Source organism: Heteronotia binoei, chromosome 17, assembly GCF_032191835.1.
Source record: "Heteronotia binoei isolate CCM8104 ecotype False Entrance Well chromosome 17, APGP_CSIRO_Hbin_v1, whole genome shotgun sequence".
Lineage (NCBI taxonomy): Eukaryota > Metazoa > Chordata > Lepidosauria > Squamata > Gekkonidae > Heteronotia > Heteronotia binoei.
Window position 1 is genome coordinate 39,043,762 of NC_083239.1, and position 140,910 is coordinate 39,184,671.

The 140,910-nt window shown below is 48.5% G+C and overlaps 5 protein-coding genes across 9 annotated transcripts; 2 read left to right on the forward strand and 3 right to left on the reverse strand.

The window, feature by feature from the left end:
• Positions 1-16,354: 16,354 nt before the first annotated feature.
• LOC132585969 (sialic acid-binding Ig-like lectin 12) lies at positions 16,355-35,446 on the reverse strand. Of its 5 annotated transcripts, none has more exons than XM_060257862.1 (10): positions 34,107-34,191; positions 32,378-32,488; positions 32,147-32,227; positions 28,361-28,508; positions 26,311-26,721; positions 23,282-23,581; positions 23,108-23,161; positions 20,821-21,087; positions 18,061-18,124; positions 16,355-16,972 (listed from the first exon to the last, which is right to left on the reverse strand). In XM_060257862.1, the coding sequence occupies exons 4-10, from the start codon at positions 28,440-28,442 to the stop codon at positions 16,876-16,878; spliced, it is 1,275 nt and encodes a 424-aa protein (XP_060113845.1). In that variant the 5' UTR covers positions 28,443-28,508; positions 32,147-32,227; positions 32,378-32,488; positions 34,107-34,191; the 3' UTR covers positions 16,355-16,875. The 5 variants fall into 5 exon arrangements, with proteins under 5 accessions (XP_060113845.1, XP_060113847.1, XP_060113846.1 ...); XM_060257864.1 differs by having other exon boundaries at positions 28,361-28,505; positions 34,107-34,181; XM_060257863.1 differs by lacking the exon at positions 34,107-34,191 and adding an exon at positions 34,015-34,051.
• Positions 34,356-36,329, forward strand: LOC132585968 (E3 ubiquitin-protein ligase TRIM39-like). The gene has a single exon (XM_060257857.1). It carries the CDS (start codon positions 34,687-34,689, stop codon positions 36,223-36,225), a length of 1,539 nt encoding a protein of 512 aa, XP_060113840.1. The 5' UTR covers positions 34,356-34,686; the 3' UTR covers positions 36,226-36,329.
• A 12,557-nt stretch (positions 36,330-48,886) lies between these two features.
• On the reverse strand, positions 48,887-67,096 carry LOC132585970 (sialic acid-binding Ig-like lectin 8). The gene is made up of 7 exons (XM_060257865.1): positions 66,696-67,096; positions 60,033-60,186; positions 55,211-55,624; positions 51,785-52,087; positions 50,283-50,336; positions 49,712-49,775; positions 48,887-49,071 (listed from the first exon to the last, which is right to left on the reverse strand). Exons 2-7 carry the CDS (start codon positions 60,112-60,114, stop codon positions 48,987-48,989), a joined length of 1,002 nt encoding a protein of 333 aa, XP_060113848.1. The 5' UTR covers positions 60,115-60,186; positions 66,696-67,096; the 3' UTR covers positions 48,887-48,986.
• Positions 67,097-67,691: 595 nt separating this feature from the next.
• Positions 67,692-101,082, forward strand: PPP2R1A (protein phosphatase 2 scaffold subunit Aalpha). Its single transcript, XM_060258058.1, has 15 exons — positions 67,692-67,874; positions 77,887-77,977; positions 81,934-82,034; positions 83,200-83,432; positions 83,554-83,701; positions 83,828-83,983; positions 84,562-84,676; positions 85,129-85,199; positions 86,488-86,622; positions 88,020-88,193; positions 89,673-89,733; positions 95,135-95,289; positions 96,813-96,955; positions 97,156-97,247; positions 99,583-101,082. The coding sequence occupies exons 1-15, from the start codon at positions 67,722-67,724 to the stop codon at positions 99,597-99,599; spliced, it is 1,845 nt and encodes a 614-aa protein (XP_060114041.1). The 5' UTR covers positions 67,692-67,721; the 3' UTR covers positions 99,600-101,082.
• Positions 101,083-115,928: 14,846 nt separating this feature from the next.
• On the reverse strand, positions 115,929-116,890 carry LOC132586174 (chemerin-like receptor 1). The gene has a single exon (XM_060258154.1). It carries the CDS (start codon positions 116,888-116,890, stop codon positions 115,931-115,933), a length of 960 nt encoding a protein of 319 aa, XP_060114137.1. The 3' UTR covers positions 115,929-115,930.
• Between the last annotated feature and the right edge of the window lie 24,020 nt (positions 116,891-140,910).

Here is a 140,910-nt window from a genome sequence, read left to right on the forward strand (position 1 = left end):
TGACATCTGCTTCCTTCCTTCAATCAACCCAATTTGGCCACACTCTGTAAGTTCTCTGGATCTGAATCTGTTTTGTTGAGCAATGTTGACACTCCGTTGTCCCAGAGACAAGAAAAGAGGAATCAGTGGCATGCCACTCATAATGCTTATCTCTTGGACAGTCTCCGCAAAACCAAAAAACAAAGGGCGAATGAGGAGATAACCTCCCCCCCCCCAAATTTGACACAAAAGACCTCCCAGCCCACGCTTTATTCTAAATGCAGCATTTTTGTTTTTGCTGAGTTTGGGACTTTTGTCTATGAAAACTGAGGTTGTGTACAAATGCTGCAGCATACTTGTTGGGTGCGTTCAAACACACTAAATAACACGTCTTGCAACTGGATTTTTACTGTGTAAGAATAGCAAAATCCACTTGCAAACAGTTGTCCTGGGAAAGAACCCATTATTACGAGTCTACAGATATTCGTTCGAGTCCAGTGGCTCCTTTAAGACCTACAAAGTTTTATTCAAGGTATAAGCAGGGCTTTTTTTGTAGCAGGAACATGTTTGCATATTAGGCACCCTATCCCCACAATGTAGCCAGTCCTCCAAGAGCTTTCAAGGCTCTTATTCCAGGGCCTACTGTAAGCTCTTGGAGGATTGGGTACATCAGGGGTGTGTGGCCTAATATGCAAGGGAGTTCCTACTACAAAAATATCCCGGGTATAAGCTTTCATATGCGTGCACATTTCTTCAGATATATTAAAATGGAAGTTATCAATCCATACATACAGGCAGGGGTGGAATTTTAGCAGGAGCTCCTTTGCATATTAGGCCACACACCCCTGATGTACCCAATCCTCTCTTACAAAAAAGAACCTTGTAAGCTTTTGGAGGATTGGCTATATCAGGGGTGTGTGGCCTAAAATGCAAAGGAGCTCCTGCTAGAATTCCACCCCTGCAAATAGGTGGAGGGTGAGCAGCAAATGAGCATAATAAAGGCTTTGAAGTGATGCAAGGACCAAACAGGAATGACAAGCTTCATTTATATGGACACTGTTTGTTTGGGTTTCATTCCAGGAGGGAAACGAAACACCTGATACACTATTCATTGCTTCCTGCTGTATTTTTTGTCCCCCCCCCCCCCCGAATTCAAATAGCATATAGCATTGTGGTAGGGTTGCTAATTCCCAGGTTGGGGGCAGGGGATTCCCCGGTTTGGAAGCCATACCCCTCCTTCAGGGTCATCAGAAAGCAGGGCAGGGGAGGGGAATCTGCTGGACACTGCATTATTCCCTATGGAGACCGATTCCCATAGGGTATAATGGAGAATTGATCCACAGGTATCTGAGGCTCGGGGGGTGGGGGTGTTTTGAGATAAAGGCACCAAATTTTCAGCATAGCATCTGATGCCTCTCCTCAAAATGCTCTCCAAGTTTCAAAAAGAGTAGACTAGGGGGTCCAATTCTATGAACCCCAAAAGAAGGTGCTCCTATCCTTCATTATTTCCTATGGAAGGAAGGCATTTAAAAGGTGTGCAGTCCCATTGGTCCCAAAGGTGTGGCCAGAACTCCCATTGGAGTTCAATTGTGCTTGTCACAATCTTGCTCCTGGCTCCACCCCCAATGTCTCCTGGCTCCACCCCCAAAATCCCCAGATATTTCTTGAATTGTACCTGGCAACCTTACATTGTGGACAGTTTGCATGATACCTGTTATCCTCACAGCAACCCAAATATTGTTAGCCCATAGATTTCAAACTTGGACCCTGACTGTGAGCTTCCGTGGTTTACTTTGGGCCAGTCTATTGATGCATAACTGAGGCGAGACTTGAATCAGGGACTTTCCAGCTGAAGAAGTTCTATTGTCAGATATTCATGTCAACATTGTGGTGCCTTTCACTCCAAATGTGAGAAACTGCAAGCGAGGAAGTCGTCTCATATCGATGGACCTCCTCCCACCCCTATCCCATGCAAGTGACAAACAGCTGAAATTTCATTCCATTGAAAAGAATGGAAATAAATATATAGTGTAGAATGTGAAAAGAACCATGAAGTCCCAAGAGAGCTGTGGAGCCTAATTATGGTACAGAATCAAAAAAAATTGCAAGCCACCCTGACGTCTGGTCAATTCTTTCCAGTTGGCCATTATTTAAGTTTGGTCTTCTACCCGTTTTGTACTCTAACAGATCTTTGGAAAGGATGAATTCAATGGGAGGTTTTCCTGTGTCACCATTTTGTGATTCAGCTCTATGATTTCTTGTTTGTTTGATTGATTGTTCTATTCCATCTATATAGTGTCCATTTCAAAATAGGACTCGGGAGGTTAGAACAAACTAAAATCGGAATCATTAAAACAATTTTAAAAATAAACATTCCAGGTAAAATTCATAACAGCAATACAATTCAAAGAGTGGTCAAATTCCAAACTGTGCCACCATGTTATAGGGCGAGAGTGTGAATGCCAGACAGCTCCTTCCTTCCTTCCTTCCCTCCCTCCTTCCCTCCTTCCCTCCCTCCTTCCCTCCCTCCTTCCCTCCTTCCTTCCTTCCTTCCTTCCTTCCTTCCTTCCTTCCTTCCTTCCTTCCTTCCTTCCTTCCTTCCTTCCTTCCTTCCTTCCCTCCCTCCCTCCCTCCCTCCTTCCTTCTTCCTTCCTTCCTTCCTTCCTTCCTTCCTTCCTTCCTTCCTTCCTTCCTTCCTTCCTTCCTTCCTTCCTTCCTTCCTTCCTTCCCTCCCTCCCTCCCTCCCTCCCTCCCTCTTTATTTTAATAATCTTATTTTTAATGTAAATAAGATGAAGGAAATCATAGTGGATTACAGGAAGAGTAGTCTTGATATTCAGCCATTGTTTATTGATGGTGTTATGGTAGAACAGGTGACAGAATGGAAGTTTTTGGGAATTACTATGAAACAGGATCTAACATGGGGGGCAAATACTTCAGCTCTAGAGAAAAAGGCCCAGCAGCGACTATACTATTTAAGACTCTTAAGATCACAACAACTGTCAGGGAGTCTGCTGGTTGCCTTTTATCGTAGTTCCATTGAGAGCATTATATCTTATTGCCTCTTGTGTGTGGTTTGGGAGCTGCACGGAAGCAGAGAGAAGGGTGCTCCAAAGAGTGATGGTAAGAGCACAGAAGATTTGTGGATGCTCTCTCCCCTCATTGGTGGACCTGTATAATATGGGATGTAAAAGGAAGATACAAATGATCTTAAAGGACCCTTCACATCCGGCCACTTGCTATTTGAGATCTTACCGTCGGGCAGATGATATAGAGCAGGGGTCCTCAACCTTTTTAAATAGGGGGCCAGTTCACTGTCCCTCAGACTGTTGGAGGCCGGACTGCCGTTACTGTACAAGGCCGCGGGCCGTCAGTTCTCCATCTTCTGCATCTCTCTCTCTTCCCCACACCACACACCCTGGCCTGGGAACTCACCTCACCTCGGTATCACCTCACACTCTGTCTCCGCCGCCTCAGCCCAGTGCCGGAAGTGTGCGTTGCTAACGCGAGTTTAGGTCGAACGTCACTTCCGGTCTGATTTTGCCATAACCCGGCGGGCCGCATAAACGTCCTCAGCGGGCCGCATCTGGCCCGCGGGCCGTAGGTTGAGGACCCCTGATATAGAGTGTTGAAGGCTAAGACAAATAGATTTAAGGGCAGCTTCTATCCAAGTGCTGTGGTTAGGCTAAATGCAGGGCTATGAATGGTTATTTGTTTTAGATGTAGGCTAAATGTAGGGTCATGAATGGTTATTTGTTTTAGATGTATTTAAATGGTTTATGTATATGTCTTTTCTTTAGTGTTGATGTGTTTGTATGTTTGTGGAAGAGCACCTCATTTCGTTGCTCTCATTTTCCTTTTTTGAGAACAATGACAATAAATTTATCATATCATATCATATCCTTCCTCTCTCCCTTCCCTCCCTCCCTCCTTCCTTCCTTCCCTCCTTCCTTCCCTCCTTCCTTCCTTCCTTCCTTCCTTCCTTCCTTCCTTCCTTCCTTCCTTCCTTCCTTCCTTCCTTCCTTCCTTCCTTCCTTCCTTCCTTCCTTCCTTCCTTCCCTCCTCCCTCCCTCCCTCCCTCCTTCCTTCCTTCCTTCCTTGCGTCCAGGGCCAGATCTACATATTTTTTGAGTGGGGGGAAAACCAAAACATGGTACCCCCACTCAAAAAATGGAAGACAGGCAATCTGCCTCCCCCTCCCCATCTAAACAGCCCAGAGGGGTATTTAAATGGGGAGGGAAGCCATGGGCCTGCCTTTGCTGCCTTCCTGCCAGTGTGGTGTAGTGCAGGGGTGGCCAATGGTAGCTCTCCAGATGTTTTTTGCCTACAACTCCCGTCAGCCCCAACCTGCATGGCCAATGGCTAGGGCTGATGGGAGTTGTAGACAAAAAACATCTGGAGAGCTACCGTTGGCCACCCCTGGTGTAGTGATTAAGTGGGCGGACTCTTATCTGGGAGAGCCGGATTTGATTCCCCACTCCTCCACTTGCACCTGCTGGAATGGCCTTGGGTCAGCCATAGCTCTGGCAGAGGTTGTCCTTGAAAGGGCAGCTGCTGTGAGAGCCTCTCAGCCTCTGTCGTGGGGGAGAAGATATAGGAGATTATAAGCCTCTCTGAGTCTCTGATTCAGAGAGAAGGGCAGGATACAAATCTGCAGTCTTCTTTAAAAAAGGGGAGGGAAGCCGCAGGCCTGCCTTCTCTGCCTCCTCGCCTTCTGGGGAGACAGCAAAGGCAGGCGATCTACCTCCCTCCCATTTAAAACCCCACCGGCCAGCAAAGTCTTTAAATTGGGAGGGGGGAGCCTCGGAGCTGCTTTTGCTGTCTCTCTGCAAGGCAGAGAGGTGGCAAAATTGGCTGATCTTTCTCCCCCCTCCCACCTGCCCCTGGGGGGGGGAATTTGGTGCCCCGCAGCAGCGCCTGGAGCTACTGGACCCTCTGATCCTCCCAACCGATCCAGCCCTGCTTGCAGCTCTCAAGCATCTGATGTTCATCTCTTGTGGCTCTCAAATGTTTGGGCTATAGCATTCTGCTCCATGGAAGCTAGACAGGAGAACAGAGGAAGGCTCACTAGTAGTAAACGCATCAAGCCACCTGAGATCCTAGGAGAACTGCCATCTCCAGATTTGGATATTCCTGAAGGTTTGAGGGTGGAACTTGGGGATGGCAGGTGTTTGGAGATGGGAGGTACCACACTGTGATACAATTCCAGAGAGTCCACCTCCAAAGCAGTCATTTTGGCCCCACCTGGAGGTCGGTACCCAAAGATCCTGGCTGTAGGACACTGCCTTGCATACACACACACACACACACAGATTTTTTGCTTGAACCTCCAAAACTATCCAAACTAGACACTGGGTAAGAAAGAGAAACCCGACATGCCCTGAACGTCATGTTCAGCACCAGATCTGCAGAGGATGAAAAGCCCCATATTTTTGTGCGGGAAGATGGCAAACTGTCCATTGCAGGGGAACTAGGCTGTTGTTTCCTGTGTGGTTTTTGTTTTTAAAAGACAGAAGCTCACAGGGATGGGGAAGTTGTCCTCAGCAACTTGGCTGTCTTGAAAAAGAGGGGAGATCTCTCCTGACCAAGATAACCAAGAATGAGACCCTACAACAAAATTACCTCCATGCTGGGAATTATTAAGAAGGAATTGAAAACAAATCAGCCAGTATCATAATGCCCCTGTATAAATCAAGGGTGCGGTCTCACTTGGGCTGTTTTCGCACTGACCTTAATCAGCAGCGACGCCCCTCTTCACTGCGCAGGATCGGCGCGGATTTCGCACTAATTGCCGCGGAGCACCCGGAAGAGCCGGAAAGTCCCGCGGCTTTTGCGGTGCAAACGGAAACCGCCAAAAACCAGTTTCCATTTGCGCCGCAAAAGCCGCGGGACTTTCTGGCTCTTCCGGGTGCTCCGCGGCAATTAGTGCGAAATCGCGCCGATCCTGCGCGGTGAAGAGAAGCATCGCTGCTGATTAAGGTCAGTGCGAAAACACCCTTGGAGTACTGTGTGCAATTCTGGTCACCGCACCTCAAAAAGGGTATTATAACATTGGAAAAAGTCCAGAAAAGGGCAACTAGAATGATTAAAGGTTTGGAACACTTTCCCTATGAAGAAAGGTTAAAAAGCTTGGGACTCTTTCGCTTGGAGAAACGTCGACTGCAGTGTGACATGATAGAGGTTTACAAGATTATGCATGGGATGGAGAAAGTAGAGAAAGAAGTCCTTTTCTCCCTTTCTCACAATACAAGAACTCGTGGGCATTCGATGAAATTGCTGAGCAGTCAGGTCAAAACGGATAAAAGGAAGTACTTCTTCACCCAAAAGGTGATTAACATGTGGAATTCACTGCCACAGGACGTGGTGGTGGCTACAAGCATAGACAGCTTCAAGAGGGGATTGTATAAAAATATGGAGCAGAGGTCAATCAGTGGCTATTAGCCACAGTGTGTGTGTGTATTGGCCACTGTGTGACACAGAGTGTTGGACTGGATGGGCCATTGGCCTGATCCAATATGACTTCTCTTATGTTCTTACGTTCCTGCAACCAATCCGTGTCAACCGCCTGAGTGCTGGGGTGGGCGGCGACATGGTTGCTGCTTCAGGCATGGCAGGCAGAGGCCCAGGTGCCGAGGGGAGCTCAGCCGGCTGGACCGGGCCCCCAGAGGTCTCTGGTGCTGATGGTGATCCCATCTGATCCGTTGGTTCTGGCACGGGTATTGCTGCCGGCCTCTCTGCTCCCTCTGGCTCGGGGGTTGTTGCGCCTGGTGCTGTTGCTGGGGTTGCGGAGCGCTCATCTTCTTCCCCCCCCCCGGGTGCCTCACATGCCTGTAATTGGTCGATGTGTCACCTCATTGTGAACCCCCACATTGGAGGTGACCTCATACATGACAGCACCTAATACCTGGGATACACATGCTGGTATCCACACTGCACCCCCCCCCCCCGAAATTTTTGGCAAACACTAAGTCCCCTGTATCGAACCGCCAGGGAGCCCGGATCGCCTCTGGCACCTCTTGTAGGTCTGGGGCGCTATCCAGGTGCATATGGTCAAGCAGGGTTGTCAGCCGCCGGCCCATGAGAAACTCGGCTGGGCTGTGGCCGGTGACCGTACTGGGGGTGGAATGCCGAGGAGGCACTCGGCGAGGCGCACTTCCCACTCCCCATATATGATGCGACGGAGCATTTCCTTCATGGCCGCACCATCCTTTCCGCTTGGCAGTTGGTGGCTGGGTGAAAGGGGGCCGACTTTATGTGCTTTATTAAGATTCGTTCACAGAAACTCTAAAACTCAGCCGAGGTGAAGGCCGTCCCATTATCCAATACCAATGTGTCTGGGAGGCCATGTGTGGCAAAAACCCTGTGGAGTGCCCCTAATGCTGCCTGGAAAACGTGGATGCTACTGGTACTACCTCCAGCCACTTGGAGTAGGAGTCCACAATAAGAAAGAATATCTGCCCTGGAAAGGCCCCGCGAAGTCGAGGTATAGGTGGGACCAGAGGTTGCGAGTGGACTCCCACTGTGGGGCTGAGGCACGGGGCAGTGCCGGACAGGTCTCCTGGCATGGCTGACATCGGGCCACTCAGGACTCAATGGCATCGTCAATTCCTGGCCACCATACATAGCAGCGGGCCAGCACCTTCATGCTGGTGTTGATGGCGTACAATCCCCGGAATTAAAGTTTCGTGCAGCACTTAGAACTCACTGCTGCAGTACCGGGGGCACCACCACCCTACTTCCCCACAACAGACACCCTTTATGAACAGACAGTTCATCTCGGTGGGATGCAAACGCCAAGCATTCCGAGCCCACCCGTCCCTCTGACCACCCCCTCCACACGCAGTCCAGAACCCGGAAGAGGGTTTTGTCCTTAGCAGAGTAGCGGGTAATGTCCTTGGTGTGCACCGGGAAGTCCAAGAGGGACTCTAGCGACATAATCTGGAATGCCAGGGCTGGATCCGGATCTGTGGAGGGCAGCAGCAGGCAGCTCAGAGGGTCAGCATGACCCATTGCTTTCTCTGGGTGGTACTTAAGGTCATACTGATACCCTATCAGGAAGATGGACCACCTTAACACCCGTGGTGAAATTATTTGGAGTGTATGTCGGTCGGGGGCGAACAGAACCAGCAGGGGCTTGTGGTCCATCAAGATGGTGAAGGGCCGGCTGTACAGGTAATTATGGAATTTTTAACCCCTGCCTTGATGGTCAGGCCCTCTTTGTCTATCTGAGTGTAGTTTCGCTCCGGTTTTTGTAAGGTCCTTGGATAACACGCTACCGGAACCTTGTGACCATCCGGTAGCAAGTGGGCCAACACGGCGCCCAACCCGTAAGGCAAAGCGTTGCACGCAATAACAACGGGCAGTCGCTCATCAAAGTGCGCCAGCAAGCTGTTTGAAGTCAAAATGTCTTTTACTGCCTGAAAGGCAGAGGCTTGCCGGTGACCCCCAAACAGCACCAGGTGCCCTTTTGTCCAACAGTCTGTGTAAAGGCTCTGCTACCGCTGCCTTGTGGGGAAGGAAGCCGTGGTAGAAATTGAGGATTCCCAAGAAGGATTGTAATTCTGTAATTCAGCCAGTGCATCACAAATGGCCTTTATTTTCTCCTGGACCAGGTTAATGCCACTTGGGTCCATCGTATACCCCAGAAAATCCATGGTGGGTACCCCCAACACACATTTCTCCTGTTTTACCTTCTACCCTGCCTCCATTGAAATGCTGCAACACCGTCTGGAGGCGGTCGGCAAATTCGTCTTCCGTGGCTGCCGCTATCAGCACATCGTCGAAGAACGGATGGACCCCGGGGATACCTTCAAGAAGGGAGTCCATCAAGTTCTGAAAAATCCCAGAGCCTGAACTGACTCCGAAAGCCCCCCGGTGCGTTACAATAGTTTGAGCCTCTGCTATGGTGGCGTCTACAGGAAGCTGTTGGTATGCCTGTGCCAAATCCAGTTTCTCAAAAAATTTTGCCCCCGCTAATGACGCCAACACATGGCTCACCAACGGAACCGGGTAAACGTGGCCTTGCAGCGCCTTATTAATTGTACATTTGTAATCGGCACGGATGCAGATGCTGCCAATTGGGTTTGATCAAGGTGATGATGGGAGTCTCCCACTTCGCATTAGTGACTGGTTCCAGAACCCCTTGGGCCACGAGGTGGTCTAGCTCCTCTTCAATCTTGGGTCTCAGAGCTAGGGGCATGAGCCTGGCCTTCAGCCGTATGGGCTGCACGTTGGGGTCCAGTTGTAATGCTACGGGGGCCCCGGTGTACATTCTCAGTGTGCCATCGAAAACAGCAGGGAATTCGCACAACTTTTGAAAATCTCTTTGAAAGGGGTTGTGATGGATACCCATCACTCAGATTCCCAGGGCCTTGAACTAGGACTTCCCCAGAAGGCTGCACAGATCGCCCTCCACCACGATTAGGGGGAGCTTGCCCTTGAACCTTCCATACATTACATGGACATGACCCACTCCCTGGACTGCAACCCCCTGCTTCTGAAAATCGTGGACTATGAATGGGGATGGTTGTAACTGGGCTTTCCCCTCGGGGCACATTTCCCTGAATGTGTGGGCTGAAATAACCATCTGGCCCACCCTGGAGTCTACCTCCATTCTGCAGGGGTTGCCTTCCATAAACACAGTCACTTGATATTTGTCCGGGGAGGGCAGGGGCAACTGGCATACCTGGGTCCCTATAGTGATGAATGCCTGGATGTCATCCACAAGCATGACCTCGTGGTGGCGGCCATTTTGTTGGTGTGGAGGTTTCCCTTGGCACAGCATCACCGACCGGCATACCCATGCCAGATGCCCAGCCTTTCCACACGTGTGGCAGGTTGCGCTCTGGAAATTGCAGGTGTGTCGCTCATGTGGTTCTCCACAGCTGGCGCAGGTCTTGGGGATGGTCAATTTAGTCGCCCGTGGCCTTGGCTTTTGTTGGCCTGCCTGATGCAGCTTGAGGGCGTCGTCCCTGTTGGTCCTGGGCCTCACTCATCTGGATACCACCCTCGTCGCCACTATTATATAGTGGGTTCTATGCATGGAGGAGTCGCCAGTTGAGTGATAACAAGCTCTTTAATAGATTTTTATTTTTTATTTATCTAAGATTTATATCCCGCCCTTCCCACTAGGTGGCTCAGGGCGGCTTACAACATATAAAACTAACATAAAATCTAAAATTAAGCATTAAAATCAACATTTCATAAGTTATAGTTAAAAATCTAAACATTTGTTATATACATAGACATAAAATCACAAAGCGGACCTACAGCTACACTCATCGGTTGCATGTTCAATATTCGATGTTCCGTATTCGATGTTCAGTACTCAGTGTTCTGTGTTCTGTGCCGATTAGTTGTGGGCCAGCCGGAAGAGGGATGTCTTACAGGCCCTGCGGAATTGGGTAAGATCCCGCAGGGCCCTTACCTCTTCCGGCAGCTGGTTCCACCAAGATGGAACCATTACGGAGAAGGCCCGGTCTCTTGTAACTTTCAAACGGGCTTCCTTTGGCCCGGGGACGACCAGGAGGTTTTGGGTCCCCGATCTTAGTGCTCGCTGGGGAACATGTGGGAAGAGACGGTCCCTCAGGTAGGCAGGTCCTAGGCCATATAGGGCTTTAAAGGTAATAACCAGCACCTTGTACCGAACTCAGTAAGATATTGGCAGCCAGTGCAGAGCCCGAAGTCCCGGCTGAATGTGCTCCCACCTTGGGAGCCCTAATAACAACCGGGCGGCGGCGTTCTTCACCAGCTGCAATTTCCGGGTTCGGCACAGGGGCAGCCCCATGTGGCATAGTATAAGGCTACATTACAAGACTGGAGCTGGGGCCAGCGGGCCCAACTTATATACATCTCTGGGTTCCCACGCAAGCACGTTATTGGGTCGTTCAAACCGGTTGGGCTTGTGATTGGTCTAGGGCTGCAGAGATTTGGATCTTGCAGCCTTTTGTTCTCTAAACCACAAGCGCAGTCCATATGGCTCCAATGAGCCAGGCAAGAACACCCAAAGTCTTCCCTCAAGTCCACATACATGACAGGATGCCAGTCTCCAGGTGGAGGGTGGGAGATCTCCTGTTATTACAACTGATTTCTAAGCTGGCAGAGATCAGTTCCCCTGGAGAAAATGGCTGCTTTGGAAGGTGGACCCTGTGGTACCGAAGTCCCTTCCCTCCCCCAAACACCACCACCTTCAGGCTCCAGGTATTTCCTAGCCTGAAGCTGGTGACCCTATTTTCCAGGTATTCCCAAGACATGTTTCTAATAGCTCGAAATTTGTTTACTGGGATTAGAGAGGAAGTGTACTGTAGTGATTACTGTTGGAAGAGAAGGACCAGTCGCTGTCTCTTAGCCTCAGCCTGGTGGGGTGGGGAGAATCGCAGACTGGCACAGGGGTGGAATTCTAGCTGGAGCTCCTTTGCATATTAGGCCACACCTCCTGATGTAGCCAATCCTCCAAGAGCTTACAAGGCTCTTTTTTGTAAGCTCCAGGAGGATTGCCTAAATCAACGGGTGTGGCCTAATATTCAAAGGAGCTCCTGCTAGAATTCCATCCCTGGACTGGCAAACTGTGATTTTTCCTTCCTGTTTACTCTTCTGCCTCTGCCCCTTGGATGTGTAGACTGATACTCTCAGGGAATGGCTTCCTTCCTTCTGTTCTCACTCTCCCACACATACACACAAAAAAGGAGCGCGTTTGCTCTCCATCTTTGCATCTATCCAGGTCGTTAACATACTTAGATTCTATTCCAGTCTCTCATCTATCCTATCTAGAAATGGAGTTCACTAAATAAAGAACTCTGTATAAGTTTGAACAGGGGTCATTTTGTAGAAAATGAGGTGCCGGAGTTCATTAGCACAACTCATTTGCATATTCCACACACCCCTGATATCACCGGAAGGTGGACTAAATTATCAGCTCAGCATCTACCTTAAAATGCTTCTTGAATTATCACTGTCCTGATAAAACCTTACTGCTATCATACTTTTAAAATTACTTTCTCATATGTGGCCACAGTGGCATGATGAAGATTTTCATCTGTCTGCTTTATATGTTTTTGGTTATTTTCCCTTTTTTTGTGGGGGGAAATATTAGAAAGTTTGTCAGATCTTAAGAGTTTAGCAAAATTCTCACAGGGGGTTTGAACAGTGGAACCCAGAAGCAAGGTTTTTTGGAGGTGGGGGTAAGAAAGAGAGAGCACAATAATAACTTAGAGGTTCTGGAGTCCTGCTCCTGTGAGCTCCTGCCCAAAATGTCTGAGTTTGAAGCTGATGAGTGATTCTAACTCTTTAACTTTGCTAGCGCATCCAGAACAAAGAAGCTACTGCTGTGTGTAGACAATAGTGCACCCTGCTAAATTAGATACAGATTACTGGCTTATGATACCAGTAAATCTAATGATACCAGTAAATCTAATGATTACTGTGTCAGTCTTAATATCCAAGGTTCAGATTCCCATTTTGAGGCAAACTAGATGAGACATTTGCCCTGGATTCTACTTCCTGGACCTCGCTCTCTCTTCCATGTATGGATAGGTGAGGCTACTGTTACCAACTTGGGCTTGAAAAATTCCTGGAGTTTTGGAGGTGATGCCAGAATCTGGGGAAGAGAAGGAACTCAGTGGGGTTGTGATACTGTACAACCCAGCCTCCGCAGCTGCCCTGTGCTCTTGGGAGATGGATCTCTGTAGTCCTGAGATCAATTGTAATTCCAACACAACTTCAGGCCCCAGCTGAAGATTGACAACCTTCGCAAGCACACGATTCGCTCTCTCTTTCAACTGTTTTGCTGGTGTCCTGGGCAGTATAGGGCCAGCCCTGGTCCCATCTGTTTCTGCCCAGGCTAGTCCAATCTTGTCAGGTCTCAGAAACTAAGCAGGGTCAACGTGGGCTAGTATTCATATGGGAGACTTCCAAGGGATACTATGGTTGTGATGCAGAGGCCGGTAATGGCAAACCACCTCTGAACGTCTCTTGCCTTGAGAATCCTACCAGGGGACACCATTGGCTTGACAGCAAACGGACAACAAACATCTGTTTCTGAGTTTCCTGGGTAGTGTGTCTGTAGTTAGCCATGTATGGTTCAATGTGGAAGAGACCAGAGAGTTGGAGATCTCAACTCTTTGGAATTCATCTCTTTTATCTGCTTGCTTTCTTCACTGCAAACCACAGGGTGGCACACTTAACTTTTGGTTCTCCTTTTGTGACGGGAGGCTTCTGATAAGTGTTTTGTTTTTCTGTTACTTATTTTAATGACCAGAGATGGCATGTGTGTACTGAAATGGTAGAATACATGAGTATACACTTCCAGTGGAATTTGCTAGATGCATTGAAGTTACAGGGGCAGTATTTGCAAACACAGACCTTTGCCAGCCATCTGTAGAAGGAGTCCCTAAAGGAAGTCTAGAACCTATCCTCAGCCCAGCATTTTCAAGGGCCCCAGGAGCAAGAAAAGTTGAGGGGGAAAGGGCTATAATTACCAGAACCTATAGAAATCCATGGAAGCAGCAGCAAAACAGCCAGCTTTTCACAGGGAGAAAAGAAACCTAAAAAGTGGAGGTGCATGCTGTTGGTACTGGGAACATGTACACACACTGCTATAGAGCAGGATGCAATAATTTATAGGGCAAAATGTGCCCTGGGGCAGGTTGACATAAAACAATAACTTAATAGGTTTTTCAGAGTTGGACAAAAATACATGAGAGGCTTGATGGACTGAGTCGACTGAAGCTGAATCCGACGAAGACAGAGGTTCTCTATCTGAGCTGCAGTGGCCCGGGTAGGGAGATCCCCTTGCCGGCTTTTGATGGGGTGCCACTAATTCCGGCCCTGACGGTCAAGAGTCTGGGAGGGCTCCTGGAGCCCTCATCTATGGAGGCCCAGGGAGCAACCACTGCCAAGTCCGCCTTTTTCCATCTGTGGTGGGTATGGCAGTTGGCCCCTTTTCTGGAGCACCGCGACTTAGCAATGGTGATCCATGCTAAGGTCACCTCGAGAATAGACTACTGTAATGCCCTCTACATGTGGCTGCCCTTGACTCTGACTCGGAGACTGCAGCTAGTGCAGAATGCTGCAGCACGGTTGTTAATGGGGCTTCCTCATTGGGAGCACATTCAACCAGTGTTGAAAGAGCTGCACTGGCTGCCTATTGTGTACCGAGTCTGTTTCAAAGTGCTGGTATTTCCTTATACGGCTGATGACCTGCCTATCTAAGGGATTGCCTTTCCCCATATGTTCCCCAGAGAGCACTGCATTCGGGAACTCAAAATCTACTGTCTATCCCCGGACCAAGGGAGGCCAGACTGGGCTCTATACAGGCCAGGGCCTTCTCAGTGGCAGCACCAGTGCTGTGGAATGCTCTCCCTGAGGCCGTAAGAGCCCTGCGGGATCTCTCCCAATTCCGCAAGGCTTGTAAAACCGAACACCAAAGTTAGCTGTGTTTTTGTCAGAAACTGTATTCTTTATGGCTTGTAATCCATCTTGGCGTGGGATGTTGGTATACAGAAGTTCTACATCCATGGTGGATAAAATAATATTCCCTGGAAGGCTGGTTAAAGATTGTATTTTCCTCAGAAAATCTGTGGTGTCGCAAACATAACGAGGAGCGTTGGCGGCACAGGGTCTTAGAATACAGTTCATATATCCAGATACCCCCTTGGTGATAGTCCCTATATCTGAGACAATGGGCCATCCCAGATTGCCAGGTTTGTGTATTTTGGGTAGAAGATAAAAGGTACCTGGTTGAGGTTCTTGTGGTGTGTCTAAAATGATTTCTTCCTGAACATGCAGTGATAATTCCTTTGTAATCTTCTTCAATTCTTTTTTGTATTCCTGTGTGGGGTCTGAATCCAGTTGTTTATAAAAAGCAGTGTTTGAGAGTTGTCTTTTTCCTTCCTGGATGTAGTCTGACGCATTCATGAGGACAACGGATCCTCCTTTGTCTGCTTCTTTAATTATAAGGTCCATGTGGTTCCTGAGACTGTCTATGGCCTTTTCAGCAAGATTCTGCTAAACACAGTGCAGTTTGGACTCCATGGCAGAAGCATTCTATGTAGAGATCCAGTGTGACATCGTGACCCTCTGGAGGAGTCTATGAGTTTTTAAAAAAGATTTTAAAGTATTTTTTTAAACTATGCCAGCATACTGTGCATGCTAGCAACATCCATACACGAACTTCACCACACTGCTTTTCTGCACACTTGATTATTTATTTCTGCTTGCAGAAAACGCATTTGTTCAGCTTCTCCCCACCATACATTACCATTTGTACGTTACACCGACAGGCAGGGCTTTTTCTGAGCAGGAAAGCACAGGAACGTAGTTCCAGCTGGCTTGGGGTCAGGGGTGTGGCCTAATATGCAAATGAGTTCCTGCTGGGCTTTTCCCTACAAAGAACCCTGCGTGAAACAATGGTGTTGTCAGGGTGTGTGGCCTAATATGCAAATGAGTTCCTGGTGGGCTTTTCCCTACAAAAACCCTGTGTGAAACAATGGTGATGCCAGGGGGTGTGGCCTAATATGCAAATGAGTTCCTGCTGGGCCTTTTCTACCAAAAAAAGGCCTGTTGATGGGGAACCAGGAAGGGCCTTCTGCTGGCTGCCACCACTCTGGTCAGGGTCTGTCTGGGAAGGCCCAGAGCCAGTGTTCCCTCTAAGCTGAGTTTAGTGTGAGCTAGCCAGGCCTTGGATTCAGCAGGAGCTCACAAGAGCGCAGCTTCTGAACCTTTCTGAGGGTTCCTCCCCACCTACCTTGTCCATTGAATAGTAGGTGCAGCTGCATAACTATCCCTGGATGAGGAGAGCAGGCAGCCAGCCAGCCACCAGGAGCTTTCCCACACCCCCAGCAGCCCTCATTAACCCCTCGAGAAGCCCACACCACCCTTTCTCCATTTTTTACGTGATTTTGGGTGGCGGGCGGCTTGTTGGCTTTTTGACTGGGGGGGGGACAGCCCATGAGAGCCCCAGGCAAATGAGGACCTGCTTGGACTGGCTGGATCTTTAGCCAGCCCAAGCAGGCCTAGCTCGCCCAGGGCTCTCCTTTCTTGCATCGGGTTGCTTTTGGCTGGTGGAGGGTGGCATATGCTAATGAGTTATGCTAATGAGCTCCACCACCTATTTTTCTACAAAATTACCCCTGGAGCTAGCTCACCACTTTTTAGCCTCCAGCACACGCGTTTTTGTCTTAGCTCAGGAAAAATGGCCCCAGAGCAAACTAACTTCTGCAGGAGCTCACAACTTCAATGCCAGCAGCTTATGAAATAGATTTTTTGCTCACAAGACTCCATGGCTTAGAGGAAGCATTGCCCAGAGCACCCACCCACCCCCATCTTCATTCTTAACAAAACCCCTTCTATCGGTGACCAAAGAGACGTGAGGATCCAGGTAGTATAACAACAAGTTTATTGAAAGTGCTCATAAATAAACAAGTGGGGTTTAATTATTAGTGCAACAGTGAAAGGTAGAAACAACAAAGGTGATGCAAAGAAAATAACAACCCTGACTTGACTAACTAAACATTCCCTTCCTCTAATGCCGACAGACTCACCACCCGTTGGGTGGGAGAATCTCTTCCAGCTTTTATTTTTTAAAAGACATCTTCATACATTCTATTTTGGACAGTTACTGTAGTGACCCTGAGGGCTTCTTCTCCTCCCTCAAAACTGACTTTTGTTGTCTTTCCCGACTTTTTAAGTACGGTAAACGATACTGACAGATTTCTCAAACTTCGTTTTAAAAAGATGATACGGTTGCCCTTCGTTAGTTTGTGGGAATCTTCTAAATAGCAGTGGGCATTTTTACCTTCTTGTTTACACACCTTCAACCACTCCCTTACGTTTCTTTTTAAAACATTTCTGAGATGCCGTTGCCTGTCATGGGCAAAGGAAGTGTGGTAGATCGTCCAGCTCACGTCACTTTCATCGTGGGCTGCTTTTCCCTCAACGGAGCCTTCCTCTGGTTTGCAAAACGAATGGCCGAGAAGAAGACGAAACAAAACAAAACCCTACAGAGGAGATTTCAGAGGGCAGGAAAAGGAGTCATTAGCCAAAGAGTGGGGCTCCCTGAACACAGCCGGTGCATGGAAGTAGGCCATAGAGGCAACTGCCTGGCCTACAGGGCGCCACTAGGTGCCCCCTCCCCACACGCCCCTTCTGCCCACCCAAGATCCAGGCGGACAAAAGAGGCGGTGTGGCCTCACTTTGAGGCTGCATCCCCTGTGAGGGAAGGCAGCCTCAGAGAAAGGCAGAGGTGCTGTATTGCCTCTTTCGTCCGCCTGGGAGCTGCAGCAACTACCTGCCTCCCCACTATTTAGCTGATCAATGGGGGGGGGGGGTTAAGTGGGAGGGGGGAGGCAGCAGAAGCAGCCGCACCTCCTCCCCATTTAAAGACCCCCACCCATGGGGGGGCAGGGATGGGGGGGAGGAACGTGGGGAGGGGGCAGCAGCCTGGGAAAGCAACAAATCCCAGCACCACCCCTGTCCCTGAACTGGCTCAAGAAGTTTTAACGTCAGCGGAGATCGGGACCACGGAGGCAAAAGGAACTGAAGAAAACAACAAACTCACTCCGTGTACAAAATAATTCTCTGTGTAATCCACAATATACGATTTCTTAGTCTTAAATAACAATCCAATGGCACAGAAAAAAGACCATCCAATGCACTACACGACTGCTGTCCAGAAAACAGATTGACGTTTAAACTGTAGTCCAAACGATAAAACAGAACAGGTCTATTTCGTTTCGGATATGAACTATCCTTCTTCAGGGGACCATCTTCAAACTCTTAGGTTCGGTAGAGTTGAAGTGCCATATTTCTTTTCCTGGCTTTTCACGTTTCTATTTCATTTAATTCATTTTCTGGAATTCCAATTACAATCCATCAGCATTTTGGCTGCTAAGAAATCACATTTTGTGGATTACACAGAGAATTATTTTGTACACGGAGTGAGTTTTGTTGTTTTTCTTCAAGAAGTCTGAAGGCGGATCTGGAGAACTTCTTATTGCAGCGTTCAGTTTTTTGGGATTTTTTCTCCCCAGCACGGCTATTCTGCTTTTCAGCCAAAGCACCCCCCAAGAACAGGAGAAATACTTACTTGAACAAACACAGGATTATCAAGAAGAGGATTGCTGAAGACCCCCAAATGTTATTGTGGGATGCTGAAATGAGAAAACATGGAAATCCTTCTGATTATCAGCAGCATCCAAGCCTTTCTATTGTCCCTCTTAGACAGGAGCTCCTTTGCATATTAGGCCACACACCCTTGATGTAGCCAATCCTCCAAGAGCTTACCAAAAAAAAGCCTTGTAAGCTCTTGGAAGATTGGCTGCATCAGGGGGTGTGGCCTGATATGCAAAGGCGCTCCTGCTAGAATTCCATCCTGCTCTTAGAAAACACAATCACCCCAACCAAAACCTCAGTTCTGACACAGTACAGACAACCACAAGGTCTTTTCACCCCTATTTACCATTCAGAGCAGCATCTTCAGACAGAACAAATACTAAAAAGATATTTATACATATGAAGCTGCCTACACTGAACCAGACCCTTGGCCCATCAAGGGTCAGTACTGTCTACTCAGACTGAAAGTCTTTCCAGGGGGTCAGGCAGAGGTCTTTCCCATCACCAACTTCCTGATCCTTTAGCATCAGGGATTGAATGTGAGAACCAGTTTGATGTAGTGGTTAAGTGTGCGGACTCTTATCTGGGAGAACCGGGTTTGATTCACCTCTCCTCCACTTGCAGCTGCTGGAACGGCCTTGGGTCAGCCATAGCTCTTGCAGAGCTGTCCTTGAAAGGGCAGCTTCTGGGAGAGCTCTCTCAACCCCACCTACCTCACAGGCAGCATTCCCTCTAAGCTGAGTTAGCGTGAGCTAGCTCACAGATTTTTAGCCTCCAGCTTACCCATTTTTGTCTTTGCTCAGGAAAAATGGCCCCAGCAACACTCTATGCAGTAGCTCACAACTTTGATGGCAGTAGCTCACAAAGTAGAATTTTTGCTCACAAGAGCAGTTCGGTGTAGTGGTTAAGTGTGTGGACTCTTCTCTGGGAGAACTGGGTTTGATTCCCCACTCCTCCACATGCACCTGCTGGAATGGCCTTGGGTCAGCCATAGCTCTCGCAGAGCTTGTCCTTGAAAGGGCAGCTGCTGTGAGAGCCCTCTCAGCCCCACCCACCTCACAGGGTACCTGTTGTGGGGGGAGAAGATATAGGAGATTGTGAGCCGCTCTGAGTCTCTGATCCAGAGAGAAGGGCAGGGTATAACTCTGCAATTCTTCTTCTTCTTCACAAGACTCTGCAGCTTAGAGGAAACATTGCTCACTGGGTGTCTGTTGTGGGTGAGGGAGGTAAAGGAGATTCAGAGTGAGGGTGGGGTATAAATCCACTATCTTCTTCTTCATCTTCTTCTGCATGCCAAGTGGATGCTCCACTGCCGGGACACACAGCCCCCTCATCGCCCACAAAGCTGATGCCCCTATCTTTAAGTAAGAGCATCTTGAGAACACAGCCATTGGATAGACTCAAAACTGAAAACTCCCTTTTGGTTTTGGATGCATGTGCAGCGATGGGGGAGGGTGTTCCAAGTGACGTGTTTCTGTGTCAGGCATGAAATCTGTTTTGCGCAGAGGTGCTGCTCCGGTTGCTAACTCCAGGTTGGGAAATTCCTGGAGAGGTGGGGGATGAGCCTGGGGAGAGTGGGATTTGGGGAGGGACCTCCATGGGGCATATTGCTACCAAGTCCACCCTCCATTTTCTCCAGGGGAATCTGATCTCTGTCATCTGGAGATGAGTAGAAATTCCGAAAGATCTCAAGCCCCCCCCCCCCCCCCGGAGGTTGAAGCAACAACTGACCTGCAAGGGCTACTGTGATCAAAAATCACTATGCTGTAACTAGGGCTTTTGTAGAAAAAGCCCAGCAGGAACTCATTTGCATATTAGGCTACACCCCCTGTTGCCAAGCCAGCCGGAATGGTGTTCCTGTGTGTTCCTGCTCAAAAAAAGCCCTAGCTGTAACAATAACCATTAATTACATTTAATAGAACAGGTATGCATAGTACACAAAAATCCTTCTTCAATATCATATAAAGCAGTAGTGTCACACAATACAGTTCATATTCCAAATTCACAATAGGATAGTCTTCTTCAGGATTTTTTTTTTGCCGCAGGAACTCCTTTGCATATTAGGCCACACCCCTTGATATAGCCCATCCTTCAAGAGCTCTTTGTACAGGGCCTACTGTAAGCTCCAGGGGGACTGGCTACATCGGGGTGTGTGGCCTAATATGCAAATGAGTTCCTGCTACAAAAAAAGGCCTGGTCTTCTTAAAATCCCAGGAAAGACAAACCACAACAGGACCGTTAACTTTCACTACCTGTTTCATTCAAGAATTTCTTCAGGCATGGGATTTACTAGGACTCTGAGCAAATAACACTCTACCTGTCCTATGAAATGGAATTCATGTTTATTGTTACAGCGTAGACATTTTTGACCACAGTAGCCCTTGCAGGTTAGTTGCTGCTTCAAGTCTGTGTGATCACTCTTCTTGTATTACACACCCACCGAGAGGCTGGCCGCCCGAGCTGTTGCTGTGTCAACCTCATTATGTTGCGCTTGTGGAGAGGGGGGGGGTCCCCCTCGCTTTCAGAAATCGGTTTGTGCCAAAGCAAGAAAACAATCACACTGATCCAAGAGAGTCCTTCCTCCAACCTTCATATGGGCAGAGGCTAGAGATGTCGCCACGGGGTGGGGAAATCCTCACCTGTTAGATTTCTGCCTGGCCTCAGGGCAAAAGGGGAGGAGGAAGAGTGGCAAACCAAAGGCAAGAACCCCCATCTAAAGGTGCACAGATCTTACATTGCACACACAACCACAGGGTCTTCGTGGCTGAGCCATAGGGGGTTTCTGCCTGGCACTGGTACTTCCCAGCATCCTCTGGTCTGAGCTCCGGCAGCAAGAGAACGCACTCCATGCCCTGCCTGGTGCAGTTGAGGGTGTCATTCCCCTTCCTCCAGCTTAGGGTGGGGACAGGTCTGCTCTCTGCCTCACAGTGCAGGCTGATGCTTTCACCCTCTTGGGCCACTGCAGCATCCAGATCCCCACTGGCTTCCCGGGAGCACGAAGCTGCAAGAGGAAAAGATCCGGGTTAGAGGGGAGTAGCCTATGGTTCCCATTGCTGTTGCAGCATTGCCAACTCTGGGTTGGGAAATTCTTGGTGGAGTTTGGAGTGGGGGAGGGAGGTCAGCGGGGATATGATGCCATGAGGTTTACCCTCCAGAGAAGGGTTGCCTGGTCTGCCTTGGAAAATGCGTGGAGACTTGGGGGGGTGGAGCTGGGAGAGGGCGGGGTTTGAGGAGGGGAGGGGCTTCAGCATGGTGCAGTGCCATAGCATCCACCCTTCCAAGCAGCCATTTTCTCCAGGGGAGCTGATCTCTGCCAGCTGACAATCAGTTGTAAAAGCGAGAGATCTCCAGGTCCCACCTGGAGGCTGGCAACCCTACTCCTGAGCTGCCATTTCCTGCAGAGAAGCCAGTCTCTGGAGATCTGTTGTAATTCTGGGAGAGCTTCAGGCCCACCCGGTTCGCCATCCTACTTACACCCTTCTAACTCCACTGATTCTGACCGATTTCGGAAAACGTGGCTCTGTTTAGGATTGCATTAAGAAGACAGCAGTCAAGACAGAATTTGACGCAAAGTTTCCTCGTTCTAAGGCCTGCTTCATGCATGCAGGGGAATGAAAAGGAAAACAAAGTGGTAAAATACAGATGTGGTAGAATGGACTGCACCATGGCAGGCTGAGGGTACAGCAGCACATTTTGGAATGCCTCCCAATATTAAAAAACCTCCCCTCCCCCCCCCCTCAAGCCAAAAAAACAGCAAGACATGCAAAGAAATGGGAGGCAGAACTTTTTTCCCACCCTTTGGTGTACTAATGTTCTCTTTGCATGGAAGTTTTCTTCTTTTAAGGAAAAGGAATGCTGAAAGCTAGAGGCAGCCCACCAGAGCCTAAAGTGGTGCTGTCCATCCCACCACCGCCATTCTAACCTAGGGTTGCCAACCTCCCGGTGGAGACTAGAGAACTGCAACTGATCTCCAGACCACAGAGTTACATAAGGACATAAGAGAAGCCCTGTTGGATCAGGCCAATGGCCCATTCAGTCCAACACAGTGGCCAAAAAAACCAGGTGCCTTCAGGAGGTCCATTAGTACACTAGAAGCCCTTCCACTGTGGCCCCCTCCACCCTACAGAGCATCACTGCCCCAGACAGAGAGTTCCAACAATACGCTGTGGCTAATAGCCACTGATAGACCTCTGCTCCATATGTTGATCCAATCCCCTCTTGAAGCTGTCTACGCTTGTAGCCTCCACTACCTCCTGTGGCAGTGAATTCCATGTGCTAATCATCCTTTGAGTGAAGAAGTACTTCCTTTTATCCATTCTAACCCAACTGCTCCACAATTTCATCGAGTGCCCACGAGTTCTTGTATTGTGAGAAAGGGAGAAAAGGACTTCTTTCGCTACCTACTCTATCCCATGCATAATCTTGTCAACCTCTACCATGTCACCCCTCAGTCAATGTTTCTCCAAGCTAAAGAGCCCCAATTCACTTACTTTGGAGGGCATGGCAGATTCAGAGAGTCCACTGGATGGCACTGTGTCCCACTAAGGTCCTCCCCCCTCCAAACTCCAGAAACCGCCCCCCACAAATCAGGAATTACCCAACCCTTTCTCACGCTTGGCTGTCCTCTTTCTTCTTTATTTGTGAACCAGGCCTAAGTCTTGAATTTCTGCATATGAACTTGAAATATCTCAAAACCCAAGGTTTATGTATTGGGGAGAGCGACAGCTTTTGTGGATTTGAGACTGTGTGTGCTTGGAACGGCTACTGTAGTGAAAATAAACTAGATGGTCCCTTTCCCTACGTAACACCAACATCCTTGTCCACTCTCCACTACCGGTTAATGAACTCTAATCTGACTTTCCAACTGTATGTCGAGACCTTGGGACACTTGTGTTAGCTGTCCAATGGATTCCTAGTGGTACCTTGACAAGACCTGGGAACTGTTAAGTCTCTGGCAGGGAAGGGAGAGAAAAGAGTGATTAGTAAAGATATTCCAGTGTTTTTAGACATTTTAGACTCACCAAGATGCCCGTGATCTGTAGCATTTGTGGAGATTTTGACAGTCTTGGGTGGATCTGAAACAACCAAGAGCATGGTAAGAACTTCTAAAGGGGAGCCCAAGATAAAAGGAGGAGAGAGATGGTGACAGTCTCCGGGGGAAAGAAGTCAATATAAAAGTGAAGGGAACAACTCACCAGCAACATCAACATGGATGAACTTCTCAACTGTTTTCCATATATTAGGGTACTGGACCTTGCAGGTGAGCCATTTGCCCTGATCATTGAGGGAGGGTGTGAAGGTGAAATTGGACCCATAAGTCCAACTGCCATTGCTGTGCTGTTGGCTCCACTGAGTCCTTCCGTATTTTCTCAAACGGGTATGCCATGAAAATGTGGGCTCAATCTTAATGCAGGGCCCTGGTGCCAAACAAGTATAAACAGCTTCCTTCCCAGAAAGTACCGCCGCTGAGGCCCACATCTGTGGTTTCTCTAACTCTAGGCAGAGAAAAACAAAGCAAAGCAGACTGTTTCTTTTTTATCCCTCAGTGTTCTCCTCAGTGAAGGCCCAGAGAAGCTTACAGTATTGTTCTCCTCTCCATTTTATCCTCACAACAACCCTGTGAGGTGGATTAGGCTCAGAGAATGGCTGGGTCCGGATGGCCAGTATAAGCCACCGCAGGGACTCCCCACAACTGACCCAAAAAAGCATGTCCAAACATGCACATCTGGCTCCCGTCCCACCCCCGCCCTCACCCCATCCTTACCTGTCATTCTGCCACCTCAAAAAGATACCAATTAGTAAGTGGTAGCAAACTGGTGAGGTGTTTCAGAGGCGCTTTTCCTGGACGACTGAATGGCCAGAAAGTGCTGGGGCAGCAGCGGAAAGTGTATGAGCTCTGTGAACACTCCTCTGGGACACCTGTGGCCCATCCCTGTTCCGGCGGTGAGCTGCATGCCATCTGACTGCCCCAGGGTGCTTCTTTTTATGCCGGCTCACTTCTAGGATGGGATGCTGCTGCCCCAAGCTGGAGTCTGGACCCAGCCAATGTGACTGACTCAAAGTCAGCCAGAGAGCACCAAGATCACCTAAGCAAGCCTACTCAGATTTGCACTGAAGTCTATTCAATGAGGCTTATTCCCAGGAAAACAGATTGAGGTGGGGAGCCTGAAGTACCAGAACAAAATTTGAGTCCAGTGGCCCCTTTATAGCCAACAAAGTTTGATTCTGGTTATAAGCTTTTGTGTGCATGCAGATGTTATCAGAAGAAGTGTGCATACACACCAAACCTTATATCCAGAATAAACCTTTGTTAGTCTTAAAGGTGCCACTAGACTGAAATTTTCTTTTAAGAAAAAGTGTTCTTAGGATGGCACTGCCAGTAAGTTTCCATAGCAGAGAATGGATTCGAACTGAGGTCTCCTCAATTGAAGTCTGGCACTCTAGCTATAAAATGTCTTTCTTCTTTGCAGCCCACCTCATCGCAAGAGTGCAATTTATTTATTTTTTTGCTTAAGTTAACATATTTTTAAACGGGGTTCAAATTTTCCAAGAAAATCTCCAACACAGCTAAAAAAAAAATCACAAAAGGTAATAAAGATACAATAAATTACCATTATCAGTCAGAGCAAAGAATATCATTAAACACAATAAAAAAATTAGCTCCTTCCCAAATTGGGTTTTCAAGTCTGACTTGGGAAACTCCTGTAGATCTGGGAGCAGTTCCTGTGGATGGTAGAGTTCAGGGAGGGGAGCTCAAGCAGGGATATGATGCCATAGAGTTCACTCTCCAAAGCTGCCCTTTTGTCCAGGGAAACTGAGCATTATGGCCTGGAGATCTGTTGTTAATTCCTGGAGAACTCCAGGCCCCACCTGGAGGCTCAACCAACAACAAAGAACTGTGGAAAAATAACGAAAAATTAATGAAAAATACTTCAAAATTGTAATAGATAATTAAACACTTCAACTTCACACATTTTCACATATCATTACACATAACATATTATCAAAAATGCAAAGTATAAAGTACAAGGAATAAATATTCAAAAGTGCTTGCAGTTAGTCCATATCCAGTTTGAAATCCTTGAAAACTATTCATTAAAGTGCCAGTGTCCAATGTGTTGCAATTGCAGATAATTCTTGTTCTTCAGCAAAGAATTTATGATGTTAAGACGTTGCTTTAAACTTCGTTTCTTTAAAGACGTTTATTATATAGTGGAAGGTCATAAGCCTCTAACAGTAAAGCTTGTAATACTGTTTCAAATGTCTTCATCGGAGAAACCTATTCCACTTATCAACTTCCAGCCTGGCACTTTAATGAATAGTTTTCAAGGATTTCAAACTGGATATGGACTAACTGCAAGCACTTTTGAATATTTATTCCTTGTACTTTATACTTTGCATTTTTGATAATATGTTGTTATGTGTAATGATATGTGAAAATGTGTGAAGTTTAAGTGTTTAATTATCTATTACAATTTTGAAGTATTTTTCATTATTTTTCCACAGTTCTTTGTTGTTGGTTGAGTCATTCTCTGTGGAACTCTAGGCTTTTCACCCACCTGGAGGCTGGCAACTAAATACTCAATGGTGCATTGTTTTCAGAGCAACAAGGATCATGAAGCAGATGCTTTTCCAATAGGCTCCAGCACCGAAAGGAAGCATGAAGCAGTAACTAAGTAAAAGAGAAAAAATATACATGCTTGCCTAGTGCTAGGATGACAGGAGGGATCACAAGCGGGCAAAAGATACCCTGTCAATCAGTGTAATGCTGAACAGAATCACGCTCTTCTAAAAGCTACAACCTTCAGTCACTGTGATCAGGATTGCACAGTGGGGTGGGGTGGGGAGAAGGCAGCATGAAAGCAGCAATTTTCAGTGGGGAAGTAGCGGGGCAAGAAAGGGCTGAGCCCTCCTCCCCCACTGAAATAATGATGCCACAGGAAGAGGAAGCGCAAGTGCTTCACATATCCGGTTTCTCAATGTTGCTACAAAAGATACGGCTTCTCCAGCAGGGAGATGGTCATCTTCCTTCCTACTTTAGGAAATATGAAAGGCATTATTTCAAACATGACCAGGATGTGGGAGAAAAGGAGGCATGAGACTCATGAGCTTCCTTTTCCTTTACATTCTGCAAAATGCTCGCAGCTGCCAAACTATTTTTCCTCCTCTCTGCATGGAAGAGACAGCCAAACAGTCAAGATATAGATAAGGAGGAAAGTCTTGCCTGTCACGTGAACTTGGACTTTTTGAGTCACGTAGCTGTATCCCAAAGCGCTGTTCTTAATTCGAAAGTAGTACTCCCCTGCGTCCTCTGAGCGGGCATCCAGGATGCTGAAGGAGCAATTGCCTTCTTCCGGCTCGCCTGTTAAGCTGAAACGGGTCTTCACAGAGAACCAGGTCTCCTTCTCGTCATTTGTGGCCACAAGAATACCTTTAGCCCAGCCATAGGAGCGGTGGGCAAAATAGTGCCCCTCTCCATCTTTGTATTGTAACCAATAACCATAGAGTTTCTCAGGGTTGGTCCTGTCTGTCTGATCATAAGTGAAGCTGCAGGGAATGTGAACACAGAGGCCACGTTGCACGGAGACAGAGGCGGGAACCGTCAGGTTATAGGCTGCATTCTGGCTCCACAGACCTTCCAGAGAAAGAAGACAGGAGTTAGCTGGCATAGTGGCAAAACTTGGTGATGCTGCCTTTTGCCTTGGCTCTTCCATAGTTCTACCCAGGCCTTTCAGCACCATTCAGGACATTGGAAAGCTCCCAGAGATGCCCAGAGCTCTCCGCTTGATGGGGATGCTGCTGAGTGTCCTGCCAAAGAGGCAGATTCTCAGACCCTCAGGCAAGCATAGGGCCCAGAAGCAAGAAGCGGGAGCTGGGATGGATGGTCCCAGGGGTAGCCAAACTGTGGCTCAGGAGCCACATGGGGCTCTTTCACACATATTGTGCGGCTCTTGAAGCCCGCCCCCCACCTCATCAGCCAGTTTGGAGAAGGAATTTCTCTCTTTAAATCATTTCTCCAAGCCAAGGCAGCTGGTGGTTTGAAGAATATATTTAAAGTTAAAGATGCTTTCTTTCTACCTCCCTTCCTCCTTCCTGTCTTGCAGCTCTCAAACATCTGATGTTTATTCTATGTGGCTCTTAAGTTAAGCAAGTTCGGCCAACCCGGCTCTAGGTTCTCTTCATGTCTGTAATTGTTGGGTTTTAGTCAAGCCCTATGAGGTCCTTTCTCCACATTGCAAGAGATGCAGGGACGTTGACCTGATGCCCCTGTGTTCAGAATTCACCCATCCCCTGCTCCCATTTGCAGAGGCCAGAAAAAGCTGAATGTCATACAATCAAGATCTATTATTCCTTTGTTAAGAGCCCCGTGGCACAGAGTGTTAAAGCTGCAGTACTGTAGTCCTAAGCTCTGCTCATGACCTGAGTTCAATTCCGGCGGAAGCTGGGTTCAGGTAGCCGACTCAAGGTTGACTCAGCCTTCCATCCTTCCAAGGTCAGTAAAATGAGTGCCCAGTTTGCTGGAGGGAAAGTGTAGATGACTGAGGAAGGCAATGGCAAACCACCCCGTAAAAAGTCTGCTGTGAAAACATTGTGAAAGAAATGTCATCCCAGAGTTGGAAATGACTGGTGCAAGCACAGGGGACCTTTCCTTTCCTTTTCTACCGAGGTTGCAGGTGTGGGAGATTTGATTCAGCCCTCTCCATACAAATCCAGATCACAGGAGAACATAAAAAGAACCGTTTTGGGTCAGGCAACTGGTCCATCAAGTCCAGCATCCTGTTTCACACGTGACTGACCAGTTCCCCAGGAGGGCCAACAATTATGGCCTAGAGGCTGTGGTCTTCTCTGATGTTGCCTCCTAGCAGTGATATTCAGACATTTGCTATCTCTAGGGAGGACCCCCCTCCCCTTTTGTGCCCACCCCATTGCAGTATCCACTCACAGTGATTTCCACACTTTAATTTGTCATTGCTTCCTTTGCTCTATCCTGAATTTCATCACCCATCTACTTCAGCTGAGACCTAGCATTACAGGAGGAGAACAAGTTCTCTTCATCCATTAGCTCCACCCCATGAAGAATACATATTTCTATTTGCTTTTCCCCTATCCCTTCCCCTCCCTCGGCTTAGAATCTCCCACTACTGAGTACATGGTTCCCCCCACTTTTTTTTTCTTTTAGGTCCGTTTTTATATTTATGATAACTTAGGTCAATGGAATTTTCCCCCCTTTTCCTTTCTCTTACATTAATTTTAATGTCAATATTCTTTTCTACCTTTGAGCAAGGAGGCAAAGATCAGGATTGTCAGAGTTGCTGAGGAAGAGGACAGATTCTGCGCCTTCCAGAAGGGATTCATCTGGTCTCCTCCTGTTCCCTAGTTCCCTCTGACAACCACCGCAAGTTTCTTTCTAAGGCAGAACTTCTGGGGAGGGGGGAGGGAAGGAAAGAGAGAACAAATAAGGAAATGACTGACTGTAAGTATCTTTTGGAGTTTGTGTAATAAATAAATGACATTTCTATCCCATCTTTTCTCGTGGTTCAAGGAAACGCTGGCAATAATAGTTAAAAGCAGGCCTCGGATTCAGCAGGAGCTCACAGGAGCGCAGCTCCTGAACCTTTCTGATGGTTCCCCCTCCTCCTTCCCGCCTTTTCCACTGAACAGTAGGTGCAGCTGCATAACAATCCCTGGATGAGCTCCACCACCTATTTTTCTACAAAAACATCCCCTAGTTAAAAGCATTTTCATTTAAGACCAAAATTACAATAACAAACCCCAAATCTGTCTCCCGCTCCCCCCTTAAAAGATGCCTGTCATTCAGACCTACTCAAAAAACCCCTAGCAAACCGATAGGCCTCAAACAAAATGCAAGAATTGCTCATGGCTACAATAGCTGAAAAAATAAAAAATATATATATTAAATGTAATAAAGAACAGTGCATGAAATTCTGACACTGTTAACAATGGGTTACAATTTAATTCCCCTATATGAATTCCTTGCAGACTCGACAAAGTTCACCAGAGAGACACAAAATGTCCTTGCAGTGATTTTTTCCGTTTTAGGGAATTCCTGTTCCTTTTCATATGCTGGAATGAAAGTAATGGACTGCCTTCAAAGATCCCCGCACGCAAGACTGCCGCGACGGAGGAGCTAGCAAAACCAAGTTGTTTCCCAGAGGCTTCTTCAGGCATGTGTGCTTTTGGAATGCATTTCGCAAAATTGCAGTCACTTTGAGTCATGCAAATTGCTGGTGTCTGCAAAAACGCTTAGCTGACAGGCCTAACAACGTCTCCTGAAGGTCTCCAGGGGGTGGATTTGGTTTTTTTTTTCACCTTCTCAGTAGGGTTGCCAAGTCCAATTCAAGAAATATCTGGGGATTTTGGGGGAGGAACCAGGAGACTTTGGGGGTGGAGGCAGGAGACATTAGGGGTGGAGCCAAGATCAAGGCTGTGACAAGCATAATTGAACTCCAAAGGGAGTTCTGACCATCACATTGAAAGGGACGGCACACCTTTTCAATGCCTTCCTTCCATAGGAAATAATGAAGGATAGGGGCACCTTCTTTTGGGGCTCATAGAATTGGACCCCCTCGTCCAATCTTTTTGAAACTTGGGGGGTATTTTGGGGAGAGGCACTAGATGCTATACTGAAAATTTGGTGCCTCTACCCCAAAAAACAGCCCCTCCCAGAGCCCCAGATACGCGGATCAATTCTCCATGATTTTCTATGGGAATAAATCTCCATAGGGAATAATAGAGTGCCCAGCAGACATTTCCCTCCCCTCCCCCCTCTTTCTGATGACACTGAAGCGGGGGGAGGGCCTCCAAACCGGGGGATCCCCTGCCCCCACCTGGGGATTGGCAACCCTACTTCTCAGGGAACCTATTCTACAGAGCTGGAACCACAATGGGAAAGGCCTGGACCCTGGTCAGATGGGCCACCTAAGTGGAGGGACAGCTATCAGATGGGGCTGCCCGATGGCTATAATTGGTGCATGGGGAGAGGAGGAGATTGGATTTATACCCCACCCTTCACTACCCGAAGGAGTCTCAGAGCAGCTTACAGTCTCCCAGTACATTTTTTAAAGGTTAAGCCTGGGATGAGGTTTAACTATACTGTGTTTATTAGAAATCACCCGTTCTGAGCTGCAAAGTAGACTTAATCAGGGGGCAAAAAAAAAAAAGGCAATGCAGGGGTCCCCAACCAGTGTTCCCTCTAAGCTGAGTTAGTGTGAGCTAGCTCACAGATTTTAGCCTCCAGCTCACAGATTTTTGTGTTAGCTCAGGAACGATGACCCCAGAGCACAATAATTTATGCCAGGGGTGGCCGGTAGCTCTCCAGATGTTTTTTTTTGCCTACAACTCCCATCAGCCCCAACCAGCATGGCAAATGGCTGGGGCTGATGGGAGTTGTAGACAAAAAACATCTGGAGAGCTACCCCTGATTTATGCTATAGCTCACAAGTTTAATGCCAATAGCTCACAAAGTAGAATTCTTGCTCATAAGTCTCTGCAGCTTAGAGGGAATATTGTCCTCAACCATTTTGAGCTTGCGGGCGGCTTTGAGATTATGGCTGCCAAGGGAGGTGGAGTCGCATAGAGAGAGGAAGCCTAAGTGTAGGGGGATGCTTTCAACCTTTCCTCATAGGACTTGGTCTCCAGACCCCTCACCATCTTCGTCACCCTTCTCTGGACCCGTTCCAGCTTGTCTATATCCTTCTTAAAATGTGGTGCCCAAAACTGAGCACAGTACTCCAGGTGAGGTCTTACCAGAGCAGAGCAAAGCGATACCATCTCTTCTTGTGATCTGGAGGCTATACTTCTGTTGATACAGCCCAAAATTGCATTTGCCTTTTTAGCCACCGCACCACACTGTTGACTCATGTTCAGCGTATGATCCACTAAGACCCCTAGATCCTTTTCGCACATACTACTGCAAAGACCAGTCTCTCCCATCCTATAACTATGCATGGGATTTTTCCTACCGAAATGCAGAACTTTACATTTATCCCTGTTAAAATTCATTTTATTGGTTTTAGCCCAGTTTTCCAGCTTGCTCTGGGGCCATTTTTCCTGAGCGAAGACAAAAATATGTGAGTCGGAGTCTGAAAAACTGAGCTAGCTCACACTAGCTCAGCTTAGAGGGAATGCTGGTTGGGAAGCAGCGGTGTAGGGTTGCCATGTTTGACTCAGGAAATATCTGGGGATTTAAGGGATGGAGCCAGAAACAAGCTTGTGACAGCAAGACTGAACTACAAAAGGGAGAAGAAGATATTGGATTTATATCCCACCCTATTACTCTGAATCTCAGAGTCTTGGAGCAGTCACAATCTCCTTTACTTCCCCACCTCACAACAGACACCCTGTGATGTGGGTGGGGCTGAGAGGGCTCTCACAGCAGCTGCCCTTTCAAGGACAACTCTTACGAGAGCTATGGCTGACCCAAGGCCATTCCAGCAGCTGCAAGTGGAGAAGTGGGGAATCAAACCTGGTTCTCCCAGATAAGAGTCCGCACACTTAACCACTACACCAAACTGGCATTCTGGCTATCACAATTAAAGGGACAACTCCCTTTTAAATCCCTTCCCTTCATTGGAAATAACGAAAGATGGGGGCACCTTCTTTTGGGGCTCATAGAACTGAACCCACTGGTCCAATCTTTTTGAAACGTGGGGGTTTGAGGAGAGGCACCAGATGCTATGCTGAAAATCTGGTGCCTCTACCTCAAAAAATAGCTGCCCTACAGCCCCAGAGACCCACAGATAGACCAAGATTTCCTCCTTTTCAACAGACCTCCAAGTTAAGCTGGCCACTTCTCTTGAAGGAAACCTCCCGCTCTGTGGTCTTGTTAACACACCGACACTCAGTAGAATGGAGGAAGGGGAAATGGAGGGCGGGGGAGAGGTTAACTTCACCCAGAAGTGATGTCAGCACGTTGTCATGGTGCTCTAGGATTCACCAGAAATCCCTATGGTAGCCCAAGTTTTACCACTTCTACGCCCTGGTAAACCTCCCACTGGTTGCCAGTGCTCAACTGGCAACCCCACTGCGAGTAGACTTACTTCTGCTGCAGCCAGAGAGAAGAGCCAGCGGTAACCTGCTGCTGCCTTGCTGATGTCTTCTGAAACGTGGGAAGGATTTTGCTGTGAAACCAATGAAAAGTAAGAAATCAGAACCCAAAAAGCAGAAGTGATCGCAAAGAACTTAGGCAAGAAATCTGGCAGGGGCGAGGGTGAGAGAAATGAAAGTTGCCTTTCGTAAACGTTTTTCTCACATTTGTCATATTTCCTTACATAGTGCCTTATCAGCAGCTTCGCTTATGTTCCCCTTCTGAGCAGAAGGTCTTCTCAGCCCCTTCTTCAAAACAAAAAGGCCTAGGGCAGGGGTGGCCAGACTTGCTTAACCTAAGAGCCACAGAGAATAAACATCAGATGTTTGAGAGCCACAGAGAATAAACATCAGATGTTTGAGAGCCACAGAGAATAAACATCAGATGTTTGAGAGCTGCAAGACATGAATGTCAGATGGTTGAGAGCAGGGAGGGAGGGAGGGAGGGAGGAAGTTGGGGGAGGGAGAGGTGGAAAGAAAGCAACTTTAAATCTTCTCCAAGCTGACAGCTGGCTTGGTTTAGAGAAGTGAATTAAAGAGAGAAATGCCTTCTCCAAGTCAGCCAACAGGGTGGTGGGGGCTTAGAGCCACACAGATTGTGTGAAAGAGTCACATGTGGTTCCCGAGCCACAGTTTGGTCACCTGTGGCCTAGAGACTTGGGCCACTTCTACACAGGTTATCTGTCCTGGGGTTCACTGCTGTTGAGGAGGTATTTTTCCTGCTTCTCCACAGCATTGCAGTGCATGTATGCACCTGTCAGGGTTTCTGCAGCTTTTCTCTGATCTTTGTTAAACCTGCTTTGTTGTGAAATTTTGGAAGGGATTACTGTAAAGCTTGGATGACTGCTGTGTGGGTGGGAAGGTTTGGGTTTTCCTGTCCACATGACAGCTATTTACCATGACATTTCCTCATAGTGGCCAATTCTGGTCCATAACACCAGGGGGCGGAGGGCTTTGTTTTAATAAGCAGTTCCATATCATTATATCAATGAACCATGATAAAAATATGTGTAATTTGTGAATTCCTTCCTTCAGCCCCTTCCATTGTGGAGATATAAGGGGAAAGGCATAACTCTGTATTGGAAGAGAGCCCGTTGCACTTATTAGTACAACTGTTTATCGATACAACTATATCAGTGGTGGCCAAACTTGCTTAACGTAAGAGCCACATAGAATAAATGTAAGGTGTCTGAGAGCTGCAAGATATGAACATCAGATTTTGAGAGGAAGGACGGAAGGAAATAGATGGGGACAGAGGTGGAAAGAAAGCAACTTTAACTTTAAATGCATTTTCCAAGCTGCCAGTTGGCTTGGAGAAGTGATTTAAAGAGACAAAAACCTTTTCCAAGCTGACCGATGGGGTGGTGGGGGCTTCAAGAGCTACACAATATGTGTGAAAGAGCCACACAGCTTGGTCACCTATGCCCTAGGGCAAAACAGCAATTTTTACTCAGGCTTTAAGCTAAGTCTTTGCATCCTCTTTGGCTATTTCATAATCTGAGTTCTGTTTTATGGCTCGTTTAAGGCTGTTTTGATGCCCTCCGCCCCCCCCCCCCAAAACCCGGAACTTGCCCTCAGTTTCTGCCTAGCATGGATCGTTCTTCTCTCTGTTGATCCAGAAAAAATGGACACATCACAAAAAAAGGTACGAGTTAATTAATGGGGGAAAGAAAGAACAAGAATAGCTTTTTAAACCGTCAGGAAAATTTCCAGTGTATGGAGTTCCACATCTATCCAACCCCTCTTTCTTTAGTGCCAGGCAGATGCTCCAGCAAACAAGCTTGCGTCCCGAGATTGACTGCTACTACACATGGATGCTCACCCCAAACCCCAATCGGTAAAGGATCCTTGCTAAAAGGGAGAAAAGCGCAGGGGCGTGGCTACAGGGAGGGGAAGAGAGAGGATTCACTTTACCCAATCAGACCACAGGCTCGTATTCCCGCCGGCCAATGGAGCGACTCTGTAGGCGGGAGTAAGAGCTGCAAAGGCAGATGGACTCTCCGCGCATCTTTAAAATAATTTATGAATCCGCGAAGCTCCCGAGGGAGGACGAGGGGGGGGCTTTGTGACGTCAGGGCGCTGAGCCAATCCCAACGCTGTGACTTTGGCAAACTTTCCTCTCTCTCTATTGAAGTGTTCCCCGCGGGCGCCGGGGGAGGAAGATGGGCGGGAGCGTACCCACGGGCACGTGTCGTTTTTAAAGATGCTTCAGACGTTCTTGGGACCGGTGCAGACGCGTTTCTCTTTGCGGGCGCGGTATAACGTTTGCCAAACCCGTTCAGGCATTTTTTTTTTGCACCAGTTAAACCCTCTTGAATAATAGCGAGTTTGGGCAATTAAAACCTTTGCACGGAACTTTTACTTTTCCCGCGCTGCTTTGGGCACGCTCAGGCGTCAGCGAACTCTGGAGGCCGTCGACGACCCTTTTGAGCAGCACTTTCTAAGGGGACTCCAGAAATCCCAGACTGCTGCAAGCTGATGCGTCCTGCTTGCCATGGAGGGGGGGTGCCCAAGGACCATGCCGCGGTGCCCATCCTCGCCTGGGTTTCCCCAAAAGGAGAGAGAACCGGGCCCTGCAGCAGCCGGGAGTCTCTTGGAGGAGTTACGGCAGGAGGCGACCTGCCCCATCTGCCTGGACTTTTTAAAAGAGCCCGTGATCGTGGGCTGCGGGCACGGCTTCTGCCAGGCCTGCATAACCCAGTGGTGGGAGGAGATGGACGCCCCTTCTTGCCCTCAGTGCCGAAAGGTGTTCCAGCAAGAGACCTTCGTGCCAACCCGGCAGCTGGCCAACGTCGTGATGTTCGTCAAGAAAGCTCAAGGGGGGAAAGGAGCCAAGGGGAAAAAGTGGGGTAGGTGCGAAAGGCACCAGAAGCCCCTGAAGCTCTTCTGCCACGAGGACCAAGTCGCCATCTGTTTGGAGTGCGGCACGTCCCTGGGCCACCGAAACCACCATTTCCTTCTCATGGAGGTGGTTTTCCTGGAGTACCGGGAAAAGATCCATGCCCAGCTTCAGGGTCTGGAACGTGAGAAAGAAGAGCTGAAGAAAGAGAAAAAGGCGGAGGACCAGAGGAGCCGGATCTTTTGGGCCCAGTTGGAGTTAGAGAAGCAGCAGACCAGGTCGGCCTTTCAGCAGATGCGGCTTTACCTCGAAGAACAAGAGCGGCTCAGGTTGTGCCAACTGGAGAAGATGGAGGGAGAGATGGAGAAGAGAGACAGAGAAAGCCGGGCCAGGTTCTCAGAGGAAATCTCCGATCTCAATCGCCTCGTCGCAGAGCTAGAGGGCAAGGGTCAGCAGCCGGAAACCGTATTTGGGCAGGATCCCAGAACTATATTGAACAGATGTGAGAAGAAGCCCGGAAAGCAATTGGTCAAACTTCCTCCCATACTGGAACAGAACCTCAGGAATTACTCGAGACAGACGCCTGATTTACAGAAGGCCCTCAAGGAATGTGAGGAGTCCCTGGACAAAGCGCTGGCCAAACTACTGACTAACGTGAACGTGACTTTGGATCCGGAAACGGCACATCCCAAACTCAGGGTGTTTTCGGATCTGAAGACAGTGATGCGATTGCAGATAGCAGAGAACCGTCCCTTAAACCTTGAGAGATTTGATACTCTAGAAAGTGTGCTAGGCCATGAAAAATTTACCTCAGGAAGACACTTGTGGGAGGTGGATCTGAGGAACGGACTGTCGTGGGCTGTGGGGGTGGCCAGAGAGTCTGTCAAGAGAAAGGGAAATATCACACTTAATCCTGAGGAGGGATTCTGGGTTTTGCAGGCCACAGACGACCTTGATAGTCGTTATAATTTATGCTGTCAGATCTACGCTTTGACTTCCTCTCAGTCGGTTCTTGTATCTGACAGCTGTCTCCAAAAGATCCGGATACTCCTGGACTATGAAAAGGGCCTTGTGGAGTTTTTTTCTGGCGCTGCAAATGAAAAGCTCTTTGCCTTCCCTCCAACCTCATTCTCTGGGGAGGTTCTCCGTCCCTATTTCTTCATTGGGGAAGGAACCAGGCTGGAGTGCTGCTGAATCCAGAGAAGAGCAGTCACCAGGATGGGCTCCATAACCCTTGAAAATGGTTTCCTTTTGCCCGATAACAATGATATGCATGGAATTAAAGTATCGTATGGATCCTTTGGTGCATGAGTGCCTTTTTCCTAATAATTCCCAATATAATAATTTCCAAATATTGATCCAGAAGGAAGAAGAAGGTATTGGATATATATCCCACCCTCCACTCCGAATCTCAGAGTGACTCACAATCTCCTTTATCTCCCTCCCCCACAAAAGACACCGTGTGAGGTGGGTGGGGTTGAGAGAGCTCTGACAGAAGCTACCCTTTCAATGACAACTCTTACCAGAGCTATGGCTTACCCAAGGCCATTGCAGCAGCTGCAAGTGGAGGAAGGGGGAATCAAACCCCGTTCTCCCAGATAAGAGTCCGCACTCTTAACCACTACACCAAACTGGCTTTCAAAGGAAGACTGTAATGGGCTGTTTTGGGTTTCTGTCTGTTCCAATGTCCTTCCACCACCTTTCCATATTCTTCAGTTCTTCTGTCGACAGGGATTTATATTGACCACTGGGTGACGTTGCAGAGCAGGGCTTGGATCCCACAGAAAATTTCCACTAATAGAAGGGACCTTGCTGGTCCTGCCCTCTTCCCCTGCAGCCCAAAATTTCCTCCAACATGCTGTTAACAACAGACAAGTACCCCTCCTCCCCCCCCCAAAAAAAAGTCGGAGGAGAGATATTTAAAGATCAGGAGAGGAGAATCAGCAAAAAAATCTGCTTTCCATTTGCCAAAATCTTCTGTAGGATCCAACCCCAACCACTTATGCTCCTGGTGAATCACAATTTTTAGTTGCCTTGAGGTCCCCCCACGGGTAAAAAGGTCAAAGTAGTCCCCTTTGCAAGCACCAGTCGTTTCCGACTCTGGGGTGACGTTGCATCATGACGTTTTCACGGCAGACTTTTTTACGGGGTGGTTTGCCACTGCCTCCCCCAGTCATCTACACTTTCCCCCCAGCAAGCTGGGTACTCATTTTACCGACCTCGAAAGGATGGAAAGCTGAGTCAACCTAGAGCCAGCTACCTGAACCCAGCTTCCGCCGGGATCGAACTCAGGTCGTGACCAGAGCTTAGGACTGCAGTACTGCAGCTTTACCACGGGAGTAAGATCTAAAAAGGGAAATAGCAGACCAGGCCTAAAAGGAGGGTGGGAGGTTAAAGAAACAAGGGTGATCCGGCCTTTTGTGGGGGGGGGGAGCAATTTTTGTTACGTCTGTGGTCTGAGGTCTTACGTCTGAGGTCGCTCTGTCCAAGAAACACTTTGCTCTTTTCCATTTAAAAAACAGATACTAAGAAAACAATTGGAAGATTTTAAACTTTGCTGCTTCTGAACAACGTAATGTCTGAAGAGGGAGAACACAGAGGGCGGGAGGAGGAACTTCTCTCATTGGAAAACCGCAAGCAGCATCTCTCCCCCTCCACTCCCCCCATCCTATAAGCTGCATCTTCTGTGTTCCCTTTACAGACCTGTATTCATTCAAGCAAAAACGAACAAAGGATAGAACAAAGATTGAGCACAGTGGCATAGTTGGAGTCCAGACTGTATCTGAAGAAGTGTGCCGGCACATGAAAGCTTTTACCTTGATCAGGGGTCGCTTTGTAGAAAAATAGGTGGTGGAGCTCATCCAGGGATTGCTATGCAGCTGCACCTACTATTCAATGGACAAGGTGGGGAAGACTCAGAAGTTTCAGGAGCTGTGCTCCTGTGAGCCTCTGCTGAATCCGAGGCCTGCCTTGAATAAAACGTCCTGATTTGAAAAGTGCCACTGGATGCAAACTTTGTCCTACCCTTTCAGGTGGGTAGCTGTGTCGGTCCGAAGCAGTAGAACAAACCTTAACTCCAGCGGCATCTTTCAAGACCAACAAAAGTTTAATTTTGGGTAGAAGCTTTCGTGTGCCTATCTGATGACGTGTGCATGCACATGAAAGCTGACACCCTGAAAGATCTTTGTGAAACACAGTTTGAATCGACTACTTAGGCGACATGCAGATTTTTGCTGCTTCCTTTGGAAGGAAAAAATGCTCTGTGTGCGCGTGTGTGTTCTGATCATGGAAGTTTCCCCAGTACAAATGTCCTGTACACAAGCAAAACCAACCTCCCCCCCCCAAAAAAAAATCCCTGATTCCTGTGTATTGAGAATCCACCATAGTGTGGGATGGACTGATCCTGTGGCTTCAATGAAGCTGCTTAAACTCTGGTGGCTGACTACTGGAACCAACCGCCTGAGGAGGTCAGAGCCTTGTGGGACCTTGCCCAGTTCCACAAGGCCTGCAAGACAACACTATTCCGGCTAGCCTTTAATTAAACTGCCGATATAGCGATGCAAAGGACACCTAAGAGCACGGAATACCATCAAAAATCAATTCTGTTATTGGCACCAAAATGTTTTTATTGTTTTAAACTCTTTTAAGTGCTGGAACTGTTCTATTGATGTTTTATTGCAGGGGTGGCCAACGGTAGCTCTCCAGATGTTTTTTGCCTACAACTCCCATCAGCCCCAGCCAGCATGGCCAATGGCTGGGGCTGATGTAGGCAAACATCTGGAGAGCTTCCGTTGGCCTCCCCTGTTTTATTGTAATCTTATTGTTTCTATTGCTGTGAGCCCCCCTGAGCCTGCTTCAGCGGGGAGGGCAGGATATAAAGCCAATAAATCTAAATCTAATCTAAAATCTAAAAAAGAAAAATCGCCTGCCTCATGGAAAAGATAAAACTTAATGTTATGGACAACTGGCACATGAAAAGTGCCCACAGGCCAAACACTAGTTGTTGTGATGGCCTCACAATAATTTTTTTTTAAAAAAGCTTGGTTTTGTGTAGTATAAATCTGTATATGGTTAGGGCTGACTACAGTTGCCAACCTCCAGGTGGTGGCTAGAGATCTCCTGGGATTACAACAATCCCAGGGAACAGAGATCAGTTCATATGGCCCAGTTGGAATTGCCCGGAACCATTGCCAACCTAATAAGCTTGTGTTGTTGGCAGGGGTGGAATTCTAGCAGGAGCTTCTTTGCATATTAGGCCACGCACCCCTGATGTAGCCAATCCTCCGAGAACTTACAAAAAAGAGCCTTGTAAGAGTTTGGAGGATTGGCTACATCAGGGGTGTGTGGCCTAATATGCAAAGGAGCTCCTGTTAGAATTCCACCCCTGGTTGTTGGCTTGAAGAGTGTCTGAACTCTAGAAAAAGGGAGCACTGAAGCATGTTGTGCCATGAAGCTAGTAGATCCCAGCAAAAAGGAATCACCAGTTGAATCACAGCTTGTCTCATGGGAAGTCGTCTATGGTCACCCCAACAATACCTGATAGTATGGTGGGAATAGGACAGCAACAGAAGTGAGGCATTGTTCAGGGAGTTCAGATCTGGCTGGCAGTAGTAAGCATGACTTGACCTGACCATCCATATCCCCAGAAGAGCTTTTACAGTAGTCTGGGCTATGATGGGTACTGGTGCCCCCAGCAACTTCATAGGCAGCAACGAGGGCAAAAGAACATCCCTACCACACCAATGGAAGTAATAGATGGGCATCCTCAGGCATGTGGCCCACTGACACAGGAGACTAAACAAGCCGTCAGGTGGAAGGCCATTGTGAAAAGCCAGACTTTGACCCAGTAGGGATCCCTCACTTGCCTGTCTTAGGGCTTCCCGGGTTTGCTCAGCATGATCCTACGATTTCCCGGAGTACCTGAACCAGTCTTTAACTCAAAAGTATTGTCAGTGGGCCTGCCTCCAGAAGCCAAGTATCCTGGTCGCTGTGACTCTCATCTTCAAAAGAGCTCCCAAGTATCCTGATCTCCAGGATGTCTTCAACTCACTAGAGCAGGGGTGTCAAACATGTGGACCAGGGGCCAAATTAGGCCCCCGGAGGGCTCCTATCAGGCCCCCGAGCAACTGGCTTTCATCTGCTTCCTTCGCCCTCTCTCTTGCTTCCTTCTGCATAACAGCTTGCTTTGCAAGGTTTGATCAAATGCACAGGAGCTAGAGAGCAAAACCTCTATTTTCTCCATTAGCTGAAGCTCCTTCCTTGAGGAGGAAGGGGGGGAGGTAGAGCTTGCTTTGCCAGGCTTTCTCAATCCCACAATAAAGCTACTGAGCCAAGCCTCTCTTCCTTCTATTGGCTAAGGCTCCTCCCTCTCTTTGTGCCCTGGGGAAGGAAGGAAAAAGCCAGAGCTTCCTTTGCCCAGTTCCCTGGCTTGCACAGGAATATCTCTGCTACCTAATCTTAAATAGGTACACACATGGCCCGGCCCAACATGGTCTCATTTATGTCAGATTTGGCCCTCATAACAAATGAGCTCGACACCCCTGCACTAGAAGCTGATCTCAACATCCATATACTTGTGCTGTTGATTTGGTTCCTGGGGTGTTCATTCCCGCTGGCCAGTCGTACCCCCCTCCCTGAACCTGAATGGGCAGCCATTTTAGATCTCATTGAGAAGAATCTGCAGTGGGGCTTCATTCAACCATCTGCCACCATGGTGGATGCTCTGGTGAGGTTTGTCAAGAAGATGTGTGGGGAGCTGTGGCTCTGTAACTATAGAGGGAGCCAGTTTGGTGTAATGGTTAAGTGTGCGGACTCTTATCTGGGAGAACTGGGTTTGATTCCCCACTCCTTCACTTGAAGCTGCTGGAATGGCCTTGGGTCAGCCATAGCTATTGCAGGAGTTGTCCTTGAAAGGGCAGCTGCTGTAAAAAGCTCTCTCAGCCCCACCTACCTCACAGGGTGTCTGTTGTGGCGGGGGGGAGGTAAAGGAGATTGTGACCACTCTGAGATTCAGAGTATAGGATGGGATATAAATCCAATATCATCATCAACATCATCTTCTTCACCAGCTCCTGAATAAAGTTTCTATCCACAACAGGTACGCATTAACCTCTGAACCCAGAACTAGCCTTAGAAAAGCCGCAATTTCTACAAAGCTGGATCTCCCAGGGGCATATAATTCAATACTCCCTCTAAGCTGTGGGTTCCTGTGAGCAAAAATTCTACTTCCTGAGCTACTGGCATTAAAGTTGTGAGCTCTTGCATAAATTAGTGTGCTCTGGGGCCATTTTTTCCTGAGCTAAGACAAAAATGTGTGAGCCAGATGCTAAGAAACTATGAGCTAGCTCACACTAACTCTGCTTAGAGGGAACACTGAGCATATTACTTGATACAAATTTGGGAAAGAGAGAAGTGGAAGACAGCCTTCCAGACCCAGTATGGACATTTTTGAGTATACCATAATGCCATTTGGCCTCTGTGATGTGCCAGCAATGTCCCAGAAGTTCATAAATTACACGTTCTGCGGCATCCTTGACCATTTTGTGATTATTGACCTTGGTGACATTCTCATCTTCTTTGAGACCCCCAGACAGCGTGTGAATAAGGTGCTGCAATGGCTATGAGAATTTAAGCAGTATGCCAAATTAGAGTAACGCAGTTTCACCACATCTGGGAATGAGGCAATATCCTGTGCACAGTGCTGAGACTGTAACAACAGAGGATCAGGGTTTGCCAGCGCCCTAAATCAGCAGTTATACTGGATGGACCCCTCTGCCCCTTTGCAGACCAGGCAAGCGTGAACATATGAAGCTGCCGTATACTGAATCAGACCCTCAGTCCATCAAAATCAGTATTGTCTACTCAGACTGGCAGCGGCTCTCCAGGGTCTCAAGCTGAGGTTTTTCACGCCTACTTGCCTGGACCCTTTTTAGTTGGGAGATGCCGGGGATTGAACCTGGGACCTTCTGCTTACCCAGCAGATGCTCTGCCACTGAGCCGCAGCCCCATTCATGGCTCTCCAGGGTCTCAAGCTGAGGTTTTCCACGCCTATTTGCCTGGACCCTTTTTAGTTGGAGATGCCAGGGATTGAACCTGGGACCTTCTGCTTACCCAGCAGATGCTCTGCCACTGAGCCGCAGCCCCATTCAAGGCTCTCCAGGGTCTCAAGCTGAGGTTTTCCACGCCTATTTGCCTGGACCCTTTTTAGTTAAAGATGCGAGGGATTGAACCTGGGACCTTCTGCTTACCAAGCAGATGCTCTGCCACTGAGCCGCAGCCCCATTCATGGCTCTCCAGGGTCCCAAGCTGAGGTTTTCCACGCCTATTTGCCTGGACCCTTTTTAGTTGGAGATGCCAGGGATTGAACCTGGGACCTTCTACTTCCCAAGCAGATGCTCTACCACTGAGCTACCATCCCTCCCTGAAGCTGCTGAAGCCTGACCAAGGATGGACCCAGGTAGGCAAGGAGCCAGTGCCACCCTGTGAGCTGGGTTGTTGTGAAGCCTGCTGGTGGAGGAGCAGCTGGCGGTTACCTGTTCTTCCTCTTTCCCTTTGTGGGAGTGGCGGCAAGCAGGCTGGGCAAGCGGGCCCTAACAGTCAGTGCCACTGCTGATCGCGCTGTGCACATGGGTAGCAACACTGGAAGCACTGCATGGTGCTGTCGCTTACCCCATGACCTAGAAGCTGCCTTATATTGAATCAGACCCTTGGTCCATCGAAGTGAGTATTGTCTTTAGGGTTTGTAGAATCTTTCGGGCTCAAGTGCCGTGTTCTACTGGAGAAAGTTTTTCTTCCAGACGTTTCGTTCTCGGCTGCGGAGAACATCCTCAGTGGCGTTGCAGCCGGAGCAGGCGCTCTGACCTTCTTGGCTGCTGTGCATTGAGTGAGGCCAGGGCTGCTGGAGAGCTGCTATTTCTAGGCTGGAGGGGGTGTGGTGAAAGGGCAATAGGTTTGTGGATGTGCCCATTGTTTGGTGGGGCTTCCTGGAAGGGTAGTGATAAGGAAACTGGCTGTTGAATGTGACCATTGTTCTGTGTTAATTGCTGGGAGGGTTGGAAGGGGTGTGAAGAAAAGGAAGATGGTTGTTGACTGTGCTGATTGTTCTGTGAATTTCTGCAATTTATAGTCTGTAGGGTGTTTTGCAGAGCTGGATACCAAGATTGGTGGATGAAAATGCCTTCTTCCTTTCTGTTAAAGTTGTGCTGGTGTTTGTAGATCTCAATAGCTTCTCTGTTCAGGCGGGTATGATAATGTATCAGTATTGTCCATTCCAGGGGTGGAATTCTAGCAGGAGCTCCTTTGCATATGAGGCCACCCCCCGCAATGTAGCCAATCCTCTGAGAGCTTACAAGGTTCTTTTTTGTAAGCTCTTGGAGGATTGGCTACATTGGGGGGGGGGGTGTGGTCTAATATGCAAAGGAGCTCCTGCTAGAATTCCACCTCTGGTCTATTCAGACTAGCAGAAGGCTCTCCAGGGTCTCAGGCAGAGGTCTTTCACATCCCCTGACCCTTTTAATTGGAGATGTCAGGGACCGGACATGAGACCCTTTTGCATGCCAATCAGATGTTCTGCCACTCCCTCCCTACAAGCCTGGAGATCACGATTATGGGATTATTTCCTTTCTGGGTAAGCTTTACGCATTTAGTTCTAATATACAGACAGAACTCGGTCAAGAGAAGCTTATTGCCCTTTGGTTCCCAATAATTTCTTCTCTAACTAAAAACGATGTTCTCCCTAAAAACAAATGTTCTCATGATCTTATTTACTTTTGACTTGTCTGATATATATAAGCACTGAGTAGTTATGCTTCTCTGGGAATGCCTGCTCTTCACAGTTAAAAAACAATGTAAGCTGGTTTGAAATACTGACTGCTTGTACATATCCGCCTTACAACTAAAAAGGTCAAGGTCGTCCCCTGTGCAAGCACCAGTCGTTTCCGGCTCTGGGGTGACGTTGCTTTCACAACGTTTACAAGGCAGACTTTTTACGGGGTGGTTTACCATTGCCTTCCCCAGCCATCTACACTTTCCCCCCAGCAAGCTGGGTGCTCATTTTACTGACCTCGGAAGAATGGAAGGCGGAGTCAACCTGGAGCCAGCTACCTGAACCAGCTTCCACTGGGATCGAACTCAGGTTGTGAGCAGAGCTTAGGACTGCAGTACTGCAGCTTTACCACTCTGCATCACGGGACTGGGGGGAAAGTGTAGATGACTGGAGAAGGCAAAAGCAAACCACCCCGTAAAAAGTCTGCCATGAAAACATTGTGAAAGCAACATCACCCCAGAGTCGAAAACGACTGGTGCTTGCACAGGGGACGACCTTGACCTTTGCCTTACAACTACCAGACTATATTTTCAAAATTTATCTTGTATTTAGTTTTATGCTTCTGGAGTGATCGTGCTGTCCCCCGTATGGAAATATTGCTGCCTCTTTGTTGTTTGGTTTGGTTTGGTCTATTGAAAAAAACCGTAATTAAAAAACAAACGTGCATAAGTAATAAAAAAATGTTCTGCCACTGAGCCACAAAGCCTCCTTTTGCTACCAGTAAACATCCTTCGATCCCGCTGCCCTCTGGTAACCTAGGCGACTTTCTGGGTCCACCTAATGGGTGGGCTGGTGTAGTAACAAAAGGAAATGCTCTGCTGTATTGAGTGAATGTTCTCTTGAAAGGCCGTGAGAGTTGATATACTCACCGGTTAAGAGATATTACGGAAACAGGTCTTGGCCACTCTGCCTGGGAGACAATGGCTTTTCCATTCTGACAAGTACCTTACGTAATAATTCCCTCACATCTGACATGTTTGCCCGAGCAATGCTGTTGACCCACTCCGGTCAAGCTGGGCTGTATCACTCTGAAGGACTCTCTTTTTAATATAAAAAAATACTTTTTTTGGAATATGCTGGCATATTGCGTAGAACAGAACTGCTCCGATACAGCCACATGACTGTTTTCTGCAGGTCTGGTTATACATTTCTGCTTGAAGGACACAATTTGTTCAGCTTCCCCCGCTCTTCATTATCCACTTTTCCTCAATAAATCTGATTTCTTTCAAGAGGCTTCCTCTGTTAACGTCCGTTGCGTGTAGAAGAAGAAGAAGAAGAAGATATTGGATTTATATCCCGCCCTCCACTCCGAAGAGTCTCAGAGCGGCTCACAATCTCCTTTACCTTCCTCCCCCACAACAGACACCCTGTGAGGTGGGTGGGGCTGGAGAGGGCTCTCACAGCAGCTGCCCTTTCAAGGACAACCTCTGCCAGAGCTATGGCTGACCAAGGCCATGCCAGCAGGTGCAAGTGGAGGAGTGGGGAATCAAACCCGGTTCTCCCAGATAAGAGTCCACACTCTTAACCACTACACCAAACTGGCTCTCCACACCAAACTTGTCTTCTGACGTAAATACCTTGATCATTTTTTTTTGGCTTCCCCCTGACACTTTTTTCACGCCAACCTTTGCATCTCAGTGTATGGTATAAACTTTCTATGTGGCGCCACTTTCTGTATGACAACACATTCCCCATTGTTTTTCTTCAGCCAGTTTCGAAAACATTCCATTTCCCACAGTTTTATTTTCCCCCCATACATCTTTAGAATGTTATTGAAATGATCTTGATGGTTTCTTCTCTTCCCTCATAGCTGGTTTTGTTCTCCGGGCTTGTCTTCTGAAGTATGAAAACATTAATATTGCATACAGACAGGTGTCGTTTTGTAGAAAAATAGGTGGTGGAGCTCATTAGCATATGCCGCTCCCTCAACAGCTAAAAGCAACCTGACACAAGAAAGGAGAGCCCCAGGCAAGCAAGGCCTGCTTGAGCTGACTACAGATCCAGCCAGCCCAAGCAGGCCTCGCTCCCCTGGGGCTCTACTCGGCCACCCACCCCGCAGTCAAAAGGCCAGTAAGCCACCCACCACCCAGAATCACATAAGAAGTGGAGAAAGGCTGGTGTGGGCTTCTCCAGGAGTTAATGAGGGCTGCTGAGGGTGTGGCAAAGCTCCTGGTGGCTGGCTGGCTGCTCGCTCTCCTAATCCAGGGATTGTTATGCTGCTGCACCTACTAATCAGTGGACAAGGCAGTTGGGGAGGAAGAGGGGAAACCCTCAGAAAAGTTCAGGAGCTGTGCTCCTGTGAGCTCCTGCTGAATCCCAGGCCTGCATACAGATGTCATTGGACTTTATTTTTTGGGGGGTGGGGGTGAGGAGATGGTATAACTTCTTAGGCAGTCATTCCCTTCCGCACAAGTCCTGTCTCTCCTCCAGGGCTCTGAACCAATCCTTGTGATTCTGACCTCGTGAAAATCCAAGTGATTGTCAGTTAATCAGAACCCACGGAACGCTACCAGATGGGAACTGGTGAGCCAACCTCAGCCATAGAAGCGGCAGGAATTCCACCCCTCCACCCCCCCAGATAGGGAAATTTGAGGTTCTGGATAAGAGCTTTGCCAGGTTTTTATTTAGCTTTTAGTCAGCATCTGGGGAATGGAACTTGTTTTAATAAGACAAACAAGCCTCCTGTTTGAGGGCTCAAGATACTTAGCTTCAGGCCTCATTTTGGGCAGCAGCTCACAGGACTGGAGCTCTGGAACCTCTAAATTTTATTGTGCTCTTTCTTTCTTACCCCCTCCCCTCCAAATATTTGCTCCTGGGCTTCATTTCAAACCCCCTGTGAGAATTTTGCTAAACTCTAAGATTTGACAAACTTTCTAATATTTTTTCCTCACATCAAAATAGGGAAGTAATCAAAACATATAAAGCAGACAGATGCCACTGTGGCCACATAGGAGGAAGAGATTTAAAACGTATGATGGGAGTAAGGTTTTATTATGATTAATTATAATTCAAGAAGCCTTTTAAGGTAGATGCTGAGCTGAATTTAGTACACCTTCCGGTGATGTCAGGGGTGTGTGGCATATGCAAATTTGTTGTGCTAAAGAGCTCCGGCACCTCTTTTTCTACAAAATTGACGTCTGCTTAACTTGTGTTAGAAGGAAGTACTTCTTGACATGTGGAATTCACTGCCACAGGAGGTGGCGGCGGCTACAAGTATAGCCAGCTTCAAGAGGGGGTTAGATAAAAATATGGAGCAGAAGTCCATCACTGGCTATTAGCCACAGTGTGTGCGTATATATATATATATATATATATATATATATATATATATATATATTGGCCACTGTGTGACACAGAGTGTTGGACTGGATGGGCCATTGGCCTGATGCAACAGGGCTTCTCTTATGTTCTTATGTTACACAGAGTGTTGGACTGGAGGGGCCACTGGCCTGATGCAACATGGCTTCTCTTATGTTCTTATGTCAACAGGTTCTGTGGCCAATAGAGTTCTCTGCATTAAAAGAGCAACTTTGGGAATGGTTTGGACGCACGGATCCTCAGGGTTTTTGCATTGAGTCAGAGCTGACTCACCCACTAGGCAAACTAGGCATTAGCCTAGGGTGCCAGCAGGGTGGGGTGCGCCAGATTGGCCTTCCCCACTCTCCATGCCCTAGACAAATCCCTACTTTGCCTCTTCCTCTGCCTGCCAGCCTCCCCCCCCCCCCAGTAGCTCTCCCGCCGTCCTCTTCCTCCGCCCACTTGGCCTTTCTCCTCAGTAGCCTGCCCGCCCCTTCCCCCCCTCACCCTCCATCTTCTTCCTCCGCCCGGCACTTCCCCTCCTCCTTAGCTCACTCACCCCGCCTCCTCCCTGTGAGCTTCCCAGAGGCCACCCCCCCAGCACACTCACAGGAGCAACGCCAGCCTCTTGCTTATCTGCTTCAGTGGGCATCGTAGCACAGCGTTCTCTTAATAGCAAGCAGGAAGAATGTTGTACTACGATGCCCACCGAAGTGAGTAAGCAGGAAGCTGGCATCACTCCTGTGAGCACGCCGGGGGGGGAGAGGCAGTGGAGCGTGGCACCAAGTTGCGGCAGCCCAGAGAAGATGGGAGGGGGCGGCCTGGGGGTGCCCATGTGGAGGGGGGCGGTGGGCAGATGGTCCACCTGGGGTGCCACGTGCCCTAGGGCCGGGCCTGCATTGGGTTATGCCAACATCACCATCAAATCACATATTATTTCCATGGCCACAAAAATCACAGATCCACCGCTTCATGGTGACAAAACAGGGTTCCTGACCACAGATCCTTATGGCTTTTGCTTTGGATCACCTGAAGTTCACAATCAAATAACATAGGATGTCCATGGGCAGAGCTTACACCACAGAAATCACAGATCCGAGCCTTCATGGCGACACGATGCTGCAAAAACAAGGTTCAGAAGCACGGATCCTCACGGCTCCTCAAGGTTTTTGCTTTGGATCACCCCAAGCTCACCATCAAATCACATATGTCTATGGGCAGAGCTTCCACCGTCTCTGTTTTTGCAGCATGTTGTCGCCATGAAGCCGTGGATCTGTGATGTTTTGTGGTGTCAGCTGTTGCCACCGTCATGATATGTGATTTGATGGTGATGTTGGGGTAATCCAACACAAAAATCCTGAGCATCCCAGAGAATCCGTGCTTCAAAACCATGTTTTTGCAGTGTGGCGTTGCCACAAAGCTGTGGATCTGTGATTTCTGCGCAAGCTCTGCCCACAGTCACGGTGTGTGATTTGACGGTGATGAGAACCAGTTTCACTTGATATACTGAAGTAATCCACTAACAACCCTTTAATGAAAGCTCGAGTCCCCCTTTTTACCCGATTCTGGGCAACTGGGGTTTAAAGAATCCACAGGAGAGGTCTGAGTGGGGGACTGACCCTTTTTCAATCCAATAGGCAGTTGCCCCAGAGTCCCGCCTCTTCCCTGCCATCACAACTCCCCTTCATTAATTTATATGAACATCCATATTGGCATTCTTCTTCCCTGTTGATATACTTTTAAATACCCCTTTATTTTTTAAAAAAAAATGCTCTTGTGAGACGTTCACGCTTTCCACGCACAAAGGGATTGCACTAGACCCATCCAATCAGCATCATCTACTATTCCCCTCTCGTCGGAATCTCCCTCGAGCGAAAAAGACAAAGCACGCGATAAAGAACAGGATGCCCGTCAAAACCCTATGAAGCAGATTTCAAGAGAAAAAGAGTCATTAGCCACAAGAGTGGGCCTAACCTGAAGGTCTGTGGAAGATCAGGAGGAATTCTTATTGCAACGTTTGTTCCTTTCATTGCTATTCTGCTTTTTTAGCCGAAGTGCCCAACAGGCACTTCTGGAGCTCAAAATCTGCTATCCCTCCCCAGACCAAGGGAGGCCAGACTAAGCTCTACGCGGGCCAGGGCCTTCTCAGTGGCAGCACCAATGCTGTGGAATGCTCTCCCAGAGGCTGTAAGAGCCCTGCAGGATCTCTCCCAATTCCGCAGGGCCTGTAAAACTGAACTCTTTTGACAGGCCTATAACAACAAAGTGGGAGACGGCTGCCTCTTCTATGCTGCTGAGCAATACCATCAGAAGGACCACTAACAGATAATTAGAAGAACTGTGACATCAAAAATAATCCAATCCGCCTATGTCAAAATTCTTGTATAGCACCAAATATTGAGTTTTAAATTGTTATTATTAAGTTTTATCGTTTTAGAATTGTAACTGAAATTGTTGTTTTAATATGACTGTTAGCTGCCCTGAGTCCGCTTGCGGAGTGGGCGGCATATAAATCTAAGGCAAATAAATAAAAACAGGATAGAAGGGGGAAATACTCACTTCAACAGGTACTGCATTATCACGAAGATGGTCACCGTAGTCCCAAGAAACTGAGTCCGGGGTGCTGAAATGAGGAAACATTGGTCTGTTGAGATCCATGTGCTGTTGTCCAGCTAAGCCAGGAGTGGCCAAACTGTGGCTCTTTTACACATACTGCGTAGCTCTCAAAATGCTCACTGCCCTGTTGTCTCTTTAAATCACTTCTCTAAGCCAAGAGAATGTATTTAAAGTTAAAGTTGCTTTCCTTACAACCTCTCTCTCCCACCTCCCCCAACTTTTCTTTTTCTTTCTTTTCTTTTTCTCTTTCCTTCCTTCCTGCTCTCAAACATCTGATGTTCATGTTTTGTGGCTCTCAAACATCTGATGTTCATGTTTTGTGGCTCTCAAACATCTGATGTTCATGTCTTGCAGCTCTCAAACATCTGACATTTATTCTACGGTGTTAAGCAAGTCTGGCCGCCCCTGAGCTAAGCCCTCTGTGAACATCCCCAATGAAATAACCTGGGGAATCGTGGCTGAGGCGGGGGTGGGGGGGAGGCTTTGCAAAGGTATGTAAAGCATCACATCTCACCAAGCTGTCTGTCCCTTGTTACATTCAGCGGTGTCTTGTCAAAATCAGGCGAACCTGAAACACAAATAAGATAATGTTGAGGGCACCGGAAAGGGGAGCTGGAAGGAATTGGAGGAGGGGAGGCAGAAACTGATCTTGATGGGAAAGAAATGGCTACCATTCATGAAGGAAGATGAAACAGGGGTTCCATGGCACCTTAAACACAAACAGAATTTGTTTCTGCGCAAACATTTGTGAAAAGGTGAATGCAATTTTGGGCTGTGTTCAGAAAGTATAGTGTCCAGATCACGTGAAGTGATGGTATCACTTTACTCTGCTCTGGTAAGACCTCATCTGAAGTATTGTGTTCAGTTTTGGACACCGCATTTTAAGGATACAGATAAGCTGGAACGGGTCCAGAGGAGGGCGACGAAGATGGTGAGGGGTCTGGAGACCAAGTCCTATGAAGAAATGTTGAGGGAGCTGGGGATGTTTAGCCTGGAGAGGAGGCAGCTGAGAGGTGATATGATCACCATCTTCAAATACTTGAAGGGCTGTCATATAGAGGATGGTGTGGAATTGTTTTCTGTGCTCACAGAAGGTTGAACCAGAACCAATGGGTTGAAATTAAATCAGAAGAATTTCCGGCTCCACATTAGGAAGAACTTCCTGACAGAGTGGTACCTCAACGGAACAGGCTTCCTCGGGAGGCTGTGGGCTCTCCTTCCTTGGAGATTATTAAACAGAGGCTAGATGGCCATCTGACAGCAATGCTGATCCTGTGAATTTAGGGGGAGGTGTTTGTGAATTTCCTGCATGGTGCAGGGGGCTGGACAAGATGACCCTGAGAGGATCCCTTCCAACTCTATGATCCTATGAATCAGAGCTTACTTCCTCAGATACACAAAGTCTACGTTCATCGGTGGTAGTGAAAACGGCCATCAAGTTACAGCTGACTGAGAACCCCATAGGATTTTCAAGGCAAGAGATGTTCAGAGGTAATTTGCCATTTTGTGCTTTGGTGTCACACCCCTGGTATTCCTAGGAGGTCTAGCCGAGGTCAACCCTGCTTAGCTTACGAGATCTGACAAGATCAGGCTAGCCTGGGCCATCTAGGCCGAGTTCCACAGCCACCAGGCAGGTAACATTTATATGGAAGAAAAGGGTGGGATTCTAGTAGGAGCTCCTTTGCATATTAGGCCACACATCCAGGCCTTGAATTCAGCAGGAGCTCACAGGAGTGCAGCTCCTGAACCTTTCCGAGGGTTCCCCTACCTCCTCCCCACCTACCCACCTTGTCCATTGAATAGTAAGTAGGTGCAGCTGCATAACAATCCCTGGATGAGTTCCACCACGTATTTTTCTACAAAACGACCCCTGATGTAGCCAATTCTCCAAGATCTTACAAGGCTTTTTTTGTAAGCTCTTGGAGGATTGGCTACATTGGGGGGGTGGCGACCTAATATTCAAAAGAGGTCCTGCTAGAATTCCAAAGGCAATATAAAACGAAGGAAGCTACCCACCAGTAAGCTCGAGAAAGATGGTGCTCTGAATTCGTTTCTTTACATTTGGGTACCAGACCCAGCAGGTGAGCCATTTGCCCCGGTCAATTGTGGAGGGTGTGAAGGTGAAGTTAGAGCCATAGATCCAGGTACCGTTGCTTTGCTGCTGTCTCCACTGAACTGTTCTATAGTCTACCAGAATAGTGGTCCACGAAATTTTTGCATTAATCCTCAAGCAGGGCCCTCGTGCCAAACAGGTATAAACAGCTTTCGTCCCAGAAACTACAGGAGAGTAATTCCGAATCTGTGGTTTTTCTGTCAATTCTGAGCAAAGGGGGGGGGGGGGAATACCAGACCAGAATTAAAGGAAAATTCATTGAGGACTGACTAAGAGCAGGTATTATGAATGGTATCCTGTATCTTTTCTATTTTAGTTTCAGCTCCACTTTTCTCCTCAACGCAGACCCAACATGAAGTACAACAGCGGTCTTTTCTTTTCCACTATCTACAGAACAACCACCTTGTTAAGGTAGGTTAGGTTCAGACAGGGCTTTTTTCTTTTTTTTTGGAGCAGGAACTCCTTTGCATATTAGGCCACAGACCCCTGATGTAGCCAATCCTCCAAAAGCTTACAGGGCCTTCTGTAAGCTCTTGGAGGATTGGCTACATCAGGAGTATGTGGCCTAATTTGCAAAAAAGTTCCTTTGACAAAAAGCCCCCTGAGTTCAGAGAATGTAAGCCAAGTCAAAGTAAGCCAAGACCAAGGTCTACTCTGATTCCTACTGAAGTCTATTCCATGGGGCTTAATCCCAAGGAAAAGCATTTTTTTGGATGGCACTGCCAGTGACCTTCCATGGCAGTTTCAAACCTGGTTTCCTTAGACTGTAGTCTGGCGCTCTAACCATTAGACATCTTTTGCCCTTTGCTGTCACCATGAACCCCAATGCAAGGTTGCTATTATTATTATTATTAACCTAAAAAGGTAAAGGTAGTCCCCTGTGCAAGCACCATTCATTTCTGACTCTGGGATGACGTCGCATCATGACGTTTTCACGGCAGACTTTTTACGAGGTGGTTTGCCATTGCCTTCCCCAGTCATCTACGTTCCCCCCCACCCCCCCAGCGAGCTGGGTACTCATTTTACCGATCTCAGAAGGATGGAAGGCTGAGTCAACCTTGAACCGGCTACCTGAACCCAGCTTCCACCAGGGATCGAACTCAAGTCATGAGCAGAGCTCGGGCTGCAGTACTGCAGCTTTACCACTCTGTGCCACGGGGCTGCTGATTATTAACCTACCTCTTTCCAATAAAATCTTCCAAGTCAGCTAACAATCACAAAATGATATATCTCCTCATTATAAACCAGAGCAGCAGAACACAACAAACAATAAAACCACAATAAAGCTCCAGCTGAAAAATATGTTTGTCTATTGGCTTGTTCTTAAAGCAGCATTTTATTGGGGAGCCATGCTGGATCAGATCAAGGGCTCACCTATTCCGGCATGCTGTTCACACAGTAGCCAACTAGCTGAAGAAGTTCAGTCTGGAGATCACCTGTGATTCCAGGAGATCTCTAGGCCCCCACTGGAGGCGAGCAACCTTCGTCTTGGTACCATTTAAGGAGTGGATGGTTGGTGCCCCTGCTAACCCTTCCTACAAACTGAGTGAATTTCCACGAAAATCAGTTTAGTTCGTGGGAGATGCGATTGCACAAACTGTGGCTCATGAACTGGGCCCAGTTTGTGCCCATGCCCATCATGGCTAGTAGCCACTGTAATTAGTTGCCCCTGATAGCACACCTCTGTCCACACACCTTTTAAAGCCCTCCAAGCTGGCAGCAGCCACCACATCCTGTGGCAGAGAGTTTCATAATTTAACTACGTTCTGCACGGGAAGAAAAGTTGCACAAAAGGAACACATTTTTAGGGGGCAAAGAAAGTGCTTGTTGTGGACGATACTGGTCTGGCCCCTGTACCAAGACAAAAAGATACTAGAAATATATACACCCAGGCTGCGATCACACACGCTAAATAATGCACTTTCAATCCACTTCCAATGCACTTTTCAACTGGATTTTGCCAGTTTACACAGTAAAATGCAGTTGGAAAGTGCATCAAAAGTGGATTGGAAGTGCATTATTTAGTGGGGGTGATTGCAGCCGAAGCCAAAATATTTTAAAAAACACAGATTCCCAATGAAACCAGAGACTATGCTATTGGCAATCTTGCCAGACAAGAAGAACTTCACGAGACTTAGATCCAAGTAGTCAGTCGTGTTGGTCTGAAGTAGTAGAACAAAATAGGAGTCAAGTTGCACCTTTAAGACCAACTTAGTTTTATTCAGAATGTAAGCTTTCGTGTGCTCTCTAAGCACACTTCATCCGACAAGGTGGTTTGCCATTGCCTTCCCCAGTCATCTACACTTCCCCCCCCAGCAAGCTGGGGACTCATTTTACCGACCTCGGAAGGGTGGAAGGCTGAGTCAACCTGGAGCCGGCTACCTGAAAACACCTTGGTTAAAACCCTTATAAAAGTTATACTTATTACACATTGAGATACCGTTTGAAATATCTTCATTATACTTATATAAAAGTTATAGTTATTACACACTGAGATACTGTTGTTTGTAATATCTTCATTATACAGTGCCAGTTAGTCATGGTTATATCTTCTCAGGGCTTTTTTTGAGCAGGAACGGCCAGGAGCGCAGTTCTGGCTGGCTTGGCATCAGGGGGTGTGGCCTAATATGCCAATGAGTTCCTGCTGGGCTTTTTCTACCAAAAAAAAAGCCCTGTATCTTCTGAATCATCTTTATCTACCATCTCTCCTCTGTGTTATACTTATTTCTGGCCATGATGAGGTGAGCCCCCCCTCCCCCACTCAAATGATGATGCAACAGGAAGTGCAAGTGTTCTGCTTATGTGGTTTCTCGAAGCCTCCGGAAAAGATGCAAGTCCTCCAGTAGGGAGGTGGATAGCTTTGCTCCTACATTTAAAAAGTAAAAGGTAATCCCCTGCGCAAGCACCAGTTGTTTCTGACTCTGGGGTGACGTCGCATAACGACGTTTTCACGGCAGACTTTTTACGGGGTGCTTTGCCATTGCCTTCTCCAGTCAGCTACACTTTCCCCCCGCAGCAAGCTGGGTACTCATTTTGCTGACCTCGGAGGGGTGGAAGGCTGAGTCAACCTTGAGCTGGCTACCTGAACCCAGCTTCCGGCAGGATCAAACTCAGGTTGCGAGCAGAGCTTAGGACTGCAGTACCGCAGCTTTACCACTCTGTGCCACAGGGCTGCTCCTACATTAGGAGACGTGAAAGGTGTATTTCAAACCTGACCAGGATGCTGAAGAACAGAAAGCATGAGGTGCTTGAGCTTCCAGCTCCACCAGCCTAACCGTTCCATCTCCTCAGCGTACATTCAGGAAAGAAATAAGGTGGGAAAGCCTTGCCTGTCACGACAACTTTAAGCGGCATACGAGCTGTGCCCTTGTAGTCGTGCACCATCCCCTTGGTCTCAATGCGAAAGTAGTACTCTCCTGCGTCCTGGAGTTCAACGGTAAGGATGCTGAAGGAGCAATCGCCTGCTGTCACGTCGCCCGTTAATCGGAAACGGTTCCTCACAGAGTTGTGCAACACCATCTTGTTGTCACTGGAGGCCACGAGAATGCCTTCGACTCTTTGGAATCTGTAGCTGGTGACCAGATAATGCCAATATCTGCCTCTTTTCTCAAACCAATAGCCATGGAGTTTCTCGGAGCTGTTCCGGCTTGAAGCGAAGCTGCAGGGAATGTGGACACAGAGGCCACGCTGGACAGAGATGGAGGCGGGAACCATCAGTTTATCTTCCTTCTGGCTGAGCAAACCTTCCAGAGAAAGAAGACAGGAGTTAGCTGGCGTATGGACAGAGGGATCGTGAAGCTCTGTTTTGCCTTGGCCCTCCTGAAAGGTTAATATGCAATTAAAGGGCCAAACATTAAAAACAAACTGTAAAACGAATCATAAAACGACATACATGTATTTATTGTAGAAAGCTAAAACTATTTAAGGGCCCATCATAAGCCTCTCTCCTATGTTCAAACATAAAGCCAAAATGGGAACCCACTCAACTTGACCTGATGCGTTTCGACCTAGACTGGTCTTCTTCAGGTCAGATAGAACAATGCTGGACCACAAAGAAATTTAATGAAGTGACAAAGGCTTAAAGATATTCTTGACACATAACTCTTGGCACATAAGCTCTGACCTTACACCTACCTTGGACCTTGTGGCATACAATAAGACACCAGATGCAATATGTATGCCCTTGATTAGGACATAAGGCTGTAGAATAACAGGCCTCAAGAATACCTTTAAGCCTTTGTCCCCTCGTTACATTTCTTTGCGGTCCAGCATTGTTCTATTTTTTTTATTGTATTCTGTATTATGAGCCAATATGTGTACTTACCCTTCTGACCTCTGAAGAAGACCAGTCTAGGTGGAAACGCGTCAGGTCAAGTTGAGTGGATTCCCACTGTGGTTTCATGACTGCACATAGGATAGAGGCTTACGATGGGCCCTTAAATGGTTTTTAGCTTTCTACAATAAATACACGTATGTTGGTTTATGATTTATTTTACAGTTCGTTTTTAATGTTTGGCCCTTTAATTGCATATTAACCTTTCAGGTTTCTTACTCCAGTTTTTGGGTTAAGTTTCTTTCCCTTCTTCGTTTTTCCTCCTACAGTCCTAGCCAGCCCTTCCAGGATCTTTCTGTACAACGGAAGGAAGGCTCCCAGACGTCCCCAGAACTCCCAGCTTGATGGGGATGCTGCTGCGTATCCGGCCAGGGAGGCAGACGCCAAACTCTCCATCTGGAAGCAGCATTTTGAGTAGTCCAGCAGTAAAAAGGGGGAGCTGGGGTGGATGGTCTACCAAAAGAGTAGCCAAACTTACTTAATGTAAGAGCCACGCAGAATACACATCAGATGATTGAGAGCCGCAAGACATTAATGCCAGATGTTTGAGAGCTGCAAGGCAACAACAGAGGGAGGGAAGGAGGAAAGCAAATAGATGGGGAAACAAGGAGGAAGAGAGAAGTGGAAAGAAAGCAACTTTAACTTTAAATGCATTCTCCAAGCTACCAACTGGCTTGGCTTGGAGAAGCGACTGAAAGAGAGAAATGCCTTCTCCAAGCTGGCCGACAGGATGGTGGGGGCTTGGAGAGCCACACAATATGTATGAAAGAGCCATGTGTGGCTCCCGAGCTGCAGTTTGGCCACCTCTGGTCTAGCACCTTGCAGAACAAGCTCTCCGCCATTTCTCCATGACTGCAGGTAGGAAAATGTACTTTATAGCCACTACATGAGAAGCCTGTAGGGTTGCCAACCTCCAGGTAAGGCCTGGAGACCTCTTGGAATTAATACTGATCTCCAGAGATTTTTTCCCACTGGATAAAATGGCTGCTTTGATGCATGGACTCTATGGTAGGTTGCCAAAACCAAATTAGGAAATTCATATATATTTGGGGGCAGTCAAGCTTGGGGGAACAACCTCAGCAGAGCGTGATGCTACAGAGTGTACTAAGAGGGGCAAGAACTGGGAAAATGGTGGTTCGTTTTGGTTCATGGTTCGTTTTGATTTCACAAATCAAATGAACCATGAAATAACCGAACCACCATTTTCCCTGAACCAATTTGTGGATTGTTAGTTATGGCTGGGAGAGGGAGGGGAAGCCACTCCTCCTGTCTCCAGCCCATTAACTCTCCATTGGATCCTACAGGCCCATAGGATACCATGGAGAGATTGTGCAGTGCCTGCAGCACCGCTCTAGACAAAAGGGGTTTAAACTAGAGAGAATGGGTTTAAAGGGCCCATAAGGCACAATGCAGCAATCTCTCCCCAAATTTCTGGGATTTGGCAATGCAATTTTTAAAATAAAAAAAGATCACAGCAGAAACTAAAAATATAAACTAAAATATAAAACGCTCTGAGCAGAAGGCAAATGGGAGCTGGGTTGCCCCTATGGTAACCAACTTCCACACTGGGCCTGGCGATCTCTCAAAATTACATCCCTAGAGTTAGCCCTTCGAAACAGTCATTTTCTCCGGGGAACTGATGTCTGTTGCTAAATCCCAGTATCCTCCCACCTTTCCATTTTAAACAAAATATCACAAAGGCTCCTGTATTCTAGTTTTCCAGGTCTCCTCATCCCTATTCACCTCTATGGAGCTCAAATGCAATTAAAAACAAACAAATGTATCTGACTTTCTTGCTTGCAAAAGTAAAACTTTCCCTCTTCTATAACCTGGCAGCAGTGCCAGCTTGCCCACTAGGCAAACTAGAGGGTTGCCTAGGGTGCCGGCAGGGCGAGGGCACCTACTTTGGCTTTTCCCCTCCTCCCCCCTAGGCAAACGGCTAGTTTGCCCATTTCCCAGCCTCCTTCTCCCTGCCTTCTTCACCCCAGGTCTATTTCAATGCCCGGAACGGCGATCGAGCACCATGCTCCTGGGTATCTAAAGGTGCTCCCCCCGCCCCCCGGGCCGATCGGCTGATCAGCAGGTAAAGCTGCATGGTGCACTATCTGTCAGGCAGATAGTAGCAGCAGGAAGGACCAGCATCCTGAAAGGGCGCCTCAGCTGCTGCCTCCTCCCCAGGGGGGGGGGGAGGCACAGGGGGCACTGTGGAGGTGGGCGGCGGGCTGTGAGTCTGCCTAGGGCACCATGCGCCCTTGGGTTGGTGCTGCCTGGCAGAAATGATTCTCTACAAGAACGTGACTGACCCAAGGTCATACCAGCAGGTGCAGGCGAAGGAGCAGGGAATCAAACCCAGTTCTCCCAGATTAGAGTCCGTGCACTCTATTACAGGCTTTAAAATCCAAATATTACAAGTTAAAAACCTATCACTGACATTTGATACACTTGAATCCTGTTCTTTCATTCAGAAGATTGCAACAGATTCCCTGGGGCTCCCATATGGGTCTTTTATCAGGATGAGGGCTGCTTCACCGGAGATTTGAGAACAGGGACCTCAGTGGGGTACAATGCCATAGAATCCACCCTCCAAGGCATCCATTTTCTCCAGGGAAACTGATCCCTGTAGTCTGGAGAGGGGCTGGGGTATCCCCAGGTCCCACTCGGAGGCTGGCATGCTGTGAGACAAAGAACCCCTGATTCCTCCCTGAGGTTAATGCAAATAGTAATGGAATTATTCCATCTTGCAGGTTTTGTTTATTGGGCCTCTCTGCCTACATGGCCCTTATCTTCAAGGCCAAAGTTAGGAATGTGATCGTTGCTCTTCATGAGAACCTGCGGCCCGCAGGATGGAAGGGGGGAATCAGGAATGATGGGATAACTTTCTAGAGGGTTCCAGGAAGACTGTGTCCTGATTGGATTGTCATCATCACCTGATGCAGGTTGGCCAAAAGACTCTAACTGGGCTAAGAGCCTGGAGGGGAAAAACTAGCTTGAGTTCTAATGGACTAAAGGCCTGGACTATGATATGCTTATATTGCAACGGACAGCAACATAGAGGATACTTAAGCTATGGCTTTTGACTTTGGGACTTTAATATTGTGCCAACTAATGCAGGTTTTAGATGTGTTAGACGGTTAAGCTAGTTTTTCTTGTTTTCTTTTACTGTATCATTTTAGAGTGGTATGTTGTGTAGAAACAAAACTATTTCTGAAAATGACTCAAATGAACTTCACGGATTTTTACAGGAATAGTTTTCTTGTGAGTGCTAGCTCTGGGAAGCCACAGGGTTCAGGCTTGGACTCTTTGACGCAGGTTTACCAACAAGACAGGGTCCAAAGCCTTCTCTGATGTTACCCTCTTTTGCTGGATTGTAGAAGGTCTGCTGTCTCTATGGGGGACCTCCTTTTAAAGCTATCTATGTCTGTTGCCACTACCACCTCTGAAATTCTACCATTTAATTACTCATGGAATGAAGAAGAGCTTCTTTTTTGTCTATTCTGAATTTACCACCCATTTACTACATCTGGTGCCGCTGAGTTCTTGCAATACACCATATGTAATTTTAGAAACCTCTATCACGTCCCTCACCACCACAGATGGAATTCTAGCTGGAGCACCTTTGCATATTAGGCCACACCCCCTTGATGTAGCCAATCCTCCAAGAGCTTACAAAACAGGGACTTGGAGGACTGACTACATCAGGGTAGTGTGGCCTAATATGCAAAGGAGCTCCTGCTAGAATTCCACCCCTGCTCACCACTACTTGTTTTTATATAAATGTTTGTTCCCAGAATTTTCTCATCTCTACACATCACGCCTACCTTTGACAAGAGAGACAAAGATCAGGACTGTTAGAGTTGCTGAGGAAGAGGCTGGATTCTGCGGCTTCCGGGGGGGACCCATGAACAGCTAGCTCTTCCTGTTTTCCTAGTACCCTCTTATAACCACCACAAGTATCTCTCCAGGGCAGAAACTCTATAACGGAGAAAAAAGGGTTAAAGGAGATTCTAAGCAGGTAAGAACAGACCTTCCTTGAGTATCCTTGGAGCGTCTACCGAAAGTGCACCCCTAAAATCAGAATAAAGGCGGAAGTCCCAGTTCAATCTCACTTCTGTCGGCAACTGATTGGTTGGATTTAGGAGGGCTACCATCTCTTGTCTTAGAGCACATCTAGACAAAATGCACTGTTAAGGTTAAACCTGGAATGAAATCTGTGCTGTCCTTCAACAGAAATGGCTCATTCCCCCGAGCTGCTGGTACACTTGATTAGATTTGAAATGCATGCGGGCGAAGATCGCTGCAGGGCTGAACCAAACCACAGCATTTTAAAGTGTCTCTAGAATGCCATCATTCTTGTGTTGTACATGAGGACACAGCCACGTTTACTTTGGCTCTAACACTGTCATTCTTAGTAGAAGCCCTTCCGAGCCTTTCATTCATGACAAAAGGGCCTAGAGCAGGGGCGTCAAACTCATTTGTTATGAGGGCTGGATCTGACATAAATGAGACCTTGTTGGGCCAGATCATGTCGGGTTGGGCCGAGCCATGTCAGGCTGGGCCATGTGTGTACTTACGTAAGGTTAGGTAGCAGAGATATAAACTTTATAAAGGACACAAATACAATTAAATATATTTTTTTAAAAACTTAAAACATGCTTAAAACATTAGCACTTGTTGGTCTTAAAGGTGCTTTCTTTATATTTCTCCCATGGGACCCAGGGAGCTCTGGCTCTTTCCTTCCTTCCCCAGGGAACCAGGAGGGAGAGGAGCCTCAGCCAATAGAAGGAAGAGAGGCTTGGCTCAGTAGCTCTGCGATTGAGAGAGCCTGGCAAAGCAAGCTCTCCATCCTCTCCTTCCATCCAACTCAGCAAGCTGTTATGCAGAAGGAAGCAAGATCTAGGGAGAAGGAAGCAGATGACAGCCAGTCGCTCAGGGGCCTGATTCGGCCCCCAGACTGCATGTTTGACACCCCTGGCCTAGAGACTTAGGGCATTTCTCTGTTGCGGGAATGTATACACCCCCTCAATTCGTACCCCCTTGGTTTTCAGTTTTTTCGGCAAACCAGAGGGAGTCCCCTAAATCTGGAGAGACATCTCCCTTCTTCTCAATGCAGCCCTGATCAGAAGATTTATTAGATATACTGACTGACAATATAAAAGAACCCTCAAACAGCCTTCAATGGTTGTGATGAGGAATGGCGACTAGGGTGGGGACCAGGAAAACGTGGGGCAACCTGCCATGTGGAAGCTGCAGCAGCTGCCAATATACCACACAAACACCTGAGGTTTTTCCTGTGTGTTATGATTTCGCATCACAATTACTTCCAATACACAAACTAAACCGTTTTGGCTACGTGCAAACTGGACAGGAGCACCGAGGAAGGTTCTCTAAGAGGATCGCTCGTAGCCCTGGGGAACTTTCATTGGACAGAGCCCCGAAAAATGACACTGTGTGCATCATTGCCTGGCAATGCACACGGGGACAAGAGGGATATCAACTGGGTATAATGCCACAGCATACCATAATGGCAATCCTACACTTTGTAATGCTCTTAGGAACGCCACATGTCTTTATGGTATCTTTTTCTAAAAAAAAAAAGCCCAGCAAGAACTCATTTGCATATTAGGCCACACCCCTAACACCAAGCCAGCCAGAACTGTGTCCCTGTGCGTTCCTGCTATAAAACAGCCCTGATAAAGACCATACAGATTGATGAAACTCCTACAGCAGAGGCGTCAAAACTCATTTGTTATTGTCACTTTGTTGGTCTGGACTCTGAATGAATGATGTGGGCCATAAAATGTAACACCAGGTACCAGAGATATAAGCTTTATGTTGTCGAAGGCTTTCAGAGTCCATTGGCTGTTGTAGATTTTCCAGGCTGTTTGGCCGTGGTCTTGGCATTGTGAGACCTGACGTTTCGCCAGTAACTGTGATTGGCATCCTCAGAGGCATAACCCAGAAAACTGGAGCTCTCTCTGGGTCAAATTGAGCTAACACTATAATTTTTTACTCCAATTCCAAAAACCTTATTGGCATAACAATAACTTAAGAAAAAAAGAGATAGATAGCAGAACAAATCAACCAATATGCCAACAAGAAACAAAGTACAATGATTTGTAGCATTGTATATAGTGACAATAATAGGACGAAGTGAAAAAGTTCAGAACAGTAATCTCAAATGTTACAGTAATTGAAATAGTTGCAGTAAAAACCTTAACTATCATAGGAATACCTTATCTTTTACTCAAAATACAAACAAAAACAATTGATTCCTCGCAGTGACAGCAATTGACTTACTGCGGAACCCACAAAAGCTCCTATAAATGTATTTAATCATATGCAAGACTAGATTTCTCCCAAGGATTACCATAAAAGAGGGAGCAGTGTTCTCTCTAAGTTGAGTTAGTGTGATATAGCTCACAGTTTTTTAGCCTCTGGCTCACACATTTTGGTCTTAGCTCAGGAAGGATGGCCCCAGAGCCTGAAAAAGCAAGCGGTGATACAGAAAGAAATGAGAGGGAGAAGGAAGCAGACAGTGAGTTACTCGTGGGCCTGATAGGAGCCCTCCAGGGGCCTGATTTGGCCCCCTGGCCACATGTTTGACACCCCTGGAAGAGCATCACAGGGTGTGACTTCACACAGAAACGATGTCACAACAGCTGCAACACAGTTTTTCTCTCCCTTTCCCCTCCACTGATCAGCAGAGGGCAACTGGGTCTAGTGGTAGAGAATGCAATTCCAGCTGGCTTGGTACCAGGGGGTGTGGCTTAGTATGCAAACAGTTCCTGCTGGGCTTTTTCTTTTTTAAAAAAGCCCTATGTGAAACAATGGTGATGTCAGTGGGTGTGGCCTGATATGCAAATGAGCCCTGTCTAGGCGTAAAACATAGCAAGTACTGTGAGATTCTGGCTTGCGCTCCAGACAAATCCAAGCTAGAAATCTGTCAAGAAAGAGGAAAGCGACTTGCATTGAACTTCAGATTCTGCACAAGATGTGCTGAAAAGCATCACACGTTTGCTCCCGCAAACTACACACTGCAGGGGAACTGAGATTTTGTTTCCAGTAGAGGAAAAAACAAAAAAAGACAGGAGCTGAAAATCAAGGCTAAGGAAGTTACCATGACACCAGCAAGTTTAACCTTGGTTGTCTAAAAGGGTGAAAAAGGGCAGGAAATCTTCTTTGATCCACCTTAACCAAAGAGCTCCTACAACAAAACCGCTTCCTGAAATCAAACCATCCACCTGCTGGGATATTGAATAGTAGGTGCAGCTGCATAACAATCCCTGGATTAGGAGAGCGGGCAGCCATCCAGCCACCAGGGGCTTTGCCACGCCCCCAGCAGCCCTCATTAACCTCTGGAGAAGCCTGCACCACCCTTTCTCCACTTCTTATGCGATTTTGGGTGGTAGGTGGCTTGACCTGGGGGGGCAGTTCAGGAGAACCCCAGGCGAGTGAGACCTGCTTGGCTGGCTGGATCTCTAACCAGCCCAAGCAGGCCTCGCTCGCCTGGGGCTCTCCTTGCATCAGGTTGCTTTTGGCTGGAGGGGGCATATGCTGATGAGTTACACCAATGAGCGCCGCCACCTATTTTTCTACAAAACGACCCCTGCACGTTAAAACTGGCAATGAGTAGTTGTCTGGGTTCCCCCAACTCGACATGGATTCAGACATTCAGAAGCAAGGGAACTTGTTTCTCAGCCACACCAGGACCCAGTTTGGATGATGACCGTGATGCAGGGGGAAAGGGCCTTTAGCCTGCTCTTCCCTGGTGCCATTTTCCTAATCCAAAACAGCCTGGTAGGGGGGGGTTATTTGCTCCTAAAGGGGACTACACGTATACGATCGGATATCCGCTACAAATTCTGTGCTTAGAATTCAATTCCCAGGTGCGCAGAAGTCCAATTCAGGTTTGGACCGTGACACACAAGGAAAGGGAGGTCAAGCCTCTCCCTTTCCCTCAGTGCCAGATTTGCTCACTGTGCTGGATTCCTCGTCTGATGAAGTGTGCTTAAGAGCACACGAAAGCTTACATTCTAAATAAAAACTGGTTGGTCTTAAAGGTGCCACTTGACTCCTGCTTTGTTCAACAGATTCAACTCCGTGGAGGCCCCTAGGCCGTCCAAATCTCAGGGGGGGTGGGGGCCTTGCAAATTATCTCAGAGTTGGAGTGCCTGCCCCACTGCCTGCGGCCCCCTCTGCAGCCGCAGACACTTTCCCAAAAGCCTCTTTGACAAAATTGCGGGGAAAGATGAAGATTCTAAGAAGATTGCAGATTTATAACCCGCCCTTCTCTCTGAATCAGAGACTCAGAGCAGTTTACAATCTCCTATATCTTCTCCCCCCACAACAGACACCCTGTGAGGTAGGTGGGGCTGAGAGCTCTCCCAGCAGCTTCCCTTTCAAGGACAACCTCTGCCAGAGCTATGGCTGACCCAAGGCCATTCCAGCAGCTGAAAGTGGAGGGAGGAGTGGGGAATCAAACCCGGTTCTCCCAGATAAGAGTCCGCACACTTAACCACTACACCAAACTGAAGAAACAGAGAGAGGCAAGCTTAGTTATGATGCCAGCAGCCGCACCAGACAAATTGGGCAAAGAGCACCTCAGTTGCTGGCTGCGCACGGAAGCTGGGAAGGGCTGCAAACGGGGAAAACCAAGGGGGAAAGCCAGCCTGGGGCCCCTAAAGGCATGGGGACCCATAGGTCAATGCCTACTTGGCCTAATTGTTATCCATCCCTGCTGGGTTTGTGAACTGAAAGACCTACCACTTGCCCATAGAGTTATCAACCTCTGGATGTGGCCTGGTGCTATGCATGCCAGCCTCCAGGTGGGACCTGGGCATCCCCTGGAATTTACAGATCTCTGGACAACAGAGATCAATTCTACTGAAAAAAATGGAGGGTGGACTCTAGGGCATTCATTGTCCACAGAGGTCCCTGTCCTCCCCAGGCTTCACCCCCAAATCTCTCAGGGGTTTCCCAGCCTGAAGTTGGCACCCCTCCCCTTCATTCCCCAGGCCCCGGGGTGTGGGGAGGAATCTGACAATCCTAAATAGGGTTGCCAACCGCCAGATATCCCGCTATTATGTCTGATTTTCAAACAACTGAGATCAGTTCTCCCTGAGAAAATGACTGCTGGGAGTCAGGGGGTGTGGCCTAATATGCAAATGAGTTCCTGCTGGGCTTTTTTTAACACAAAAAGCCCTGTGTGAAACAATGGTGTTATCAGGGGGTGTGGCCTAAGAAGACTATGACAAATGCAGATTTATACCCCACCCTTCTCTCTGAATCAGAGAGGCTTACAATCTCCTATATCTTCTCCCCTCACAACAGACACCCTCTCACAGCAGCTGCCCTTTCAAGGACAACCTCTGCCAGAGCTATGGCTGACCCAAGGTCATTCCAGCAGCTGCAAGTGGAGGAGTGGGGAATCAAACCCGGTCCTCCCAGATAAGAGTCTGCACACTTAACCACTACACCAAACTGGCTCTCGATATGCAAATGAGTTCCTGCTGGGCTTGTTCTACCAAAAAGCCCTGTGTGAAACAATGGTGACATCAGGTGGTGTGGCCTAATATGCAAATAAATCCCCGCTGGGCTTTTTCTACCCAAAAAAGGCCTGCTTTAAAGGATAGATTCTATGGCATTAGAAATCGCTGAAGTCTCTCCCCTCCCCCAAACCCTACCTTTCCCCAGATTCTACACCCAACTCAGGTCTGCTAACTTAAGGCCTAGAGATCTCCCATAAACATATCTCCAGATTAGAGATCACTTCCCCGGAGAAAATGGCTGCTTTACAGGGTGACACTATGGCAGTATATGCCACGGAGGTCCTTCCGCTCCCCCAACCCTGCTCTTCCACAGGCTTCACCCCCAAATCACCAGGAATCCCCAACAGCAGCAGTGTTCCCTCTAAGCTGAGTTAACATGAGCTAGCTCACAGGTTTTAAGCTTCCAGCTCACACATTTTTGTGTTAGCTCAGGAATGATGACCCCAGAGAATAATAATTTATGCAGCAGCTCACCACTTTAATACCAGTAGCTCACAAAGTAGAATTTTTGCTCACAAGACTCCGCAGCTTAGATTGAACATTGGCTGGCAGCAGGGTTCCCTCTAAGCTGAGTGTGCGCTAGTTCACAGTTTTTGGGCCTCCAGCTCACATATTTTTGTCTTAGCTCAGGAAAGATGGCCACAGAACAAAGTAATTTATGTAGCAGCTCACAAATTTAATGCCAGTAGCTCTCTAATTTATTGCAGTAGCTCACAGCTTTAATGCCAGTAGCACACAAGATAGAATTTTTGCTCACAAGGCTCCATAGCTTAGGAACATCGGTTAGCAGCCCTGCTTACCTCACTGAGGACACCAAGTGTACTGATGTATTAGTTCCAGTATACTGCTCACACAATATTAAGTGTACTTAGTGCTTCTTAGTTAAAAGGATGCTCCTCATAAGAATGCTTGGGGATACAACCTCAGACTTACCTGTGTGTAACTCTCATTGGACCAAATGAGACTTCCCTCTGAATTTCACTAACTGCGGCTAGTAAAAGTACTAGGGAGAAAGTCCTATTGACCTCAGAGGGACCAGTTGCTGAGTTCATAGAAGCGAGTTGCCGAAATACTATTTTGTTAGTATTAAACAATCTGTTATTTAAAAAATATGGAGAAAGCCTGCCTTTTTCCCAAGAAACTGGGAACCAGAATGCTTAGTAAGGATAAAATAAATAAAACTGAAATAAACCAGAAGTAAACGCAGATATAAATAAAGTACACCTTTTAGCAATAAAAGCAAAATAAATAATTATATACATAAAATATATGTTTTTTTTTCAAAAATTATAAGATTCTAAGGAGAAAATTGGGCCTCTGGGGGGGAAAAACCCACAATATTTATACGTTTGCAGCAATAAAGCTCATTGGATCATGTCCTCTGCTGGCCCTCCTCATATAGACTACATGGACATCCCCCACGTGGAGACGTCATTAGAGGGCCGTTGCCGTGGTTGCAATTGTAACGTACGGTTGCTTAGGCGACGCTTCCTCGTCGCTGTTCTTCCTCCCCCCCGCCTCTGCGGAGTCAAGGAAATCTTTCGCGCCCTGCGATTGGATTGCGAGCTTGTCTGTCATAGTTCTAATCCATTTTCAAATAGAGGAGGGCGGGATTAAGGCGTATCCAATAGCATTTCAGTGGGGGGGGGACGTTCTGGCGGAGTTTTGAGGGCCGTCTCGCGATTTTGATAGGCTCGCAAGTATAAGGCGGGGCCTATTCGACTGTCAAGAAGGCCGGGGATACAATCGATTCATCCAATAGAGGCAGAGAAAGGGGTGGGAATTCGGCTGTCCGTTCCCCATTTTTCTGTGTGGCAGGGCGGTGACTTAAAAGATTCTCCAATGACTAGGCGAAGAGTATGATGACTGATGGAAACAGTTCTCAAATAGGCGTACAAGAGAGTAAAAGATGAGCCAATGAACATCCCAAGCGGCCCAGAGTAACTTCCCAGGCGTCCAATGGCATCCGAGCCGCCCCTGCAAGGCTTCAGCGTGAACCCCGCGCACCTTTCAGAACCGGAGCCGGGAGCTAAGATGGCGGCCGCCGACGGAGATGACTCGCTTTACCCTATCGCTGTACTAATCGACGAGCTACGGAACGAGGACGTTCAGGTACTGGCCGTGACCGCGGACCCTTTGCTGCGTGTTGAAGGATAGCGAGCCTGGGCTAATGGAGTGGCAAAGGGCCGAGAGATGGGTCCCCGGCGTAGCAGCCAATCAGCGGCCACCTTTCATGCGAGAATCCTGACTTGAGCCATCAGAGGCCGTGCTGGATTGGCTGCGGTGGATTTCATTGGGGGAAACGAGAACTAGGGTGTTGGCTGATGGCAGGGTCTTTCTCTTTTGACCTCGTCCACAGCTAAGAGAGTGGGATTGCCAGGTCCTATTCAAGAAATACCTGGGGACTTTGGGGGGGGGGGGGTGGAGCCAGGAGCAAGATTGGGATAAGCATAATTGAACTCCAAAGGGAGTTTGAGCCATCACATTGAAAAGGACCGCACATCTTTTCAGTGCTTTCCCTCCACTGGAAATAATGAGGGACAGGGGCACCTTCTTTCGGGGGGGGGGGGGGCTCATAGAATTGGACTCCTTGATCAAATCCTTTTGAAACTTGGAAGATATTTTGGGGAGAGACACTGGATGCTATGCTGAAAATTTGGTGCATCTACCTCAAAAAGACAAAAAAAACCCCGCCCCTCCCGAGCCCCAGATACCCACGGATCAATTCTCCATTATACTCTAGGGAAATCGCTCTCTATAGGGAATAATGGAGTGACCAGAAGGCATTTCGCTCCCCCACGCTTTCTGATCACCCTGAAGCGGGGGGAGGGCCTTCAAACCGGGGGTCCCCTGCCCCCACCTGGGAATTGGCAACCCTATAAGAGGCATCACGTGATTGGCCGGGCGACCTATTTCCTCGGGACTGCAGAACGCCGAGTGGTCGCCGCGTTCTCTTTTCTCCCGTTCGGGAAAGGAGGCTTCTGATTGGGCGGGGCTCAGTCCATTTGTTACACAGAAGCCGGCTGGCCAATCAGAAGAAAGCCTTATTCAGCTGAAGGGTGGGGTGTCTTGGCCCCTTTCTCTCGTTCTTTCTTGGCTTGGGATGCTTTTGGCCAAGCCCCAGTTCGTTTGGGTTTCAATGGGGGAAGGGATCGTTGGCATGCTGCGGAACCAATCCGGAGCTCGGCCATGGGGGACTGGGGGTGGCCCGTTGCATCTGGCCTCATGACGCCTATAGGGGTATGTGACCCTGTGAACTACCCACACCCGTTGAGGGTTTAGGGAATGCATAACTCTTAATTCGTGTGGAATCCCGCATGGGGATGTGTCCCCTGTACTTGCAGCATGACTTAATGAAACCTGAAAGATGATAATCCCGTAGGGCAGGGGTGTCAAATATCTGGCCCGGGGTCCAAATCATGCCCCCAGAGGGCTCCTATCAGGCTCCTGAGCAACTGGCTGTCATCTGCTTCCTTCTCCCTCTCTCTTATTTCTGAATCACAGCTTGCTTTGCAAAGCTTGCTCAGTAGCACAGGAGCTACAGACCAAAGCCTCTGTTTTCTCCATTGGCTGAGGCTCCTCCCTTGTGGAGGAAGCGGGGGGGGGGAGGTATAGCTTGCTTTGCCAGGCTCTCTCAATCCCACAGCAGAGCTGCTGAGCCAAGCCTCTCTTCCTTTTATTAAGGATGAGTTTCCTCCTCCTCTTGTTCCCCTGCGGAAGGAAGGAAAGAGCCAGAGCTTCCTTTGGCAAGTTCCCTGGACCCCATGGGAAAAATACAAAAAAAGCACCTTTAAGACTGAGTGCTAATATTTTAAGGATGTTTTAAGGGTTTAAAAAAAATTGTGTGTTTTTCTGTGTCCTTTATAAAATTTATGTCTCTGCTACCTAATCATAAATAGGTACACACATGGCCCCGCCCAACCCGACATGGCCAGACAACCTCTCATTTATGTCAGATTCGGCCCTCATAGACACCCCTGGTTTAGGGAATGCATAGCTCTTAAATTTGTGGAATCCCATTGTGAAATCCCACGTGGGGATGGGCATGGAGCTGGATTGAGTCCCCTGTGCTTGCAGCATGATTTAATGAAACCTGATATTAATCCCATAGGGGGTAATCCTGTGTTAGTTCGCTGCAGCAGAGTAGACCAGGAGTCCAGTATGCCCACAAGACAGAGCTTGACAAGTCCCAGGTTGCCATGGCCCCTAGACCTTTCACGGTGGCCCCAGGAAATGACAACAATAACTTTTTTGCTGTGGCTCTTAGCAATCTTCTGTAGTGGAACAAAGCTTGTCTATCGTTTCCCACCAGAGTGCTCTGTTGTATGACAAAAAAGGTGCATTGAGTTGTTTCTTACTAGTTTGCCCTATTCAGCTGCGGTAGAGGACCAGTTGCTTCCAATATTGGCTTTAATATCAAATGGAACTTTAAAAATGAATAATGAAATTATAAGAACTTGGGAAGAAGGCTAGGCCTGGGGCGGCCAAACTGCGACTCGGGAGGCACATGTGACTCTTTCACACATAATGTGTGGCTCTTGAAAGAAAACAGCTTTAATTTTAAACATCTTCTCTGTCGGTCAGCTTGGAGAAGGCATTTAAAGTTAAAGCTGTTTTCTTTCCACCTCTCCTCCCGTCTATTTTCCTTCCTTCCTTGCAGCTTTCAAGCGTCTGACTTTCATGCCTTGTGGTTCTCAAACATCTGACATTTATTCTATGTGGCTCTTACATTAAGCAAGTTTGGCCACCCCCAGGCTAGGCTTTATTGTAGTGATGGCAGCCATGGTTACCACCCCTGTTGTTCACCTGTATGCTACAACAACTGTCGTAGCGTTAATAAAAGTATGAGAAACGGTGAAGAATTTAGGATTAGGGTTTGCGGTAGCAGTCATTGGGAAGTGTGATCATTAAAGTGAACTCTGAAGGCTGAGCACTGAGCATGGCTCCAAAATTCTGGGGCTGCCTCTTAGAGCCAAAGAACATTTATCCAGGCCTGCCTTAAAGAGCAGCAAAATTGATTCTGACATGAGGTTTTATGAATCAGAACTCACTTAGGATGTGGTGGAAGAAATGTTGTCGGCTTCTGTTGCCCCTGGACTTCTGTTCCTATGAGAGAAGTAGAGTCCAGCAGCAATGTGTGGCAAGGTAGGAGCTTTTGTGAGTCTTGGCTCACTTTTTCAGATACTACTTCAGATTTTTCAGGTATCTGAAGAAATGAGCAGTGACTCCTGAAAGAGCCTGCACTACCACGAATTCAGTTAGTCTTTAAAATGCTGTTGGACTCTTGATCTTTTCAACTGCTAAAAGGTCAAGGTCGTCCCCTTTGCAAGCACCAGTTGTTTTCGACTCTGGGGTGATGTTGCTTTCACGTTTTCATGGCAGACTTTTTACGGGGTGGGTTGCCATTGCCTTCCCCAGTCATCTACACTTCCCCCCCAGCAAGCCGGGGACTCATTTGACCGACCTCAGAAGGATGGAAGGCTGAGTCAACCTCAAGCCGGCTACCTGAACCAGCTTCCGCTGGGATCGAACTCTGGTCATGAGCAGAGGGCTGCAACTGCAGTGCGGCAGCTTTACCACTCTGCACCATGAGGCTCTTTTTCAACTCTACCCATCTTGATCTATGAGAGAAAGGTTGTCACTGATGAAATTTGACAAGCTAGACCCTTATGCCCGATGCTGGATCCTGTCTGTACATGAAATCATATCAGAAATTGGGTTAGGGTTAGGGTTAGAGACACGAGGGGGCATGGTGCCCACGCGAAAGAAATCCTGTGAGTTGATTCAGCGGCACAGCATTGGCTTCTGGGGATGGCTTGGCAATATTCTTCAGTATTGTCCCTTGAAAGACAACATGGCTGTTGTGGGTGTGGTGGGATTTGGCAAAAACAGCACTTCAGGTGCATTCCATAATTAGCTGGTTCTGTTTATATGTAAAACAGATCCTTGCTCTGAGATGCTCATGTTTCTAAGTTTCAGTTGGGATGGGGGGAGGTAGAATGGCAAGCAGGGAGGACTCACATCAGAGATCAGCTGCGCAGATGCAGCTGATCTTCGATAAGGTCCTTGAGAGAATTCGGAATTGAAGATGTGATGATTTTCTGGCTTTGGCTGGATTGTAACCTTTGCTGCATTTTGGGTATGTCTGTCCCATGGGAGGTTTTTTTTCTGTCCTCGCTTTCCCCTGTTGTTGAGTTTAAATTGCAGGGGTGGCCAAACCACAGCTTGGGAGCTGCATGTGGCTCTTCCATGCATATTGTGTGGCTCTCAAAACCTCCACTGCCCCATCAGCCAGCTTGGAGAAGGCATTTGTCTTTAAAACACTTCTCTGAGCCAACTCAGCCAGTGCCTTGGAGAATGCAAAGTTAAAGTTGCTTTCTTTCCACTTCTCTCCCTCCCCATCTATTTTCCTTCCTTCCGTCCGTCCGTGGCTTTCAAATATCTAATGTTCATGTCCTGCAGCTCTCAAACATCTGATGTGTATTCTATGTGGCTCTTACACTAAGCAAGCTTGGCCACCCCTGTTGAATTGTATGCGCTTGGGGGAGCAGAGCCCTTTCCCCATCTTTATGAAGACCCTGTAAAACAGCACACGTGTCAGACATTGCCAATTCTGTATAAAGAACACTAAGGCTCCCAGTGGATTATTGAAAGGGCATTCCACACTGTGCCTTTGGGTGCTGCTAAACCCCTCGCAGCATTGGGGTGGCGACAGCAGCGGCTACCTGAAGCGATTTAGGCAGCAAGTCTTGTGCATTGACTGATCTCGTATTGAAATAAACTAAACTGAACGGTATGCCAGGCCTGAATGGTTAGCCCCTGTTGTTTCCCTGCCTCGCTAGCCCTGCCTAGGGTTCTCTTCACCAGCTTGTCTCTCTGAGGACGTATCAAGGCAAAACTGGAACTCGCTCGGCAGGTCGGCCCAGTGACACAGCAAGGGGGAGTGGGACAGGGTGGGACTTGGTATATCTGAAACCCCAGGAGCAGCCGTGCAGCAGTAGTAAAGGCAGGGCTGGGAGTTGTTCTTTCTCATGTTCCCTAGCCATGAAGTTGATTGTCGTGTGTTGCGTTCATGGCTTGAAGAATGTCGAAGTGGTTAGTCACCTTGCAACAGCGAAAGAAAAAAAAGAGAGGGGGGGAGCAATAAGCTTTAAACTTAGCTTTTAAAATGGTTGGGTGCCTGCCAATACAGCCCTCTAAGCTGTGGAGTCTTGTGAGCAAAAATTCTGCTTCGTGAGCTACTCCATAAATTAGTTTGCTCTGGGCCCATTTTTCCTGAGCTAAGACAAACGTGTGAGCCAGAGGCTAAAAAAAACTGTGAGATAGCTCACACTAACTCAGCTTAGAGGGAACACTGGTGCCTACACACCTGTGGTGAATAACGAATCACCTTCAGGCAACCACAGAGCAGGGGTGTCAAACATGCAGTTCGGGGGCCGAATCAGGCCCCCGGAGGACTTCTATCAGGCCCCTGAGCAACCGGTTGTCATCTGCTTCCTTCTCCCTCTCTCTTGCCTCCTTCTGCATAACAGCTTGCTTTGCAAGGCTTGCTCAGTTGCACAGGAGCTACAGAACAAAACCTCTCTTTTCTCCATTGGCAGAGGCTCCTCCCTTGGGGAGGAATAGCTTGCTTTGCCAGGCTCTCTCGGTTGCACAGCAGAGCTACTGAGCTAAGCCTCTCTTCCTTCTATTGACTGAGGCTCCTTCCCCATCCCCTGGGGAAGGAAGGAAAGAGCCAGAGCTTCTTTTGCCCAGTTCCCTGGATCCCACGGGAGAAATACAAAGAAAGCACCTTTAAGACGAGTGCTAACGTTTTATGCATGTTTTAAGTTTAAAAAGGAATATATTTGTGTTTGTGTTCTTTATAAAAATTTATATCTCTGCTACCTAATTGTAAATAGGTACACACATGGCTTGGCCCAGCATGACATGGCCTGGCCCAGCAAGGTCTCTCTTATGTCAGATCTGTCCCTCATTACAAATGAGTTTGACATCAGTTTCCCCCCCCCCCTTTTCTCTCATTGTCTCTGTGTACCCAAAGCAATAATTTTTCTAGCGGTGTGGGCATATTAAACCAATGTATTAAACCAAAATGTTCTGAAACATTGTGCGCATATCTTGGTGGCATATCACTAAAACAGGGGTGGCCAAACTCGCTTAATGGAAGAGCCACATAGAATAAACATTAGACGTGAGCATCAGATGTTTGAGAAAAAGAAGGAAGGGAAGGCAAATAGATCAGGGAAGGGGAGGGAAGAAGCGGAAAGAAAGCAACTTTAACTTTCTAAGCATTCTCCAAACTGCCAGTCAGCTTGGCTTGGAGAAGTGATTTAAAGAGACAAATGCCTTCTCCAAGTTGGGCAGTGGGGACTTTCACAATGCGTGTGAAAGAGCCACAGTTTGGCCACCCCGATCTAAAACTTGCTGTTGCAGAGTTTGTCCAAGCTTAGCTGCGATCCTGCAAGGGCCAGTCTTGACCCTTTGGGGCTGGTGCTTTCCCATCTGCTGCGTCCCGCTCCTTCGCCGGCCTAGCATAGGGAATAGCCTCCTCAGGCGACAGTAGAGTGATATTAGGAAGATAAGCCCCTGTATAAATCGATGGTGCGGTCTCATTTGGAGTACTGTGTGCAGTTCTGGTCGCCGCACCTCAAAAAGGATATTATAGCATTGGAGAAAATCCAGAAAAGGGCAACTAGAATGATTAAAGGGCTGGAACACTTTCCCTATGAAGAAAGGTTGAAACGTTTGGGCCTCTTTAGCTTGGAGAAACGTCGACTGCGGGGTGACATGATAGAGTTTTACAAGATAATGCAAGGGATGGAGAAAGTAGAGAAAGAAATACTTTTCTCCCTTTCTCGCAATACAAGAACTCGTGGGCATTCGATGAAATTGCTGAGCAGCCAGGTTAAAACGGATAAAAGGAAGTACTTCTTCACCCAAAGGGTGATTAACATGTGGAATTCACTGCCACAGGAGGTGGTGGCGGCCACAAGCATGGCCACCTTCAAGAGGGGTTTAGATAAAAATATGGAGCAGAGGTCCATCAGTGTCTATTAGCCACAGTGTGTGTGTGTGTGTGTGTATATAATTTTTTTTGGCCACTGTGTGACACAGAGTGTTGGACTGGATGGGCCATTGGCCTGATCCAACATGGCTTCTCTTATGTTCTTAAGACCATGAACCTGAACCCTTGGGAAGTTCTGAACTGCTAATGAACCATTGCCGTTCCCTGCTGTAAGCCTCTTTGCTAGAGCAGGCTTAGAAATACAAATGGTGGAAGGTCTGGGATAGATTGAGTGGAACGGCTCTTAGTTGTAGTTAAGAGCTGTGGGCTTATGTGAATTTCTCCTCTGTGAGCTTCTAAAGCCAGATGTTTGGTCTCCGCTTAATGAAAGTGATTGATTTGGTTTACTTCTTTGTTTCATTAGTCTTTCACTGCCCCCTCCTGCACTGCAAGGCTCAGGGAGGGTGACGGTTAAACAACAATAGCATAACTTTGTTATTAAAGCGAGATTTCCATCACTATAAGATCAGACGGCAGTAAAGGCACAAATAGCATAGTTTTGCCGGGTGATGTTGTGCCAACTGTGTGTTAGTGGAGGTTCAGTGACATATAATAGATGGCAGGGAGGGAGCTGGGGGAGGCCAGCGTAGATGGAGATTTCACCGCCTCATAAGAACGTAAGAAGAGCCTTGTTGGATCAGGCCACTGGCCCATCCAGTCCAGTGTTCTGTGTCACACAGTAACCAAAAAAACAGGTGCCATCGAGAGGTCCACCAGTGGGTCCAGGACACTGGAAGCCCTCCCACTGTGCCCCCCCCCCAAGCACCAAGAATACAGAGCATCACTTGCCCCAGACAGAGTGTTCAAACAATACCCTGTAGCTGATAGCCACTGATAGACCTCTGCTCCATGTATTGATCCAATCCCCTCTTGAAGCTGCCTATGCTTGTAGCTGCCAACACCTCCTGTGGCAGTGATTTCCGTGTGTTAATCACCCTTTGGGGCGAAGAAGCACTTCCTTTTATTCATTCTCAACCGTACGCCTGGCAAAACATTTCTGTTTTGCAGCCCCTGAGGAACCAGATCAGATCCATTCTGAAGCGCATTGGAGAGATTTAGGAGAGAGCAAGACCGATTCCGCATTTAGCACTTGCCTCCCTTCTGTGCGGGGGCTCCTCAAGGTGGCTCTTTTTTTCCCGGATCCTACTTTGGCATCTCTGGATCGGGGCTGCGTGTTCCCTGCTTGCTTCTGCCTGCACAAACTCGAGAGCCGAGAACAAGACCAGGACAAAGGCCAGTGCGGAATCAGTCCCGAGAATCCAGTGACACCTTGAACGCTAACAAAATTTGCTTCAAGGTATGAGGTTTCATGAGTCAGTGCTCTTGTAGTCTGCCACAAATGTTGCCAGTCTTTAAGGAGTTACTGGAATCTTCCACTGCTACAAACTTTACCAAAACAGTTGCCGTCTTGATCTGTCTTCTTGAGGAGACTTATTAGTGGAATCATTGCTGGGAGAAAAATCTATCCAGTTGGACGTCAAAATTGGACAACACTAGTGCTTAGGTAGCTGCATTGTCAGGAACGCGATCATGTGTGTGTGTCCCACTGTGTGCTTATTTGCAAGTAGGAAGAAGAAGACTGCAGATTTATACCCTGCCCTTCTCTCTGAATCAGAGACTCAGAGCGGCTTCCAATCTCCTATATCTTTTCCCCCCACAACAGATACCCTGTGAGGTGGATGGGGCTGAGAGGGCTCTCACAGCAGCTGCCCTTTCAAGGACAACCTCTGCCAGAGCTATGGCTGACCCAAGGCCATTCCAGCAACTGCAAGTGGAGGAGTGGGGAATCAAACCCGGTCCTCTCAGATAAGAGAGTCTGCACACTTAACCACTCTACCAAACTGGCTCTCAACAAGTTCTATCAACACAAAAAAAGAAGATACTGAATTTATATCCTGCCCTATACTCTGAATCTCAGAGTGGCTCACAGCCTCCTTTACTTTCTTCTCCCCACAACAGACACCCTGTGAAGTAGGTAGGTCTGAGAGAGCTCTCCCGGAAGCTGCCCTATCAAGGACAACACCTGCGATAGCTGTGGCTGACCCAAGGCCGTTCCAGCAGCTGTAAGTGGAGGAGTGGGGAATCAAACCCAGTTCTCCCAGATAAGAGTCTGCACACTTAACCACTACACCAAACTGGCTCTCAATTGGATTGTAGCTAAAGGTACGAGAACGAACAGGGATCGTTCTTGTGTTGATTGGAGAAATAATGCTGCCTAGATTAATAGAAGCAACAGGACAGATGCTGGGTTCTGGTGCTAAGAAGGATCTGCATTGCCGCAGCAGAATCTGTTGATCCTTGGGGAATACGAAGCAAAGACTCGGCTACAAGCGAGTTTGGTTGTCGTCTGTGTAACGTGCTGCTTAAACTGATGTCTGCTTCTTACTGCATAGCCTTTTTGCTTATCCGTCATCGGTCCAGGTTGTGTGTTATGCCCCAGAGTTAAGTTGAGATTCTGCAATTCTCGCCTGTGCCTTTTCTTCTTGCAATAATGCAGCAGATCTGTAGGGGAGCTTTAGGCACAGTCTTGAGTTTTAGGAGGATGTGGGTTGCATTCCTGGCAGGTCGTATTCAGTGGGAGTCCACGAAGGCTGCTTTGCTTCTTGGCACTGTTTTTGTGCAGATAACTTCCAAGGGTGATGCTTCACTTTTTTAGTATCTCCAGTGACGGATGTAGCTGTCAGCACTCCCCATATACAACACTGGCCACAATCTGTCTGCACGCTATCACTTATGTGTGTAAGCCATCACGCAGATGAATTTGGTGGCGTGAACCACCCACGGGTCTCTTAGCAGGTAGTTTCTCTGCCCATATAAAGGGAGACGCGGCTGCCGCATTTGACATGGCTTGTAAATATAAGCGTGAAAATGAAGGATGATGGGACATTAAGAATAGCTCCATGGGTACTTAAAATGAATCTGTCTTGTTCAGAAATCTGGGATTTGTGATCTGGGGTAGAACTTTCCATTTTTTCTTAGATTTAAAGTAAGCAAGTTTACTTTACTTGGCTGATCTTTCTGAATCTTTAAAATTGTATGTTGTTTTTTTTCCCCCCGCAGCTTCGTCTGAACAGCATCAAGAAGCTATCCACTATTGCACTGGCCTTGGGGGTGGAGAGGACGCGCAGCGAGCTCTTGCCTTTCCTCACAGGTAGTTAAAGCATCTAGACCTGTCATATGCTGGAGAATAGGAGTAGAGTCTAGGGCAGGGGTGGCCGAACTGTGGCTTGGGAGCCACGTGCAGCTCTTTCACGCAGATCGTGTGGCTCTTGAAGCCCCCTCCCCCAATCAGATGGTTTAGAGAAGGCATTTGTCTCTTTAAGTCACTTCTCCAAGCCAGCCAGTGGTTTGGAGAATGCATTTAAAGGGACTTTCTTTTCACCTCTTTCCATCTGTCTCCACCTTTTTTTCCCTCCCTCCCTGTCTTGTGGCTCACAAACATCTGACATTTAGCCTATGAGGCTCTTACGTGAAGCAAGTTTGGCCACCCCTGGTCTAGGATCTGCAACTCTTCTGTATGAATTAGTTTTACGTTTGCATTTATCTCATCCTAAATCTCTCTTTGAATCAGTTTTATGGTCAGTATCTCACCCTGAATTTCTGCGCGAAAGTCTCACTTCCAACGTCACGTTAAATCGCAGTAAAACATCCAGGCGCGATGTCCAGATTGACAAGTTGTCCGTCCTGCATGTAAGAGAACTGTATGGTCCAAGCTAGATGTGATGCTGGAGAATCTGTGAGCTGATTACTCCATTTTTTTAGCGTAAACATTGGGGGGGGGGGGGGCGGGGGAAGGGGAGATCAGTCCAGGCTGCGATGAGGGTCAAGAGTGATGATTAACCCTTCCGCCCCACATATTTTTTCCTGATTTCAAATGGCTTCTCTCCAAGCTTTTGTTTGCTCTATGGCAGGAACATACAGGCAACGTGGGCGCCTCTGGCGTATAGCATCTGTAGGGGAGGGTGGAGGAGGCTGGGGTTAGGAGACGTATGTTGGAAAGGGTTGATGCCCCATCTCCCCATTGCCTGGGTCCACAATGTCTCCTTCAGAAGGACGCTTTAAAAATGCAGATCTGTCCACAGCTCTTCCATGTCGCACTCTTCGTTTATACCTCTGAAGACATAGCTTTTGTTTAAATATTTTTATTCAGATTTTATAGGGTACAGGAAGAAAAAAGAGAAAAGCGGAAATTAGGTGGAATCAAAGGAAACGGACATAAAAAATCATCTTATCCATAGTCTTTTTACAAAACAGCTCATAACGTAACAATACAGTCAATGCATTTCATTTCAACACCAGTCTTCTAAAGTTGCACATTTAATTTTTGGTGCAATGTCTGTATCGGCAAACCACCATTGCCTCATCACTGCACCTCAGAAAGGGGGCACGGACCTAAGAATTTACAAAGCACGGAAGACAGAAACGAAAAGCAGACTCATGTTGGTTTTTTTAAACCACAGTTTGCTCGCTGTGTGTTTAGGGGCTCAAATGGCGCCAAAGCAGCTGACTCAAGCCGCGGTTTGGCAGGAGGCGTGAATCCAGTCAGTCTTCGGTTGCATCTGTCGCCTTTTGCATGGCAGCTGCGACTCATAAAGAACTCTCAGCGTTTGGCCGTTTCAGAGAGAGCCCTGCTGAAAGAACAGGAGCGTTCCCCACGAAAGGGACTGGAGTGGCTCCCAGTTGAGCCAGGATGCCCCAGCATGTGCCAGAAGTTTAATTTTGTCAAGCCATTATTGCAGCGCTGTCAGCTGCTTTCCATACACACTGGTGGCTTGTTGAGAAGCAAACGACAGCAGACAAATTCAGGTCGCTCCTGAGCAAAGTTTTCCATTTTGCTTTGCCCCTGCCTGAAACCAGCTGCATGCCGCGTCCCGTTCCCGCCCCTCCAGGCCATAGATGGCTCTCTGGGATGTATATGAGTGTATTTGGCCTCTTACTAGAATGTTTAGGCTGTTTGTTTTACACTGCTTTTTCAATACTTCCATATTCTTGACATGGAGCAACCAAAAGCTTGGGGAGCTGGGGAGAAGGCATTTGCGATCAGGGAAAAAAAAATGTACGTGGGGCAGAAACATTTTACAAATCATTTTTCAGCTGTCAGGCAAGGGAAAGTCAGTTGGAGACAACGCAGATTGCCCAGCACTCAGCGTGCTGCACCCTGCTGGCCCCAGCGAATGGGTCGATTATTGAAATGCCAGATTCCTCAGCTGGAGCCCAAATTCTGTGGATGATGTTTGTGCCGTTAATTGGGGAAGCTGGCACAAACGATTTGGGGCAGTTAATTGAACTGTGGGGTGCGGTGGGAATAACCAGGGCACGTACCGAGCGTACGACATATCCACAAGCTATCGGAGTGTGTCTCTTTGCTTTGTTGTTTATAGATGTAATGGGAAGAGCTTAGGCCCGTAGCTGAGAAGTTGAAACTGCACCATCTTTTAAAGTGACATATCTAGAGCGTTTTGTTGGAGGCAGTCGCTGCTGCTGGGCGCGCGTGTCATGAAGCGGACACGCTTGGCATCTCTTACAGCAGGGCTTCCTGCTGCTCATATGTATGGCAAATATATCTAAGTTGTGTTTGTTTCCCAGCACCGGTGTAATAGCAGAATACTTAGTAGGACTTTCGCAGAACCGGATGCTGACAAATTTCTATGTTTGCTTCTTTCGTCGATACACCACTCTTCTCCTCGTTGACTTAACGATGTTCTTCCCTACTGTGTTTTGTCCTGACGACAACCCTGCGAGGTTGAAAAGGCTGAGAGTGTGTAACTGGCCCAAGGTCACTCAGCAGGCTTCCATGGCATAGTCAAGAATTTGAACCTGGGTCTCCCAGATTCTAGCCCGGGGCGGCCATACCGCGGCATGGGAGCCACATGTGGCTTTTCCACACATATTGTGTGGCTCTCAAAGCCACCCCTGCCCTGTCGGCTGGCTCGGAGAAGGCATTTCTCTCTTTAAACCAATTTAACAGGCCTGCTAGCAGCTTGGAGAATGCACTTAAAGTAAAAGTTGCTTTCTTTCCACCTCTCCCTCCTCACTCCTCTCCATCTTTTTTCCTTCTCCCCTCCCTGTCTTGCAGCTCTCAAACATCTGCCGTTCATGTCTTGTGGCTTTCAGACATCTGGCATTTATTCTATACGGTTCTTACGTTAAGCAAGTTTGGCCACCCTGGTCTAGCCTGACGCTCTTAGCTGCTACACCACACTGGGTCTCTGATGTCGCCATCAGTTCAAGAGAGGACCTCCTCCTCCACTCCTTTGGGATTGCACAAATTCACCCCAATGCCTCGCTTATTATGTAATGCCCCTGGGATCTTTGCTGGAACCCTGTTCAGGGGCCTAAGAATTTGGGTATTGTGCTCCAGTATTTGGTTTAACGATTATGTGTATTCCAAGATTTTTTGGGGGGGTGGGGATTGTACTAAATACTACAAAGGTATGCTAAATATTTATAAGCATTTCCAGTACCTGAAAACATTTAAAGAGCTGGGTTTGATCTGGCCTGCAAATCAGACTTACAAGCCAGCTGGCAGCCTGTTCAACATATTCTTAATTCTTTAACATGACATACAGGTGCTTCCCCCCGCCAAACACCCCCCCCCCCATTTTTGTGCTCTGATGCCATGTTCTCACTGTGTCTCATTCTTCTGGTTCCACCCCCATTAGAGTTCTGCTGTCACTCAACATTCACTACATTAAAAAAGAAGGAAAAAACCCAAAGCTGGGACTTGACATGATATGAAATGGCCCACAGTTTCCCATGAACTAGGAGATGCTTGTTCTCCCTAGTAGTCATGCAGATCTTCAATCTGGTGTTGCCAGTTTGGTGTAGTGGTTAAGTGTGCGGACTCTTATCTGGGAGAACCGGCTTTGATTCCCTACTCCTTCACCTGCACCTGCTAGCATGGCCTTGGGTCAGCCATAGCTCTGGCAGAGGTTGTCCTTGAAAGGGCAGCTGCTGTGAGAGCCCTCTCAGCCCCACCCACCTCACAGGGTGTCTGTTGTGGGAGAGGAAGATAAAGGCTCTGCTGTGAGCCACTCTGAGACTCTGAAATTCGGAGTGGAGGGTGGGATATAAATCCAATATCATCATCTTCTTGTTCTCCTGCAGACACCATCTATGATGAAGATGAAGTGCTTCTGGCTTTGGCAGAACAGCTGGGAACCTTCACGGCTCTGGTTGGGGGTCCTGAATATGTCCACTGCTTGCTGGTAAGTCATGGACCCCTTATAATAAGCGACCGTTCTTTCTATGCTCTAGTGTGGCAACCTACCAGTTTGCCTTATGCCAGCTCAGAGCAATGATCCACGTAGCTCACCATTGTCTGATGTGAGCTGCAGAAGCTTTCCCAGGTTGGGAGCGATGACTGGTCATGCCCAACATCAGCCAGCTGGGATCTTTAGCTGTAGATGCTGGGGATTGAACTCGGGACCTTCTGTATGCGGAACGGCTGGTTCCCACAGAGCTGGGAGGCCCCTCCATGAGGGATCCCAAGACACTGAGCCCACATGGCTGAGTGGACTACCCCAAGATTCCTCAGCCTGGGGAAGGTTATATTCACAAATCATACTAGCCACTCGTCAGAAATTGGAACCACTGGAAAATCCGTGACAAATCACTAATGCAATTCCAATGCTATTTCTGAACAGTTTATAGCCAGTTTTCGAAGTGTTCAATAAACATATGAAACTCAAGTCACATAAGCAACAAACAGCATCTATATATCACTATGCAGCTTCACAACAATTCTTGACAATGACAAAATGCTGGTGCCGAGAATTTTCCAATGATGCTTCAAAGTCCAAAGATAGCTCAATATTTCAATAACAGCGAGCAGATGTCCCAGCCAGCATATTCTGCGCATTTCAGTCAGCATCTTCATCAAGGAGGGGTATTGGACAGTCCGCCACAGACATCCATTTACAATGTACAGCAGAGTATCCAGCACAATGTCCTTACAGTGGAGAAAAAAACATGCAGAATACGCTGGCTATCCACATTGAGGGTACACTGTGGGATCTCTGCTCACCGTTATTGAACTGTTGAACTATCTTTGGACTTTAAAGCATCATAAAATTCTCTGCGCCAGCGCTTTGTCGTTGTCAAGAATTGTTGTGAAGCTTTATAGCGATAGATAGATTCTGTTTGTTTCTTATTTGACTTTGAGTTTCATGTGTTGATTGAATACTTTGAAAACTGGCTATAAACTGTTTAGAAATAGTACTGGAGTTGCATTAGTGATTCGTCATGGATTTTTTTCAGTTTCTTGTCCCTGATTCTCTTCACTGCTTGTTGCTCATCAGAAGTTGACGTGGCGAATCACAGACTATGTACCTGTCCTTTCAGTGCCTACTCAGTCTCTCCTCTCTCCCGCAGCCGCCCCTCGAGAGCCTTGCCACGGTCGAGGAGACAGTGGTGCGGGACAAGGCCGTGGAGTCCCTGCGGGCAACTTCCCATGAACACTCTCCGTCTGACCTCGAGGCCCACTTCGTGCCCTTGGTGAAGCGCCTAGCCGGAGGTGACTGGTTCACCTCCCGCACCTCGGCCTGTGGCCTCTTCAGCGTCTGTTATCCCCGAGTGTCCAGTTCCGTCAAAGCTGAGCTCCGGCAGTAAGTGGGATGTCTTAAGATCAAGCCCAGAGGGGAGGTCTTGTCTTGGATGACCACGGGCAAGAGGCAGCGCTTGGACGAACTTGTGTTTTCCTAACAGCGGTCTTTGCTCGTTCTGCAGGTATTTCCGGAATTTGTGCTCTGATGACACCCCTATGGTGAGGCGAGCCGCGGCCTCCAAGCTGGGTGAATTTGCTAAAGTCTTGGAGTTGGAACATGTCAAGAGCGAGATCATCCCCATGTTTTCTAACTTGGCCTCTGATGAGCAGGTCTGTAACAGCTCTGTCTGGTGGGAGGCGTTTAGACGGCTGAGCTGGGATTGAAATAAGAGTGTCTGGGGCGCCAGTTTCCTGCTGCCCGAGTTAAAACTTCTCTGGCCTCCTGTCTTGCATTAGGACTCTGTTCGCTTGTTGGCTGTAGAGGCCTGCGTTAACATTGCTCAGCTCCTGCCCCAGGAGGACCTGGAGTCTTTGGTGATGCCGACGCTACGGCAAGCGGCAGAAGATAAATCTTGGAGAGTCCGTTACATGGTGGCTGATAAGTTCACAGAGGTAAGTGGGTGGAAACCTGGCAACACTTCAGGCTGTTTTTTCTCTGACAGTTATATAGATACTTTGTCTTTCACCAGAGCAGGGGTGGCCAAACTTGTTTAATGTAAGAGTCACATAGAATAAATGTCAGATGTTTGAGAGCGTCAAGACATGTTTGAGAGCCTCAAGAAATGAATGTTAAATGTTTGAGAGCCTCTAGACATGAATGCCAGATGTTTGAGAGTCTCAAGACGTGAATGTCAGGTGTTTAAGAGCTGGGAGGAAGGAAGGCAAATAGATTGGGGGGAGGGAGAGGTAGAAAGAAAGCAACTTTAAGTTTAAGTGCCTTCTCCAATCCGCCGGCTGACTGGCTTGGCTTGGAGAAGTGATTTAAAGAGACAAATGCCTTCTCTAAGCTGGCCAATGGGGCCGTGGGGGCTTCAAGAGCCACACAGTATGTGTGAAAGAGCCACATGTGGCTCCTGAGCCTCGGTTTGGCCACCTCGGTGCCAGAGGTTTAAATAGCATTTGCATCTGTGTTGGCCAGCACTCGTTTTCTTTTTACAGTTCCCAACAGCTTTTTATTTCATTTCCCACAGCTCCAGAAAGCCGTTGGACCAGAAATCACCAAGACTGACTTAGTCCCGGCCTTCCAGAACCTCATGAAAGACTGCGAAGCTGAAGTGCGTGCTGCGGCCTCCCATAAAGTCAAAGGTCTGTCTTGGTCATGGCTCAGAGTCCCTCCCTGTCGGCCACGCAGGATCTCCATGTCAGGAAGAACCTTAAAAAGGGAACGGAGACATTGAAGAAGGCCAATGTGGGCCGAAATGCGTTGGGTCGCAGTAGTTCCTGTAACGAGGATATAGTTGGGCCCATAAATGTTTTCTACTGTTTGATAATAAATACATCATTTTTGTTCATGTTTAGGTTATACGTATAGTTTTTAGTGATTGGCCCTATATTGGTTTATAAGTAACCTTTTTTTTTTTCTTGAGTCAATTCTTTTGGGTTAGCTTCCCCCTCCCCCTTTTTCTTTTCCTTCTTGTGTGTTAAGAAGCCTAATGGTGCAGTTTGATGAACGCACCGATCCACTGCTGTGCCCTTTTCAGTCAGCGATGCCCTGCCAGCACAATGACCGTTCCCTGCCCCCCCTGCTTTCCTTTTAGAGTTCTGCGAGAACCTGTCGCCGGACTGCCGTGAGAATGTCATCATGACCCAGATCTTGCCATGCATCAAGGTGCGTGTCACTCCAGCAGCTTCTCCAGCAATATTTATAACTCTGTTCCCATCGACACGGGCTCATCCTCTGAATCACAGTCTTGCCAAGGTGTTAATGGCTTATAACGCCACTGAATCTGGGTACTTTTGTAAAAAGCAGAGCAGAAAGGAGGTGGTGGTGGTGGGAGAGGCTTTCTAGTCCAGCTGCCTTCCAAGGCCTCGGTCGAGTCAACGGCTGCGGACGCCTTCAGGAGACTTAGCTGATTTCTCGGCATTCCGATCAGTCTTCCTTTGTATATACGTACGCTCCTGTATTCTCCAGCCTTGACAATAAAAGGAAGCGCTCCCTTACCCAAAGAGTAATTAGCATGTGGAATTCACTGCCACAGGAAGCAGTGGCGGCTTCAAGCATAGAAAGCTTTTAAGAGGAGATGGAATAAGCATATGGAGCAGAGATCCATCAAATTGGTATTAGCCACAAGGTACAGATGGATATAGCAGCCCCATGGCGCAGAGTGGTAAAGCTGCAGTACTGCAGTCCTAAGCTCTGCTCACAACTTGAGTTCGATCCCAGCGGAAGCTGGGTTCAGATAGCCGGCTCAAAGTTTACTCAGCCTTCCATCCTTCCAAGGTAGGTCAAATGAGTACCCAGCTTGCCGGGGGGAAAGTGTAGATGACTGGGGAAGGCAGTGGCAAAACGCCGCGTAAAAAAAGTCTGCCGTGAAAACATTGTGATGCAATGTCACTGCAGAGTCAGAAACGACTGGTGTTTACACGGGGGACTACCTTGACCTTTTTATAGATGGGACACCATGTCTGAGGCAGTGATGCTCTGTATTCTCGGTGCTTGGGGGGGGGCAACAGGGAGAGAGTTTGACCCAGCTGGTGTACCTCTTGATGGACTCTGGGTTTTGGCCACTGTGTGATACAGAGCGTTGGACTGGATGAGTCATTGGCCTGATCCAACATGGCTTCTCTTGTGTTTCCATTCTGGTGTAAAATTGCTTCAAAAAGTGTATCCAGGTTTAGTGACCGATAGGTATTCTTGAAATGGACCTTGGTGTGTGTTTGCAGAAAAGGAATGTCCTAAATGTGTGTGTGAGTGGGAGAAAGAGAGAGAGAGAAAGCGATTCATCGTTTGCTGTAACTTTCTGTGGCGGCACACAGAGCAATTGTGTGTCCCTTCTCCTCTCTTGCTTACTGTGCGGAGGACCAAGAAACCTGACAGGCATACTAAGTGGAGCTGGGAAGGTACTTAACAACCAGCTACTGTGGCTTCTTTGCAAACACTTCCTTGTGTCCTCCAGGAACTGGTCTCGGATGCCAATCAGCACGTGAAGTCCGCTCTGGCATCTGTGATCATGGGGCTGTCACCCATTTTGGGCAAGGACAACACGATTGAGCACCTCCTGCCTCTCTTCTTGGCTCAGCTCAAAGATGAGGTGAGTCCTCCTCCTTCCCACCCCTCCACTCTGGGGAGCCACAGTTCTTCTGCACTACTCAAATACCCTCTTTCCAGAGATGTAGCATTTTTCCTTGCCTGAATCCAGGGGTGGCCAAACATTGGCTCGAAAGCCATGTGTGGCTTTTTCACACCTATCATGTGGCTCTTGAAGCATCTCACCCCATTGGCTGGCTTGGAGAAGGCAGTTCTCTCTTTAGATCACTTCTCCAAGCGACCTGGCAGCTTTGAGGATGCATTTACAGTTAAAGTCGCCCTTCCTTCCTTCCTTCCTTCCTTCCTTCCTTCCTTCCTTCCTTCCTTCCTTCCTTCCTTCCTTCCTTCCTTCCTTCCTTCCTTCCTTCCTTCCTTCCTTCCTTCCTTCCTTCCTTCCTTCCTTCCTTCCTTCCTTCCTTCCTTCCTTCCTTCCTCCTCCCCCCCTCCCTCCCTCCCCTCCCCTCCCTTTCCTTTTGTGGCCCTCAAACAACTGATGTTTATTCTATATGGATCTAAGGTTAAGCAAGTATGATCACCCCTGCCGGGATCTCTCAAGTTCTGTCCATCTGATTGCTGGTTTGGGTCGGGGTAACACAAGCAGAATTGTTTTAGTGAGCTCTGGGGAGTCAGGGTAGGCCTTGCTTGTTTTAGCCAGCTGTGGGGTAACGGTTAAGAGCAGCGGACTCTAATCTGGGAGAATCGGATTTGATTCCCCACTCCTCCTCCACATGCAGCCAGCTGGGTGACCTTGGACCAGTTGCAGCTCTCTCAGCCTCACCTACCTCACAGGATGGTGATTGTAAGCTGCTCCAAGACTTCTTTGGGTAGTAAAGAGCAGGGTACACAATCAACTCCTCTACCTCCTCCTTCTCTTGCTGGAACTACTACTTCTTGGGTGGGAGCCCTCCTTATTCAGAGGCAGTCAGTCTCAGGAGCAACATCATGGGAACGCCTCGACCTCTGTGCCCTGTCATTGGTGCTCCAGAGGAACTGGGTAGTAAAGAGCAGGGTACACGATCAGCTCCTCTACCTCCTCCTTCTCTTGCTGGAACTACTGCTTCTTGGGTGGGAGCCCTCCTTATTCAGAGGCAGTCAGTCTCAGGAGCAACATCATGGGAAGGCCTCGACCTCTGCCCTGTCATTGGCGCTCCAGAGGAACTGGCTGGCCACTGTGAGGCAGGAAGCTGGACTAGACGGGCCAGTGGTCTTTTCCAGCAGGGCTCTTACGTTTTAAAACCTGTCGCTGCTAACTTGCTTGGGCTCAACTCGGGAAGAGGACAGGGGACGGGAGAAAGAACTTAGATTCTCTGTTTTTATACCGGCTCAACGAAAGTGGGGAAGCGAGGTGCAATGTCGCAGCGGAGCAAACCCCATTTCAGCCGCCTCCCTTCTCTCCCGCAGTGCCCCGAAGTCCGACTCAACATCATCTCTAACCTGGACTGCGTGAACGAAGTGATCGGCATCCGGCAGCTTTCCCAGTCCCTGCTGCCGGCCATCGTGGAGTTGGCGGAAGATGCCAAGTGGCGGGTGCGGCTGGCCATCATTGAGTACATGCCCCTGTTGGCTGGGCAACTGGTAAGCACTCTTTGGGCTGCAGCCAAAGCCAGGCTGGGGGAGCTGGAGGACAGATCGGCCCAAAAGCTCCGAGGGCAAAGCGATCTGAGGTCGTTTCTCAGGACAAGAGGGGTACCCAGTTTCTGCTGCTTCTGGCAATGCTGGCAGGAATCCGGCATTTGCACCGCTTAGGGGGGCTGTGGTGGAACATCTAGGCAGATTGCAAAAGAGAGAGCTGCACCAGTGCTCAGCCGCCCTTTTTTTACGTGCCCACAGTAATGCCAATTGCTGCTTTGGGGTCAGAAAGGAATGTTTTTCCAAACCAGATTTGGCCCAAGGATCCTGAGAGTGGCAGACTCTGGAGAACCAGGCTTGATTTCCCACTCCTCCGCATGCTGCCAGCTGGGTGACCTTGGGTCAGTCACAGTTCGGTCAGCTGTTCTCTCAAGAGCAGTTCTCTCAGAGCCCTCTTAGCCCCACCTACCTCACAGGGTGTCTGTTGTGAGGAGAGGAAGGGAAGGAGACTCCCAAGCGAAGGGCAGAGTATAAAGCCAACTCTTCTTGTGAAGGTTTTTAACCTTCCTCACTGAGGGGGGCAGGTTTAATCGGGGCTTTTTTTGTAGCTTCTGCATATTAGACCACACACCCCTGAGGTAGCCAATCCTCCTGGAGCTTATAGGAGGCCCTGTACTAAGAGCCCTGTAAGCTCTTGGAGGATTGGCTACTTCAGGGATATGTGGCCTAACATGCAAAAGAGTCCCTGCTACAAAAAAAAGCCCTGGGTATAATTGTGAATTTCTTGCCTTGCGCAAGGGGTTGGACTAGATGACCCTTGAGGTCCCTTCCAGCTCTATGTTTCTATCTGCTTTTCATGCAGAAAGTCCAAGGTTCAGTCTGCGGCATCTCCAGTTCTTAAGAGAGCCAGTTTGGTGTAGTGGTTAAGTGCACGGATTCTTATCTGGGAGAACCGGGTTTGATTCCCCATTCCTCCACTTGGACCTGCTGGAATGGCCTTGGGTTAGCCATAACTAGCATAGGAGTTGAACTTGAAAGGGCAGCTGCTGTGAGAGCCCTCTCAGCCCCACCCACCTCACAGGGTGTCTGTTGTGGGGGGGAGAAGATACAAGCCGCTCTGAGTCTTTGATTCAAAGAGAAGGGCGGGGTATAAATCTGCAATTCTTCTTCTTCTTAAAAATAACAACAAAAAAATAAGGCAGCATGTGCTGTGAGTGAACTTCGCTCGAGACCCCAGAGAGGTGCTTCTGATCGGAGCTTCTGATTGGAACAGATGAGACTTAACTATGACCGACCATTTGTGTTAGCATCACTTGCAGCTGAGGTGCTGGCTACTCGGCCAGTGTCCTGGGGGTTTCTGCCGTACTTGTTTACTCCTCCGCTGCCCTGTTCGAGCCAAGATTTATACCTCTCAAGGGGTGGGAATGTCGCCGTTTGGCCCTCTTGGATGTTTGCAATGAGCTTGCCCCCATGTTCCCTCTCCAGGGCGTGGAATTCTTTGACGAAAAGCTGAACTCCCTTTGCATGGCATGGCTGGTGGATCACGGTAAGGCTCTTGCTAAAGCGTGGCTTAAATCTACATTGTTTCCTCCACTGCTGATTCTCCCCTCCCCTCCCCCCCCCCCAAAAAGGTTGCTGTATTTGCAAGCAGGGCTTTTTTGGTAGCAGGAACTCCTTTGCTTGTTAGGCCACACACCTCCTGATGTAGCCAATCCTCTTGGAGCTTACAGGGCTCTTAGGACAGGGAGCTGGAGGACAGATTGGCCTGAAAGGTCCGAGGACGAAGCGATCTGAGGACACGAGGGGGTACCCAGCTTGTGCTGCTTCTGGCAATGCTGGCAGGAATCCGGCAGTTGCGCCGCTCAGGAGGGGATATGGCTAAGTGAAAGAACATCTAGGCAGATTACGAGAGGGAGAGCAGCGGACTCTGCTCTGGGGAACCGGGTTTGATTCCCCAGGCTACAAGCTGGGTGACCTTGGGTCAGTCACAGTTCCCTCGGAACTGTCCTCTCAAGAGCTCTCTTGGCCCCACCTCCCTCACAGGGTATCCGTTGTGGCTGCATCAGGGGTGTGTGGCCTAATATGCAAAGGAGCTCCCGCTCCCCCCCCAAAAAAAGCCCCACTTGCAACGTTCCAGATAGGTAACTCACCGGCAGTCCTCTGAGGCAGAGGAAAACAGGAGTACCGAAACCTGGGCTGGAGCAGATGGCAAGAGAGAATTAATGCCTTGGTTTTTACGCGTTTGGCACAGTTACCCGTAGGAGAGACCGCAGCTCAGCGGCTGCGTGTGCAGTAAAGTGGTTCTTTGGCTCCAGGCCCAAAATATCGTGTTCTTTATGTCTAATCAGCAACGCCGCAGTTGGAACGTGTGTTTCAAAGCTTCCTTTGTCAGGTGGCTTCGCTGTGAACTTTTCCTTTTTTAACCCAGCAGAGAGCATTGACTCATTCGGGCTTTTAACGCAGGAGTAAAAAACACACACCGGGGCTGCATTTTTGCGCTCTAAAAGAGGATAGGCTTTTTTCAGCCACTGAAGCAATTAAGCTCGGGTAAATGGCAGTGTTTTATAACTGTGACGAGGAGTCTAGTTTGTTTCCATGGTTGTCGAGAGCATTAAATCTGTGTGCATTTCCAGCGAGGTACGCGAGCTGATTAAAGGCAGTTCTTTTTCTGAGTTGTTCTGTCATCTGCCTTATTGTGTCATTTGCTGCTTGAAGGGCCCTTGGTGTAATTCATAGACTGGTCAGAGCCACCAAGTAATACACCGTCTTTCAGTTTACAAAAGTATATTACAAGGATTGTGTACAACACGTAATAAACAATACAATAATGATAGAGGCCGGCGGTGCTAGGGCCTTTTAAAGTAACAGAAACCCCAAGGGGCCAAAAAAACCCTGTCCCCAAATGAATAGATATAAGTCCAAACTTGGAAATAGTCCAACTGAAATTCACAAGGTGGGCGCTCCTGAGACGTGTAGCTTCAACACAGCCGCATTCCTAAAAAGACGTCTCTCTAGATTTCGATGACATTTCAATTCTTTCTTCAGTTTAATGGCTCAATTATTTAGGAACCCCGTTCTGCATTCTCTAATCACAGCATTAAGCTTCTCATTTCAGTGTGAACATTGGGGAAAAGAGCCGATGAAATGAGAAGCTCACTGAAACGAGAAGCTTAACGCTGTGATTAGAGAATGTAGAACAGGGTTCCTAAATAATTGAGCTGTTAAACTGAAGAAAGGATTGAAACATCATCAAAATCTAGAGAGACGTCTTTTTAAGAAAGCGGCTACATTGAAGCTACACTCAGGAGCACCCACCTTGTGAATTTCAGTTGGACTGTTTCCAAGTTTGGACTTGCATCTATTCATTTGAGGACGGGGTTTATTGTGTCGTTTGGCTTGGATGCTGCCAAAGCACACGATAAATTTTCCCCAAATGTAACTTTTTCTCCAGATGTCCACTCGAGACAAATTGAAATGCACTATAAAAAAAAATAAAGAACCAAATTAGTTAAAGCAGACACCAACTATAAATATGGCACCGGGCAGAAAGCAGGTTAAGAATTAGTGGTCCAAGAAGTGCATAAAGAACATAAGAGAAGCCATGTGGGATCGGGCCAATGGCCCATCCGGTCCGACACTCTGTCGCACAGTGGCCACCCCCCCCCCCCAAAAAAAAAAGAAAGCCCAGTTACCATCTGGAGGTCCACCAGTGAGGCCAGGACACTAGAAGCCCTCCCACTGTTGGTCTCCCAAGCTTAAAGAATAGCTAATAGCCACTGATGGACCTCTGCTCCATACGTTTATCCAGTCTCCTCTTGAAGCCGTCTATGCTTGTAGCTGCCACCACTTCCTGTGGCAGTGAATTCCATGTGTTAATCACTCTTTGGGTGAAGAAGTACTTTCTTTTATCTGTTCTAACCTGACTGCTCAACAATTTTATTGAGTTACCATGAGTTCTTGTATTGTGAGAAAGGGAGAAAAGTACTTCTTTCTCTCTGCCCTCTCTGTCCCATGCATAATGTTGTAAACCTCCATCATGTCACCCCTCGGTCGTCATTTCTCCAAGCTAAAGAGCCCCAAGCGGTTAACCTTTCTTCTTTAAAGTTATAATCTTTCTTGCTGCTTTCTTTCCACCTCTACCTCCCTTCCCCCATCTATTTGCTTTCCCTCCTTTCTTCCCTCCTTCTTTGTGGCTCTCAAACATCTGACATTTATTCTCCCTGGCTCTGACGTCAAGCAAGTTTGGCCACCCCTGTCTTATACCCTGGCTGGCTACGAGTCAGAAAGTCATTAGTCCGGCTATCCCAAACACTAGGATGAGCCAAGCCGTCTCACACCGGGCTTCTAACGGTGAGAGGAAACAACTCAGGCTTCCTAGATAAGAGCGGCTAACAAGCATGGCATAGAAGAATATTCTCTTGGGAGTCCCCTCACACAACTCAGGGCAACGAAAAGTCAAGCGCCAGCCTGCAGCAAAGATGAGAGTCACAGAGGCTCTGCAACCTGCTAATCAGCAGCAAAGCCAGGTCTCCTTTTCGTAGCAGGAACTCCTTTGCATATTAGGCCATACCCTCCAATCCTCCTGGAGCTTACATTAGGCCCTGTACTAAGAGCCCTGTAAGCTCTTGGAGGATTGGCTCCATCAGGCCTAATACGCAAAGGAGTTCTTGCTACAGAAAAAGCCGTGAGTGAAGCCGTTCTGAATCTGACATAGGTTGTCGTGGTAGAAACCTGGTCTCAGAAATCCGCCGTCCTCTTTCTCCTGCTTGGAATTCTCACGCGGCAGGGCACTGTGTGGATTGAAGGTGCCGCAGTCCCAAAGCGTTTCCTTAGGGGGATATTAAAACAAGAGTTGCCGTTCACCAGATTTATTCATTTACGAGCCAGTTTTCTGTCTGAGACCCCCAGCAAATGATAGAAGTGTTTTTAAAAAAAACCCCTACATGGCTAAATGGCGAAAGCCGTGACATGCATTGATGCAAACATTGAATTCCAAAAATCTGGAAACGAGATCATGTACACTACAGCAAATAGTGTGATAAACGGCAGTCCTTTTCCCTTTATAAAGGCGCTTTCCTGAATAATGCCATTATACCTTAAAGACCAACAAAATTTTGGCAGGGTGGGTAGGAACTTTTGTGAATCCTTGCTCGTTTCTTCGGGTACAGCTGGAATTCTTGGAAGTGAGCAGGGATTCCTGAAAGCTCACTCCCCGCCACAAATGTTGTTAGTCTTAAGGTGCAACTGGGCTCTTGCTTTCTTCTGCTGCTGCAGACAGACTAACACGGCTCCCCATCTTGACCTGATACCATTCTGCTTCACTCCTAGTTCCCTTTGTAAGAAGGCCCTCCTGAACAATTCCATTTTGCACATTTTGAGAGAGAAAGGTAGCCTTGGGAGCCTTCCTGACTTCGCTGGGCACACTCGTCCCACCAGGGGAAGGCAGCAGCAGTGGGTCTCACTGTGACACTGTGCACAGCTCCCCCTACAGGCCTGGTGGAGAAGAGGATACGCATGGGATGTAGAGAAGAAGGTTCAGGGTTGAGGCTGTGGCAAGACTTTTTTCCTGGTTGTGGAGATGCGCTGAGCAGGACCATCTCACCCATTCGCAGGGCTTAGTCGTGGTGCTCAAATTGCCAGCTTGGTGTAGTGGTTAGGTGTGCGGACTCTTATCTGGGAGAGCCGGGTTTGATTCCCCTCTCTTCCACACGCGTCTGCTGATGTGACCTTGAATCAGTCACGAGTTCTCGCAGAGCTCTCAAGCAGTTTCTGTCAGAGCTCTCTCAGCTCTGCCTACCTCTGCTGTGGGAGGGGAAGGGAAAGGAGATTGTAAGCTGCTCGGAGACTCCTTTGAGTAGTGAAGAGCGGGGTATAAATCCAATCTCCTCTTCTTCTTAAAATGAACAAAAGCCGTCAATATCAGGCCCACAGCATATCTCATCTTTGTCTTGTCAAGAATCATCACTAGTGGACATACCAGTTTCAATCCATTTCTGCAGCTGTGTTGCAAGTGGATTTTGCCATTTCACACGCAGGGCCGGCCCTAAACTGTCTGGCACCCTAGGCAAGGCTAATTTCTGACAAACCCCCCCCCCCTGCACTGAGTCGTATAGGGGTGCCCAATTTAGCACCCCCAGAAGGCCAGCGCCCTAGACAATTGCCTAGTTTGCCTAGTGGCAGGGCCAGCCCTGTTCACTCAGTAAAATCCAGTTGCAAAGTGCACTGAAAGTGCGTTATTTAGCATTTGGGAAAGCGCCCATAAGACTCTATTCAATACAAGGGTTGTACAGCTCCCCCTACAGGCCTGGTGGAGAAGAGGATAAGCGTGGGACGTAAAGAAGAAGAAGGTTCAGGGTTGAGGCTGCCGCAAGGTTTTTTTCCTGATTGTGCACACGCGCTGAGCAGGACCGTCTCTCTCTTCCTGTTGGTGTCAGGCTCTCTCAGCAGTCCAGAGCAGGGGTGGCCAAACTTGCTTAACGTAAGAGCCACATAGAATAAAGGTCAGATGAACGTCCGCTGTTTGAGAGCCATAAGATAGGAAGGCAGGCAAATGGAAGGGGGGAGAGGGAGGTGGAAAGAAAGCAACTTTAAATGTGTTTTCCAATCCGCCACCTGGCTTGGCTTAGAGAAGCGATTTAAAGGGACAGATGCCTTCTCAAAGTCAGCCATGGGGACTGCGTGGGCTTCAAGAGCTACACAACATGTGTGAAAGAACCACCTGAGCCGCAGTTTGGCCACCCCTAGTGCAGAGTACTAAATGCCAGGTCCCTGATTCAAAAGAGGAACACCCTGACATGTTGAGCTGGGCACCACCTGTCAGGATATCTAAAAGGGGCAGAAAAGGCCAAGGTTTCTTAGGAGCTCCCATCGGGTACAGCCTTACATTCTCGACCTTAGCCTGCGCGGCCGGCTCACGCCTCACCTCTGTTTGTCCCCTGCGCCCCTAGTCTACGCCATCCGAGAGGCCGCGACCAGCAACCTCAAGAAGCTCGTGGAGAAGTTTGGCAAGGATTGGGCCCACGCCACCATCATCCCCAAGGTGCTGGCCATGTCCAACGACCCCAACTACTTGCACCGCATGACCACCCTCTTCTGCATCAACGTGAGTTGGTGGTCGGGGAGGGGGAAGCTTGGGCAGCGAAGCGCGCTGTGCGTGAGAACGGTCTGTTCTGCATCCTGGAAGGACAGCCTCGTACCGTTGAAACAAATAAGAGAGGAATTGGATCCGTATCGTGTTTCTTTTCTCCAAGCCGCAACCTCTGGGGAGCGTCACGTGCCAAATTTTGGACGGCTTCCTTTGCTTGAGCTGTAACATCTCCCGGTTATTGTGAAGGAAACTTGTCCCACTAGACCAGCTGAATAGAAGAGAGGAAGGATCCAGTAGTGCCTTAAAGGCTAACCAAGTTTGTGGCAGGGCGTAAGCTTTTGTGAGTCACTGCCGATTCTCCCTCCAAGCTGTGGAGCCTTGTGAGCAAAAAATTCTACTTTGTGAGCTGCTGGCATTAAAGTTGTCCGCAACGGCATAAATTAGTTTGCTCTGGGGCCATCCTTCCTGACAAAAATGCGTGAGCCGGAGGCTAAAAAACTGAGCTAGCTCACACTAAGCTGAGAGGGAACGCTATACCTCACTGCTCACTTCGTGACGTATCTGAAGAAGCGAGCAGCGGCTCACGAAAGCTGCTCCCCTGCCACCGATTGTGTTGGCCTTTATTTTATTTATTACTTTATTCTTATATCCCGCCCTCTCCGCAAGCAAACGCAAGGCGGCTGACAGTCAGTTCAAAACATTTACGGTTGTAATTTTAAAACGATAAAAATTAACAATGTGAAAATACCTTTTAAGGTGCTGTTCAGCCTCCATAGAGGCAGGATCTTCTCTCTTCTGGCAGTGATCCTGTCATGATCCGTGCTGCCCCTGGGTCCTTGCTGTTTTCTGCTGCTACGGCGAAGCACGGCTACCCATCTTGATCTAGACCAGTTGAGAAGTGGGGCACAGGGAGAGGAAGGGAATGTCTGAGGAGACCTGTACGTTACGCTGAGTACAGCGAGAGCCTCCTGCAGTGAGAAGTCCCATCTTTCAAACCATGCCCCCTTCTCCACTGGTCAGGATTCAGATTTCATCTTTCCGAGATAGCAGCGAGTGACTCAGGCTGCCCGACGAGCATTGGAATTTCTAAGACCTTTCAGGGGGAAGCTCTATAGGTGCCTGTTGAAGAGAATCCACACCTTGCCACTCCTGAATGGTTATTCCCTGAGTCTTCCGGCAAGGCTTGCCTATCCTCTCCTTGTTAGCTCATCGATGCAGGTCTTTTTTGGTAGCAGGAACTCCTTTGCTTATTAGGCCACGCACCCCTGATGTAGCCAATCCTCCAAGAGCTTACAAGGCTCTTTTTTGTAAGCTCTTGGAGGATTGGCTACATCGGGTGCGTGGCCTCTTACTGGAGGCATCTTACTGGAGAATTTAATCCCTAGGACTTTTCTAATGGCACGCTGGCAACTCCAGGTCTTGTGTAACAAGGACCGGGGGAGAAATCGTGTCGAAGGAAGCTTCTAAGAGCCAGAGGCCTCCTCGACTCCAGATTGCGTGGAGCTTGTAAAAAGCGCAACCCTCCCTCTCCCCTCCAGGTGCTGTCAGAAGTGTGTGGTCAAGAGATCACCACCAAGCACATGCTCCCCACTGTGTTGCGGATGGCGGGCGACGCCGTGGCAAACGTCCGCTTCAACGTGGCCAAGTCTCTGCAGAAAATAGGACCAATCTTGGACAACAGGTATCGGGGGACTTGCTGGATTGAGTTGAGCTGGGGTTGCTTGTATAATGGCAGCCCGAAATCTTTTTGGTTTTGGCGATGGGCTGCAGTTGCTAGGAGGGGAAGAAAGGGGGCGGCACTTGATGCCTTCGGGGAGAACCATGGAAAGCTGGCTGGGCCTTCTCCTGCTCAACCCTTCCCTCTCTTTCCCCCCCTCGCAGCACCCTTCAGAACGAAGTGAAGCCAGTGCTGGAGAAACTAACGCAGGACCCCGATGTGGATGTCAAGTACTTTGCCCAGGAGGCACTGTCTGGTGAGTTGGGAACGCCTTTCCCTCCTTGCATTCTCCAAAGCCCGGTCTGTCCCTCCTTCCCTCTTTTACCTGGCTTTGATTGGGCACAGACCCCACCACCCCCCCAAGGGGAAGAAGCTGTGAGACCAGCAGAGCGTTAGCTGAAGGCTCCCCAAAAAGAGCTTGGTGGAAGAAGCGGGGTCCTAAGCTTCTGGCATCAGTGCTGGTACTGGAGTGACTGGCAGTTTGGTGTAGTGGTTAAGTGTGCGGACTCTTATCTGGGAGAACCGGGCTTGATTCCCCACTCCTCCACTTGCAGCTGCTGGAATGGCCTTGAGTCAGCCATAGCTCTGGCAGAGGTTGTCCTTGAAAGGGCAGCTGCTGTGAGAGTCCTCTCAGCCCCACCCACCTCACAGAGTGTCTGTTGTTGGGGAGGAAGATAAAGGAGATTGTGAGCCGCTCTGAGACTCTGAAATTCAGTGGAGGGCGGGATATAAATCCCATGTCTTCTTCATCTTACTGGAGAATTTAATCCCTGGGACTTTTCTAATGGCACGCTGGCAACTCCAGGTCTTGTGTAAGATGATAGTAGATTTATATCCTGCCCTGTACTCTGAATCTCAGAGTCTTGAGTGGTCACAATCTCCTTTACCTTCCCCCCTATGACAGACACCCCGTGAGGTAGGTGGGGTGGTCTCACAGAAGCTGCCCTTTCAAGGACAGCTCTCCAATAGCCATGGCTGACCCAAGGCCATTCCAGCAGCTGCAAGTGGAGGAATGGTGAATCATACCTGGTTCTCCCAGATAAGAGTACACCCACTTAACCACTGCACCAAACTGAATGGAAGCAACATACTTTCATGGGACTGAAAAGTTGCCCAGAAATGCTTTAGAATGGGTGAACAGGTGCGACTAATCCACATTGGGAACCATGCAGAAGCTGATGCCAGTTCTTTCAAAAATTGGTTCTGGGTCGTCCTTTGTATATTATTATGGGATCTGACGTGCACCACTTCCTAATAGCAGACTTGCAACGATCAGTGTTTTGGCTGCAGAAACCGCATAGATGAATTCATTCGTCCGTTATTGGTAGTGATGAATGGGTATATATATTTTTTTCCAATTATGAAAACGGACCTTTCTGTACCAGCTCTTTGTCAATCTCTTGCTCTGAGTTGTGGCAGCGACGGACGCTTTAATTTGGGACAGGTGGCCCCACCCCCCTGCTCTAGCACTTGAGGTCACTTGTCAAGCCGGTTTATAGATGCTCGTACATAACGTGATGATCTTGCAGCACAAGGTCTGAACACGCTCCGCCGAAATAGCTTCTGTTTGAGGCGGTCGGGAAGTTCTTGCTGCTTGATCTGGCGATGACTCATTTGTGCACGCAAGCCACCTACCGTGACTACCCGCAGATGAAGACTGCAAGACTAAAGCGGCCCTTCGTTCTCATGGCTGTCTAAATGCCAGGCCTGTCTGTTTCCAGTTTCCAGTGGGTTATCCTTGTTAGTCTGTTGCAGCAAAAAGGAAGTCTTGAGCAGGGGTGGCCAAACTGTAACTCAGGAGCCGCAGGTGGCTCTTTCACACATATTGTGTGGCTCTCGAAGGCTTCCTTCCTTCCTTCCTTCCTTCCTTCCTTCCTTCCTTCCTTCCTTCCTTCCTTCCTTCCTTCCTTCCTTCCTTCCTTCCTTCCTTCCTTCCTTCCTTCCTTCCTTCCTTCCTTCCTTCCTTCCTTCCTTCCTTCCTTCCTTCCTTCCTCCCTCCCTCCCTCCCTCCCTCCCTCCCCCGCTTACAGCCGCTGGAATAGCCTTCTGTTAGCCATTGCTCTCACAGGAGTTGTCCTCGAAAGGGCAGCTGCTGTGAGAGCTCTCTCAGCCCCATCCACCTCACAGGGTGTCTGTTGTTGGGGGAGAAGATATAGGAGATTGTAAGCCGCTCTGAGTCTGATTCAGAGAGAAGGGCCGGGGTATAAATCTGCAGTCTTCAGTCTTCTTCCTTCCTTCCACGTCTGACATTCATGTCTTGCAGCTCTCAAATATCTGGCATTTATTCTCTGTTGCTCCTATGTTAAGCAAGTATGCCCCCCCCCTCCCCCGGTCTTAAGGGTACCTTATGATGGTCAGCAGCTTTAAGGAAGCATCTTCTTTGGCAGGCTGGAGTCAACTTCCTCTGAGTCAACATCGGTTTCTTCAGATGTTTAGATTACACTTGAGCAGCAATGTGTGCAGGGATCTTTTCGGTTCAAGGGAAAATCCCCAGTCTGCCCGAAAGATGGTTTGAGGAGGCTGACGAGCTGCTTGTGAAATCTGACTTTTCCTTTTATCCCCCCCACCACCTTTATTGTCATCCTCTACAGTGCTGTCACTGGCTTGAGCTCTGGGAGCTGCTGCTGCTGCTGTCTCTTCAACTTGGACGCCGTTGGACCGACCCCCTCTCCCACACGTCTTCCCTGCATGTGTATGACCAACTCTCCTCTCCTCCTTCCCCCCCCCCCCCCACCAGATCTGCACAGTGGTATTGCCCAGCAGCTCGCCCCAGCCCATCTCCCTCTTTTGCTCTTAGTTCCCTTGTCTCTGACTTTCCCGGGCAGCTGATATAATCTCTACCCTGTTCCCCATCTCGACAGGTTCAAGTTTCCCCATCTAGACAGGTTCAGGATTTCTTTTTGTTTGTTTGTTTCCTTATCAGGATGACAGCAAATGACACCTTTCCCTACGCCCTGATGGGCAGAGCGACCCTGAGAGGCCACGCTCGGCGTGATTAAACACAAGCTCCTTCTTTACGTGATAGGAGCAAAACCCCGCTCCTCAGGCCTCCGGCTTATCAACTGCAGTTTGCATGAGACGTCGCCACGGCTCGGTACATAGCGGCGCATGAGATACCAGTCCAGGCCTTTTCCCTGGCGGTCAGAGCTCAGATGAAAAGCGGAGTGCTTCTGTGTCTCCTTCCTGTGCCTCCTATTCAAAAAGACCCCCCCCCCCCCCCCGCCGCTCGTTTCTGCATTCAGTGTCTGAACACCAGTTGATTGGAGAGAGGGCACAGAAAAGGAGCCGATAGCATGCAGTTCTGTTAGCTAGCAAAGCGCCAATTGGAATCAAACGTGGCAGGGTCCATCCACCCCCCCCTCCCCAATAGTTAATTTTATCTCTTATCAACTAAACTCTCTTAACGTCACGTCCGTCCCGCCGTTCACGCATCTCGCAATGTGAAGCCTCTCGCGTTCCCCCCTCCGGTCAGTCCCGCAGCGTTCGCGGCCGCGCTCCCCTTTGTAAAGAGAAGAGGCTGCGGTTTGAATCAGTGAAGAGAACCCAAACTTGGGTAGAGGGTGCAAGAAGCCTTGGAGATATGGGACGGGTGGTCTCCGGGAGAAGTGAGCAGGTGTTCATATTTGGTTTAGCCGAGGGTTCCAGCTTCGCCCTTCTTCTAACAAAGGGGGCACAGAATTGGTTCTTTATTATAAGGGCATCTTCAGTCGCTGGGAATATGAGGGGGATTCAGCGCTGCATGGTGATTGTCCCAGCAGTTGTATGTTGCAAGGATGCCCCGTTTTTATCATGTGACTGTAAACAATTAATTTGACTACTCCTCTCCTCCCCACCTTCTCCCCCTCCGCCTCCCCTTTTTTTTTGCCCCGGTTCTCCGCTCCCTCCGTTCAAGTTTGCTGCCTCCGCCTCCAGGGTTCTCACACCGGGCAAGAGGCTGCGTTGTAACCACACACCTCCTGACACACACCACCCCCATCAGACCTCTGTTAGCGGCACGTCATTTTACATTTGTTGGATTTTTTGTGTGTGTGCGTGTATATACACCCATTTTTGTTTTTCCTCTCTACGATTAATAAAATGCTCAACCATTATTTGGCGTCCTGCTCATCGTGTATGTGGGGCAGTCGGGACATTGAGGTGATAAGCCATTGGGGTGGAGCGGCAGACTGAGAGCCGGGAGACCTGGGTTCGAATCCCTTTGCCTACTGAGGAAGCTTGCTGGGTAGCCTTGGGCCAGTGGTGTACTTTTGCCCCAGTCTGTGTCACAAGGTTGTTGCGAGGGTACAATGGAGGAGAGGAAGGAGAATGATGGAAGAAGATACTGGATTTACATCCCACTGAAGTTCTGAATCTCAGAGCGGTCACAATCTCCTTTACCTTCCTCCTCCCCCCCCCCCAACAGACACTCTGTGAGGTGGATGGGGCTGAGAGAGTTCTCAGAGACACTGCCCTTTCAAGGACAAACTGTGAGAGGTATGGCCAACCCAAGGCCATTCCAGCAGGTGAAAATGAAGGAGCGGGGAATCGAATCCTGTTCTCCCAGATAAGACTTAACTACACCAAACTAGAAGGGGCTTCAGGGTAGGGCAGGGGAATGAGGAGCAGCGGGATGCGTTCTGCCAGGCACGAGGGCTGCCTAGATCACCACAGTGCTCAGTCACTTCAAAAGCGCTCGTTCCAGAGACCTTCCCAGTGGGTGGTCCCAACCGCCTTCTGCGGTAGCGGAAAGTTGTATCCAGTGGCAGACAGGTCATCAACCCGCTAAGGTTTTCAAGGCATGAGATGAACCGAGAGGGATCTGCCGTTGCCTGCCCCTGCATCATGAGCTGGACTTACTTGGTAGTCTCTCGTCCAAGTGCTAACCAGGGCTGACCCTCGTTAGGTTGCAGAGTGGCAAAATTGGGCTAGCCTGGACCAGGCCGCTCTATGTAAAGAGAGAGCTGGGGCCAGGAGGCTGGCCACTGGAAGGAGGAGCCGAGCCCCCTGCCCCCAATTTTACCCGTTGAGCCCCCACCCCAAAATTTCTGGCTGCGGGGCTGGCCTGGACTAATCAGGTCAGGGCAGAGACAGACAAAGGTAGTTTGCCATTGCCTCCTGCCTCTGTGTATTGACGCTGGAGGACTTGGCAGTTTTTGCTTCAAGTACTAACTAGGACTTGACTGCTTTGCGTCCAAAATAGGTCTAGCCTGAGGCATCCAGGTTGGCCCAAAGTATTCTAGGTTGAGGCAGTTCGTTCTTGTCTGCTGAAGAGCAATAGAGATCCCTCGCTCTTAAATTCCTCAACTTTCATGTAATTGAAGACACTCATCTTCTCGTTCCTCCAGCTTATCATTGTCATTTTAATAGCTCCTCTTACTCCACCACTCAGCTCTTGGAGACAGTAAGTTCCTAATGTTTAAGAATAGCTCAGCCAGACATATAGCTTTCCCCGCAACAGTTGGTGAAGGGCTTGATTGAGAAATTCGTAGAACGAAATTGCATCGTACCCTCAGGGCTTCTTCCAGATCGTGCCAGGATTGGAGCGGCAATCATTGCATGCGCAGTGTTTAAAGAAATCCTCTCTCTGTCTAGTCACGAATCCAGCTGTGTGCTTGCACTATCGGTTGGGCTTTTTCAAAAACAAAAATTCTTACTTCGCTTAGGATAGCGAGGAAGAGTTGCTTTATAATAAATTTTATTTTATTTGCTTTGGATACAAACCAGCTCCTTTGGCTTGCAGAAAAGGCTTTGATAACTGCTAGCATTTCCCCAGGGTCTGCGCATTAAAAATTCACTCGCTCACGCTGAGTTTTTTGGTATTCTGATCATGTTTTTTGGCAGGATGCTTGGAAAACTAAGAAGAGCCCAGAAAGTTCTGCCAATGTCACCGTTAGCACTAATCAGAGTATCTCGCTGTTCTGCTGTCGGGTTTAATTTGCACTCATCTGCCTTCAAGTTTGCATAATGGAGAGGTTTTTAAGATAACCGGGCTAAGCGAGGGAGATGTGGTTAAATGGACGCTTGAAAGAACGGGAGAAAAAATGTGCAGATGACAGATCAACCGGGAGGAAATGGAGGGGTTATCTTTGTGTAATTGGCAGCGAAGGTTCATTGAAGCTCCCAAAATAAGCAAGCTTGATTATTTGAAACAAAGTTGCATTTATTGTATACTCCAAAGTTACTTCAGCATGATAGGCATTGGAACTGATGGCAAGCAGATCAGGACATTGGTATTTAACATTCTACATCAAAGCAATTACAACTACCCCCCAATTCCCAAAACAAAGGCTGCTTTTGCATGTGAGACTTTTCACACGGCTCCCCCTTATCTTCTACAGTTGGTGGTTACATTTCCCAGCGGCAATGCCCTTGCTGCCTCTAGGGAGGAGGTGAGAATCTGCTGGGCATTCTCCACTTCAAAGAATGCCTAACAACCTTTGATGTCCCTGGGAAGCTACTCTTTGGCTATTCCCTACTTGGCCCCCCTCTCCTAGTCTACGAACACAGGTTAATGAGCATATATGTGAGTTAATCCATCTGGTTAGTAATCAGCATCCAGCAATAGTATCAATGAACAGAGTCTGACAGTAATTCTGAACTACCTCGGGGTCCAGGTCTGGATGTGGTCATGAAGTGTCAGAAATGTGTGGTGGTTTTTGAAACGGGTTTTGGCCATACTCTCAGAAGTGCCTCCCCATCCCTGTTTTATAACTGACTCCCAACTCTGAAATTCAGCAAATCTGTAAAGTGGGCAGGGCTTTTTTGTAGCAGGAACTTCTTTGCATATTAGGCTACACCCCTCTTATGTAGCCAGTCCTCAAAGAGGGCCTGCTGTAAGCTCCAGGAGGATTGGCTACATCAGGGATGTGTGGCCTAAGATGCAAAGGAGTTCCTGCTACAAAAGAAGACCTGAAGGTGGGTTGGTGTCGTCCCTGCATTGTGGGGAAGGACTTGGGCTGAAAGAAGACTATTAAATTATCCAGTATAGGAGAGGGAGAGATTTGGCAAGGATCCAGTGGTGAATCTACTAGCCGGTTTCCAGTGTGCCCCCCTTGGGATTGCTGGGCTTTGTGCATCGATCGGGTTCTTCCAACTGTGCTGCCGCCTGCTAATCTTGGCCTTCATTTTGTCTCTTGCTGAGAGGCTAAAGGGAAGCCTCCACATTTGGAGGCAGTCAACTTCTGCATACAGGTCCCGGGAGGTAACATCAGGGGAAGGTCTCAGCCTTCAGGCCAGGAGTGGCCAAACTGTGGCTTGGAAGCCACATGTGGCTCTTTCACATATTGTGGCTCTTGAAGCCCCCACTGCCCTGTCGGCCAGCTTCAAGAAGGCCTTTGTCTCTCTAAATCACTTCTCCAAGCCAGCTGGTGGCTTGGAGAATGCATTTAAAGTTAAAGTTGTTTTCTTTATCTATCTATCATCTATCCAATCCATCCAATCTAATCTAATCCAATCTATCTTCCACCGGACCTGTAAAAGCGAACTATTTAAGGGGAGGTAGCAAATGTCTCACACCACTGACAGTCCCACTGGACAAATATAGATATTGAGAAACACCAACGTGCATCTTGGATTTCATGGTTAAAATGTGTAGAATTGATTTTGTTGCATATATTGCTTTTAGTATTCTATGTGGTTTTTAACGGTTGCCAGCCGCCCTGAGCCCTAGGAGAGGGCAGAATATAAATCTGGTAAAATAAATCTATCCTCCCCTCCCTCCCGCTCTTCTCTTGTGGCGCTCAAACATCTGACGTTCATGTCTTGCGGCTCTCGAACATCTGACCTTTTTTCTATGTGGCTCTTATAATAAGCACGTTTGACCACCCCAGCTTTAGGCCCTGTGGCCGGCTCTCCATGGCAACTGGTTAGCCATCGTGTGAGACATGATGCTGCGCTAGATGGACCATGGTGTGATCCAGCAGGGCTCTTACTTTCTTAAGCTAAGGATCCTGTTTTTGCGCAATAAAATGCCTTGAGCCTCAGCCCTCGCCTTGGCATTGTAGTTAAGTATGAACAGAGGATCTTCTTTCTCCGATCCCCTGAGCCACTGGTCTTGAGTAGCATCAATCCCATCTAGGAAGACCACAACTGACTTACAGTGACCCCAGCAAGGGGCTTTCAAGGCAAGCGAGAAGCAGAGGTGGTTTGCTATCGGTCTTCCTCTGCAGAGCCTTCCTTGGTGGTCTTCGATCTAAATGCAGACCCTGTTTTAACTTCTGGAATTGAAGAAGCTGGGCTGCCTTCCTATTCAGTATAATTGCTACACCATGCTAATTTAACAAAAGTAAGATAACCCAGATATGGTAGATTAGGATGTGGGAACGGGGCCGGCCCTGCCACGAGACAAACTAGGCAATCCTTAAAGGATTTTCTCGGTTGTCAACAGCAGGCCTTGAATTCAGCAGGAGCTCCCAGGAGCAAAGCTCCTGAACCTTTCTGAGGGTTCCCCCTTCTCCTCCCCCCCCCCTCACTTACCTTAGTAGGTGCAGCTGCATAAGAATCCCTGGATTAGGAGAGCAGCCAGCCAGCCACTAGGAGCTTCGCCACGCCCCCAGCAGCCCTCATTAACCCCTGGAGAAGCCCACACCACCCTTTCTCCACTTCTTACGTGATTTTGGGTGGCGGATGGCTTGCTGGCCTTTTGACTGGGAGTGGGGAGTGGCCCAAGAGAGCCCCAGGTGAGCAAGGCCTGCTTGGGCTGGCTGGATCTCTAGCCAGCCCAAGCAGGTCTCACTCACCTGGGGCTCTCCTTTCTTGCGTCGGGTTGCTTCTGGCTGGTGGGGTGGTGGTGGCATATGCTAATGAGCTCCACCACCTATTTTTCTACGAAACAACCCCTGGTCATGAGGATTAGGATCTTTGGGTTTTTCTTTGACACATCTCAACATGTGACTGACGTTATCGGGGGCGGGGGGGGCCGGAAGTCAGCCTTGCCTAGGGTGCTAGACAGTCTAGGGCAAGCCCTGTGTGGGAAGCTACAATCAGTGGCAAGCTTTTATCCAACACCCCCCTGGTTATGTTTAAGCGTGGCCTTGTGTAACACAGTGGCCCAAGAACTAGTTTCTTTCTGGGAAATAAGGGGTGGGAAGAGAGGGTTAAATCCTTCCTCAGAGCTGCTTTTAAAGAAAAAGTTCTTATTCAGGCTCTCCCTCACTGATTCTGCTCAGTCTTCCTTAATGCCTTTCATTAATGCCCGTCACCACATCCGCGTGCTCATGAATCCTTGAGTTATTCCCCAATGACCTCCCCCCCCCCCCCCATTAGCCAATTTGCACGGCTTGTTTTAATTTGTGTGCTTCTGGCTCGAACAAGACCTTTCCCACAGCTTCCTCGCCTTCCTGAGAACTTGACGGTCTTAGATCTGGCTCATATTCTTGCAAGGAGGTTTCGCTCAGGGGTCGCAACGCTTCCAGCATGGATGCATCAGGCTTCAGTTTTGGGGTGCCCAAACTGTTCATATTCTGAGAGCTGCTGGTGTGTGTGTGTGTGGGGGGGAACATCCCATGAATTCAGCCACAGTTAGAAGCATCCTCCTGATGCTTCATAATGAACAACTACAGGCCAAATGTAACGGGAGGGAAGGTGACTCAGAGGGGGAACATCTGCTTGGTAAGCAAAAGGTCCCAGGTTCAATCCCCGGCATCTCCAACTAAAAAGGGTCCAGGCGAGTAGGCGTGAAAAATCTTAGCTTGAGACCCTGGAGAGCTGCTGCCAGTCTGAGTAGACAATATTGACTTTGATTCAATATAAGGCAGCTTCATATGTTCAACAGTGGGAAAGTGCCTATGGATCCTCTCAGTCAGTCGTAAGGGAAATCAACCCTGACTGTTCCTTGGAAGGTCAGATGCTGAAGCCGGAGCTCAAATAATTTGGCCACCCATTGAGAAGGGAGCACTCACTGAAGAAGATCCTGATGCTGGGAAAGACAAGGCAAAAGAAGAAGGGGACGGCAAAAGATGAGATGACTGGACAGCGTTACTGATGTAACTAATACGAATTTGAGCAGACTATGGAGGACGGTGGAAGATAGGAGGGTCTGGCGTGACTTGGTTCACAGGGTCGCAACGAGTCAGACTTGACTGTGCAACTGGACAACAAAACTAATGATCCACCACCCATCTCAGTGGTAAAAATGTGAACACTCTGGTCTGGGTGGCCCAGGCTAGCCTGATGTCATCAGATCTCAGAAGATAAGCAAGATCAGCCCTGGTTAGTACTTGGACAGGAGGCCACCAAGGAAGTCCAGGGTCATGATGTGGAGGCAGGCAATGGCAAACCATCTCTGAACATCTCTTGCCTTGAAAACACTATGAGGTTGTCATAAGCAGACTGCAACTTGACTACATTTTCCGCCACCACCAGGGCTTTTTTTTTGTAGCAGGAACTCCTTTGCATATTAGGCCACACCTCCCTGAAGCAGCCAATCCTTCTGGAGCTTACCGTAGGCCCTATGCTAAGAACCCTGTAAGCTCTTGGGTCCCGTGGCGCAGAGTGGTAAAGCTGCAGTACTGCAGTCAGAGCCCTCTACTCACGACCTGAGTTCGATTCCAGCGGAAGCTGGTTCGGGTAGCCGGCTCCACGTCGACTCAGCCTTCCATCCTTCCGAGGTCGATAAAATGAGTACCCAGCTTGCTGGGGGGAAAGTGTAATGACCGGGGAAGGCAATGGCAAACCACCCCATAAAAAGGTCTGCCATGAAAACATTGTGAAAGCAGACACCCCAGAGTCGGAAACGACTGGTGCTTGCACAGGGGACCTTTCTGTTTTTCCAAGCTCTTGGGGGATTGGCTACATCAGGGGTGTGTGGCCTAATATGCAAAGGAGTTCCTGCTACAAAAAAAAGCCCAGACCACCATCATTAACAGATCCAACCCTGCCCCCGTATATTTTCCTGTTTTTCCAGGCACTGACTATTTTTCATACTTGGTGTAAAACAGCGTTTCTGCCAGAAAAGTCTCTTCTTTCCCCCCTCTCCCCCCATCCTGGTGCCTCTATGTAATCTAAAGAATGTCCTCCTTGCCATGTGCCAAGGTACAGCACCGCGCACGCATGGATGCGACTGGAGGGTGGGAGAACGGTTGTCCAGCCAGTCCCCCCTCCCCATAGCAGCCCCCCCCGCCACAGCGTAATGGCATAATGAGATGGGAACAAAAAAGCCCCCCAGGCTTACTAATGCATTCATGACCTCTGTTGCTTTTTCAGTTTTGAGAATTTGGAAGCAAAATTCTGTCTCTTCTTTGGGCTTGGATTCTTTGCTTCTCAAGGGTGTGAAACGGCCTTCTAGGAATACCGGCCTCTTGCTCTTGGTTCGAATTATGCCCGATACACATGTGTCAAAAACAACAGAGTTCGATTGATTTTTTGGAACTATCATTCGCTAAATGGGACCCAGTCCTGCCACGTTAATGGGCATCGCCTCGCACAAATTCTACGGCTGGTTGCGTCCTACAAGCTGTAGAATTTGTGTGAGGCGATGCCCATTAACGGAGCAGGACTGGGTCCCAGTTAGCGAATGACCGTTCCAAAAAGTTGGAGAAGGCGGACGCAGCAATTTGCGTCATAAGTGACGAGTGAGAAAGGCGTGGCCGAAACTGGTCTCTATTTTCTTCTCCGACACTTCTTACAAGAAATTGAAGATTGCATCTTAAAGCATATTTTGGAATACAGTGGACATTTGTGGACTGGGACTTTAAGAATATGTTTGTGTGGTTTGTGTATATGGAATGAGCAATTTATGAGCAATTGAATATAAGGTGTTGGTTTGTGCTACCCGAACTCTGTTGTTTTTGACAAATCCCCAGGTGGGGGCAGGGGATCCCCCAGTTTGGAGGCCTTCCCCCCCACTTCAGCGTCATCTGAAAGGGGGTGGGGGAGGAAATGTCTGCAGGGCATTAGAAGATATTGAAGAAGAAGAAGATATTGGATTTATATCCCGCCCTCCACTCCGAAGAGTCTCAGAACGGCTCACAATCTCCTTTACCTTCCTCCCCCACAACAGACACCCTGTGAGGTGGGTGGGGCTGGAGAGGGCTCTCACAGCTGCTGCCCTTTCAAGGACAACCTCTGCCAGAGCTATGGCTGACCCAAGGCCATGCTAGCAGGTGCAAGTGGAGGAGTGGGGAATCAAACCCGGTTCTCCCAGATAAGAGTCTGCACACTTAACCACTACACCAAGCTGGCTCTCCATTATACCCTATGGAGACTGATTCCCATAGGGTATCATGGAGAATCTATCTGGGGCTCTAGGGGGGCTGTTGTTGAGGGTTTTTTAGATAGAACCACCACATTTTCTACACAGCATCTGGTGCCTCTCCTCAAAACGGCCATCAAGTTTCAAAAAGATTGGACCAGGGGATCTGATTCTATGAGCCCCCCAAAAAGGTGCTTCTCTCCTTCATTATTTCCAAATGGAGGGAGGGCATTTAAAAGGTGTGCGGTCCCTTTCAATGTGATGGCCAGAACTCCCTTTGGAGTTCAATCATGCTTCTCGCACCCTTGCTCCTGGCTCCACCCCCAGAGTCCCCAGATATTTTTTGAGTCGGACCTGGCAACCCTATTCCCAGACTAAAATGGAGTTGGTAACATGCACTGCTATTGTTCGATCCTGCAGAACTCCAGCCCGGCAGCCCCCATCTTCCTGCGCTTCCCCTCAAAGAGAGCTTCTTTGAAGAGAGCCTGTGATCTTTTGCTTTCCCCCCCAGCGGTAAGAAGTTCCAGAGGCAGCACAGCAGAACCGAGTTTCTTAGGGCTGGAAAAAAGCACAAGAGCCTGTGGGCATTTTGAGGGGAAAGTTGCTTTATTTACAGGCATCAAAGCAGAACGCGTGCAGAGGCAAGTGGGCACAGTCCTAAGGCGTTGGACCCCCCACCGAGAAAGACAGCACCCCGAAAGGTTTCGGTTGACCCATGGCACACCAGATGCAAAATCTCTGGCTTTGCTCTCCAGATGCCCTGTAAGATGCCACCCACCCCCCTAAGTGCATTGACCATTCAGCAGCACTCACAAAGGAGCATTCAGCCTTCACTGTCTAGCCCCTTGCTTGAAATCAGGCCCAACTGATAGACCCATTCATAGTAATCAGCCAGAGAGCTACTGGTGAGTCAAAGATGGAGGTCAGAGGACCCTGAGTCAATAAATCTCTGACATTTTTAAAATCCTTTTTTCTCTGGCCACCCTCCCTTACTAAGAGCTCAGAGTGGTATACAGGAGTCGTTTTGTAGGGGAAAAAAGGTGGTGAAGCTCATCCAAGGATTGTTATGCAGCTGCACCGATTCAGTGGACAAGGTGGGAAGGAGGAGGTGGAACTGTCAGAAAGGTTGAGGAGCTGTGCTCCTGAGCTCCCGCTGAATCCGAGGCCTGGTGGTATATGCAATTCCTATTTTGAAAAGATTATATGGTGCTGGATCAGGGTTTTCTTTTTGTAGCAGGAACTCCTTTGCATATTAGGCCAAACACTCCTGATCAGGGGTGGAATTCTAGCAAAAGCTGCTTTGCATATTAGGCCACACACCCCTGATGTAGCCAATCCTCCAATAGCTTACAAAAAAGAGCCTTGTAAGCTCTTGGGAGGATTGGCTACATCAGGGGTGTGTGGCCTAATATGCAAAGGAGCTCCTGCTAGAATTCTACCCCTGCCCCTGATGTAGCTAATCCTCCTGGAGCTTACAATAGGCCCTGTACTAAGAGACCTGTAAGCTCTTGGAGGATTGATTACATCAGGGAGTGTGGCCTAAAATGCAAAGGACTTCCTACTACAAAAGAAAAGAAAAAAAGCCCTGAGCTGAATCCATAGGGTTGCCAACTCTGGGGTGGGAAATTCCTGGGGGGATTTGTAGGGTTGGCAGCCTCCAGGAGAACCACTAATGCCCTTTGGAGAAACTGACTAACTGCCCTTATACTGCTGTGAGCATTGGTTCCAGATAATATGAAGTGAATGATCAGATGAAGGCTGACACCGAAACACGGCTTTGTAAACCTGGGGAACGTGTTATCAGCTGCACTTCATATCAGCTACATGTATAAAGACATTGCCTTAATTTTCTGCAAAGTAACCTCGACTTCGTTGACAACATCATTACTGATTTGGAGAGGCTTTTTTGCATCTATCAGGACTTTGCACCTTTTGGAGTCTTCGTTCTGAGTGGACTCTTTCATTAAATTGGCAATTGCCTTTATGTAAATGTATATTGTAAACTGCAAGAATGTGTGTTGTACATTATAAACTATGTAGTGCTTAGCACTGAAGATAATGAGACATCCTGCATTTATTGCATCTAGTTTTCAGAAGTTCTGCAAAGCATTGTTCAGAAACAACTTAACGTAACTAATTTATTCCTTAGTAGAACACCGTTGTCTCCTGATCCTAAACTCACTGTGTTCGTCCCTGTTGGTTTGGACAGCCTCCAAGCGGTAGCTGGAGATCCCCAGGGATGACAACTGCTCTCCAGGAGGAGATGAAGATCAGACCACATGGAGAAAATGTCTACTTGGAAGGTGGACTCTACGGCATTGTACCCCATTGAAGTCCCTCCTCTCCCCAAACCCCACCATTCTTAGCTTCCACCTCCAAAATCTCCAGGTATTTCCCAACCTGGAGCTGGCACCCTAAGGTGGAAACCTGGAGGGACCTCAGTGGGGTACAACCCTTGAGTCTGCCCTTCAAAGCTGCTGTTTTCTCCAGAGAAACTGATCTCTGTAGTCAGGAGAGGAGTTGTAATTCTCGTAGAGATCCAAGTCCCAGGTGGAGGTTGGCGAGCTTAGTCTTTTACTGCTCTAGTAAGGAAAATCTGGGGTCTCCCCCCAGCCAAAAGAGCCTTTCTCCAGTTTAACTGGTTCTTTTGTGGGTGGAAAAGCCACTTAAAGTTGGAAGAAGGCTCCTTGGGGGATGGTCAACTCCACCCAAGAGGAGTGCCCCATCTTATCCTCACAATGACACTGTAAAGTGTGCTAAGTTTTGTGAGGAAAATCTGAGGCCTACTTCCAACCTAAAGAGCCTTTCTCCAATTTATCTGGTTCTTCTGTGGTTGCAAAAGCCACTAAAAGTTGGAAGAAGGCTCCTTTGGGGATGGTCAACTCCACCCAAGAGGATTGCCCCATCTTATCCTCACAATGACACTGTAAAGTGAGCTAGGTTTTGTGACTGGCATACCTACGGTTGCCAGCCTCCAGGGGGCGGCAGATCGCTGGAGGCCTCCTGAGATTACAACTGAATTCCAGGCGACAGATCAGTTCTCCTGGAGAAAACCACTTTGGAAGGTGGGCTTTATGGCATCCTACCCCACTGAAGCCCCTCCCCCAAATGCCACCTTCCCCAGGCTCTACCCCCAAATCTCCAGGTATTTCCCAGCCTGGAGCTGGCAACCCTATGCCTCTCCAAAAACCACTCAGGCTGTGTTTGTTTCAGACCTTAATATAGTTCTAAGGATCAAAATGCTATCATTTTTTTTACTGACACATCAAACAATATATCAGATTCAAAGAAAGGAACCGTTACTCCAATATGCAGTACTGGTTAGAATGCTGAACTGAGATCTGCGAGTCCTGGATTCAAGTTGCCCACTCTGCCATGAGTTTACTGGTTGACCTGAGGCCACTGCCAGTGCTCACAGGAGGGGCTGTGAGTTGGGTTGCCAGCCTCCAGGTGGTGGCTGGAGATCTACAGAGGCCAGTTTACCTGGAGAAACGGCTGTTTTGGACGGTGGGCGCTATGGCATTATACCTCACTGAAGTCCCTCCCTCCCCCAAACTCTGCCCCCCTAAGGCTCCACCCCCCAAAAACTCCAGGTATTTCCCAACCTGGAGTTGGCAACTGTAGTCATGAGGAGAAAAACCTAGGGAACGGAGAACCAGGTATGCCCCTCTGAGCTCTTTGAAGAAAGGAGTAAAACGGTACAAAACAGAATTCCTAGATGTTCTCTGAGCAGTCAGGTTCCAAAGCATGGTGTAAGATGTTAAGACTGGAGGAAGTCAGTTCTTCAGAAGCTGTGGACTGAGCAGCAGCAGCAGCTGAGGAAAGAAAATGCTAGTCTTATGAGGGGAGGTGCTTAGAAAATGGGCCACGGTCAAAAAGAAGACTGTAAGCTTTTCCTTTTCTCATCTCTTGGTTTTGAGTTTGCCACTACCGGTGCAAGGGAACGGAGGCAAGACAGACACTTCAGGGTTGTGGTGGTTGTTTTAAATCACGATATTCTGTCCTGACTAAACTCTGCTGAGAACCATGCCTAGGAAGGAAAAGATTCATCCGTTTTAAACAAGGCCTTGGGCAGGGGCTGCTGGTGTCCATTTGGCGCTGTGAAAATTCGACACGGCAAGGCACGAAGGTGGGGGGGGGGCAGCTAGGGCAGGGAGAAAGAGCCACAATGTGAAAGATGGGCAGCTCTGTTTGCAGAAGCAAGCTCTGAGGCCCCAATGCTTGTTGAGGACGCAGCACAAGTTTGTCTCAAACTGCGGCACGGGGCCTCCTCTCCATCCAGAAGCAGCGTTTTCTGGCACTTCGGCGTCCATATTTTAGCCAGCCCTGTGGCGAAAAAGCCAACTGGGCCCATTCCAAATCAAGAAGTTCATTCAGCGTTGGCTTTGCCACATCTAGCTCCAAGCTTAAAGGGGTGAAGGATCCTGGTTAGAATCCACACAGAGAGGCAAAATTTGTCACTCAGAGGAGGAGTCTACAGCAAATATTTACACACAGTGTGTGAGGACCGCAGGGGTCCCCAACCTTTTTGAGCCTATGGGCCCCATTAGAAATCTGACACAGCATGGTGGGCTCTGCCACAAAAGGGTTGCTTCAAAATGGCTGCCACCGGAGGCAGAGCCAGTCACAATATGGTGGCCACGGCTCACCTTCAGTTGGACAGTAAAGCAACAGTTTTTTTTTAAAGATTCGCCCAACCAATAAGATTTGCTGTGGCCAGTTAGCCCCATCTGGCCCACCCACTTTCTAAAAAGACGCTTGAAGGGCACAAGGGAAGGTGCCAAGGTGCCCACAGGCACTGGGTTGGGGACCCCCCCAGTTATATGATCTTGCATTTAAAATTCTCAGAACGTCCAGTTCATCCCCTCCTCCCTGTAAACATATTTCCAGCCATTATCACTGAAGGCAAAAGAGCAGCAATTTTCCCAGGGGAAGGTTCCCAAGTTAATTAGTAGGCAAGAGAAGAGGTTTTTTGAATATTCCATCTTGTATTGGCTAAGAGTCGGGGGTCTTACTGCCAGGGACACCATTACTGGCTGGCCATTAGCCATTCATTTGATGCATTCTCTTTTAATGCACGGCAAAAGGAAAATGTCTTCCCAGATTTTTGGCGACAGGCAGAAAAAATGGCTTGAGCTTACCCTGCCGGCTGTTTCCAATGTAGGACAGCCGTCAACAGCAAGGCATATCTGTCGTCAGCTGACCTGGTCAGACTCAAGCAGGTTGCAGGACCCCTTAAGGCAATGATGTGGGGGCAAAGAAGCCAACATTGGTGAGGGTAGTGTGTAAAGTTCTGTGCTCAGGGCTTTCTTTGTAGAAGGAACTCCTTTGCATATTAGGACACACCCCTCTGATGTAGCCAGTCCTCCAAGAGCTTACAGGGATCTTATTACAAGGCCTACTGTAAACTCTTGGAGGATTGGCTACATCAGGGGTGTGTGGCCTAATACGCAAAGGAGTTCCTGCTACAAAAAAAGCCCTGTAATTCACGGTACAGAAAGCTGGCTTTGGGGCACAGATTTCTGTTCCTGATTTCTGTTTTTGAAATCAAATTTTAGCCCTTTGGACTAAGCTTGAAAATACATGCAGGATATCTGAGAGGAGGCCAAGTAAGTTTCAAGGGGCCGGGCAGGTATTGGTGACTCAGTAGTTGAGCATCTGCCTGGTATGCAGAAGGTCCCAAGTTCAATCCTCACCATCTCCTGTTGAAAAGACTGGTTATTAAGTGGTGTGAAAGACCTGAAGCTCTGGACGGCCATTATCAGACAGAAAAGGCAATATTGATAGATCAAGGGTCTAATCTGGCAGAAAGCACTTTGATGAGTCCTATTATATGGGGTGGGGGGGTCTATGGCTCAGTGTCTGCTTTGTATGCAGGAGGTCCCCGGTTCAATCCCCAGCAGTTAGTGAGGAATGTGTAAGACCTCTGCCAGAGATCTTGGAGAGCCACTGTCTGTCAGATTGGACAATATCAAGCTTCACAGACCAACGGTCTCACAGGATATAAGGCAGCTTCACGCATTCAACAGAAGCTGGATGAGTGAGGCAAGTGAGAGATGGAACTCTTAACTCGCAGAATGGAAACGGATTGCAGAATCTGGTGCGGAATCTGCATGGCCTGTGCACCTGAAGTACAGAGGGAACCAGACTTACTGATAGGGTTGCCAATCCCCAGGTGGGGGCATGGGATCCTCTGGTTTTGAGGCCCTCCTCCCGCTTCAGGGTCATCAGAAAGCGGGGGGAGGGGAGGGAAATGTCTGCTGGGAACTCTATTATTCCCTATGGAAACTTATTCCCACAGGAAATAATGGAGAATTGATCTGTGGGTATCTGGGGAGGCTGTGTTTTGAGGTAGAGGCACCAAGTTTTCAGCATAGCATCCAGTGCCTCTCCCCAAAATACCCCCCAAGTTTCAAAAAGATTGGATCAGGGGGTCCAATTCTATGAGCCCCAAAAGAAGGGGCCCCTATCACTCATTATTTCCTATGGAAGGAAGGCATTTTAAAAGGTGTGCGGTCCCTTTAAATGTGATAGCCAGAACTCCCTTTGGAGTTCAATTATGCTTGTCACACCCTTGCTCCTGGCTCCGCCCCCAGTGTCTCCTGGCTCCACCCCCAAAGTCCCCGGATATTTCTTGAATTGGACTTGGCAACCCTACCTACTGAGTACACCCTCCTCTTCTTTCTAGCAGGAGGACACCTGCTGACATCAAAATGGTACACTACGACCCTTCCTCCAGGCACGACCCCCCAAGGCTTCCAAAGCCGCTTTCAAATATTGGCTGCTATTGGCGCCTCCTCGAAAGCCGTCTTGAAGACCAGCAGCAGGGATCGCCTCACCGCGTCCTGGAACTCCTGCCCCACAAACACATAGAGCAAAGGGTTGATGCAGCTGTTGAACATGGCCAGGCACTTGGAGAGAGGGATGGCGACCATGCGCACGACATCCGGAACGACAGTCATGGAGATCCGGGCCAGCGCCAGGGCATGGTAGGGCAGCCAGCAGAGGAAGAAGCAGAAGACGACCCTGGTGACCACCAAGAAAGGCTTGCTGGACTTGTTAAACTTCTTCTTGCGCATGGTCACCACCAGAATGGTGTAGGAGATGGAGATGACAAGCAAGGGCATGAGGAACTGGTAGAGAAAGATGCAGATGGTGAGGACCTCGGCTTCCTGCCAGTCCTGGAAGACATCCAGGTTGCTGCAGGAGGTCCGGTTCTTCTCTATCAAGGTCTCGGTGAAGAAGTAAGAGGTGGGGACGAAGAAGGCTAAGGAGAGCAGCCAGAGGGCTCCACAAGCTGCCCAGATAAGCCGCGGGGTACGGTAGTTCTGGCACCAAACAGGGGCCACCACGAGCACGCAGCGGTCCACGCTGATAGAGCTGAGCAGCAGTACCCCGCTGCAGAGGCTGAGTCCAAAGAGGCAATTGGCCACTTTGCAGGCCACGGATCCAAACGGCCAATCCAGGTCAAGGGCCAAGTTCAACACGGTGACAAAGATGAGGGAGGTGGAAGCCAGGTCGGCCAAGGCAAGGTTGAAAAACCAGACGGTGTTGGACGTCCAGCGGAGCTTCAGCCCGGTGACCCACAACACCACCCCGTTCCCGGTCACCCCGGTCAGGAAGATGAAGCCGAAAGCCACCCCAGTGGTGACCTTGACTGCGTGGCGCACGGTGGGATCCCCCAAGAGCATCGGGGGAGAGGAATCGTTGGCCACTGGCGGTGCTGACATCTCCCTGATAAAAAGAAAATGAGAGAGGTCTGTTGAGCATGGAATGATTTCATCTCCCTCAATTTTTGCTGTTGTAACTCACAGGACGCATCCCTTAATCATATGCTTTGAACAGGTTCAGTCATTCTGGTTTTTCTGAGAGGAAGCTTACATATTTTAAACTCTTAGCAGCCCAGGTCAATGAAAATGGACACTCCATGCCAGGGTTGTCGAATGCACTTGCTATGAGGGCCTCATCTTGACCACGTGTGCCATAAAATATAATGCCAGGTCAGGGAGATAAAAACTTTATAAAGGACACAAACACACACACTCAGCCTAATCCACCTCCCTGGCTTGCTGAGCCTCAGCCAACAGAAGGAAGGGAGGCTTGGCTCAGTAGCTCTGCTGTGCAATTGAGAGAGCCTGGCGAAGCTAGCTCTCCTTTCCCCACTTCCTCCCCAAGATAGTTTTGCTCTGTTGCTCCCGTGCGATTGAGCAAGCCTGGCAAAGCAAGTTGTGATGAAGAAAGAAGCGAGAGAGAGGGAGAAGGAAGCAGACAAGTGAGTTGCTTGCGGGCCTGATAGCCCTCCAGGAGCCTGATTCAGCCCCCATGCTGCACGTTTGACACCCCTGCTCCATGCCTTTACTGCAGTTAAAGGACTTGTATTACAACTTTGGAGATACAGGGCTTCACTGTGTTTTTATTTTCCTTGCTTTTGTGTTCCTGTTGCTTTGGGAGTGGTGGGGGGAGAGAAATCTATCCTGCATGTGTTTCTTCCTCTGGTGGTCAATTCGCTATTACATTGTTTTATGTTTGGCATAAAAGCCGATATAATATTTATTTGACCACTAGAGGGAGCAAAACAAGTGTGGAACAGAAAGGCAACAATGAAGAAACTGTGAGGAAAATGAGAATGTGGGAAAGCTTATAAAGGCCCATCTCCTGTATATCAGTGCATTGTGGACCTTACAACTATCAATATTTGAACGCATGGCTATAAACAACAATCGCACGTGGACTTACATTTAGCTATATGGACACTTTTAAAATAGAAATGTATGTGTAGATATGCCCCCACTGTTATATTTTTATTTCCACTCTCTCTCCATCTATGCAGTCTCCCCCCTTTTTCTCACTCTCTTTTAAAAAAGATTAGTTACTGGAGTAGAGTTTGAGAAGGGAACAATGATGCCACATTCTCCTGATGAAGAACCAGCGCCGGTGTGTGGAAGTTGGCGAACTAGGTAATTTCCTAGGGTGGCAGCTCCCAGCGGGGGGGTGGGGGCGCTCCCTCCCCACTCATGCTATCCCTGAGCCTCTCCCCTGATCCCTGTAGGGTTGCCAAGTCCCCAGCTTCGCATAGTGGGGGACTTTCGCGCATGCGAATGTGATGACAACACCCAGAAGTCATCAAAATGGCAATGCCCGTGCAGGGCTGCTCAAGACGTTTCCGGGAAAACTCTATGGTTTTCCAGGACGCTCTAGCCATTTGGGAGGTAAAAACTCTGGTACCTATTGTATCAAAGAGTTTTCCCTCCCAAATGGCTACAGCATCCGGGAAAACCATAGAGTCTTCCCGGAAACGCCTAGAACGGCCCCGCATAGGTGACGTCATCATGCCAGCGATGTAGGGGGAGGTTCCCCCCACCAGCCCAATGTGGGCCGGCGGGTTACGAACCTCCCAGGCGGGGGATTCCCTGTCCAGACCAGGGGCTTGGCAGCCCTAGAACCCTCAGAGCCAAGAAAGAGCGGCATTTCTTTTCCCCAGTGTCCTCAGAGGGTGCTGGGGAAGCGAAGGGCCAAGTGATCTGGCCCCACTCAGCTTTCCTGTGCTGCGGGAAGTTCGAGCAGGGGGCATTTGCTTCAAGAGGAGCCCTCTGTGCAAACGGGGCCACCTGGCCCCATTTGGCTTTCCTGCACTGAGGAAAAGTCGAGCAGGGGCGGCATTTGGGCAGAGGGCTGCTCCGTGCAAATGGGGCCTGATTTGGGCCAGCGCTGGGGGCCATCCCCCACTGTAGGATGGGGGGCAGGGCCTTGCCTGGGGCAGCAAAAACCCCAGCGCCGGCCCTGTGTAGAACTCCTGCCTTTTGGACCCCTGTGCGTTACGGTGCCTTAAGAGTGCAAGCAGTATGATATCTGATCAGAGAATATTGGTGGAGATTGCCCACCACCCAGCTGGTTAATCACAGACATGCTATTGTACAGACATATGAACATATATGAACATATGAAGCTGCCTTATACTGAATCAGGCCCTCGGTCCATCAAAGTCAGTATTATCTATTCAGACTGGCAGCAGCTCTCCAGGGTCTCAAGCCGAGGTTTTTCATGCCACTTGCCTGGACCCTTTTTAGTTGGAGATGCCGGGGATTGAACCTGAGACCTTCAGCTTACCAAGCAGATGCTCTACCACTGAGCCACCGTCCCTCCCCAACTTTACTGATGCGCTGCACACTTATGCCTACTTGCGTGCTGACTTATCTATTGTTGTATACCTTAGTTGACAGAGTGTTTTAACTATTTTTATTTGTTTCCTCACTCATAAGCTGCCCTGAACCCTGTGTGCAGAGGACGGGGAGGGGGTTAAATGTCAAACTGAATTGGGTGGAATTCTAGCAGGAGCTCCTCTGCATATTAGGCCACACCCTCGATGTAGCCAATCCTCCAAGAGCTTACAAGGCTCTTTTTTGTAAGCTCTTGGAGGACTGGCTACATCAGGGGTGTGCACCCTAATATTCAAAGGAGCTCCTGCTAGAATTCCACCCCTGAACTGAATAAATAGGTGGGCAAAGGTTCTGTTCAAATCTAGTTGGCTACCAATTTACTCAATGCCATTAGGCTAAGCTATCTGCAATCGAAGAACAATTTCGCTGGCCCACCCCGCAGGGCTGTCGTATCTCAGTTACCCTGGTATCAGCTCTGCTGAGCAGGCCAGTATTCTTGGGACAGAGGAAGAGGGTGCAGTGGTGGCTCAGCGTGACAGGCCCTAACTTGCGTTCAGAAAGTCCCCGGGTTCAGTCTGAGAAATATCCAGTTAGAAGTATCTTAGGGTTGCCAATCCCCAGGTGGGGGCAGGGGATCCCCCAGTTTGGAGGCCCTCCCCCGCTTCAGGGTCATCAGAAAGTGGGGGGGGAGGGGAGGGAAATGTCTGCTGGGAACTCTATTATTCCCTATGGAAACATTCCTATAGAAAATAATGGAGAATTGATCCACGGGTATCTGGGGGGGGGGGCTGTTTTTTGAGGTAGAGGCTCCAAATTTTCAATATACCATCCAGTGCCTCTCCCCAAAACACCCTCCATGTTTCAAAAAGATTGGACCAGGGGTCGAATTCTATGAGCCCCAAAAGAAGGTGCCCCTACCCTTCATTATTTCCTATGGAAGGAAGGCATTGAAAAGGTATGCGGCCCCTTTCAATGTGATGGCCAGAACTCCCTTTGGAGTTCAGTTCTCGTCACAACCTTGCTCCTGGCTCCACCCCCAAAGTCTCCTGGCTCCACCCCTGACGTCCCCAGATATTTCTTGAATTGGACTTGGCAACCCTATCTCGAGTGTTGGGTAAGTTTGCTTTCTGCTTCAGGACTACAACCTAGGAGCTCAGGAAATATCTGGGAACTTCGGGGTGGGGCCAGGAGACTTTGGGGGCGGAGCCGGGAGCAAGGTTGTGACAAACACGATTGAACTCCAAAGGGAGTTCTGGCCATCACATTGAAAGGGACTGCATGCCTTTTAAATGCTTTCCTTTCATTGGGAATAATGGAGGATGGGGGCGCCTTCTTTTGGGGCTCATAGAATTGGACCCCTTGATCCTATCTTTTTGAAACTTGCTTTTCCCCCCCTGAGGAGTGGCACCAGATGCTGGAAATTTAGTGCCTCTGCCTAAAAAAAAAAACAGCCCCCCCAAAAAAGTCTCAGATACCCACAGATCGATCCATTATACCCTATGGGAACCAGTCTCTATAGGGTATAATGGAGTGCTTAGCAGACAGTCACCCTGCCAGCTTTCTGATGACCCTGAAGCAAGGGGAGGACCTCCAAACCAGGGGGATCCCCTGACCCCAACTGGGGATTGGCATCCCTACCACCACCAGTAATGGGGAGGCGATGCTGCATAGACTGACTCAGTATAAGCCATTTTATGACGTGTCCATAATGCACACAAAGGAGGCTGCATTGCCTCAAGGGCTCTGATTCATGGGCAGCTCACCCATGGACCTGACATCACCACCGGCATGAGTCACTAGAAAGGCCTCTGGGTAGGAGGAAGCAGCTTTGGGGGCCAAGCTGAGGCACAGAGTCAGGCAGGGGTGGAATTCTAGCAGGAGCTCCTTTGCATATTAGACCACGCCTCTTGAGGTAGCCAATCCTCCAAGAGCTTACAAAAAATAGCCTTGTAAGCTCTTAGAGTATTGGCTACATCAGGGTGTGTGGCCTAATATGCAAAGGAACTCCTGCTAGAATTCCACCCCTGGAGTCAGGTCTCCTCTCCTCTCTGTTCCTCCCCCCATGTGTTTCTCCTGGTGCCCCCTACCTTGAGGGACATCCAGGGCAGGGCTTTTTTTGAGCAGGAACGCCATTCCAGCTGGATTGGTGTCAGGGGGTGTGGCCAAAAATGCAAATGAGTCCCTGCTGGGCCTTTTCTAAAAAAAAAAAAAGCCCTGATCAAGAGTATTGGGAATTAACTAGTTAATTAGTCCATTGTCCTGTCTCAAACTTGGCCGAGTGCAACTTGGTTACACACAGTAATAATAATAATAATACTTTTTATTTATATCCCGCCCTCCCCGCCGAAGCAGGCTCAGGGCGGCTCACAACACGTAAATACAATGTTCAGTAAAACCATATGTGATAATTACAATTATAAAATCATCCTTAAACAATAAAACAACTTGTATTAAAATTAACATTACGGTGCTATGGCTAAGGTCTTCTAAAGAGTTCAGTGACTAGAATAGAAAACATATCCAGCGAGACTTTCTTTACTCGGTGTTAAGTGAAGGCTATTTTAAAGAGGTAGGTCTTGCAGGCCCTGCGGAATTGGTCTAGACATCGCAGGACCCGCACCTCCTCCGGGAGTTGGTTCCACAGTAAGGGAGCTGCTATGGAGAAGGCCCGATCTCGGGTGGTCTTCAATCTGGCCTCCCTTGGCCCAGGGATATTCAGCCGGTTCTTTCCAGCTGACCTCAGCGCTCTCTGGGGTTCATATGAAGCCCTATGTCCAGTAGAAGCCCTGTGTCCTCTGCGTATTGGCAGAGTTACAAAGTCACACAGAGCCACTTTTCAGTTTCAAGCCGACCAATGGTCCTTTTATTTAGGAATTACATTCTAGATGGCGAAGCTTAGAGCTAAAGACAGAACTAATCTAAACTAGTATCTTGGGTGGATTCGGATGCCGTGAGAGGCATTCCGCCTCTGTTGTGACAAAGAAGAGAGCAGGGTGCTCCTTCTCCGTTGTGTGTGTGCAAGACAGAGAGAAGGGGTAAGAGGGCAGTAGGGAAGGGAGGGAGGAAGGGAATTTTCCTGTAGTCTATCATTCCATTTCAAAGGGACAGGAGAGTAAACAGGAAGGAAAAACCGACAGTCAGCATGTCTCACTGACATGTTTGAACCCCACCTCACCCCACCCCGGAAGCTGAGGCTTCAGACAGCATCTAGTAGGCATGGCCAAAGTGTGGCTCGGGAGCCACATGTGGCTCTTTTCCACGTATTGTGTGGCTCTCAAAGCCCCCACCACTTTGTTGGCTGGCTTGGAGAAGGCAGTGCTCTTTAAATAATTTCTGCAAGCCAAGCTAGCTGGTGCCTCGGAGAATGCATTTAATGCTAAAGTTGCTTTCTTTTCACCTCTCTCTCTCTCTGCTCCCTCCCCTCATCAAGTTCCTTCCTTCCTTCCTTGTCTTGCGGCTCTCAAACATCTGACATTTATTCGATGTGGCTCTTACATAGGGTTGCCAATCCCCAGGTGGGGGCAGGGGATCCCCAGGTTTGGAGGCACTCCCCCCACTTCAGGGTCATCAGAAAGAGCAGGAGGAGGGAAATGTCTGCTAAACACTCCATTATTCCCTATGGAGACCAATTCCCATAGGATATAATGGAGAATTGTTCACAGATATCTGGGGCTCTGGACAGCAGAGGTGCCAAATTTTCAGCTTAGCATCCAGTGCCTCTCCCCAAAATACCCTCCATGTTTCAAAAAGATTGGACTAGGGGGTCCAATTCTATGAACCCCAAAAGAAGGTGACCCTATGCTCCATTATTTCTAATGGCGGGAGGCATTTAAAAGGCGTGCGGTCCCTTTAAATGTGATGGCCAGAACTCCCTTTGGAGTTCAATTATGCTTGTCGCAAACTTGCTCCTGGCTCCACCCCCAATGTCTCCTAGCTCCACTCCCAAAGTCCGCAGATATTTCTTAAATTGGACCTGGCAACCCCACTCTTACATTAAGCAAGTTTGGCCACCCCTGGTCTAGGCGTTCTCTTCCAACAAAGGGAGCTGTACAAACAGGTACAAGCTGTAAATTGAAGTTAATACTCCCATCTTGTACTGCAGACCCTGGCTGGAGGTTCAGTTTCCATGAAAGCTGAGAACGCTGGCATTACCTCACCGCTTACTACTTCACCCAACAATAAATTGCAGGATTCACTACCAGCAGAGGTATTGATGGGCAATAGATGAAATGGTTTTAAAAGGGGAGTAGACAGATTCATGGCGAAAGGGGTCCATCAGTCGCTGCTAGACCGGATGGCTTGAACCAAAGCTCCACATCCGGAGGCCGTAAATCTCTAAAACCCAGTGCTAAGAGCAATGTTCCCTCTGAGCTGAGTTAGTGCGAGCTAGCTCACAGATTTTTAGCCTCCAGCTCACACAGTTTTTACTTAGCTCAAGAAGGATGACCCCAGAACACACTAATGTGTGCAGTTGCTCACAACTTTAATGCCAGTAGCTCACAAAGTGGAATTTTTGATCACAAGACTCTGCAGCTTAGACGGAACATTGGCTAAGAGGGAACATCAGGGAAAGGCCTCAGCCTCTCTTGGCCCTCCAAAGGAACTGGCTGGCCACTGTGTGAAACAGGAGGCTGGATGAGATGGACCACAGGTCTGATCCAGTAGACTGGCTCTTACATTCTTAATCGGTTGAATTTGTTTTAAAACAGTTTGGTGTAGTGGTTAAGTGAAAGGACTCTTATCTGGAACCGGGTTTGAGTCCCCACTCCTCCACTTGCAGCTGCTGGAGTGACCTTGGGTCAGCCATAGCTCGTGCAAGAGTTGTCCTTGAAAGGGCAGCTTCTGAGAGAGCCCTCTCAGCCCCACCCACCTCACAGGGTGTCCGTTGTGGGGGAAGAAGGTAAAGGAGATTGTAGGCCACACTGAGACTGAGATTTAGAGTGAAGGGCAGGGTATAAATCCAATATCATCTTCTACTACTGCTCTGAATGCCCTCTCATCAATTGGTCAGCTGGGCTTTACTTTAAAAAACTTTTTTCCCTCCATAAGTGCTTGTAAACTTCCGAACTTAGAAGAGGCATTCCCTCCTATGTATGGAAGTGACAAGCAGAAAGCTTCTTCCAAGATAACTGTCGTTGCCACCCATTTATACAACATCTGCAACCATAGTTCCTTTATTTGGCAGGTGTTCTGACTGAATCAACTTCAGATCTTAGAAGAGGCATTCCCTCCTGTGTACAAAAGAGAAAGATACCCAGGGCTTTTTTTTGTAGCAGGAACTCCTTCGCATATTAGGTCACACACCCGATGTAGCCAATCCTCCAGGAGCTTACAATACTAAGAGCCCTGTAAGCTCTTGGAGGATTGGCTACATCAGGGGCCACGCGAAGGAGTTCCTGCTACAAAAAAAGCCCTGTTGCTACATAGGCCCTGGAGACCAAGCCCTATGAGGAAAGGCTGAGGGATCTGAGAATGTTCAGTCGGGAGAAGAGGAGGTTGAGGGGGGACAGAATTGCTCTCTTAACTGAAGGGCTGTCACTTAGAGGAGGGCAGGGAGCTGTTCCTGTTGGCAAAAGAGGAGATGACTCACAATAACGGGTATAAATTAAGGACTGGAAGATACCAGCTGGATAATAGGATTTATAGGATAATAGGGGTGACATGATAGAGGTTTACAAGATAATGCATGGGATGGAGAAAGTAGAGAAAGAAGTACTTTTCTCCCTTTCTCACAATACAAGAACTCGTGGGCATTCGATGAAATTGCTGAGCAGACAGGTTAAAACGGATAAAAGGAAGTACTTCTTCACCCAAAGGGTGATTAACATGTGGAATTCACTGCCACAGGAGGTGGTGGCGGCCACAAGTATAGCCACCTTCAAGAAGGGTTTAGATAAAGATATGGAGCACAGGTCCATCAGTGGCTATTAGCCACAGTGTATGTGTGTATATAAAAATTTTTGCCACTGTGTGACACAGAGGGTTGGACTTGATGGGCCGTTGGCCTGATCCAACATGGCTTCTCTTATGTTCTTATGTTCTTATTTATTTTTTTACAGGAGTTTTCAGCAGTGGAATCAGCTACCTAGGGAGGTGGTGAGCTCCCCCTCACTGGCAGTCTATAAGTAGCAGCTGGACAAACACTCGTCAGGATGCTCTTCTAAGCTGATCCTGCATTGAGCAGGGGGTTGGACTAGATGGCCTCTATGGCCCCTTCCAACTCTGTGATTCCATCATTCTGTGATTCTACATCTATACATCATCTGCAACCACAGTTCCCTTATTTGGCAAGGGTGCTCACTGAATCAACTTCAAATCCTAGAAGAGGCATTCCCTCCTGTGTACAAAAGAGAAGGCAGAAAGCCTCTTCCAAGGCGATGCCTTCTTCCACACAGCTGTGCATTAGCTACAAACAGAGCTATTTTCTTTGAGAAGAACTCAATCCATCTGGTAAACCTCTTTCACTGACTAAATTTCTTTAGCAGGGCAACAACTAATACTCCCTCTAGCCTGTGGAGTCTTGCGAGCAAAAATTCTACTTTGTAAGCGATTGGTATTAAAGTTATGAGCTACTGCATAGATCAGTTTGCTCGGGGGGCATTTTTCCTCAGCTAAACCAAAAACGTGTGAGCCGGAGGCTAAAAACCTGTGAAGAAGACCGTAGATTTATACCTCACCCTTCTCTCTGAATCAGAGTTTCAGAGCGGCTTACAATCTCTTTTATCTTCTTCCCCCACAACAGACACCCTGTGAGGTGGGTGGGGCTGAGAGAGCTCTCCCAGATGCTGTGCTTTCAAGGACAACTCCTACAAGAGCTATGCCTGACCCAAGGCCATTCCAGCAGATGCAAGTGGAGGAGTGGGGAATCAAACCCGGGTTTCCCAGATAAGAGTCCGCACGCTTAACTGCACACTTTACCACTACACCAAGCCAGCTCATGCCAACTCAGTTTAGAGATAACACTGGCAACAACCCTGCTCAAATTAATGTTGACTTTGGGGGACTTCTGGGGCTCACAGGGGCTGTGAGCAGCCCCCCAATTCACACCCCAAACTCTTCCTTCTGAGTATCACTCACTGCTGTGCAGGAAGCTATAGCCAGAATGGAGAATCAGCATCCTCTTGGGGTGTGAGGTCAATGTGTAGTAGAACAATGGGTAAGTGAGGCAGTGTTGGCGTGATTTGGAAAGTCTGGGCACCAGGGTTCTTTTCCTTGGCGACAGCCTGTGCTCCCTGCCCTGGCTCTGCCACCTTTCTCCCACGCAGCCCCACCACCCTACACCGCCACCTTCCCCCCCCCCACCCCTATCTCTATAATTGAAATTCTCAAGGACGAGCTCAGTTGCTCTGGTTACAGCATAACTTCTGCCGTCGCTTGGAAAATTACACAGAGCGGATGGGAGACAGAAAGCTGCATCCGCGAAGGAGCTTTTCTTTGCACAGAGCTCAGAAAAGTTGCAATCAGACCGCAGGGCTGTTCGATGCAATCCAGAGCCGGCTCTGCCCTTGAGGTCCGATGAGGCATGGCGGCTCCAGATGCCATTCAAACTTGTCAGAGCCGATCCCTGTTAGATTAAACCCTGGAGAGGCCCCTAGACAGTCAAAATCTCAGGGTCCCCCTTGCAAATTATCTCAGAGTCAGAGCACCCGCCCTGCCCCCCACAGCCCCCCACTGCAGCCTGCAGGTACTTTCTCCAAAGCTTTTTTGACAAAGCTGCGGGGGAGAGGCAGAGGGAGGCAAACTTGGTGACGATGCCAGAGGCAGCCACACCAGGCAAGTTGGGCAAAGTTGCTGGCTGCATGTGCAGGCTGGGAGGGCTGCAACAGGAGGGAAACCAGGAGGAGGGGAGCTGGCATGGGAACCCATAGGCCAGTGCCTACTTGGCCTAATTGTTAATCCAGTCCTGGAGCCGATCAGCAGGCAGCAGCACAAGAAATCTGTTGTGATTCTCCTTGTCAGGATCAGTAGCTGCAGGTGTTCTCAGTTGCTGCTCCTATTCATTTCCATGGGACTTGTGAAAGGAATCTCTCCTCTTGATATAAGACCAGAGAGTCTTGCAGCATCTTTTTGGCACAATAAGCCTTCTGAGTTTTCATCAGCCCCATCAGCTGCATCATCTGGCAAAGCTCATAAAAGACTCCTTTAAAGTTTGGCAGACCCCCAATAACTAGGGTTGCTAACTTCCAGGTGGGGCCTGGAGATCTCTCCAAAAACCAACTAATCTCCAGACGGAGTTTAGTTCCTCTGGACAACACTTGGCTGTTTTTGAGAGTGGAATCTAGGGCAAGGGTGATCAGAGCCGGTCCTGGACTATCTGGTGCCCTAGGCAAAGCTAACTTCTGGCACCCCCCCCCCCACCGCCAGTCACACACCAAATTTTCCAGCACGCCACTTCACAGAAGACTGCACTGCTGTGGTCACACACTGGGGATGCACTAAATAAAACGACAGAAATGGCCACTGAAAACAATGGGAGGGGCCTGGAAGATCACTGGATATAATGGGAGCCCAGAATGCCAATTGGCTTATAAGGGCTCCAGTGAAATAACTTTTTTGCCATCAAGTCGCAGCTGACTATTCAATGGACAAGGTAGGTGGGGAGAAAGAGGGGGAAGGTTCAGGAGCTGTGCTCCTGTGAGGTCCTGCTGAACACAAGGCCTAGTATTATGTCTTTGTGTGCTATAGCAGAAAGCCTCTGCCTTGATGAATTCTTTAATTTTTTTTTAAGGTACCCAGAAGCCCTCATTTTGGCTGCAGCAGATGAACACAGATCTGGGCTTCTGGCAAATCTCCCTGTGGATTTGCAATGAATGTTAATTGTTGATACATATAAGCTAATTAGCCCAAAACCTAGAGGGAGGGGGAAAGAAATCCAATCATTTCAAAGTCGCAAGCTGAAACCGAATAGCCAAACAATAGAATGTGGTCTTTTTGGATTTTTTTTGAGAATTTTCAGGTTTGGCAGGTTATCTTTCAGTTTGTCATGGGCGGTCAGAGTTTAGACACGAAACGCTTGGGGCTCTTTAGCTTGGAGAAACATCGATGACACAGGGGGTGACATGATAGAGGTTTACAAGATTATGCATGAGATAGAGATGGAAGAGAAAGAAGTACTTTTCTCCCCTTCTCACAATACAAGAACTCGTGCACATTCAATAAAATCGCTAAACAGTCAGGTTAGAATGGATCAAAGAAAGTCCTTCTTCACCCAAAGGGCGATTAACACACAGAATTCACTGCCACAGGTGGCGGCGGCTGCAAGCATAGACAGTTTCAAGAGGGGATTGGATAAGCATATGGAGCAGAGGTCCATCAGTGGCTATTAGACACAGGGTATTGATGGAACTCTGTCTGGGACAGTGATGCTCTGTATTCTTGGTGCTTGCGGGGGGGGGGGGGCACAGTGGGAGGGTTTCTAGTGTCCTGGCCCCACTGGTAGACCTCCTGATGGTCCCCGGGTTTTTTTTGGCAACTGTGTGACACAGGCTGTTGGACTGGATGGGCTATTGGCCTGATCCAACATGGCTTCTCTTATGTTTCCTATTTGGTTGGTGCGGGGGACAGACCAATTCTGTGGAATGCAATATCTGGCTGTTGGGTTATAGCAAATGTGCCAGTGGGAGCTTGCAGTCTAAGCTTTTGTCTGTTATCTTCCACGGCAGATCTTCAGAAGGATGTGATCCCATTATGCAACACTGCTGAGGCAGCGTTATTTACCGAGCTATTGTTGGGCCTCTGTACAGGTGTTGTGTAACCTGCAGGTGACGCCAGGTGCGGTTTGAACATGCAGCCGCACATGACACAAAAAAATTTCCCACAATGGCTGCTTTCTATTAATGTTATCTAGGACTCTAGTTCAGCCCTGAAAATGCTTTACTCTTGTCTAAAAAGCATTGCTGGCTCCATTAGCTACATGGAGACTTTGATAAAAGTTGCCACCGCCCTTGTTAGGAGTTCTCTTCCTATGGAAAGACACAAAGCAATGAATCCTGCAAAGCCTTTAGGGCTGTCAACCTCCAGGTGGGGCCTGGAGATCTCCAGGAATTGCAACAGATCTCCAGATGACAGAAGGCATTTCCTCTGGAGAAAATGGTTGCTTTGGAGGGTGGACTCTATGGCGTTTTATCTCACAGTGGTGTCCCTCCCATCCCCAAACTCTGCCCACTCCCTGAATCTCCAGGAAGTTCCCAGTCCAGAGTTGGCAACCCTCAGAGCTGGATGAACAATTAGGCCAAGTAGGCACTGGCCTACGGGCCCCTATGCCTTTAGGGGCCCTAGGCTGGCTTCCCCTCCTAGTTTTCCCTCTGCTTGCGGCCCTCCCAGCCTGCACGAGCAGCCAGCAACTGAGCTGTTCTTTGCCGACTTGCCTGCTGCCGTTGTCGCCAAGTTTGCCTCTCTCTGCCTCTCCTCTGCAGCTTAGTAAAGGCGGCTTTTGAGAAGGTGCCTGCAAACTGCAGCAGGGGCCATGGGTGATGGGGCAGGACAGACTCTGAGATCATTTGCAAGCCCCGCCCCCTGGATTTTGACTGCCTAGGGGCCTCCACAGGGCTTAATTCGCCACTGGCAACCCTATGCCACCCCCATGCTTCACATCAGGAAGAAATGGGTTCGACCTCAGTAGAGGAAGCTGAAGCATATTTCCAGATAGAAAGTGGCACATTTTCATGTGTGAGCTCTGCTGAGATAGTGGGCTAGGGTTGCCAATCCCCAGGTGGGGGCAGGGGATCCCCCGGTTTGGAGGCCCTCCCCCCGCTTCAGGGTCATCAGAAAGCGGGGGGAGGGGAGGGAAATGTCTGCTGGGAACTCTGTTATTCCCTATGGAGATTTATTCCCATAGAAAATAATGGAGAATTGATCTGCGGGTATCTGGGGCTCTTGGGGGGGGCTGTTTTTTGGGGTAGAGGCACCAAATCTTCAGTATAGCATCTAGTGCCGCTTCCAAAAATACCCACCATGTTTCAAAAAGATTGGACCAGGGGGTCCAATTCTATGAGCCCCAAAAGAAGGTGCCCCTATCCTTCATTATTTCCTATGGAAGGAAGGAATTGAAAAGGTGTGCTGCCCCTTTAAATGTGATGGCCAGAACTCCCTTTGGAGTTCAATTATGCTTGTCACAGCCTTGATCTTGGCTCCACCCCAATGTCTCCTGGCTCCACCCCCAAAGTTCCCAGATATTTCTTGAATTGGACTTGGCAACCCTATAGTGGGTGCTCCCCGGCCCCAAATATCCCCTATTTTGCAGCAGAATATTAGGGATTAACATTTTATGTGATGCTTCCCTCCCCCCCCCCCCCCCCCCCGCATAACTGTCCCAGTCACCCCTGCATGAATCACACACACTCTTTTCTCACTTCTGGGTGCCCTGAGATGCATTTCTTCTTAATGCCTTTACAATTGGGTGGTGCAATAGGCAGGGAAGACAGGCCTCCTTTCGGCCATCATGAACTGCTTTGCCTGGGAGCAGCCCTGCCCACCCCCTTTGCCAGTATATAGGCCAGGGGTGGTCAAACTGGCTCGGGAGTCACAGGTGGCTCTTTCACATGTTGTGTGGCTTGGAGAAGGTCTTTCTTTCTTTCTTTCTTTCTTTCTTTCTTTCTTTCTTTCTTTCTTTCTTTCTTTCTTTCTTTCTTCCTTCCTTCCTTCCTTCCTTCGCTCTCAAACATCTGACGTTTATGTTTTGCGGCTCTCAAACATCTGACGTTTCTTCTATGCGTCTCTTAAGTTAAACAAGTCTGTCCCAATGCTCTCTCTAAGCTGTGGAGTCTTGCGAGCAAAAATTCTACTTCGTGAGCTACTGGCATGAAAATTGTGAGCTACTGCAGAAATTAGTTTGCTCTGGGGCCATTTTTCCTGAGCTAAGACAAAACTGTGTGAGCTGGAGGCTAAAGAACTGTGAGATCGCTCACAATAACTCAGCTCAGAAGGAACACTGGTCTGGCCACCCCGGATATAGACGCTAGTCCTTTAAAAAAAATTGCAACTCGCGTTGCTGAAAATAGCATTTCTTTCCCAGCGCTGTGGAAAACGTGAGCTGTGAGGCAACGGGTCGAGCAGAAGGGGCTTTTTTTGGCTTCACCCCGGGAGAGCGGCACCTGTTGAATTTCCACGCAGTTTTTTTTTTTTAAAACCAAGCGTAGAAGGCATAGTCCAAATGCTGGGGGCTTCTAAAGGTGTAGGCGGCAGAGGGGGATCCCCAGAGGCGCATGGTTTGAAGCCGGGCTTTCAACAGGTGCTGCTTTCCGCCGTATTCGCAGGGCTGCGCTGCCCCCCGTCGAGTTTGTGCCCCTTTCGAAGGCGGGGAACTGAGGCAAAGGGAGACGGCGCTGCCGCCCCCGCCTCTCAGCCACTCACTCGCACATTTCTCCAGCCGGGCCTGGTCGTTCCGGCAGGCAAAGCGCGACCCGCCCCTCTCCAAGCGGCTCCCCCTCGGCGCTGCGTAATAGCGCATCCGCAGGGCCTGTCGGGGGCCGCCGGAGCCACGTGCTTGGCCATTGCCGAGCCTCATTAAGCGCCTTAATGGTTACGCGTCCAGCTGCCGAGGCGCAAACAAACAGCCGGCGGGGGAGCTGGGCCTAGATGGAGGCGGAGACGACGGAAGGCCTTCGTCAGGATTCGAGCACCGCTCTGCCTGGAGATTGGCAAGCAACCATAGATTAAGCCCTCTGTCTGTAAGCACTGCCCGTCCGCCGCCACACTGCAGTTCCCTCACAGTCCCGTCTTCCCCAGATAAGCTATGTTAGAGGGTCTCGCTTTGACCGCTGGATTTGGGATGCTGACCTCCTCTTGTCCCTTCACCCATTCTGCTTTCTCCACTAACCCTCTTCCTTGTTAGGTCTTGCCGCTCCCATTCCGTAGCAGAATTCTTGCACATAAGGCTTCTCCGTGCTGGAAACAGATTCCAGTAGGGTCATGCCAGGCTGGTCAATTCTTCTAAACCAGGGGTGTTGAACATGCAGTTTGGGGGCCGAATTAGGCCCCCGAGCAATTGGCTGTCATCTGCTTCCTTCTGCATAACAGCTTGCCTTGCAAGGCTTGCTCAATTGCACAGGAGCTACAGAGCAAAACCTCCGTTTTCTCCATTGGCTGAGGCTCCTCCCTCATAACAAATGAGTTTGACACCCCTGTTCTAAACCCTTAAACTATTACTCCTTCAAGAGCCACAGGATGTGCTTTTCTATGCATGGACTTTGTGTGTATACATTTGTCACCTGTTGAGCGCATGTGGAAGGGTGTCTTTCCTCCTCCCATGCAAACTTGTGGCTTTCTAGCATGGGTCCATGTTGGAATTGTGTATCATGGGAAAGATACAAATGAAGAACCTCTTGATTCCTTTGGTTCATTGCATATGTGACTTCATAGGTTCACATTGCTTATTTTTAAAATGGAGCCTCTATATCTGGAAGCAGTCTACGTCTGATGGTTGGCTCCTGGGTGCATTGTATATGTGATTTCTTAGTTCTGCGCTTTTAAAAATGGAACCTCCATATTCATCAGCAGTCTACCCCTGAGCACTGGTTCCCAGATTCATTGGATTTGTGACAGTTTAGCTTTGCACTTTTTAAAAATAATAGAGCCTCCATATTGAAAAACAGCCTATAATCCAGGGATGGCCAAACTGTGGCTCAGGAATCACATGTGGCTCTTTCACACATATTGTGTTGCTCTCAAAGCCCTCTTGGCCAGCTTGAAGAAGGTATTTCTCTTTAAATCACTTCTCTAAGCCAAGCCAGACAGCAGCTTGGAGAATGCATTTAAAGTTAAAGTTGCTTTCTTTCCACTTCCCTCCTATTTGCCTGCCTGCCTTGTCTTGCAACTCTCAAACATCTGACATTCATGTCTTGCTGCTCTCATACATCTGATGTTTATTCTATGTGACTCTTACCTTAAGCTCATTTGGCCACCCCTGCGCTAATCTCTGTCTCCCAGACTCACTGGATATGTGACTGCTTTGTTTCATACATTCTTTAAAATGGAGCCTCCACATTCACAAGCAGTCTGCCTGTAATTGCTGGCTCCCAGATCCATTGGGTATGTGACTACTTCGTTTTGCACCTGCCAAAAAAGGGATTGGGCAAGCCATACATTTAATGAATGCATCAACCAATCAATGAAACGGAGCCTCCATATCCAGTGGTAGTCTACCTCTGATTACTAGATGCTGGGAACCAGCAATCAGGTAACCATGACTCCAGGGCTCTAAGTTGGAGCTTCCTTGAGACACGTCTTGACTGACCACGGGTGGGGGGCAGAGCCCTAAGCTGAACGTACTTTATCTCGGATCTAGCCCCTTGATTCTCATTCAGCTTTTCTTCCTGCTAACTCTGTTTTAGCCCTCTCAATCAGCCTTTCCTCGGTTTCCCCCGCTGGGGAATCAACAGTTGTCCGCCAGCCATTGTCTCCTGGAGTGTAATTGTTTGTGATGATCAAATGGGTTTTTATTTTGGCTTGGCTCCCAAGTCCCCTCGGAGAGAAATCTTTGGCTATACGTGTTTTAAACAAATAGCCACTGACGCTTGTTAACCTTCTCTTAATTGCGGATATATTGCAATTCCATTTGGAGAAGGGAACGGAAAGGAGGGGGGGAGACTAATCCTCTGTGAGAAAGGAAGCGCACATTTATGCCCAGTTATAAATCATATATCCTTTTTTTAGCATATATGAATACATGCACGATCTCTTCAAATGGGGAGCTCTGCACACGCCATCTCCATAACCCTGCTAAATCCCACAGAGATGGGTTTTTTTAAAAAGTTGTCCGTCTTCTTAAATGTGCTTTTGGAAAGGCAATTATTATTATCGATCGGATTTCTAAACACCGCTAAGAATTACAAATGGCCTTTCCCGAAGCCTTGTTTAAGGAGACAGACTTCTTAGAACCAGCTGTCTCTTGCTCCATTCTGAAAAAGGTCTTTATATTGGGGAGAGGGGGGCGAAGCTGACAACGGGAAGCCCCAAAGGGAACCACAGTCCTACCTTGCTGCTGGTGGTGGGGTTCACCTGCCTCTTCAACGGGTTAAAGAGCTGATGCCTTCGCTCCGTCCATCTGCAGGGAAGCATCAGGTTTCCCCCAGCAAGAGAGAAGATGCACTTCAAAGCAAGATCTGGTCGGAACACCTGGAGAGGAGAGGCAGGGGCGCTCCGCTCCTTGGAGGCAAGCCCAGGGATGGTGTGAGGGAGGCGGATTAGCTGTTCCTTGGAGGTGGGGTGGTCGCTTGTGTGAGCCAGGAGAGCCGCTGCTGCTGGGAGCAAGCGGAGCTGAAGGCAGAGGGAAAACTCCGCTGCCCAATAGCATTCGCCAGATCTGAAGGGGTGTCTCCCTCACGCTTAATGGATGCCTTAGCAAGCCTCATATTCCAGTTTTTTTTCCTTTACTCTGGCAGTTTGTAGAGCTCTGCCTAGGGTAGCGTGGAGGAGCTCAGAGTTGGAGGGTCACGAGTTCGAGAATCAGCCCTGAGCTCATCAGATGTCCGGTGTTTTGAACAGCCGCTGCTTTGGAGGAAAAGCAGAAAAGTGGCCCAAAGATTAAACGCCTCGGTCTCAGTGTTGCAATGCGGCTGGTCATCTGGCAGGCCTACCTTACAGGTTTGTTGTGTGGAGCATTGCAATAATGTGTGGGATGCGGTTGGACCCATGAAGGGTAAAAGTGCTTTATGGGGGCTGCCTTGAGATCCCTTTTGAAAACATGGATCCCAAACAAGGAAACAGAGCTGACGCTTTTGCAAAAGAGGAATAAAACTGGACTCCAGTCCTCCCTGAAAGACAAACTGTGTTGATTCCAGTCTGAATGTCCACGAATCAGAGCGCCCTCTGTCAGCTGCATCTGGGATTGTTTTTGCTTGTTCTCGGATGGATGCGAGCTTCCGGGTAACACAATTCTTTGTGGGGCTCTGCAAGGTGAGTACAGGGTCGCCTTCCCCTCGGCAGGTCTCCTAGACCTCTGGCAAGGGTACGACGAGCTGCGGCTTTTTCAGGCGGGGATGGAACTGTGATGGGAAAAGCTTCACTACCCCAGTTTGTCTGTTGTGTAGCCATTATAGGCACAAAGGCTCAGGGCAGGAAATCCAACATGACAACTATGCCTAGCCGCAAGCACGTTTTCACAAGCTGTTTCCTGCTGCTGCTACTTATCTGTGTTCGCTTGTTTAGTTCGGTGGTACTCACTGTGGGTTGTGGAGAGCCGCATCTGCAGTTTCCATCATCCTGTATGTCCTGTGTAGTGGCTAGGGCTGCCAACCTCCAGGTGATTCCTGGAGATCTCCTGGAATTTCAGTCGATCTCCGGGCAACAGAGATCAGTTCCACTGGACAAAATGGTTGCTTTGGAGGGTGGACTCTTTGCCATTGTATCCCCACTGAGGTCTCCACCCCCCCCCAAAAAAAATCTCCAGATAATTCCCAACCTGGAGTCCCTGCGTTAAAATCTATTAAGGTGAAAGCCAGCATGGTGCAATGGTTCAGAGTGGCAGATTCTAATCTGGGAGAACTGGGTCTGACTTCCCCCTCCTCCTCCTCCACATGCAGCCAGCTGGGTGACCTTGGGTCAATCACCATTCTCTTGAGAGCTCTCTCAGCGCCACCGACTTAGCAGGGTGTCTGTTGTGGGGAGAGGAAAGGAAGGTGAATGTAAGCTGCTCTGAGACTCCTTTGAGTGGTGAAGGGCGGGATATAAAACCACCTCTCCTCCTCCTCTCCTCAGCCTCAAGGTGACCCTGTGAATTAATGACTGCCAAAACATCCTATCATTGACAGCATTGCTCAGGTCTTGCGGACTGAGGGCTGTAGCTTTCTTGATTGAGTCAAGGGCTTTTTTTGTAGCAGGATCTCCTTTGCATATTAGGCCACATGTCCCTGAAGTAGCCATCCTCCTGGAGCTTACAGTAGGCCCTGTACTAAGAGCCCTGTAAGCTTTCGGAGGATTGGCTATATCAGCGGTGTGTGGCCTAATATGCAAAGGAGTTCCCGGTACAGAAAAAGCCTTGAGTCAAGCCATCTTGTGTTAGGTCTTCCTCTTTTCTTGTTGCCTTCAACTTTTCCAGGCATTATTGTCTTTTCCAGAGGCATTTCTTGTAGCAGGAACTCCTTTGCATACTAGGCCACACCCACCGATGTAGCCAATCCTCCTGGAGCTTGCAGTAGGCCCTGTACGAAGAGCCCTGTAAGCTCTTGGAGGATTGGCTACGCCGTGGGGGTGTGGCCTAATATGCAAAGGAACTCCTGCTACAAAGAAAAGCCCTCCCAGGGACTCTTGTTTTCTCGTATTGTCACCAAAGCACAATAGCCTCAGTTGAGTCATTTGAACTTCTGAGGGGAGTTCAAGCTTGATTTGGTCCAGAACTCTGTATTTGTCTTTTTGGCAGCCCACAGTAGCCATAAAATTCTCCTCCAACACCACATTTCAAAGGAATCTGCCTTCTTCCTATCAGCTTTCTTCATCGTCCAGCTTGTGTACCCGCTAGTAACCTTAGCAGTGCCTCAGACACACGCAATCCATAGTGTATAGCTATAATGCTGCCTGTGTAATGACCAGTGCCGGATTAAACCCTATGGAGGCCCCTATCTCGGGGCCACCTCACAAATCACCTCAAGAGTCTGATCCCCCGCCCCACTGCCCCTGCTATAGCAAGCAGGCACCTTCTTAAAAGCCCCTTTTACTAAGCTGTGGGGGAGAGGCAGAGAGAGGCAAACTTGGCAAGGATGCCAGCAGTAGCCACACCAGGCAGCTCAGGCAAAGAGTGACTCCGTTGCTGGCTGCGTGTGCAGACTGGGAGGGCTGCAAGTAAGGGAGAAGCTGGCCCGGGGCCCCTAAAGGCATAGGGGCCCATAGGCCAGTGCCTACTTGGCCTAATTGTTAATCCGGCTCTGGTAATGACCAGAATACCTCTGATCATGTGGGGCTGCCGGTTCCCACAGCTGCTGAATGTAGCCAAGAATTGACGTCTCTGCTCTGAGGGGGAAGGCTTGCGAATCTGAGTTATACCACAAAATAAAGCATGTCAGAACTCTGTTAGGCTGGCGGTAAATGAAAAAATCCATGCTTCTTGGTTGTAAAAACTTCCTATGATGTTTTATTCTCGTTTGGGAGGAAAAGAGGGTCACAGCTAGCGTGGTGTGGTGGTTAGAGTGCCAGATTTGGATCTGGGAAAGCCAGGTTTGAACTTCCCCCCCATCATTACAGGTTGATCTTGGGCCAGTCCCACACTCAGGGGTAGCCTACCTCCCAGGGTTGTTGTGATGGTAAAATGCAGGGCTTTTTTTTTCCTGGAAAAAGAGGTGCTAGAACTCTCAAGAGGGAAGTGAAGGAGAAACATGGGTGCCCCTCATGAACTTGTAACCATTTTTTGAGAATTTTGTTTCCACAAAGAGGTTTCAGAACTCCATTCCACTGTGTTCCCCCAGGGAAAAAAAAGCCCTGGTAAGATGGAGGAGAGGGGAATAATGCAATCCATGTTGGCTCCCATTGGCAAACAAGACAGAGTATAAATCAAGAGCCAGCTTGGTGTTGTGGTTAAGAGCAGAGGACTCCAATCTGAAGGACTGGGTTTAATTCCCCCCTCCTCCACATGCAGCCAGCTGGATGACCCTGGGTCAGTCACAGCTCTCTCAGTGCTGTTCTCTCAAGAGCAGTTCTCTCAGAGCTCTCTCAGCCCCACCTACCTCACAGAGCATCTGTTGTGGGGTGAGGGAAGGAAGGAGATTGTAAGCCACTCCAGGACAGCAAGTCACATTTCTCTCAGAGCTGTTCTCTCAAGTGCAATCCCCTCAGAGCTCTCTCAGCTCCACCTACCTAACAGGGTGTCTGTTGTAGGCAGGGGAAGCGAAAGGAGATTGTAAGCTGCTCCTAAACTCCTTCAAGTAATGAAGGGCAGGATATAAAACCAACTCTTCTTTTTCTAAATAAATACAGGGTGGTTAGAACTTCTCTCTGCTACATTTTCTGCAGGCAAGGAGTTTTGTCGTAGGAGCTAACATTCCATCGTGGTCTGCCCTGTTCCGCCATCCACCCTATTTATCTCCACAACCTTGATACACTCAGCATGGGTCAGTTGCATTGGTGTGTTAAAAATTCAACCGGTGAGTATCCTCTTGGATCCACTGAAAGGATCCACGGGTCTAAAAAATTGCCCCCTTTGCTGCAACATGGGCTGGGTCCTTTGGGGACTGATGCTTAGGAGAACGACAGGTGGCCTCTCAAAGAGACACATGCAGCTCCCCTCTCTGATTTAGCTATGCGGTCGGAGTCCTCAAGGGTGCAGGGTGATGAAGAAGATATTGGATTTATATCCTGCACTATACTCTGAATCTCAGAGTCTCAGAGCGGTCACAATCTCCTTTGCCTCCCCCCACCCACCCACAACAGACACCCTGTGAGGTAGGTGGGGTTGAGAGAGCTCTTGCAGCAGCTGCCCTTGCAAGGACAACTCCTACAAGAGCTATGGCTGACCCAAGGCCATTCCAACAGGTGAAAGTGGAGGAGTGGGGAATCAAACCCAGTTCTTCCAGATAAGAGTCGGCGCACTTAACCGCTGCAACCAAATGCTCAGAAGAAGAATCATAGAATCATAAGAGTCGGAAGGGACCTCCAGGATCATCTAGTCCAACCCCCTACACAATGCAGGAAACTCACAAACAGCTCCCCCTAAATTCACAGGATCTTCATTGCTGTCACATGGCCATCTAGAACAGGGGTGGGGAAGAGTGGCTCTCCAGATGTTTTCTGCCTACAGCTCCCATCAGCATGGCCAATGGCTGGGGCTGATGGGAGTTGTAGGCAAAAAAACATCTGGAGAGCCACTCTTCCCCACCCCTGATCTAGATGAAGACGACTAATCAGATGGAAAATGCCTTTAAGTCACTGTCAGACATTGTAACGTACCTGTTTAATGTGCTTTAAACTATTCAGGTCCCCTTGCCCTAACTCCATCTTGAACGGTTCTGCTAACCCTGTGAATAAAAACGTGCATTTCAAACACTTTTACGACAGTTACTAACTCCCATGGGAATTCCTAGCATAGCACTAACAAATGTAACAGAGCTTTGAAGATAGTGAGCCTCAAGGTAACCAGCAGGGTTCCTTCCTTGAGAAAGATATAAGGAGCCCTGGGAACCGGCTGTTGCCTCCCGAAAGTGTGAGAATGGTTTTATTGTTTAGCTTTTGATGTTAGAGGATAAAATGGCATGTTCTGCTTTGAATTGTATCAATCTCAACTCGTCCCTGTCCTAGACTACTAGTTCTCAAATAAATGGATTAAGCTGCTACAAACTATGGTCCGTTTTACTTTGAAGTTCCAAGTCTGACAGTCACATCCAACTTATGGTGACCCAGTATAAGAATCTTCCAGGCAAGAGGTGGTTTGCCGTTGCCTGCCTTTGTGTAGCAACCCTGGGCTTCCTTGTGCTAACCAGGGCTGACCCTGCTTAACTTCTGGGATCTGATGGGATGAGGCTTGGACCATCCAGGTCAGGTCATGGGAGACGAAGCTCCTCCCATATCATACTTTGACCCCTGTGAAGACTCCCCCTTGACAAGGAACCAGAGCACAGCACAGGGAACTGGGCTGAGGCACCTACGCTGGGCTTTCCCCCTCTTAGGGCCATTTTCAGGGGAAGAACGAAACCTGAAGCATAAATATGTCTGGCCTGCCTCTTTACAAATGGCTCAGGCGCTCAGTTCAGCACCCCTGGAAACACGGGGCCCGCTTTTCAAAGGCAAATGCTTATTGTTCATGCGCTCCGCAGCGCTCAAAGCTCTCCTTTGAAATTATCACCGTAAGCCCCACAACTCCGCTCTGAGAAGGGCCTGCTGGGAAGCTGCGTCCACAGGCAATTTAGACACCATTACAGACAAGCAAATGGAAGGCTATTTTAACTCATCAGCACATTTGCGGCACCAGGGGCCCATGCGTGCCGCTTCTGTGTGTTCCCTCTGCTGGACTGTCCCAGCTCAGCTCTGTGAAAGCAGCCCGGTGTTACAAGCGGAAAGCTGATGCAGGAGAGAGCTGCGTCCTGCCGAAGCCCACTCGGATTTCCTCAAGTACTGATTGGGGCACGGCCAGACTTATTTTGCTCCCTGGAGCGTGTATTCCTCTCGAATTCAAACTTCCGAGCATCCCTCTACCATCGGCTTACTGTTCTCTGTCCCTGTTTTGGAGGTGCTGCCCTGGGGGAAAGCTCCCTTCTGGAGTTATTTGGAATAGAACAAAATTTAGTTTATTTTACTCTCTGGAGTTATTTGGAACATAACACAAGAGAGTTTATTTTACTGTCTTTGGTTCATAATATATGTGCCCGACCGAGCCGCCATTTATAATTTGTACAATCTGTCAAAATGGTATTGTCCACGATATTGTTTCAGCTGTTGTTTTTATACTGTTTTCAGAATGTTGTTATCTGCCCTGAGACCATCCTTGGGAAAGGGTGGACTATAAATTGCCTAAAATAAATCAATGAATAGTAGATTGCAATTGCGATTAAAATGTAATATATAAAAAAGGTCAAGGTAGGCCCCCTGTGCAAGCACCAGTCGTTTCCGACTCAGGGCTGTCGTCACGTCACGACGTTTTCGCGGCAGACTTTTTTGTGGGGTAGTTTGCCGTT

Bases quoted from the DNA above. Each gene is read 5' to 3' on its own strand.
- LOC132585969 (XM_060257860.1), bottom strand. From the start codon at position 28,442: ATGAATCCCTTCTGGAAGGCGCAGAATCTGTCCTCTTCCTCAGCAACT. The intron at 26,722-28,360 runs GTAGAAAAGAAT...TTTCTCTGGAAG, and splicing joins CTTTGCCTCCTTGCTCAAAG to GTCTGTGGAGCCAGAATGCA. The intron at 23,582-26,310 runs GCAAGACTTTCC...TTCTCTGCCTAG, and splicing joins AGTCCAAGTTCACGTGACAG to AGTTAGAGAAACCACAGATG.
- LOC132585970 (XM_060257865.1), bottom strand. From the start codon at position 60,114: ATGGGTCCCCCCCGGAAGCCGCAGAATCCAGCCTCTTCCTCAGCAACT. The intron at 55,625-60,032 runs GTAGGCGTGATG...TTTCTCTGGAAG, and splicing joins CTTTGTCTCTCTTGTCAAAG to GTTTGCTCAGCCAGAAGGAA. The intron at 52,088-55,210 runs GCAAGGCTTTCC...CCCTTTGCTCAG, and splicing joins GCTTAAAGTTGTCGTGACAG to AATTGACAGAAAAACCACAG.
- PPP2R1A (XM_060258058.1), top strand. From the start codon at position 67,722: ATGGCATCCGAGCCGCCCCTGCAAGGCTTCAGCGTGAACCCCGCGCAC. The intron at 84,677-85,128 runs GTCTGTCTTGGT...CTTTCCTTTTAG, and splicing joins GGCCTCCCATAAAGTCAAAG to AGTTCTGCGAGAACCTGTCG. The intron at 96,956-97,155 runs GTATCGGGGGAC...CCCCCCTCGCAG, and splicing joins GGACCAATCTTGGACAACAG to CACCCTTCAGAACGAAGTGA.
- LOC132586174 (XM_060258154.1), bottom strand. From the start codon at position 116,890: ATGTCAGCACCGCCAGTGGCCAACGATTCCTCTCCCCCGATGCTCTTG.
- LOC132585968 (XM_060257857.1), top strand. From the start codon at position 34,687: ATGGAGGGGGGGTGCCCAAGGACCATGCCGCGGTGCCCATCCTCGCCT.